This window comes from Haliotis cracherodii, unplaced genomic scaffold (assembly GCF_022045235.1).
Source record: "Haliotis cracherodii isolate W230 unplaced genomic scaffold, xgHalCrac1.p SCAF_4, whole genome shotgun sequence".
Taxonomy (NCBI): domain Eukaryota; kingdom Metazoa; phylum Mollusca; class Gastropoda; order Lepetellida; family Haliotidae; genus Haliotis; species Haliotis cracherodii.
In genome coordinates this window covers 52,928,337-53,072,515 of record NW_027266297.1, presented here as the reverse complement: position 1 = coordinate 53,072,515, position 144,179 = coordinate 52,928,337, and the positions used below count along the sequence as shown (strand labels likewise).

General features: G+C 40.0%; 2 protein-coding genes and 1 pseudogene across 3 annotated transcripts in view; 2 read left to right on the top strand and 1 right to left on the bottom strand.

The window, feature by feature from the left end:
- Positions 1-10,111, top strand: part of LOC139479892 (scavenger receptor class F member 2-like) — an 11,248-nt gene extending 1,137 nt beyond the window's left edge. Inside the window, exons 2-6 of the mRNA XM_071262811.1 lie at positions 2,912-2,992; positions 5,072-5,411; positions 7,826-8,365; positions 8,669-8,774; positions 9,016-10,111. Of these exons, the coding sequence (XP_071118912.1) occupies positions 2,975-2,992; positions 5,072-5,411; positions 7,826-8,365; positions 8,669-8,774; positions 9,016-9,097 (1,086 nt within the window). The 5' untranslated portion in view covers positions 2,912-2,974 and the 3' untranslated portion in view covers positions 9,098-10,111. The remainder of the gene's footprint in view (positions 1-2,911; positions 2,993-5,071; positions 5,412-7,825; positions 8,366-8,668; positions 8,775-9,015) is intronic.
- Positions 10,112-48,647: 38,536 nt separating this feature from the next.
- Positions 48,648-135,082, top strand: LOC139478983 (glycosyltransferase family 92 protein F55C10.4-like). Of its 2 annotated transcripts, none has more exons than XM_071261705.1 (3): positions 48,648-48,832; positions 57,106-57,588; positions 133,522-135,082. In XM_071261705.1, the coding sequence occupies exons 2-3, from the start codon at positions 57,185-57,187 to the stop codon at positions 134,426-134,428; spliced, it is 1,311 nt and encodes a 436-aa protein (XP_071117806.1). In that variant the 5' UTR covers positions 48,648-48,832; positions 57,106-57,184; the 3' UTR covers positions 134,429-135,082. The 2 variants fall into 2 exon arrangements, with proteins under 2 accessions (XP_071117806.1, XP_071117807.1); XM_071261706.1 differs by lacking the exon at positions 48,648-48,832 and adding an exon at positions 52,540-52,598.
- LOC139480362 (uncharacterized) lies at positions 129,228-131,019 on the bottom strand (annotated as a pseudogene).
- Positions 135,083-144,179: the final 9,097 nt, after the last annotated feature.

Sequence of the window (144,179 nt, the reverse complement as noted above, 5' to 3'; positions counted from 1 at the left end):
ACCGCCCGACAACCTATATGCGATCTGTCTAACCGCCCGACAACCTGTATGAAGCTTATCAACAGAATGTATGACGCCATGTGTACTGGTACTATCGCTAACAACGAAGCTCATCAATGGAATGGAGCCAATGCACCTTGTATGACGTCATGTGTACGGGGAATATCGCTGAAAATGAAGATTATCAACAGAATGGAGACTATGCACCATGTATGACGTCACATGTACTGGGAATATCGCTGGGAATGAAGCTTATCAAAAGAATATATGACGTCATGTGTACGGGGAATATCGCTGAAAATGAAGATTATCAACAGAATGGAGACTATGCACCATGTATGACGTCAAGGGTACTGGTGCAATCGCTGACAATGAAGTTTTCAACATAATGGAACCTATGCACAATGTATGACGTCATGTGTACTTGGAATATCGCTGACAATGAAGCTTATCAACAGAATGGAGCCAATGCACCATGTATGACGTCATGTGTACTGGGAATATCGCTGAGAATGAAGATTATCAACAGAATCGAGACTATGCACCATGTATGACGTCATGTGTACTGGGAATATCGCTGGGAATGAAGCTTTTCAACAGAATGTATGACGTCATGTGTTCGGGGAATATCGCTGAGAACGAAGCTTATCAATAGAATGATTCAACATAATGGAGCCTTTGCATCATGTATGACGTCATGTGTACTGGGAATATCGCTGGCAATGCAGCTTATCAAAATAATGTATGACGTCATGTGTCCGGGGAATATCGCTGACAACGAAGCTTATCAACAGAATGGAGACCATGCACCATGTATGACGTTAGATGTAGTGGTACTATCGCTGACAACGAAGCTTATCAACAGAATGGAGCCAATGCACCATGTATGACGTCATGTGTACTGGGAATATCGCTGACAACGAAGCTTATGTTTCAGTTATTAATTTTGTCAAACTCACCTCAAAACAGATTTGACAGTCTGGCTCACCGATGATTGACAGACTAACTTAGGATCAGTGTATGCACTGAAACGTTGATGACTCAGAAAGGCCATAGCTGCATTATGCTGATACCTGCAATATGATATTAATTGTAGTGAACGCATCACTGTGTTATTGATAGTCACTGTGTTGTAGAATTATATTTCAAATTTAATTGATGGTTGGTTTTATATTGTGACATTGTGCAATGGCAAAGTCTCGATAATAAGAACGGATGTAGGACACAAATGTTGGCAAACTCCCATCTTTACTGTATGACAGCAGCTGATGTTGATAATCTGTCAGTTAGATAAAAACGTCAAATTTCAACCAAAAGAATGGGTGTCAGTGGCTCCTTGCCAAATGCCCTGCTTAACAGACTGACTCAACAACTGATACATAATCTTAATTGTGTACCAATAGTAAAATAATAAGTCAAGACAATGCCAAACATTTCACGACCTTCTCTTCAAAGGTAATACATTTAATAGATAAACCTATTGTGTTTTAAACTTTGATGTAGTCCCACTGTAGAGTAGATACCTCTTATTGTAATTTGGAACCGAGCGCTTCAGCTAGTTAGTTAGTTAGCAATTACCCCCAGTAAATAATAAAAATCAAATTAAACGCCTCTCCACCCCGAACTTGGATGTTGCAGACCTGGACCTCCATCACAGTTACTCACACTTCAAACCTGTCAATATGGCTGCCAATGTTTACATTTTTCGTGCATCAACACAGGTTTACGAAGCAAGATGACAACACCGATCTATGATGTACTTCAACACTAACCTGTAGATGTTGAAGGGAATGAGCCTGCTGGTACAATGTGATTACCAATGGAACTCGAGTATGACTGAACAGCCGCTGTTATCGCTTTTACGGCTGCAGACAAGCCAGCTAATTTGACACGAGGAATCTGCATGATTTGACCTGTCAATTTGAAGTTTTCACGGATTCGCGCCAGCGTATGATTGAACATCGTGGTGACTATTGTGGCAGAAACTGTTGTTCGTGTATGATTTTCTTAATTGTGCTTGTTCTGAAATGAATCTCATCAAGTTTGCTAAGTTGCTATGATCAAGTGTGCTTTGACTTCAGTGATGTCGGGACATTGTTTTCTCCTTTCGAAGGGAGCTAGAGAATCTGGGAGTGTTTTCAGATGAACTTTAAAATCCTCTCGTGTCAAATCTTTGCGGCACCTTGACTGCGGAACGCGCGCGCATGAACGCACGCACGCACGCACGCACGCACGCACGCACGCACGCACGCACGCACGCACGCACACACACTCATCCGAATACCTTGGCTGACATGGAGATTGGAGAATGCACTCTGGAACCTATCAGGGCACGTTGATCTTGTCTGTCTGTATTACTACGCCACATACATCTACACGCAAGACAGACATTTGGATAATTACTCATCAAAGGATACCATGTACTCTGTGAACACTTCAACTCTCCATCTACAGTGTATGCCGTTAGGATGTATTTATACGTACTTCTATGCGTAAATAACACATCTCATTTGGAGGAGTTTACTCGTATCGAAACGTGTATTTTATGACACGAATAAATTTGATGCATGAAGCGGACATTAACTGTGCTGTGTTAATGTTGGTTGAATGATAGATGCATTGTGTCTCACTGTCAACTACGTGCATAGAAGTTCTAACTGTAAATCAAGATATATTTACATGAACGTATGATAATAGAACCCTCATATTTCCTTTATCAAAAAAAAAAAGGCTAACGATCGAGTGCATTTAACATGATTAGAAACGCCTCTAGGTTTCAAGAGGCTTTGTGGATTATATGAAATATTCGTACATATTCATCCAGGTCAGAGATATAGTTGCAAGACAGATGATACACGTTTATACATGTATTACATTGAAGTAGTAAATCATCTAGCTGTGATAGTTTCAGGCCATATCACGACGAGCCAGCTGGCGTGATTCACCAAGCAGTTTTACCGCAAGCTTGAACCATATGTCAAGGACGCTGGAGGTAATATAAGTTAGATTGTAGTCAGTGTTAACAAGTGGTTGTGTTCATTGAGTCGTGTTAACACTGTGTGTAGTTGCAAAACATTATGTTTCTGTGTATTGGCTTACAATGAAATACGCATTAAACAACATATTTCCCTTTCGAGAGGAAGATACAATGCAGTTGTCTCGCTTTTGTAAGAAGCGTTTATCTTGTATGTTTTTCTGTATCCGTATAATGCTGCATCGTAAAATACGTAGCCCTGATTCATCTTGTCTGTATATTGTTGTATCGTAATATTCGTAGCCAGATTCATCTTGTCTGTATATTGCTGTATCGCAATATACGTAGCCAGATTCATCTTTTCTGTACATTGCTGTATCGTAATATTCGTAACAGGGTTCAACTTGTCTGTATATTGCTGCATGCTAATATACGTAGCCAGATTCGTCTTGTCTGTATATTGCTGTATCGTAATATACGTAGCCAGATTCAAATGATCTGTATATTGCTGTATCGTAATATACGTAGCCAGATTCATCTTGTCTGTATATTGCTGCATCCTAATATGCGTAGCCAGATTCATCGTGTCTGTATATTGCTGCATCGTAATATACGTAGCAAGATTCATCATGTCTGTACATTGCTGTATCATAATATTCGTAGCCAGATTCATCTTGCCTGTATATTGCTGCATTGTAATATACGTAGCCAGATTCATCTTGTCTGTATATTGCTGTATCGTAATATACGTAGCAAGATTCATCTTGTCTGTATTTTGCTGTATCGTAATATACGTAGCCAGATTCATCTTGTCTGTATTTTGCTGTATCGTAATATACGTAGCAAGATTCATCTTGTCTGTATATTGCTGTATCGTAATATACGTAGCCAGATTCATCCTGTCTATATATTGCTGTATCATAATATATGTAGCCAGATTTATCGTGTCTGTATATTGCTGTATCGTAATATACGTAGCAAGAGTTATCTTGTCTGCATATTGCTGTATCGTAATATACGTAGCAAGATTCATCTTGTCTGTATATTGCTGTATCATAATATACGTAGCAAGATTCATCTTGTCTGTACATCTCTGTATGGTAATATTCGTAGCAAGATTCATCTTGTCTGTTTATCGCTGCATCGTATTATATATAGCCAGATTCATCTTGTCTGTATATTGCTGTATCGTAATATACGTAACCAGATTTGGCTTGTCTGTATATTGCAGTATCGTAATATACGTAGCAAGATTCATCTGATCTATACATTTCTGTATCGTAATATTCGTAGCCAGATTCATCTTGTCTGTATATTGCTGCATCGTAATATCCGTAGCAGGTTTCATCTTGTCTGTATATGTCTGTATCGTAATATACTTAGCCAGATACATCGTGTCTGCATATTGCTGTATCGTAATAAACGTAGCAAGATTCATCCTATCTGTATATTGCTGTATCGTAATATACTTAGCCAGATTTATCTTGTTTGCATATTGCTGTATCATAATATCCGTAGCAGGTTTCATCTTGTCTGCATATCGCTGCATCGTAATATACGTAGCCAGATACATCTTGTCTGTATATTGCTGTATCGTAATATACTTAGCCAGATACATCTTGTCTGCATATTGCTGTATCGTAATATACGTAGCCAGATTCATCTTGTCTGTATATTGCTGTATCGTAATATCCGTAGCAGGTTTCATCTTGTCTGTATATCGCTGCATCGTAATATACGTAGCCAGATTCATCTTGTCTGCATATTGCTGTATCGTTATATACGTAGCCAGATTCATCTTGTCAGTTTATTGCTGTATCGTAATATACTTAGCCAGATTTATCTTGTCTGTATATTGCTGTATGGTAATATACGTAGCAAGATTCATCTTGTCTGTATATTGCTGCATCGTAATATTCGTCCCAGATTCATCTTGTCTGTATATTGCTGCATCGTAATATACGTAGCCAGATTCATTCTGTCTGTATATCATTGTAAACGAAATATTCGTAGCCAGGTTCATCTTATTATAGTTGCTTTAACTAAACAATGTAAGTGATGTTTCAGCGTAATAGGGTTTGGATATCTTTATTTCAGTCAGAGAACATGAGTTCTGCTGCTGTCCTCATCATTTGCTCCTGTGTTGTCCATGCTGCACATGCTGTAGATATATGCAGTGATGGCAAGTATGGACAATCATGCTTATCCAACTGTGGACAAAACTGCAATGAGTCCAGATGTTTGTCTGAACCCGGAAGTGGAACATTCAGATGTAGTACTGGGTGTATTGATGGCTGGACGGGGCAAATGTGTCACTGGAAGTGTCGTAAAGGATGTATGTCATGTGATCAGGTTACTGGGGAATGCCGGGAAGACTGTGTCGAAAATTGGTGTGGTGCAAACTGTGATTCCTATTGTGGACCTGGAATAAATGACGGTAAGATGAGTTATTGTAAACTCCAGGTTGAACGATATTTCAGTAATAACACAGCGTGTTGTAACCCGAAACATAGCAGCTACAAGATATATGGACACAACCAGTTTCAGCTCGCTCATCGTCATTCCCAATAAGCTTTCTGCCGTTTCCCGTTCGTCATAGACGACCTTGGCCCTGACATAACCCGCACTGAAATAAAACAGAGATCTGATGTACTATTAATGAAATATGCACGAGCATGTTTCTCTCCAACATCGTCTGCAAAATGAATGGCGCGATTTTTTTTCAGTGCGGGATATGTCAAAGCCAAGGTCGTTTATGTCGATGGGGCACAACAAAAGGCTTATTTCTATCATGTGGTTTGTGTGTCGGGAAAAGAATGGCGATGGGCAGGCAGACAGTTGCCATCGATCGGGCGTGGTATTTGTGTACACATAAACATCGGAAGTAAGCGATACAAATTCTGAGCTGGGACCTTGGCTCAGAATAAAAAAATCACTATATTATGAGCTTCTGAAGACGCTGGCTCACAAAGCACGGCTTCGATTACTTTTATCTCTGTCTCATTATGTAGCTAAATGTATAGGCTTGAAATGAATTCCTGTTAAGTTGTATTGTGGTATTTACAGCATTCGTTGTTGAATTCATCCTTAAACGAACTTCGTTAGTTGTTCTCGTCACATCCCTTTCGTTTTATATAATACTGCCATGGATTAACTGGAATGCTGTTAAAAGCGGCGTTAAACATAACTCACTCACTCAATCACTCAATCACTCACTTTTATATATTACTGACCATGGTGATCTTGTAGATGTTGTAGCTTCTAACGTTTAGCGTTACACGCCCCGGTATTGTGAGCGTCAAGCGGGAGGAAGCCGCACGTGATGCAGGTCGTAGACGTTTACCACATTGGGCGAAGTCCTTCAGTAGGTAGAATGATAAGCTGAAGTAAGTCGTAAATATAATCCATCTGTCATCGCAAATGTAGACTAGAAAACTGAAAAACTCTATCTTTGACGGATTCGGGTGAATACTTTATAACATATAAGGGATGAACCAATTAACATTGAAATTTTCACATTTTAAATCGATGAAGATTTCCTGTTTGAAGGGATTATTATTGTTATTATTATTACTTTAGTCTAATATTTGAAACACGGTTGAACTTGTAAAGTGATCTGATGTTTCCACGACAGCTTTAGACAGAACGGTTCAGACATTTTGTGATACCTTAGCTGTGGAGACCTCGGTCATTGTTGTAATGAAAGAGTTGCCTCAACAGTAAATATTAGCTTCCAAATCGAGGAACAATAAGTCGCCAACGAATTTCATTATTCTTGTTTCTTACGCACTGGAATCACGTGACTTCACTTGGTGAAAGGAGCTCAAGGTTAAACGAGCTCTACCAATGGTTCTGTCTCACCACACAAGCTCAACTGGCTACAGACCTGAAATGATGTCAGGCGAGTTTGTTGTACCAGTCAGTACTCATTCACGCTACTTAAGATACCACCAGTGCGGTTAATCAATCCTCGATATAAGCAACGTAATATGTTCTCCATTTCCCCCCGTGTTCTCGGTCTTCGGGTATTCTATGAATTGTTTGATAGGCATTTCCTAGAAGTTGACGGGTGACAAAGTAGACTTGCCGAGGATTTTTGCCACTTTTATCAACGAGTGTTGATATATTTGATATCAAAAGACACGAGGGTGAGATTTCATTTATCATCCAACATCATTCTTCCAACTTTTTCATTTTGTAAACAGTAATTAGCAGTGTCTTTAGTGAAAAAAGTACTGCTAACAGCTTCAGTAGCAGAGCCATTAGTGATGTCATTTGATTGTGACGTCATGGTAACCAGTGACGTCACAATGGTCTGCAAAGCATTGTGATGTAATTTCATTGCAGCGATATCTACAGTGTAGATATCGCTTGATCTCATCCAAGCAATATCTCCTGTGGGAGCCAGTTTTGGATGATAAATTATGGATAACGACTTCTTTACTGTACTGTAATAGCGACGTTTCGGTATAGATCCTTATGTACCGTTGTCAGTCTTGCTTGGTCTGTACCGAAACGTCGCTAGTACAATACAATAAAGAAAATAAATAAAGTTGTTATCCGTAATGTTCTTTCTCGGGCATTCCAGTGGCCTAAGACTGGACAATTCGTTGTGTAGAGTTGCGTCCATTAATCGTACTAGGATCCGGTGAACGTGGCTTCGAATCCAAGATAATCTTTGATTTGTCAGCACCACACTCAAGCTCGCTGGTTTTACCAAGTCGGAGAACGTTTCGACACAAGGAATCACGTTGAGTTTTCCTCTCACACTGAACTGACGTTTTATAACTAAAATGTAAAACAAAATTAAACCCTTGTCACCTGCACACTGTTCTTACATATCTTCCTCAGGAAGTGCAAAACCAGGCTGCCTAGATGTCCTTTGCCAGAATTGTGTGGAGGGCTTGTACGGTGATGACTGCAGTAAAGCATGCCCCGCTAACTGTGACTCCGGGTGCAGCAGGACGTCTGGAGAGTGTGATCATCAGTGCATCCGTGGCTACCATGGCCCTTCCTGCAGCGCCCCCTGCACGACCACCTGCAAGGAAGGCTGCAATCAGACAGACGCCTCCTGTCTTGGCTGCCAGTGTGGCTGGCACGGGCGTCAGTGTGACATGTCCTGCAGCAACACCTGCCTAAACCACGTGTGCTATCAGGATCCAGGGGAGTGTGCTGTCGCTGTCAAATATTCACTTACCAGTTTTCAGAAGTGTAAACGTATAAAAACAGGTTCTGTGGTCATTGGGAACTGTAGTGTTGGTTGTGAATCTGGATGGAGAGGCGCGAGGTGTGACCAGAAATGCCCATCAGAATGCTACTCCTGTAGCCAGTTCCCAAACGCCGAGCTGTGCACCTTCACCATAGATGTCACGAAAACTCGCACGCATGGATGTAGGTCATTAAAACTCTTGATAATTCTTCAATTTGTTTCTTTGACATAATAATGTATCAAAATCACAGAAATGTTCACAAGTCGACTATGGCAAGTGACTTTATTTCCGGCCAACTAAAACATTCATTAACAAATGCCCTGGCTCCAGTCGACATTTCGATAGCTCGTTTACATCCGATGAGACATGCATTACGGTATTAATTAAAGACGTTAAAGTAACAAGGATTAACAAAACATTCATATAAGCATTGTGTATTCGTTCTTTCCTTCTTTTTATTTCTTCCATCCGTCATCCATTTCAGACGCACCTGAAACATCGGATACATTTAAGATTCGCATCCTCTACGCCTTTCTGCTTGTGATTCCGCCGTTCCTTGTTGTAATGGTGGTGCAGATGATATGCTTAACGTAAGTACTGTGTCGGTCTGTTGTACACAACTGCTATGTGGAGAGTGTTTATATTTGTAGATGTGTATTCAATGAATACACATTCGTCCATTGAAATGAAAATGGTATAAATATGTACATCTTACCACATATTTTACAACCCATCATTTCAAATCAAGAAAACTTGGGGCTTCATCTAAACTAATGTCATGAACATGTAGTGCATCTATTATGAATAATAGATAATTATATTTTGTTTCAGTTATTTGAAATACAGGATCAGATTTTGCAACCGAAAACAATATGAAGTGTGTGAAACAATTAACAGTGAGAAATTCGTCTGAATGCACATCTTCCCCAGCCTTGACATCAAGCGTGCCTTTGATGTAGCCAGACGATGTAGAGGAAGATTCTCATGCATATATTATTTATAGTCAATCAGATCGCTGACTTTTTCCAGTGCGGGGTCATGGTCAAGGTCGTCCACGACGAACGGGGCACGGCAATGGGCCGACCGTACGTAAACTCATTTTACCATCAGGTTTATGTGTCGTGAAAAAGATGACGATGGGCGGGCTGACAGGTGCCATTGATCCAGCGTGTTTGGACGCATGGTGTTTGTGTATACGAGCCAATAGACAGCACCATTCGGTAAGTCGAAAAAACACGAGAGTTTGAGGAGCTTCTGAAGACGCTGGCTCCCAAAATACGACTTCGGATATAAAAAAATTCAGCTATGTTTCATTACGAAGCCAATAAAAGTATTGACAACGTTCCTGTTCCTCGAACAAACTAGATGAATTGACCTCGTTACATTATTTTCGTTTTGTGACCACGTATCTTGGAGCTCCTACTTTTTGCGTTACAAGCCCCTTTGGATGTATTGGTGGAAATTAGCCTGCTGGCATACACATTGCCAACGGAACCAAACTGAAATATTTTTTAACTGTTCCTATATTCCTATAGACTACCTAAGGCATTCCCGAAGCCAACCTGTTATTCTAACGACCTTACATATCTTTATGATCAATAACATGACATATCAGTTCACTCGACTCCTCACATATATTCGTATTTCCTGTCTTCCATAACATAAGGAAATACCGCGACTCCATTGCTGCCAGGAATATGATCCTGGAAGCGGAATATGCCGAGGAACCAATATGAAACAAAAATGCGATTCATGAGTGAAGTTAATTGATTTAAAAATACTTGCCACGATATCCGTTCGACTATCAGAACGTACACTGCAATGTTGTCTTGTATTTTCACGAAGTGTACTTTTGTGTACGATTGTCCATGGCCATGTTTACATCTGCAGCTTCTCCCCATATTTCTTTGTCGTTATCTTTTTTTATATTGACCATATATGAATTGCGGAATAAAAAACGTCAACCACATTTGTGTTATTTTATACTGTTAATATATTGAGTGCAGTCTTTCATTTTTATCACGCCATGGCACGCCAAAGTGATGAAGGTCTTACACGTTTACCACTTTGATGAATTCCGGGTATAGATAGTACTGACAAGCCAAGAAACATAATCAGGGAGTGTCTGGGATTTGAACCCACGATCATAGGTGTCTAACACTGCGCAACGGATTATGATGTCGTGTACTATATTGAACCAATGGACCAAAAACCGATTCTGGAGAATTACCTAGGCTCGATTGTACAAAACAACCTTATAGTCTATTAGCGCTACAATTATTGTAAAGCCTTATATAAAGATCGCGACTTTAAGCTTCGCCTACAATATATTACCTTTTTTCCTCCATAAAGAAGATTACACACAAAAAAAATTAATAGATGAACATTTAAGAGAACAACATATTATTTTGCATTAAATGGTTATGCCGATATATTGAGTTTGTTGAACACCATTTTAAACATTGGCTTGATATATTTTACACACACTCATTAGCATCTTGATCACATAGTCTGTAATCATAGTGAGTCCATACCATGCAAGTAGCAACTAAAGTCAACATCACCGATATTGATCAACTCCATCCAGAGCTGATCCCGAAAGTCACACGTACATTCACACTCAACAACTGCATGTGTCACTGGGTCACGATACATAAGCCACATTTGTGGCACAGTCCTGTATCACACATGTCCTTTGCGGTGGCACACGTCTTTATCACAAAGTTAAAGGGGAAGTGTACACGCAAAAGTTACTTTCTTTCTTTTTCTAAACAAAACGCAATTTGAGAATTAGTTAGTATCTGTGTTTGAAAATATACACTCATTTTTTTCACAGTGAAAGTAGGAAGCTCACAATAGTGTGAAAATGATATGTCGTTATGAGGCCTTCGTTTTTCGAGCTAAACAGGGCTGAGTTATCCCCCTTAGATTATGGCGTAATTGGTGCCAATTCAACTGGGTCCCTGTCTATTCTCAACGCAAAAGATATCAAGTACCAGTTTGCGGTAAAACAACATGGCCTACGACACACTCCGGCGCAGTGGTGACTCAGCATAACACTATGCTAGCTGGCATCTGAGACGCAAGAATCACACACCTGTACCTACACCACGTGAAGCGGCTCTAACAAAGCATGATGACGTCATAATGTTTATCAATTGGCACCAATGACGTCATATTGCAAGGGGCATAAGCCATGGTGTTTTTGTTATGGAAATAGAACACTTGGTAAATGTGAAAAATATAAATAGCTTTAATGCGAAAAATATGTTGATTAATTGTGATATTTTTATATTTTTGTCTATGACACTTCTAGGTTAACACTTTTAATGTGGAAAAAGTACAAGAAAAATAGGTTCATTTCCGTGTGAGTTCAGTCTCAGAGTTCTCCAGGCAGAAACATGGTGAGATTTTAAAGCTTTACTCACGAATCGTTTCCATCTCTGTTCGCTATGAAGATACCAATCCGCAGGAACGACAGCAGAGGATCCATGAGATTGTATTTGGATAACAATCTGATGACTTCTAGAACAAATCCTGATGATGAGGTTGTCAGTTGGTGAATGTAACACATCAGTCTGGTCATGAACAGCTTGTGAGGCAGGAACTTCGGGTTCATGTTGATGATGCGCTCCAGGAAATACAACTTTCGATCTATATGGTATACAATGGGTAGAACACCAAGAAGACTCGAGCAGACATCAGTACGGGTCAGGCGCGGCAAGTCTTGAATAGATGTTATGACATATCTGAACGACCTCTCCAGCATCAGCAACTCTTCCTTTGATCGATCTGACCACAGTTCTGATCCATACAGAGTCTTTGGGAGGTACATATTATTTACCACAATGAAGCTGGTTACAGGATTCAGAAACCTATGATGAAAACCTCGTGAAATCAGCGTTCTTACTCCTAACCTCAGGTTGACTGAATCTTGATTAACATGTTCAAGGGATGACATGTTGCCAGAGAGTATCAAACCAACATGTCCGATGGTGTTCGTCCATGGAATGGGTTCACTGTACAGCTTCAGTTCAGATCTGTGTTGAGTCCCCTTGCGGCAAGGGAATGATACAATCTCACTTTTGGAAGATGACAATATGTATCGCCAGTCACAGCTGTAGTCCTCAGCTATTTTAACATTAATTTCAATGTTGACACTCTTGATGAAACAAGGCTACATCATCGACTTGCGTCGGAGAACAGGTATTCAAATCCATAACCACAGCACCAAGTCTCGACTTCGATAGTTTCTGGGGGAGAGCGCCAATGTACAAGAGGTACAACTTCCCCGACAACACACCACCTTGTCTTATTCCCTGTTTCATGGATACGGGTCTAGACCACATTGAGTCCACACACACATGGCTGTGTACATGTTGTCAAGCACTAGCCGTAGAGACCCCTTGATTCCGAACTCGAATATCTTGTACTTAAGACCACCATGCCACAGTGTCAAATTCCTTACACGTATCTAAGAAGGCAACATGGACATCTCATTGTGCTCATGATAGCGATGCAGGCCAAGATCATTGTAAGCTATGGAAACCTTCAACTGGTCCGAATCAACGAATCAAGTAGCTAATATTGTTGTAGTCCCTGATTCAGCTTGACAAGATGGTTGATTGATTGATTGTTTAACGCTGCACTCAGCAATATTCTTACTATATGACGGCGGTCTGTAAATACTCGAGCCTGACCACCCGATCCCGTTAGTCGCCCCTACGACAGACATAGTCGCCTTTTATGGCAAGCATGGGTTGCTGAAGGCCTAATTCTACCTCGGATCTTCACGAGTCACTTCTGAGGGGAAGAAATCACTGACACTTCCATCTCACTATTGACGTCGTCAAACATACGGCGTAATCAAGTCGCAGTGTATGTTCGAATCAACAGAAATTACGTCAGGATAGAATAATCGTGAAATACACCACGCATCATTCTTCATTGTTCTTTCGTCCCGTGAAGATCATGACAATTGCAAGACGGGATCTGTTTCACCTGTATAATCTCCTTTACTTTTGAAACAACTTTCATTTTGTGGAACCTTAAATCTAAACCTCAACAACACGAAGACACCATCACAGATTTCACGTCAGAAATATCGTTAAATTTCGACTACAAACCACATAACTATCGATTCGATAGCAAAAAGTACCATTTTCACCCGGCACGGTGCTGAGTGTGAAACAAATCAAGGGAATGATATTCAAACGTAAGGTGTCTGAAAGCTGGTAACTAATAGCCTTGATTATTGGATTGGGGGGGGGGGGGGGGGGGGGGGCCAAGAAAACCGACAAAACAACACTATGGGAGTTCCAATCGAGATTTGGCCAGCACAAATGGAAAGATTCCAGCCTACAAAAGGACTGAAACAGGTAGGAAGAATTCCACCGTACAACCCCATATCATTGGACGCTACGTATGGCGGTTGCCTACAGACTTCTGTTGTGTGGGACTGTATTATTGAGTGTGGTAGGTTTTTAGGATCTGCTCCTCTGCTACATGGATACAAGACATATCGCCCACGCTGATCCCTCCTCCTGCACTATGTTTGCAATGTTTACAGAGGGATATTTTTTTCAACGACAAGTACATTGTTTAAATACTGAAAACAGGACATGCAATGTAGATACTCTCCCTGGTAATACATTCGTACCATCAATGATACATAGATCAGTACACGTAAAACTAAACCCAGGGCCAACAAGTGACGAATTAAACGAATTAAAAACAGCGATAAGCGACCAGAATAAGAATACGGAGGATACACTTTCCAAAGATATCAGATCTAAAGAGGACATACAATCCACGAAGGCCGATATCAATGAGTTGAGGTCAGAGGTGAACTCAAACAAAGATGCACAAGAGATAATGAGAATTGACATTGACGCACTACGTGAATGGGCAGAGGAAGCAGAGAGTTACTATCGGGGCCTAGAAGCTCGATTAGAAGATCAGGAAAGGAGAAGCAGGCGAAACAACATTGTTTTATGCGGTATTCCGGAGAAACAAGATGGAAATTACACTGAAAGCAAAGACAAGGTACAAGTCCTGAACAGTGTTACACTACATAAAAGTCTACAACCACCAGTACCTCTACTAAGAGGTGAGGTGAGGTGAAATTGGGTTTAACGTCGCGTCCAAGAGTATTACACTTATATAGCGACGTGCATGCATGTGTCATAGTCCTAAAATCACCATAATTAACCCATAATTATAGTGGTCATATTTCAATAGTATGTTTTGTATTTTTCTCAATATTCTATCTTACAACTAGCTAAACCTACATATATTTCTGTAGATAATGTTAGTCAGTTGCCATGCACGTAACTGACCGTCACAAACCAGTGACTCTGGGTTATCTAACTAAGCCAGGTGGCCAGGCTAGGGTCTAATAGCATTTAGATCGTAGTTTCAATATTAGGTAACTAACGCCTTCTATAGAAGGCCTGAGTCCCTATATATACGGAGTCCAGTGGCAGATACTTCACTCTGCCACGAATAAAGACGTAAAAGGACCCAGCAGCCTTCTCTCTGTTTTAGGGTAAGATAACATTATTTTCTTGTTAAATTCTCCTTGCCTTTAACTAATATGATATCCTGTGCAAGCAACTATATATATTTACCATGGTTTGTAATATTTAAGAATAAGTTATATGTTGTATGTGTGTGTGTTTTTATAGATATTAGTAGATTAGTTCACTTGTACATTAACTGTTGATATGCCATGTGATAGATAAAGCCGTAACATTACATAGCATGAGAAAGAGTACATTGTGGTAAATACCCGCGGGTAATCTCACGTAAATACCGTCTCCTGCGAATATTGACCATGCTACGTCTACCATTTGGTTAAGCATTTACGGCATTGAAATTATACAATATGTTAAATACATTTGTATGTAAATACACATGTACAAGTAACGCTAGAATGCCGTAAATGTAAATGTTAACAAATCCTGTTTGAAATGTCGTAGCTAGAATAACATGAAAAACCGCCCAGTCGCTTATTATTCACAATTCGTTTTTGTATCTTATTTATTAGAACAGTCCTGTTAAGAAAGTTCAAACCAGTCGCTATCAATTCAAGGTATGGTTGTCAATTATATATTTAATGTAACAAGTCATTGACTGCATCTATATTGTAATGTAATATTGTTTAAATATCTCCCTCTATATGAAATTTCACTCTGCCACGAATAAAGACTTAAAGGACTCAGCAGCCTTCTCTCTGTTTTTAAGTTGATAGCCGAGTATTCAGCTCTTCCAAGTTAATTCCCCCAATATCTTGGTCATTGTGACGTAGCAAACGGGACCACGCCCACACAAGGCAAAACGGTCCCAAACACAAGCTACGTCACATGTGTGTGTCAGTGTGGCAGCTTGTACTGGTCCGGATTTATAGTGCTAGCTCATTGAGATACCATGCCGCAATTTCACTGAATACCCTACTTAGACCCAGTCCAGTCCTTGATTTAGCCCCTTAATGCAGAGCGCTAAACAGTGTTACAACATCTTTAAACGTCTTTTGATATGACAACGGGCGGACGCTCTACCACAAGACCACAGAGGCGGTCCTACTAAGAGTCCCAATAAGACCAGGCCAATTATTGCTGACATGTGTAACTGGGGGGACAAATGGCAGTCTCTGAAAATGTACGCAGAGAGAAAGGAGTTGTTATAGCCAACGGCCTGACCAGCACACAGAGACAGGAATTGTTGATACTACTGCTGACGACACAACCTTGTTGAGTATCTCTTATAAAGGCCTGCACAATCTTCTTGGTGTCGTTCAAAACTATGCTCATATGTGGCAGCTGAAATATAATGTAAGCACGTGTGCAGTTCTATACTTTGGATGCTTAAACAATAATGTTTAAACCACTAATGTACCAATTGGCGATATGCATGTTCCTCAAAGAAAATCTATTTAATATGCAGGTGTATATCTTAGTACAGATCAATCATCACTTGAACGTACAAAATCTGCATGTGAAAAGTTACGTGTACTCATCAACACTAATCATAATAATGGGTTGTATTTTGGTGGTCTATATCTGCAGCACGTATCTGGGAGAGGTTAATCTTATCATGTGGCCACTATGGATGCAGCGTAAGGGGTAAACTTCCTCTTAAAGAGTATGAAATGCTTGAAGTTGTACAACGTCAATTTTGTAAAAAAGTTCAGGGACTACACAGGTGCACTCCCAGATAGGATTGGGACCAGGGTCATGGTGGAGACAGCACCAGAGATCATTTGACTCTTTATGGTTTGGAAACAGACACCGGTGATAAATCTGAGGACTTTTTGTGAATTTTATATTTTGGAACATTTCATGTGTTTGTCAAATGTTAACAGAAACTGACTTCTTGAACTACATAACTTCTTTCGAAGTAGTTGGAATAACTGAAACATGGACTAACAGTTTTGACTTACAAAATGTTTTCCCAGATTATAAAATTACTAAGGATTTGGATAATACATCAAGCAGTGGAAGACATTCTTCAAAAATGTAAAATGGTACAAAATAACAAAAATCATATAAAATATATATTATTTGAGAAAACAATTTATTTACACTTACAGAAGTTCAAAACCAAGCATTAACTAACTTCTCTCCTTTTAGTAAACAGATTTGTTGTAAGTCATTTAATTACAAGTATTAGAAGATGTGTTGTTAGTAACTTACTATAACTGACGGTGTGTATATTATGTTGTGTCCTAACGAGGAGGAAGACAGCTGCATGTAATTCTAAATGGCGAGGTACAGACAAAACAATACGCGACTGTCATGTGTCCACTGGTGATTTTTTAGACTAAAACTATGAAAACATTTCTTTAAAATAATTGTAATTTTGTTTTTCAAACGAACCGTTCCTCCTCTGCTGTAGAATCGAGGGAACTAGCTAGACTTGGATTAGTTTGATCTAGACTTGCCAAGGCATTTATATAGTTCCACAGTCCACAGTACAGGATGTTCGGGTAAATGTACAAATCTGTCATTCAACAAGACAGGCGTGGGGGCTCAATCCCAGCCTCTTTGCCCTTACTCGAGTATGACAGTAATTAGAAAAAGCTGAAAGGAACAAATTTGTCCAGTATATCCATGGTGTGGTGGCAGACCTTCCTACAAGAGGTTGCTCAAGGAAATTTATCAAAGCTAACAGAAGCTGACTACTACTTGGAGAGAAGCGTGATGTCCCCTTTGAAGTCTGCAGGACATTCAGTTCCACTTGGTTGAACTGTTAAACTGATATTACTTTGTTTTGCTGCAGTACAACAATCTTATTGTTGTGAAGGAATAGTGTTTCTTGATATGTATTCAACTCTCTCTTATTCGTCTTTACCTTATTTCACAGGGGCGCGTCTATGGTTTTGAAGGGGTCAGCTTATTCCCCCTCTAATAACTGGTGCATAATTTGTTCATGCTTCTTTCATGCTGTACATTCTCCAAGTAGCATTTAGCAAAATTATGACTTGAGCTTGAAAATGCTATCACATTTACAAACACAGAATCCTATGTAGCCTAGAGTAGAGTCCTCTCCCTTTGGTACAGTTTCCTATGTACTTTAAATTTAAACCCGCAAAATGCTCAATATAATTTAACAAATGAAATTGTGTACATGAATGTCCAATGATAGTGAAGACATTAAAGTGAAACAACATATCACTGCCAGTGAGAGAGTAAATATTGCTTAAAGCCACATCATCAGTATTGCAGCTTTTCGCTGATGCACTGTCAATTACAGAAATGATCACAGGCCAGTGATTTTCTCCATGAGGCAATATTACATACGGCTAGCATATTCATTTAAGCAAAATTCTCTCAAACAAATTTGAAATACAAAATTAATTAATCGATTTTCATCCGCTCCAACCTGACTACAAAACATCTCAAAGACCAATTTGTAGCATTCGGCTAAAATAAGATTGTCCGATGTTTTTACACGACACCATATTCTCTACTTTAGGCCATGCAAAATTAATTCATAGATTTTCATCCTCTCCCGCCCGGCTACAAAACATCCCGCCTTACATTATTCTATTGCCTCAAAGTTCCTAGAAATAGAAATATCGCTAATATGTGTGTTCTTACTCCGTACACGTAGCCTACTGAACACGCATGATGCATGTGAATCGCACCCTTCGACAGCAATTGTACACATATGCCTTAAATAGTTCGATAAGAAAACAATAAAATGTTAAAATATAAAATGCGTCGTCTCCCATGTTTTTTAAAAGTTCATTCATATCCACATCCACATGATAGGAAAGCTTATACTGGAAAAAGTACCCCCAATATCCAGCCTGAGGGACCGGCATGGCTCTGAATAAGTGAGTGAGTGTGGCTTAACCGTATTTATATAATTTCATTTATACCCCGGCTTGTCAGCTTGAAAAGGGACGAAACCCACCACCATAGGTTTCTGGCACGCCCAAGTGACGCAACTCTACAAAGCGAATTGCGAAGCCTCATACGACTGAGCCACTAGATGACTGTATAGGTAAATGGCACAAAAGCACTAGAACGCGAGATCGCGACATTGGTCAAGTGTCGCAATCTCGCGTTCTCACGTTCTCGCGTTCGCGCGTTTTTTAATATAGTTGCATATAACTGTATAGGCAATTGGCTTAAAAGCGTTTTTTACAAAGGTTACAAAGGTGACGGTTTGAGTCGAAACATGCAGCGCTTGCCAATCAGAATTCGCGGGTTCGATTCCCCCATAAGGGTACAATATGTGAAGCCCATTTCTGATGTCCCCCGCCGTGATATTGCTGAAATATTTCTAAAAACAGACAGAAAACATACTCACTCACATTGCAGAAGTATTGCTATTAGCGGCGTAATACCATACACACGCACTCACTGAGTGATATTTTCAACATTTTCACAACCACTGACATAACATTGATGGGTACCTTATGCTTTTAGAATATATACGTCGTTTCCTCTACACACACACAAATGGCATGAAATCTCTTGCTTATTTTCACATATTACGTAGTATTTGAGGTTCTGGTATTATATTTTAAGCAGCATACTGAGTTCATCCACACAGTTTTCATTTATAACCCGTTCATAGTTTTATATTGCGTTATTGGGAGTCTCGGGATATTAATGATGCTCAATTTACGGGTAAGGACGGTACAGTAATGAAATTTTCGATATTTTATAAGAAAATGAGCTTACAAGTGTGCAACTTGCATTGATATTGCATCTTAACTACTTCCCGTATATTTCAACGCGACGTCCGTATAGAAACGGACGGAGTCAAGCTGAACTCGGCCGAGATGAGCTTTGGAAATGGAGGCCTGTACGTACCGATTCCCAGCTTGGCAAGGTTGACGACACGCACAGAGTCGGGAAACAACTTACAGAAAAAAAAATCTCTAAACTGGTTACAGACTCTGTACATGCATGCGCATTGTCAACTTGAGATATTGTGATATGAAGAGACGGAGCTCAACTTACTAAAATCTCAAGCTCTCTCTTAAAGCACACTCTTCAAATTGTTTTCTGGTATGCCACGAATACTTTGATCATTGTAGTAACCGCATCTCTGGATTGTGCGACCTATAATTATCCATATATATATTTATAAATACCTACGGACAATGACTGCGAAAGAAGTACTTTTCTATAAACATTAGCTTCCAGGGTGATGCGGCCGTCAAGTCGTCTGTTTCAGCCACATGTGGTTATTGTGATTTGACCAATCAGAATCAAGTAATTTCGACATTCATGGTAGAATGAACATTAAACGGCCATTTGCGGTATTTTATATGGCAAAAGATATTATTTTTATTTTGCATTATAATGAACGAGTTACATACGTATATTGTTTTAACTGGTGATTCAATACTTTATTACCTATATTAACTATATTATCAAGATGGATCCAAGTAGAGCCATTACTCGTTTGAAATCATGTCGCAGTGCAGTGAGCAATTCCCTTGTCTGCAACGCACGTGCACCGCGTTGTTATTATTATTACTATTTATGTATTATTCACATCCGGTAAGTAAATAACAATACATGTTTTTGCCCATTTTTTACACGATTTGACATTTTCATAATTGATTGCGGGAAAATGTTCATTAAAATACTTTAATTCCTACGCGAATTCTGATTGGCTAGCACTGTTCCACTCAAACCGTCATAAGTAACATTAAAACAACGCGAGAATGCGAGATTGCGACACTTGACCAATGTCGCGTTCTGGTGCTTTCGCCCAAATTGCCTATACATTTATAAATAAATATTTTTGAGAACGCGAGAACGCGAGATCGCGACACTTGACCAATGTCGCGTTCTCGTGCTTTTGGGGCAATTGCCTATACAGTTATATGCAACTATTTTAAAAAACGCGAGAACGAGAGATCGCGACACTTGACCAATGTCATGATTTCGCGTTCTCGCGTTCTCGTGCTTTTGTGCTAATTGCCTATACAATTATATGTAACTATATTTTTAAAACGCGAGATCGCGACACTTGACCAATGTCTTTTTTCAGGGCATTATCGTTTGCTGAATCCCGAGGTTTTCCATTAACTGCCCGACCGAGGGCTTCTGCAAATGATAATGCACTGAAAAATAGCGTTGCCGTGATAATAGCTAAAATGGATAGAATCAAATAAAATTAACAACAATATCGGTTTTGAAACATTTACGGCAATCAACAGACAACAAATGTCACTGGCCCACGTTTATAAATATGGAAACGTCATAGAACAAACTAGATGGCGTCACTATTGAATGTCACATGACGTCAACTAACAACGGACGTTATAATGGCCCGTCGTCAAGCAATATCAGGGCATTATCAAGTTATATAATATAGCTACGCGATAAATCGCAAAGAACAATGAAGAACGAAGTGTGGTATATTTCACGATAAAACATTGTTTTATCATGTCGTCATTTCTGGAGATTCGAACATGTGCTCGCAACTTGATGACGTCGTATGTTTGACGACGTTATTTGTGAGAGGCGAGTGTCAAGTAAGTTGTTCAAGATCTAGCAGGGCAACGCGGATAAACGCGATGGCCGAACGATCGTATCCAAAACAAGGAGAGATATTAAATCGGTATTGGGAGAAAATACATATATTATATATACATATTTGGAGACATGACAAACATGTAGATTACCCGTATCCTGTGGGTGACACTGGGGTGTTTATCGTCTCCGGGCAGCCGCCTGCCGTCGTTCAAATGCGATCTATTTATTGGCCATGGCTAATGTCTATGTTGCCGGATCTTCACGGGTCACTTCGAAGGGGAACAAATCACGAGATACTTCCCTCTCACTATTAACGTCGTCAAACATACGACACAATCAAGTAGCAGCGTCTGTTCGAATCAACAGAAATGACGTCAGGATAGAACACTGATTTATTGTGAAATACACCACGCTTCGTTCTTCATTGTTCTTTCGGCCCGTGAAGATCCGAGGTTGCATAACAGAAGAAATCTAGACCAGTTCGCGACCTGTGCTGCGCCATTCGTAAGCGCATTTATCGCTTTTATTGATAATAAAAGGGCGTATGGTCACATTGATCAACAAAGTGAACAACAGTTTAGTCTTGAAAACAATAAGGACATGTAAGTATCTATGTGGTTAGCATCGGTAATGGTGACGACGTTTCATTAAGTTACTTGCTTGGTATTGTGTGATTTTCGTTTACGCTATTTTGACTTGCAACACAAAGTAAATATTTCACCTAAGCATTGCTTATTTTATCGTGTTCATTGTCACTAAAGCAATTTATTAAACGCCTAAATATTCAGTTCTTTTACAAAATGACTGAAAAATCTGTCCATTTAAGTTATTATGATAACGAATTCCACACATTTTTAGGTTTTAATTTCACCAGCCAGTGACTGAAAATGATAGGATTAAAGGAAAAGGAAATTCAAAGTACATTTCTATAGTTTTGTCTTCTAATCCTATTGTCATAGTTCTAAAATCACTATAATTAACCAATATATAATTATAGTGGTCATATTTCAATCATACGTTTTGTATTTTTCTCAATATTGTATCTTACAACTAGCCAAACCTAAATATATTTCTGTACATAATGTTAGTCAGTTGCCGTGCACAAACCAGTGACTCTGGACTCAGGCAGGCGGCCACGCTAGGGTTATGCCCCAGGCTGTAACATTATTTCAGTATGAGATTAGTGGACTATGAACTTCCGAGGATATTAATACGTCATCAGTGCACTCCGTACCTAACGGATTATTGTAATATATACACCATGCATGTGGCAGATTTTGATCATAGCTTAGTATTATAAACGACTTCCAATTTGGGAATTAGATGTACTTTTACTAGGTAACTAACGCATTCTACAGAAGGCCCGAGAGTAGTATAGGTAATGGGGGTTCTGGCTCACTTCAACTGGAGCAAGATTTATATACCTATACCACCACTACAGGGGGAATTTTTTATGCAAAAATGATGATGCGATTCAACGATAGTCATAAAATTAAACTAAATTGTAATGAAAATATTCTCTATTATTTTTACTAATACGTATACCATTATTTTTATCAAAGTGATATTCAACATTTTTACTAAGTTCTTCGTTCATTTTACTAGGAGACCAGACTATATACTCTTCTTGGTAATTGGAAAGAAACAATTGATGACCGTATTTGGTTGGTTTGACATCACTGATATAATATATACCTTGTGGTAATTCTCTCCATTTGATTGGTTTGTAATTCTCCATTAATATATATTTATGTAAGCATTCTTCTAAATGTTGGTTTTGGCATGGAATAATTGATGCGCTTGTTGTCTCCCTTGTTCTATGAACTTTTTGTCCTCGTCTTCGCTAATACCACTGGTTTTACGAGAATTTGATCGAATTTGATCTCCTGCTTCATTGCGTTGTATTTGATGAGTTCTGACAACACTAAACGAAACTCCTCGGATATTTTACAATCAGCCATTGCTGTTGAAATATGATCCTCAATGCTGTTCAACTTTGCTTCAGCGAGTATCCGAATATTATCATGTTTTAATGCTTTCTTTTGCAACTTACGAGAAATGAATTATATCACTATTCCTGCCAGTCCTGAGACTCCGGCGGCTATTTGCATGCCAAGTACAATAGGCGCGGCAATTATAGTTGATAATAAACCAACATCAGCTACACCGAGTCCCATGCTAGCTGTTACAAGCACGGCGTCAACTCCGTCGAGAGCATTCACGGCTCTGCGATCCTTTTTATACAATCCAAGTCTCAACTCCCTCTCCTTCTCTATTCGATGTTTTATGTCGTTTATATTTGATGTAATCGAAATTCATCAACTTCATCGAGTGCTGGATATAAATACATATCATTATTATTATATCGTATAAAAGTCTTTAATTGGTCTTGCTTAAATGTTTTGAGAGTATACATCAATCTTATCAAATGTATATTATAAGGCATGAATATCTTAGTAAGAGAAATGCTGTCACTTTTAATAATTTGGACCCCCTCAAGGGTTGCAAAGGGTGATGCTCCAATATGAATAATACTGCAACGTTGACGTTGGTGTTTCTTTAGCCATTTAATCGATAGACCTGGTAATATTTCGAAGGCATCTTTCGGTGCATCTCCGAACAAGACTTCAATAATAAGTGTAGAAAGATTAGGTATTGCACTCAAGTTCTGTTTAATATCATTGAATTCAGTAACCAAATTTAAACTAACATTTTTTGATGCCAGACGACTAAATAACATATGACCTAGGTTTTCTGGCCGAGGAGAGACTACCACACTCTTCGTTTTGACGGGATATAAGCCCCTAGTACGATACCACTATTTATTATCTTAGTTAAATTATGTGCCTTACCCATCATCACATACTGTGGGGTAATGATGATATTCAGTAGCCACTCGATGTTTGCTTCGACCATAGTCCATTTATTATCATCATTGCGAGTAAGATTATAAGAAAGTGTTTTTATTGAGTCTACTAACGTCGACATCGCTTAAATCTCCTAGATTACCTGTGAATGTAACTTCTTTCCGCCTGTATATATTATCTTGTAAGTGTACAGCGTATAACTTACCATCGGTACCGAGTTTACTGAATCCTGCTGTGTCTCCGAGATCAGAAAGCGCAATTGTATTACATTGTCTAAGGTTATGCGTTCCAGGGCCTGATGAATCAACCATTATTTATAATATGGAGTGTTACACTCAAGTATCCTATATGTACAGGTTGATGTTTTACATCTAATACAGAAATTTTGAGATCTGAAATAATACCACGCTTTAATTTTTTATATTGTAGTGATGAGAAAGATTCCGTTCTACCACTATTGTATTTTTCATCTTTGACTGGAACAGCTCTGAGTAGAGTTGAAGGACTTTCTAGTTGAATATTATCCGTCGTGCTTATTTGATCAAGATGGATGCACAACGCTTTATAGGGAACTAAATCTGGTAATTTAACTCCATGCACTGTTTTGTTGGGTGGTATTACTACTGCTATTCTTTCGTCTTCTCTAAATCCAAGTGTTTCTAGCTGCTAAACGCCATCCCAGAAACACTTGATTTTCTCCAGCGCTTATAATCAGTATCCCATTGGACTCATTTTGTGTGAGACTAGCTCCCAAAGGCTTAAAAATTTCATCATTGAGTGAGCATACGCTGTAATACCCATCAGGAAAAGTGTGCACTTCTCCTTTTATCCATATCTCATTATTACCTCTTGCAGCACTTATATTGGTCCACTGCGGGTAATACGTTACATCACATAGGGCAACTTCAAGTTGACCATCTGAGTTATCGATAGTATGAAGCAGTTCAATAGACTGACCATTCGTTATTCCCGGAAGTGTGACATACATATTAATTGTAATGATACTATATCATAACTTAAATATGAAATCAACTTACATAACTACTCAGTCGATTTTAGTAAGTGCCTCTAATTTTACTGTTGAATTCCCTGATATCTTTGAAAGATACAGGTTCACGGCAATGAGCGATAAAATGGTGCACGATTGGTTTCACAATCCGATGCAATTTTGGCAGAATCAGTTAAACTTTGCCAAATGGTGTGCCACAACAGGATGTGGTGTATCTCTTTATGCCCCAGGATTTGAACTAAATAAGTCAGTTTTATCATTTCACGTGTACTATCAGATTAGACATATACTTAAAGAAATTAGTGCCCCATTACCGCAGGATCGAGCATGGAATGCATCAAATAATCCGTACAATAGGTGGGCATTCGAACGTATTTGTCAGGAATTTAAAGTTTCTACGAGTAAAGATTGGCGTCTGAGTGGAGTTAACCATGGTCTAAGTATTCCATACGCTGGTGCACACTCTGTTAAAGAAGTCAGCGATGATTTACTGAAAAGGGCCAGGGGTTGGCTTCTTCCGAGCTTTGCTCTCTCGAGTAACGAGTGGAGAGATGATCGTATGAACTTTAAGGGTGGTGTTGCTTTCACCATCCAAAAGGTTGAGCAACCACCTGGAAATGCTTGGAATGAATTTCTTAATCATAAAAAAGAAAATAATTTTACTAACCCAGGAGTTGTAAGAGTTAATGAATCAATAAGAACTTATGTATGGGCAATTCTCGGTGCACAATCGCAAACACAAACGTCCATTATTGGTTCTGGGACGGCACTCGATGCACAAAAACAGTTTGTTGCAAACATGGAGGATGCTATTAATTCACCAGTTGACATACCATCTTCTATAAAACGTTATCAAGATGTATTACAGTACGCTCAATCCAAAGTAGACTATGTTTATGCGCCGGGACTATACATGTCTCCAAGTAATATGGAACTTAAGATCGGTCAAGTGATAGGCTATAATAATAAAATTGTTATTGCTACCGATCAACAAAAAACAGGTATAAATTCAGATATTAACACCGAATTAATAACGCAAACAAACACAGGCGAAATGGAATATTGTGGCCACAGATATCTACTAACACATCTACTAACGCACAACCACAAGTGCCACCACATATTGCAGCTAAAAATCAACAACATATCGATGAAAAAACAGCTCTTAAAGTAGGTGGAGTCGCTGCTGGTTTACTCATGATTTGGTTAAATAGTTCTTAGCGGATACTTACAACAGCCCTGCAATTGCTACGATCAACCCCCACAAGTTTTGACTAAGCCAAGTGGTGGTCTTAGCTAATAAATTCAAGAGCCAGGAAACTATACTCCCTATTATACCTGGAAGTGCAGACGCGTCTTTCCCAGCAAGCTTTCCCAGTGCTGAACCTAATGCTTTTACACCATCCCTATCACTAGTTGGTGCACCACCTCCTGTACCACCACCGGTTAACGCGAGAGTCAAAGTCGATATAATAAATCCCAAAGCAGTTAAAATACTGTCAATGGTTATCCCCTGTTCTCTGAACAATGTTTTAATTTTTTCGACCAATGTAGTATCATCGTTGAAGACTTGATCGATAATTTCTCGAATTCGACTGATTTGTGATCGAAGAGCCTTTCTATTACTGGAAGCAGCTTCGAGGCGGGCCAATCTTTCATCTTCTAAGTTACGCAATCTTTCTGCAACGCGACGTCTACTGAAATCATCACCCGCCTGTTCAAGTTTTGTTTTCTCATAAGCTATATGCTTGTCGAGTTTCCCTAATATTGAACTCCGAGGATGGTACACTGTCCGTGGAATTATCGTAGTAGGTATCCAAGATTTCTCTGAGTCCGTCTGAGGCCAGCTTCGAGCTTTCTTCCAAATTATCTATGGTACCGAGTTCATCACTCACAGTCTGAAGAACCTTAGTAGTCTTCGCGGAAAGTTTTTCTCCTCGTGAGAAGTCTACAAAACCTAATTCATTACGAATAATGTTGATGCCATGTTTAGCGGCTATCGTAGACAAAGCTAGGGGCTTACGAGTACGATAATGCAGAAGATCAATATCAGGTTCGCTGCGTATTCGCAATATTCCTTTACTATCTATCTCAAACTTTGAATAGTCACGACCAATTGGGGTTTCTTTAAAGGTATCGTAATAATCATTAACGGTTGATTGTAAAAGTTCATCGTTAAGATTCATGCGACCAAAATCATCTAGATTAAAGTCATCCATTTTTATATTAAACATAAGGTTACATAATTTCAATATAACAATGTCTTCGCAATACGGACGCAAGTTAAACCCAAAACGTAGACTTCGAGATCCATTAGGGGTCAAAGCAATTCGTCGGTCTGTAACTTTAACTAATAACCCTAGTACCATCAATCAGAATCAAACGCTTCTGGTTCCTTTCCTAATCTCGGCGCACACGATGTGTTAGTTCTGGGAACTGTCCGACTAGCATTTACGATTAGTTTGACTTCTGCTAACGTTAACAGGGAGCCTGTTCAGAACATAGGTCGTGCTATCGTTAAGAAAATCGCGATTAAAATTAGTGGTAATGAGGTTTTGAGTATCGATGATAGCGATGTATACTATTGTTACATGGATCTCTGGAGAACGGATAGAGAAAGGGAAAACTTACAGTACCAAGGTATTTGTAATTTGAACACATTGAAACTGCGTGTGGGTGCTGAAAATGGTGAAAATAGAATCGTAAAAGATCTCGCTGTTGCCAGCGCATTAGGTAACCGATTCTATATTCCGCTAGGCTTTGAATTACTAGATTCCCACATGCTCTTTTATCAAGCATCCCTAGGCGATAGATTAGAATAAGAACTCACTTTTAATGACAACGGTAGAGAAATCAGAGCTGCTGAAGATGCTAGCTATTCCATTGAAAATATAACGCTGGAGTATGATATGATTACAGATCCCGATTTAGCCAGACAAATTCGTAACCAGTATACAGGAAGTTTAGCCATGTTGTATGATCGCGTGCTTCGACATCGAAAGATGACAAGGAGCAAAGAAAGATACGACGTGGAATATCAATCTAAACGTCCCCACGAGATCGTTGAAGGGTATTTTAATTTTGTTCGAGGACCCCTCCGATGCATTTAAAAGAAATACCGAGAAATTCTATCGAGGGCGTTCCTAATCAACTATATAGTCAAGGAATGCTAGCGTATCAACAGTGGGATGAGATTAAAAAACTCCCTTCTATAAAGAGAAGTTAACGCGGTTGTGAAAGATCTGTCTCTCGGGGATGTATCGATGGGTGAATACCTCACCACAAAGTACGCGCTATGGTTCGACATGTGAATCACGGACGATGACCAACTACACGGCAATGGGCGGAGAATAGAAAATGCCCGACTATAAGCGTTAATAAAACATACCTATCGAGAGATTGGTTAATGAATGAAGATGGGGTGTACAGAGTTGATCCGGGCGATCGTTTACAAGACTGTTTACGAGTATTTCACGAAAAATACAAAGGAGAATCAACCCTTTTCATAATAGACGACTGCAGCGCGAGTAAAGAACTTACCAAAAAGAAAGATATGCTTTCATTTTTAGCTTTCTCCGGACGACATAATGAGCATAGCGTTTGGGTACTTACTCAAAAACACAACTCTGTCCTGAAAGATCTTAGAGAGCAGACCAAATTGGTAGCCCTGTTTCATTGCAAAGACCGAGATTCATTCGAGGAATGTCTTCGTGAAAATGATGTTATTTATACCAAGTCCGAACAAGATAAAGTCAGAAAACAGTTAGCTTCAACGAAGCATTGTAAACTCGTATTAAAAACTGATCAACCAGCTGCTTATGCAATTGCTTAGCAAAATTATAGCAACTGCTAAACAAAATTATAGCAAATATAGCAACTGCTAAACAAAATTATAGCGAAAATATGGTAAATATAGCAACTGCTAAGCAAAATTATAGCAAAAATAGCAAAAATATGGCAAAAAATACAGCAAAAATAGCAAAATTATAGCAAATATATCAAAAATAGCGAAAAAATACGATAAATTGAACATTAGCGTTTATTATGACATAATGTGGCTTGAAATCCTCATTCTTTCACAACAGTTTATTATTACGGGCTGAATTGGATATGCCATATTTTATTATGTTAGACTTAAATATCTCCTTAGGTATTACATTATGGAATTATTAGATAAACATAGAGAAAGACTCGCCGCTTTGGCAGCCGGTTGAAAATGTTCCCAATATTTGTCGGGAAAATTATACCATCGAAAAAATTGATAACATGACCGATGAAGAAATTAAAAAACTGTACGTGCGTTACGAGTCTAGACTGGGAGCTACCATGACTAAAACAATAGGTTCGGCTATGTTACTATGTCGTAGCTAGTACGTTTCTTCCTATCCCGGCAGAACATCGCCCGTGTTTATTCGAATCTCTCGAGAAAGACCCATTCATTGAACACGCTATAAGCTCAGTAAGCTGTGAGTTTGATCATAGATACGGAATGTTGTTAGCTCCACTCACCACCGCCTTAATAACGGCTAGGTATTGTCAATTTAAACATACGTGCCCACTTAATAATAATGGAGACTCAAGTGACACCACAACAGATTGTGGAAACACAGTCACAACAAGTGAACGAGAAAATACAATCACAATGAGTGAATGAGGAAATACCAACGAAGGAGAACCCCAAAAAAATCGCAGCTGGTAGGAAGGGCGGGCTGGCAAGGAAAGCGAAACTAATCCATAATTCAAACATTGAACATAGTCGTCTGATTAAAACTTGGGCACTAGTAGGAGTTGTTGCTTTTGTGGTGGTGTGGTTGTTTTATAAGACCGGAGAAGAGAAAACGTCACTCCCGATGTCACAACAAGTTCAATTAGAGGTTAGCCCCCATATAATGTTATAATAAGAAGCATGACTACTCCAGTTACAGACGGTAAAATGTTGGTAAACGCAACATATCATTCAGCGGTGGTCAGCGGCTTGGCCATTGGCTATGCCCGTATAGCTAAAATGATAACTACAGCCACACCACCCAAGCTAGATTTTAATGATTATGATATCGGTATGGTCATTCTCGATATTGGATTGGCTATGGCTACAAAGATATGCTCATCAAACAAGGGCTTATCCCAGAAGACATAATGAAGTAATTAAACATTTGAATATATTATATTCATATAAATATGGCAACAATTGTGATGATGGTTGGTGGAGCTGTTGTTAATGCTCTAGCTTTTTCGGGGAGTAATTTTTTATTTTCTACTTTGAGGGAATCAAACGCTTAAGAAGTTGAAGAGGAGCATAAACGATATAATAAAGCATTAGAACAACTTGAAGCAGCCCAGTCACAATGGACCAGGCGCAGAATGGAGAGATTAGATTTTCTTAATGAAGAACTGCGTAGGCAGCGACATTCAATTCAAACGTTTAAGGATGTTGAATCTGCCATGCACGAATACTTCCTCGTTTATGGAAAAAAAATTGACTACATACCAAAACCAAAAATAAGTCAGTTTTATACACCGTCAGAAGAGGAACAAAAAAAATGCGAGATAATATTCATAATATTTGGGTTGACTGGTGTGGCTATTTAAGGTTACACAATAACTACGCATAAACCATGATCTATCAGCCATGTCACTCTGACTGCTAATCTATAAATAGCGCTGACTGATTGTTAAGTTATGTCAGGCTGACTGTTGTCTATTTGTAGCTACACATAAGCTATGGTCTATTACCTAGCAACTAATCTATAGATAGCGATGACAGCTATGACTCACAGTGGAGATATGATTTGCATTTAGACAAATGATATGATAGATGTATAACCATGAATCTGTGCAGATTTACACTCATGGGAAAGCCGACTCAATGTAACCGACGTTCTGTTGGTATTTACTGTGGTATCCACTCTTATTACATCAGGCGGGGAAATGTAAATTATACATGTTCTGTATGTGGGATAGGGGTTTATGTAAGAATCACGGTGCTGATAGGGTCAGGAACCAGATTATTTACACTAGGAAGTGAGATTACATCAATGAAAGGAATAGGTTGGGGAGAACGTATTTAGATATATGAAAAAACAGCCAATTAGACATTTGACTCATTTTGCATATTCCATTAAACCACAATGGTTTTTGTGAGAGAGTTGAAGGCTTTAGCAAAACAACGTGGTCTACATGGATATTCTCGAATGAGAAAAGCTGAATTGATTGATTTACTCAGACTGTTAGAGAACTCAAAGTTCAAGCAAAAAACAGTGGGCTGAGAGGTTATTGTCAAATGAGAAAAGCTGAATTGATCACTTTACTAGATAATTATGATGTTGATAATAAACAACAAGATGATGTTGATAAAAAAACAACAAGAATTAAAATTTGTACCCACATCCGCCGGCATTGGTAAATGTCTAAGAGGTTGGAAGATGGATATTAATTCCAACATGGATGTTAATGATGTTAAGCCCATAATATCGAGTAAAATTAAAGAGGAGTTAGATGATTTACATAGTATAAAATACCAGCTGACGATTAAAATGTCATTGAGTAAAAGTAGCGCAGACGATAGCACTGAATATACCGAACCATATTTCCGGAGCAATCAAGAAGTTATAACCGAATCCGATACTATGAGCGCATCATTAGATACATCAGTTCAGAGGATACAGGAAACTTTAGAATGGATTAATAGAGGTTCGCGTTGGGGTGTGGATAAAATCGATAGTTTATATTTAGATATAGCAAATTATATGCCCTTCAAAGGTGGATCTTATATAGATTTACCCCCGTATTATGAAAAGAAAAAAACCATAAGAATGATGATAAGATCTGCATTGTTCACCGTAGACAAAAATCTGGATAGACCTTCTAGCTATCCCCAAAACGATGGACTAAACTTCGATGGTATAGACGAACCTACACCAATATCACAAATTGATAAGGTGGAAAAGCAAAATAATTTAGCTATAAATGTTTTTGGACATTCTTCTAAAGGAATTGTTGTACACAGGATAAGCTCCGCTCCAGAAGATATTCCCAGAATCAATTCATTTCTGATCGAAAAAGATGGTAAATATCATTATATATGGATAAAGAGTTTAAGCAGACTATTATACGATCAAACAACCCATAAGGAAAAGAAATATTTCTGTGAAAGATGCCTACATAGGTACAGCCAACAAGATCTATTAGAAGCGCATAAAGAAGACTGCAGAGGTGTTGGACAGACTGCTATCAGGATCGATATGCCTAAAGAGGGGAAAAATATATTAAAATTTGAACATTATTGTAATCAAATGCCAGTACCGTATGTAATTTACGCTGACTTCGAAGAGCTTATCAAACCTATAGAAAATACTGAACAAAATAATCAAGATAGTTTTACGTACCAAACTCAAGAACATATTCCTTGTGGGTTTGGATATATAGTTGTGAGGTATGATCGGAAAACAAACCCGCCCGTGATTTACAGAGGTCCTGATGCAGCTGGAAAGTTCCTAGAATATCTACAAAATGAAGAGAGAATAATCAGGGAAAATTTATCGCGTAAAATACCAATGTGTATGACGAGGGGTGATTGGAGGGCCTATAAGAAGACAACGAGTTGTCATGTTTGTAATAAACCCCTGAATGGAGATTCCGTAAGAGATCATTGCCACGTCACGGGTAATATCGGGGAGCCGCGCATAATGAGTGTAACTTGAAAGTAAAAATGAATTCTCAAACAATACCCATCCCCGTTGTGTTTCATAACCTTAGAGGATACGATTCTCATCTCATCATGCAAGCTATCTCAAAGACAGACGGTGGCTTAACGTGTATTCCTAATAATATGAAAAAATATATATCGTTCTCATTGACTAAAACTATACATTATACTGACAAGGATGGGAAAGCCAGAATAAAGCAAAGTAATGGGCTTAGGTTCATAGACTCTGTACAGTTTCTGTTATCTTCCCTGGACAATTTAGCTAATGCGAACAATCCCAATGACTTTGCGCTAACAAATCAATATACAGATCGGTGCCATCATTTGTTGCTGAGAAAAGGTGTATATCCTTACGATTATATGGATGATTGGTCTAGATTCGACACAACTAAATTACCACCCCTTGAATCATTCTATAGTAACTTAACAGAATCTAAAATAACCAATGCTGATTATGAACACGCTCTGACGGTGTGGGATAAATTCGGTTGTAAGAATTTAGGTGATTATCACGATTTGTACTTAAAAACCGATGTACTATTACTCGCCGATATATTAGAGATATTTAGAAAGACAAGTTTAAAATAATACGGCTTGGACCCGGCATGGTACTATTCCAGTCCCGGACTATCGTGGGATGCATTGTTGAAGAAGACAGGTGTAGAACTAAAACTACTCACCGATTACGATATGCACTTGTTTATTGAGAAAAGATTAAGAGGTGGTATATTGATGGTAGCGAAAAGAGGCTAATAATAAATTAGTGGAAGGATATGATCCCAGTAAACCCAATACGCACATATTATATCTCAACGCTAGCAATTTGTACGGATGGGCTATGAGTCAACCTTTACCCACGGGTGGTTTTGAGTGGGTCGATGTGAATGATATCAAAGTGAATGATATCAAAGTGAATGATATCTCCTCAGATTACGAAAAAGGGTACATACTAGAAGTTGACTTGCAATATCCAAATTTGTTACATAAAGATCAATAGAGGTTATCACGCGAGTGTGTTTGGGGATGCTAAATATCCTGCATTAGGAATAAACATTGTATTTAGCGAGCCTTGGCGAGCAAAATACATAGTGTTTATTCCTAATACAGGATATTTACCATCCCCAAACACACAAGCGTGATAACCTCTTTATCATATAATGTCATTCTTTGTTTCTGTGCTTTAAAATCGCTTTCCCTCTCTCACAAACGTTACCGAAATATTGCGAGTTTTCCTGGAATGGGCGCATTAATATTTAATACGTCATGGGGTAAGTGATGTGTCAGTCGGACAGTGACAGTAGCCAATATAGTTCCAACTGATATCTGTTTCTTATACAGTGGCGAAGCAACATATACGTAAAACAACAGTTGTTTTTAATTGCCTTTAGCGGCAATTCATCGGTCTGTCTGGTAGAGTAACTGCCCTTTGTCAAAGGGAAGCTACTCTAACCCTAGTCTATGAGACGCCACGGTCAGACGTTGTTGACAGTCGATCTGTCCTGTTATAACCTTAAGAAGTGTAGTCAGATGTACACACAGCGACTAAACGAAACAAGGTAACAATTCAAACATATTTCGGCAATATCCAACTACTTTAATTTGTGGAGAAGGTTTTAAGCCGCAGAGGTCTACAAGCACAGATATGGCTACTCATCCCGCTTGGCTAGGCCTCGTGCCCTCGCAAAATTGTTTCGAAATTTATATCTCGAAAGTTGCCAAAACTTATAAAATGCCTTAGCTACGTCACAGTTAGACACTGATTTTCAGTATATTGGACTGTTCTTTTCATAATGATAGCAATTATCCATGTAGTTTATCCAGATTCACGATGGTTAATTCTGACTCAATCGCCAAATGACGAGGGCGACACCATGTTTGTTTATAAACAGCGAAAGTAGTCCTACTTGACCTTTGATATTTGAATCTCTATCCGCATATGACCCCAACGGATATCGTTTTTATCCGTTGGCTTTATCCTGTCGAGAAACCTACCCATTATATGATAATAACAGTTATCCGCTAGCTCCCGAAAGATTAATGGTTAATAAAGAGTGGATGTCGGAATATCAACACTCCTTGATGGGTAATACAAGATTAGCTTACGTAGAAAAACTCGTACCAAATTTGATGGATAAGACAAAATATATAGTTCACTGCAGAAATCTCCAGTTATATCTATCGTTAGGTATGAAACTAAAGAAAATACACAGAGTTCTAAAGTTTGATCAAAGTCCTTGGATGGAGCCTTATATAAGGCTGAACACAGATTTAAGAAAGATAGCTACCAGCGATTTTGAAAAGAATCTATATAAGCTCCTGAATAACTCAGTATTTGGTAAAACTATGGAGTATCTTAGGAAGTGTGTTGATGTTAAATTAGTCAGATCTAATGAGGAAGAGAGACTCTATAGCCAGTCCGGCTTTTAACAGAAGCAAGATATTTGATAACGACTTAGCTGCACTACATATGCAAAAGAGTAATATAAAATTCAACAGACCGGTGTACGTCTGTATGAGTATTCTTGACTTGTCAAAACACTTAATGTACGACTTTTATTGCAATGAACTTAAGAAGCAGTACGGCGATAGATGTGAGGTGTTATATACCGACACAGATTCTTTGTTGATTGAAATACAAACGGAGGATGTGTATAAAGATATGGCAGAAAAAATAGATATGTACGACACGAGCGATTACCGAAAAGAAAATCCACTACAGAGCATAGTAAATAAAAAGGTGTTAGGTAAGATGAAGGATGAATGTGCTGGGACCCCTATAGCGGAGTATGTCGGATTAAGACCTAAGATGTATTCTATAAAGAAGTCCGATAATGGAGAGATAAGGAAAGCTAAGGGTGTTAAGAAGTATGTGGTAAAAAAGCATATCAAACACGAACAGTATAAAGAAGCATTATTCAACGGTAGAACATTCAAACACGAGATGAACTCTTTAAAAAGGTACAATCATAGGATATATGGATAAAGAATGAACAAGGCATCATTATCCCCCTTAGATACAAAGGGATGGATTGATAATGATGGTGTAACTACCTATGCTTATGGTTATTTAGGGCAGTAATACTGCATCGTCTGGAACTATGAGCAACTCTTCTCGTACAAATGCCCTGCCCGGTCCATCTTTAAGATAATAAAGAATAGGCTCTCCTTCTTTCATGACCAATCGACTAATGTTATATGTCTTAAGGGACCAAATCGGATCGGTTGCACGACGTACGCCTCCTTCAGGTTCACCAGGCTGGTATAAATATCTTATGCTTACTCTATCCGGAAGTTTTTGTTCTTTGCCTCTCCTCGATGCTGAAGATTCGGAAGTCACGGATTTCATTTGGATCGCGTCGGATGGTTTCTTCCCGATTAAACTCGTTTCTTCATTATTCAGCACTGATACAACAGCTGATAATCGTGTCACCCATTCCGTTGATCTCAATCATTCCAATTTCATTTCAATCCCATACTGATAGCCAAACAAACGTTCCCCTAATGTCCGGTTAAATCTTTCAACGATAGCTTGACTACGGTGGGCCTCTTTTTCACCACGCCTGATTTTGACATCGTGCTTTGTTAACAGTTTAGTTATTGATCCAATAAACGATCTACTTGAAATAGCTTAGGCCATTTTAATGGTCCGCATTTATATATGTGGCTCACTGCATTAGCTACTTCTGTTGAATTTTTCGAGGTTAATGGCTCAGCCTCTTTGTATCGACTAGCCTCATCCACTACGGTTAAAGAGTATTTATAAGTTTTGCGTCTTACATTATCGTGGGGAAGATACAAGAGGTCAGCCTGATGAACTTCATTCGTTGTAAAAATATCAAACTTCTTCCTTGGTATATAACGTGGTGCCGGTAAATATATTTGCCACATCGCTTGTTTTTTTAACCAATCCTTGGCCACATATTTAGATACCTTAGCCGCGGTGGCTAATTTTTTTATTGCTCCTATACCTTTCCAATATCCTTGTGGGCTATAGTAAATTTTATTCATTATCAATTAATATTGATGATTCATTTAATATGAATCATGACTATCGTTGAATCGCATCATCATTTTTGCATAAAAAAGTCCCCCTGTAGTGGCAGTATAGGTATATAAATCTGGCTCCAGTTGAAGTGAGCCAGAACCCCCATTACCTATACTACTCCCGAGTCCCTATATACGGAATCCAGTGTCAGATACTTCACTCTGCCACGAATAAAGAGTCTTACTTAAAGGGACTCAGCAGCCTTCTCTCTGTTTAAAGGTGAGATGACATCATTTTCTTGTTAAATTCTCCTGAACTTAAACTTATATGATATCCTGTGCACGCCACTTTAACTTACCATGTTTTCTTATCCTCAACAAGTTATATTGCATTTATTATACCGCAAAACTTGAACGTTAATTGTATGTGTGTGTGTGTGTTTTTATAGATATTAGTAGATTAGTTCACTTGTACATTAACTGTTGATATGCCAAGTGATAGATAAAGCTGTACATTACATAGCATGAGATAGAGTACATTGTGGTAAATACCCGTGGGCAATCTCACGTAAATACCGTCTCCTGCGAATTTTGGCCATGCCACGTCTATCATTTGGTTAAGCATTTACGCCATTGAAATTATTCTAATTTGTGAAAGCCAGTATGAAACAAATTTGTTTAAGTGGGAGGTTAGGCACCCCACCATATTTCAGTGGATTTGCCTCCCTTACACCAGTGTGTGTTGGTAATCATAAACTGAACATGTGACACACGTGACTGCATCAAGCCTCATTCTGTGTACACCAGCAAGCAGCCAAACGCATATCTCATAGGCAACTTGTTATTTATCCCTTCCCTATCAGGCAAATTTTGCCTTCTTTTTCCATTCGTTTGCATGTTGATATTGTAATGTAAACATGTTTTTCCTCTGGACCAAGTTTGGTACATCAATACTTCTTGCATCATACTTCTCGCATAATGAGTATGCATATCTGTTCATTAGCAATATAAGTCAATGATTCGATGAATGCATAAGAATATGTTTCTTGCTCTAATTTTCTTGGTGACAGACAGATAGACAGTTTATTATAGTCTCACCTCATCACAATGATTTATGCATACTTTAAAAATAAATATGTTTAATTTTTTTTTATCTCAAATACATATCATATGTAAAAGTATACAAGTATAAGATGTAACGAGCCACCCTATACAGGGTTACGCAAGACTTTTCATAAAAAGAGCATATTAAAATATAAAAAAGGTACATAAACTACAACGCATATAAAAGTAAAACCATGAATTAAGAATAAAGGCAATTATATCTTTTAGATAAAATGTTAAAGCAGGTTTTGCCACTTAAATATATCACATCTTGGGAAGACAGGATAAAACTGGCTTTTCCCGGATCATCGAAATTCTTGAAATCATCTTCTACATCGCAACATTTTCTTAACAGTTCTTCTCTTTCGGTTTCATAGTTAGGACATCTTAGTAATACGTGCTCTTCGTCTTCTATACCATCAGCACAAAATGGACATATTCTTTCATCTAGGGGCGTGTTTGTGTAGCGTCCAGTCTCTACTTTGAGGGGCACCACCCCACTCCTGAACTTGGCTAAAGCCGACCTGTATCTCCTCGGCATAGGGGTTCGAACATAATACTGCGTTTCGTAACCTTCCTTGAAACTGTTGTATGTTCTTAGCTTATTTCCGCCGCTTCCTCTCTTTCCTTCCTGTTATGAAACCTCGTTCCTCCAATTTTCTTTAAATTGCTGCATAGTCTTATCTTGGATGGTATTCACAATGTACTGACTTCCATATACTTTGTCCAGTGGTATAATGTGAGTTAGGCTTGATTCCTGTAACTTCTTGTGTAGTCGGAAGGTCCAGTTGGATTTTCGTCTTATTGCCCATTGATGACTCCACTTGAACATCTTGTAGTTGAGACGCTGATGGTCCATTCTCCTATGGCGCATGTATAGTCGGGTGACTGACCTCCACTGTCGCACTGTGGTCGGGTCCAAGCCCATGTCTCCGGAAATAGCGTTGTTTGGCGCAAATTTTCTCAACCCTTGGTAGTATCTCATGGCTTGGTTCTGGACAGCTTCTTTGCATGACATGTTGTATGTACCCCAAATGTTAGCTCCGTTTTCAATCACCGACCACACCATTGAGTCGTAGAGTTTCGTAAAGTCCCAAACTCCATGCCACCTAAAAGCTTGAATTTCGCTATTAAAACCTCTAGCGCTCTGCTAGCTGAACTTGCTAATGCCTTAGCCATTCTCTTGTTATCTAAGTGCTCTGTGAGTAGTATTCCCAGATATGTATATTTCTCCGTTATTTCCATATATTCATCTCCACACTTGAAAACCTCGGTTGTTCTTTTCACTCTTGCACCACGGAAATGAATAACTTTAGATTTGGAATAGTTCACAGACATATCGTTCTTCAAACACCAACTGTTAAGGCAATTCAACAACATGTTTAGCTCACTTTAAAATTCGGCCAGTAGTACTATGTCATCAGCATTGGCTAAAATTCCTACTTTACATTCTCCAGTAGATACACCAATGTCCATATTATTAATCAAAATGAGGTCATTTATGTACAAATTAAACAATATAGGTGAGAGTAGGCAACCTTGTTTTAATACACTGTCTACGTTGAACCAAGGGGAGTGTCTCCCATTTAGCCGAACACAACACTTTACTTCTTTGTAGACGATATTGCTCCGAACATCTTGCCTTTGATATCAAGTTCCCGGAGTTTCTCCCATAGAATTCCTCTATTGATAAAATCGTATGCGTTGCGGAAATCTATAAAAGCTGCGTATGTAGACTTGCCCATCGCTTTTGGGGTTTCAATTATAGAGGTAATAGAAGTGACGTTGTCAATCGTTGATCTTCCCTTCCGGAAACCGTTCTGGTTGTCTTCTATTAAAGAGTGAGATTCTGCAAAACTAGAGAGTCTATTATTTAAAATACTGCAATAAAGCTTGTAGCTTGCACTAGTTACAGTCAGTCCTCTGTAGGAGAGAAGATCTCTCCTGTCCTCTGTCGACGACTTCGGTATCGGGTTTATCACAGCCTTTGTCCACTCAGACGGTATGCAGCCTTTCTCAAAACAAATATTAAACAGGTTATACATGTATCTCGCACACTTCTCATTCTTTAATACTTCCATTGGTATATTATCTAAACCTGTCGCTTTACCCTGTTTAGCCTTCACAATTGCGAATTTTATTTCGTCATGAGAAATAGGGTCACTCATGCTGTCTTCTCAGTCAGTTGTAGAATATGTTTTATCTCCGTGAGAGATATTTCCATTGCAGTTGAGGATGTCCGAGTATGCCTTGTACCAGGTGTCCATGACCTTGTCCATATCTTTACTCACTGACCCGTCTTCTAGTTTCGCCTCCATCGGAATCGTTTTCCTCCTTTCATTACCAATTCCTACCTGCCGGATTTTCCTCCAAAACTCTCCAAGGTCTGATTAACACAGTTCCTCCATATCTTGAAGTGTTTTCTTAACATGCACACGTTTAGCGCGTTTGCATTCTTTATCGAAAGTTTTTCTTCTTGCAACGTATATACTCTTTAGCTGTTGTTTCCTGGGACCATTAGATTTGCACCATAACCTTTCTGCTTCACAAAGTTTTTTCCAAAGATCAGCCAACTCCAAGTTCCACCACTGTTTCTTGTATTTACATTCCTTCCTCACCGAGTATTGCACAACTTTTCTTGACGGAAGATGTTCTTTCATCTCACATAACACAACCTCGGTGAACGATTCGAAAGCCTTATTGATAGAAGTTTGGTCTTTTATTGAACTATCCAAATCCTTAATAACTTGATCTAGTTTCTGACCTGACTCCGTTGAGGTAGAGAAGTGCTCTGGAACAGTCAAATTTCACAGCCGTAACTTGAATAACATCATCTTTGGTGACACTCGAGTGCGTTGTACCTACTTCAAGTTTCATAGTCCACTTCAACATAGAGTGATCTAGCTTGAGAATATATGTAGGGTCTATAGATCCTGTGCAGCCTGCTGATGTAGCTAAAACATTTGGTCTAACCACTTCAAAATCTGTGAAGTATTTCAACGATTCATATGCAGTCACGAAGTAATCAACCACAGAAGTGCCCCTATTTGATACATATGTGTAATCCTTCCTTTTACAATCTCTACCATTAACAATACAATAATTGGCATTAATCAAAAAGTCAATAAAAGCACGACCATGAGCATTAATAACATCATCAACAACATGTCTATCACTGATTGTATCAATACATTCGACAAAGTCAGTCAGGTTTCCACATCGGCTATTAAAATCGCCACATAAAAATGTTGTGCCTTCAGTGTAATAGGTATGCACATTTAATAACAGGATTTCATAAAACTCCAAAGCGTCAATGTTTCTTTTTGAGTTTTCTGGTGGCAGGTAGCACACACATGCAGTCAACGCAATTTCACTGTTATGTTTACCTACCAATCTCAACCATAAAATGCCTTCATATGAATTGTCTCAAATATTCACGTTATATTGTTCACATATTTGGTCTTTTATTAAAAATCCAACACCGCCCGATCCTCGTTTTGCATTAACATGGCATTTATTTCTATTTTGTCCATACCACTTGTAACCTTTAACTATAATAGTTTTGTTATTTACCAGATGGGTTTCCTCAATACCAACTATGTCCAGGTTATTTTCAATAACACATGTAGATCTCAATCGATGATTCTCGGAGAGTAAGTCAGTATTCCACCCTCCGACATTCCAAAACCCACAGAATACCTATGTGCAGCTCTGCTTCTTGCGCGTGTCCCTGCTTTTGTCAGCCTGGCTCGGTGATCGCTGATAGGTGCGTGCGGATCGCTGATTGGTCGAAGGGCGTTAGTCACGTGATCTTTGTTGATCAACATTACGACGTGCGTACACGCCTCTCCGGACATCGCTGTTGTTGTTGTTCTCTGTCCTTGCCTGGTTTCCGTCCGTCTGATGTTATGTACACATTATTAAAGTTTCTACTGTTCTTCGGTCTCTTCTTTTCCTCGAGGATCTTATCCTTGAACCCTGCAGATCGGCATCTGTGTATGTTCGTTTCAATTCATCTATGTCCGATTTCATTCCCGTCGTGTTCACCAAGTGACTGTCTTCTAACTGTGTCAGTTTTTCATTCATCACACTCAATTTATCGTCTACATCTTTCCGTACTTTCGAAACTTCAGAGCCTATCATATCCTTTACTTTATCTAACAGCCTTGATTCGAAAGCATTAAGCCTCTGATCAACCTGCATCGATAACTTTTGTATCTCTTTCAAAGCAGTTGACATTTCCGTACCTCCGACCTCTGTCGTGTTGTTTAATGGCGATTTCTCTGTAACTGTAGGTTGATATATTGTCTCACCTCGTTGTTTCTTAGTTGTAGTCTCTTCCGTGTCTTCATCCTGAGAGAGAAATCGTTTTCTGTCGTCAGTGACGTGGCTACCATTTGACATGGACGACGCCATTACTGCATGCACGAGTGTGAGTGAGTTGGGTTTAACGCCGCTTTTGACAGTTTTCCAGTTATATCACGGCGTGTCAGCTTAATGTGGGAGGAAAGCCCGAAGTGATGCAGGTCTCAGACGTTTACCACTTCGGTGAAACCCACGAGCACGGGTATGGTGATGACAAACCTAGAAACATAATCGGGGTGAAACGGGATTCGAACCCACAATCATAGGTTTCTGGCGTGTCCAGGTGACGCAACTCTGACGACTGGGCCACCCGTGCCCTCACTGCATGCACGAAGTTGTGTGACTCGCTCACATCCATTTGACACAAAAAGTTCGTATCTCAAGTGCAACCGGCTTTCAAAAGTTTGTATATCCGACTTCAGAGGCGTTATTCTCTACTTACGCCCACTTCTGTATAAAACACTATATTTAATACTCGGTGGAGGTCGTGGGAGGCAACTCAATTTTCTTATTAACACTCATTAACTGTAAGTAAGTTTAGCCTCAGCATGCTAGCTGCACCTCATGTAGTGCACCCAAACCACAGAGGATGACAGTGTATGTAATGACACAGGATGGACTGCAGTTAGTTTTTGTCTACGTGTGAAAATGTTTAATCGCCATTATCTTGAAGTAAGTATCGGCAGTTACAATCCGTTTGCCTCGAAATGAGAACGATGAATTGCAAAATAACTCGAAATCCAGAAAAGTGTATGAAACATCATGTTTAACATCTGCTGAGTAGCGCATCTTGTCATTGAATGAACACGGTCACTGTGTAGCACGTGCAGACCGTGCTTGCGCTGTGCCTTCCACGGCTTGTCCCCCCTACGTGTCATGTACACATTTCTATACAAAATTACATGATAGTTTCTTAAAGAACTTTATCTGTCATGGGTCTTAAAATAAACAAAATTCAGATTTTTTGGGTACAGGGTATTCATGGTCAAGTACCGTATGGATGTTTCATACACTTTTCTGCATTTCGAGTTATTTTGCAATTCATCGTTAACATTTGGAGTGAAACGGACTGTACCTGGTTATAGTAAAGGCTACGGTTCCAAGCACGTTCGGCCGCCAGCCATTGTTCACGTGGTGCACGTACCGTGACGCCCGGCTTAAGCCCCAGGTATCTGTACCGCAGTTACCCTGGTTACAACAACTATGTAATCATTGTTATATTTTCAACAAGGCACCAGTAATGTACTTTACTTATTTATCAATTAAATTAAATTTTGAGGTACTTAAGTTTAAGAATATTTTTATGAATGATGTAAGTTGTGAATATGATTGACATTCACTGAGCACAAAGGTGTAAGTGACCATTACGTTTATAACATGGTATCTTAATGAATCCACTCTTATGTAACTCATTATCATTTCTTAACTATTGATTTCAATATCTTAATGCTTTACAAGTTAAATGCTCATTATGATGTCTTAATTATTAACTATGAAATTGAATACTAAGATGCTATTGAATGTATGTTTGTTACCTCTGAGATCATAAACAATAACATTCCTGCATTTCGCCTAAGAACCTCTCTGTCTGTTATTGAAGACGTGGAGATCCCGGAGTTAATTCCCCGTAACAATTCTAGGCATAAACGGTCCCTTAAAAAGGACTGTTTCAATACTATAGCATGAAAAACACTGTACAACAAGATATTCGTCAGTCTACAACTCAAAACAGTCAAACAAATTTGTGTTGTCTTTAACCTATCCTAGGGAACCGCTTAAAATTGTACACAGGAAAGTTGTTTAGTAGCATATTAATTGAAATCTGCTTCTATTTGTCTCCACCATTTTCTCTTTACCCTTCCATGCATGTTTATTGTTCATGCCAGTGTTCCCAAATCTCGTGTATCATAAAACACTTTCATGTTTCTCCTTTCTAATCTAACGTTAATAACAGACAGACAGTAGTTTATTAGTGCCTCACTTCTGTACATACATAAAAAAGCTATGTACAACTTGACATAGATAGAATGTACAGAACCATTCAATAGAATTATGAGAGACAAATTATCATAACATTTATACATAAATGCTATAAAGATGATATAGTAAAACGTTATCCATATAAAAAATGCTTTCTACGATTACGAATTTTAAAAGCAGACTTTGGCAAGTATAAAACACACTTTGGAGTCACTGAAAGTTAAACAAAGTTTGTCGATATCAGGTATATCTAAACAATTATAAGCCCTGATATCGTCATATAATACGCAGTGAAACAAAACATGGACCTCGTCTTCTACGCTGTCATTTCAGTGAAAACATCTTCTATTATTGACAGGTACACCGTGCCGACCGGTTTCCACTCGGATAGGAGCCACGCCACATCTAAACTTGGCTAGTACCGATCTATAGTTTCTGGCCATCTTATTTGAAACACAGTATTCTGTCCCATATACTTGCTTGTAACATATGTTATAGTGCAAACCAGTACAATACTGTTATTTAAAAAAGTGCATTTTAATACTCATTTAACATTTCAAATATCTAAATACCTAACTGGTTCAATATGTTTCCAAGTGCACCGAAATTCTATGCCCTTTGTCTGTTAAATATATTCAGCAAACATTATCCCCTCTTATCATAAGCGCCCACAGAAGAACACTTAACACAGAAGAAAAAGAAGAAGAAGAAGAAGAAAATTATTTTTTTTACGTGTCACAACTGTACAACAATGACAATACAAATACACAAATAGTGTGTACAGTGTCCGGCCATTGTGGCCTACGAGACACGCAGGACGTCACATACATATGAGTAAAGATGAGAAATATCACAGTACATACATATACATAAAAATGAGTTATCACCAGTTATCACCAGTTATCAGAACATTCTGCAACTAAGAAATAAAATACATTGGACTAAGTTGGTAGAGACGAAATATAACAAATCCCGAAATAGACGCGTATACCAAAAAGACTGGTCGGACTAGTACACACACACGCACGCCGCTATAAAAGTGCAATGATCTTGGAAACCCCATTTCACCTCACCTCATACTCCTGTTGATGTCTTAATTCTTCGCACAGAAGATGAATTAATCTCATCCGCACATCTTCGTCTTACAATATACACCATCCATGTGGCTCTGTGGATGTCGTGATGTTAATTACGGCTTCTATCACTTTAGGATATACAGTACATACAATAGTATGTTACAATTTACATATATTGTTTCATTCATGAACATGAAAGGATAAATTTACACTCATTGAAATATCCAGAATATATACACCTAGACTAGGTTTAACCATCAACCAGGTCAGCAAGCCTGACCACCCGATCCCATTAGTCGCCTCTTACAACAATCAAAGTCGCCTTTCACGGCAAGCATGGGTTGCTGAAGATCTGTTCTAACCCAAGGAACTGCTACTCCCAACTGACCGGTGACATTATTCCTGGTACCAAACATGACTGATACATAATAAATATAAAAGCTCAATGCAAGAGAATCACCAGTCTTGACTCCAATATGCGTAAAGGGCGAAATAGCTGTGAAAATTATATGAATTGACCCCTGAAATTCAGTGATGACACCAGGGATTCCCGAAAAGGATGGATATGTCCTGTTCTACCGGTAGCGCCCGCCATTCACACAATTTGCATTTTAAAAGTAAGAATTTTTTTACTATGCATTATTCCTGTATCCAAACCAGACAAGCAAGTGATTGATGGACAAGAAAATCCAGTGGTACGATAGTTTATTTACTTATTTTGTAAACTCTTCACAGTGTTTGCAGACGAATCGCGTAAGGTCATCAGGTTCCAGTGTTTAATGAGAATTGTGTGTTCTATGAAAATTGTGGTACAGAAAAGGCATACGTTATGTAAATGACCTGTTGGAAGACGAAGGTAAACTTCTATCCTTTGAATCTTTTGTTAAGAAATTTAATTTACAAACAAATTTCTTGACAAACATGGGCATTATAAACTCCATAAAACAATACTGCAGAAACAAAAGCATTAAGTGGAAGAGCTTGAGACCCCTCTTAAATCCCATTAGATCCTTTAATGTACAACACCTACAGAAATGTGAAAAAGGCACTCAATACTTTCACAAATGTTTAGTTAAAAAACATTGTGTAAATGTGGGGAAATATTTTAAAAGTAGAAATATCTTCAGAGAACTGGACAAAAGTATAACAGCATACCCTTCAGGTGCACTGTAGATACTGAGCTTCAATGGTTTCAATACAAAATTTCTCCACCACTTCCTACCTTCTAATAATGATTTAAAATGGGAGACAGCAATACATGTAGTCTTTGTGACACACACATAGAAACGACTGAACATTTGTTTTGGGATTGCAGCAAAGTACAAACGATCTGGGCAGCATTGGAACTTAGGCTAAATACCAGCGCTCAAATCAAGCAAATATCACCAAACGACATGTTTTGCCAACATGATACCAATTCAGAAGTAATGACCCATTAAATCTTATAATCATTCTTTGGGAAAAAAACATATTTTCTCATGTAAAGAAACAGAGCATATTCCATCTCTCCAGATCTCCCAGAATGAACTGCACAGTGGGAATTTAGACAGATTCTATGAATATACGTCATGAGATACACCTTTTTGTAAGGGTGTCACTGTTTTTCTGTTTTGTAAAAACTATATGAAATGCAACAAATAAAAAAAATAAAAAACGTGTAGGTTCCAGTGTTGGTACGTGACGCAAGCTTACCGTGTTCACAGGAGTACAGTCTACGAGGTCTAGTTGTCGATCAGAGTTGCTTCCCTTAGAACACCGAATGTGTTCGGTTTTTGTGAATAGTAATTGAAATGTTCATTAAATATATCCCTTTACCCCCTCCATATATTAAAACGAAAATTTGATTTTTGAGGTGTATATAGCTCGGTTTATCATCTCCGCGACCATTCTTGCCAAATAAGGTGCTTACAACAGTTGTTTTCAATGACAAACAGTGTGTACATGTATATTTTCTACTTATGGCACAAAATGTGATTGTGGTTCTTCCCCATCCCTCGATCAGGACATCCTTACTTTTTGTGTGTGTTTCTTATCTCCGACCTCAACCAGGAAGGCAGCGGCCGTGCGACAATATGTTTTGCAAAAAAATGTTTTTATATTAAACTGTGTATTATATTTAAACATTTTAAAGTTTAAAACACTGAAAAAGTGAAATATGTCACAATTAGGTGTCTTACTCTGAGAGTGTGGGTTTAAATCCCACATGAGACTCTTCCCCAAAAGTCCTGGAATTTGTACTTGATTATAAAGAAATTGCAATCCCAAATAGAAAAATAAGTTGCATTGTTAAATACCCTTCACAGATGACAATGTCCTTTTATGTACGTCAAACTAAACTACATTCAGAGCATACACAGAAAATGGGAAAGCATTTTTGCGAAGAGGCCATTTGAACACATTTTGATATTTTTTTGTGAATTAAAAAGGCTTAATATATTCAATATTATTTTTACTTAAAGCCTATGAATCACTATCAAGTAGATTTCATACCAGAGGTTCGCGAAAAGGTGAGCGTAAACTACGCCTGTCACTAACAAAAAACACGACAACATGACATGTACTTTGTGGCATGCAGTTATTAAATGGTCTCTTTTATCTGTCTGTACAGTTTACTCCCGCGACACCCTCACATAAAGGTCGCTTCACCATGTCTCTGTTGTGACAATCTTGGGGGCCGTGTCAAAGCCTGCCAAGGATACCTAAGTGATCAGCGACATTTCAGATAAGAATGTAACAAGGATACCCAAGTGAACAGCGACATTTCAAATAAGAATGTAACAAGGATACCTAAGTGATCAGCGACATTTCAAATAAGAATGTAACAAGGATACCTAAGTGATCAGCGACATTTCAAATAAGAATGTAACAAGGATAGACGCTTTTGTTTTCATTATTATTCACATTGATATGTACAACATTCAAAACATATTTTCTTCTTTAATTTTTTTAAAATTATTTACGTCCTATGTGGCATTTTATACGAACATTTGCTTCATAACGGACAGGCAATAGTCAACAAAGAGCTTAGCATCATCAGTATGATGATTGTCGACGGAAACATGTTAAGTGACAAGTTCATCTTTGATGGTGATGGTTAATTATATTAAGCGAATTTGAGTTCACTTGCCAATTCAAAGTTGGATGAAATTAAACTTACTTCAATTGTCAGTTGAAACTAGAATCCTCTATTCTAACAATCTACACCCTCCCTTGCCTTCCTTCTTTCAACAAAAGATGCAGACACTCCGGGGTTGTAAAAAACTTTACGCACTGACAACCGTGATAGACCGTCTCATACTGACTCAAAGGTTTCTAAATGACACAGCGACTGGCCAGACTGAGTCACGTGACACAACTCAAGTTGAATACCAGACGGACGACTTTACAAATGGTTGATTTCGTTCACTAAAACACGAGGAGAAACGAAAGGATAGTAATATTCTATGTGAGGAAACAAAATAAGGCACATGGTCAGTGTGAATAATGTCGTTGTGTAGCAATGTGTTGCTAGTATGAGGAGTACCCTTCGTCCTGACACAGCCTACTTGTAGGTGAGTACGATGGCTTTGCTTTCAGCGAATGACCTTTTTTCCGCCTACTGAACACATCTTTGACTCACACCGGTGGCATCCGTCACAAAAATATGCACAGACTACAGACGAACTTGTGGCTTCAGTCAACCGTTCATGCAATCTCTCTGGTCTCAAGTGGCTGTGTATTTGCAAGGACAGCTGGTGGGTTTGAGTAATATGGTCTACCCCTGCAAAGAGTATGATACAAACTCTACTGAACTATGGAGAAGATGCTAAGACAAGTCAGCTAACGTCTCAGTTGTTCTACTAAGACACTAGACTCTTTTTAAAATTTAGATTTAATTTGTTTGACCAATATGTATTTCTAGATATTCTATAAAGCTAAATAAAAGCTATTCTAAGTGAATATAAATCTATAATGTAAATGGTAATTCTATGGATTGTACCATGTATAGTTTGAATTTTCATGTGTCCAATTATCATGTTTATTCAAATGATATTTTTTCAAGATAAAGTTATATTCACTAGATTATTGCCTGTACTTGTCTTTGTGATTACCTTGTATTTTTTTCCATAAAACAGAAAATCATGGAAAGTTTGAGCGATCTGCATGGAGCGAATTTGCATATGTGTGTTCTACTAAGTAAAAGTTTAATAACCACTATACATGTCATTATATTTAAATGAAATAACATAATTGTAACCGGAATAACTTCAGCTTTATTTTGATTTATTACACATGGAAAGTGGACAGTTTTAAAGACATTTATTGACCTTTTTCTTGCAGTACAAAAATGACGCTCGACGCAGGTTGCAAAATCGCGATTTTGAGGGTGACTCCACAAATGTGATGAAAACAGGAAGTGCATCCCTATATTTTCAATGTTAACATAATTATGATGTCATTGTAGGAAGTGTGTGTGTGTGTGGGGGGGGGGGTGGGGGGGGTGGGTGGGTGGGGGGGCATGCACGGTGGACCTAAGTAGCCAATGGTCTACTAGTGTTACGGACGCTGACATGATCCACCGACTTTGTATCAGGTGGAAACGCTAGACTTGTGAATAGAGGTAGATTTATAGAGGGTAGTAAAACCTTAACGGTTGTGGGTCCATTGTACGAAGATGTGTTTAATTTTGGATGTCACTTTGTGAATGGAGATGATATCAATATCAAAATGTTCAGATACAGCGCTCCCTTTTCTCTGATGTCTGGTGAAAAAGTAAAAGAGTACACCATAGATGTATTCAAGTTGAAAATGAACAATGCACTTATCTTAGTACATAATAACCTATTCGGAAGCAAGAGCGCCTGTTATCGTTATGCAAGGGCAGAAGTTAGAATGGCTAGTGTAGCGGCTTGTCAGATGTCGATCACGTTAGACAATCTGTTCCTCGATACCTGGCCCACGTGGGTTAAGTGGTAGGTTTGGTAAAAGTAGAAGCAGTAAATGGATGTTATGGGAAAACCTTTTTCAACCTTCAAGGTTCAAACGTTAAATCTGTTTCCCAGGAAGACTGATGGAAGCAGACGATAATCTGTTCTAGGGTAACTGGGAAATTGTATACAGTGTAACTCCGCTTTTCCGGACCCAATTAACTGGAACAATCGCCTACTGGACAATTTATGTGAAATGAAATAAATACTACATAATATGCTTCTTTTATCCGGAACTTCGGTTTCGGGCCCGGACAGTTAATTTCAGTTACCAACAGTGTAGAATACAGTGATGTGTCTCACTTACCGGGCAGCGACAAGGCTTGGTGATATTGTGAGTTCCACCTTGGCTCCATCTCGTGGATGTAAACATGTAGCTGGAACTTCCTTTCAACTCGGAAATAATCTCATTGTGTTTAAACTGGAAATATTACTGGGGGGGGGGGAGAGTATCTAAACATGGAAACGTGCGACTGTAGATTTGATAGGACATTGAAAACTACCAGTCTTTAATCTGACGCCTTTAGATTTTAAATAGATAAGAGGCACACTATTAAGAAATACGAGAAATGGTTAAAAAATGTTATATGCTTGACTAACTTTCAACTTTGGGCCATAACAAAAATGTTATATGCTTGACTAACTTTCAACTATGGGCCATAACAAAGGGAAGTAATAAATATATGGCATTGTTTGAGTAGTTCATTGCAAGTGCATTTGGTCTGTTTGTATATTAGTGACAGCCAGTTAAACGTGATAGGGGTCTAAATGGACACAAACATGGAAACGAACGAGTACTTAACAGTCATTAAGTTTTTTACTTTAGAAACCAATACTCCCCGGAACATTCGTGACCGCATGTCACAAGCGTACAAGGAAAAGTGTCCTAGCTATTCCACTGTTGAATGTTCGGCAGCATTCCACTTTTTCGGCACCAAAGAACTTCAAGCCTTCATGATCAGGTGAAGAAAGTTATGGCCACTGTATTCTTGGATGCAAAGGGTGTGATCCTTGTGATTACTTAGAAAGACGATTACCAGTGCCTACTATGCTGATTTTGCTTCATCGCCTGAGAGATTCTATCAATGAATAGTGGCGCGGAATGCTGACTACTGGAGTTCTACTACTTAATGACAATGCCTCTTCTCACAGCTCTCGACTTGCAAAGGCTGCTGTGCGACAATGTTGGTTCGAAGAGCTTCCTCACCCTCCATACTCGCCAGACCTGGCACTAAGTGATTTCCACCTGTTTACAAAACTGAAAGAACACCAACGTGGAAAGCGCTATGAGGACAATGTTGACCTCAAAGTTGCCGTGAATGTCCTCCCAGCCTTAAACATAGCTGCCCAACGTTCAACAGTGGAATGGCTAGAGCACTAATCTCCATACACTTGTGACATGTGGTCATGCATTTCTTGGGGAATGAATGAATGAATGAATGAATGAATGAATGAATGAATGAATGAATGAATGAATTATCTTTATTTCCTTCAGGGGACGCATGTATGTATATATTATAGTATAAGTTTTTCTATTATTTAATTGAATCTTCATTGATGGAAGTTGAGGGACGTCCAGACCTTGGGTCGACGTCATCATCAAGGTTTGTCCTCCCAGCTGCCCAACGTGTAACAGTGGAATGGCTAGAGCACTTATCCCAATACACTTGTAACATGAGGTCATGAATTTCATGAAAAAATGCAATGACCTACTCAAACAATGTCATACATTGACTAGTTCACTTCGTGATGGCAAGTACTTTTTTACCAGCCCTCGTACAATGGGACATCAAATTTCAACACACAATAGGTTTACCTGAGCGGCCTCAACCCGTTTGATCTCTTGGTTATGTGAAAACACTTCTATTTCATCGACTGGTTGTTGTTGCTGCTGCGTGTTCTAGATTAGGTGAGGTAGGGAGCATGGTTGATCGAGCTCGACCTTTCACTAAAGGCTTGGTATCAGATTTAGCTTTGACGTTCACAGAAATAAGTCCACCGTTGTGTATCGGGAATATACAGACGAACAAGTACAAAGGGATAATGTCTCACGTAGAGTTGACAGCAATGAATATGTTGTGCCTTGTGCACATGTTATGCATATATCAATCTCTGGGCCTCCTCTTTCAATATTATTGGTATAAACTATAAAGGTTTTAATTGGTTGTGGGTCTGTCTCATAAGTCGCCACGTCTAAGTAATAAGTGTAAACTCCCCAATGCATGTACTGCCGCACAGATTGCACAATACGTCTATAGAGGTGTTATTAATATTTGTCAGCTTCCGTTTACTAAACCTTAACTCAGCCAAAGCTGTAGACGATGTATCAAGTTGACGTGGAAGCGGTAGGGTGAGTTTTCAAAAACAATTGTAATCTGAGATATGAAAGATCACATACTTATCCTTTATAACAAATTAAATCAATGTTCACCGAAGTAGTACACTTTTTCCCTTTTCTCGCTTTTTTCAAAACTTTTTCTATATTCCTTTTGTGGTAGAAGTCCTAATTTACTTTTGGAAGCTCTCGCTTAAACAAGACGCAATCTACACCAATATATACTGGTGTCATATCAGAATAGTCTCACTGCAAAGTGTTACCAGTAAATAATCGAGTCTGGTCAAGGCAATCCAACACAATATTAGCATATATCCACGTAATTGGGATACGATGACATGCATCAACCAGGTTGGCGAGCCTGACCACCCGATCCCGTTAGTCGCTTCTTACGACAATTATAGTCGCCTTTTACGGCAAGCATGGGTTGCTGAAGACCTATTGTACCCCGGATCTTCACGGGTCGTCTTCTGGTGGGGTATGATAGAGGTCAGGGCTTCTGGTCGTTGAACAAATTCATCGATATGTCTTCAGGGACATTCTTTTCCGCCAAAACAAATTCTAAGGAGGGGATGAATGGAGCTTTCTAAAGCTTTATATTCTGTGATGCGATGCGGTACAAAACAAACTGTTAGAACAACTTAGGCTCAGTGTCGACGAAGGTGGGAACAGGTATATGTTCCGATGTGATGTGAACCATGTCTCCATTCTATTAGGGACTGAATACAAATTGTTGGAGGAATTTCCATGATTAAGACTTTCTTGGTTTTTCAGTAAAACTGTTTATGCAAACCCCACAATAGAAAACGCAAAACTGTATTGCGTGTAACTGCAGATGGGTAGCTGGACATTGGAGACAGAATTTACATATGAAAATAGGGGAAATATAAAGTGGAATACCCCAATGGAATAAGAAAGATAAATAATATGTTGACTGTATGTTCTAACAAGAGTGAATTCCAAGCTGCTCCAATGTTAGAGACTAACTAGTCATCCCAGCAGTGCAGTGTTATGATTGCAGCACATTATGAGTCACTTAAATATTTTTGCTTTTATGTAAAACGATACATTTTTGTAAACACTTATGTTCATATTTTGAATAATAAATGCTGTATTAATATAACTACAGTTCTGTATGCTCGATATTAATCTCAACATCCATAACATGGCAACAGAATATTCAACAAAACAAACGACAAAGACAGGGAATATCCACCAAAATAGCATACAATATATGTTGTTGCGCACTATCATTCGAAATTCTAGTTATTAAGTTATCCTCATTGCTGACTATCTGCCAAATGTCGACCCTCCGCATCAGGAGCTGTGGATAGCCTAGTGGTTAAAGCGTTCGCTCGTCAGGCCGAAGACCCGGGTTCGATTTCCCACATGGGTACAATGTGTGAAACCCATTCCTGGTATCCCCCTCCGTGATATTGCTGGAATATTGCTAAAACTCACTCACTCACTCACTCACTCACTCACTCACTCAGCATCACCAGTCAGATTATAACTGAAAGTGCGTCATCTGGCAATTGTATTACTGACGAAAATATATGTCTTGTTACATCCTCTGAGTTAGGGAGTATGTGTAGGTGTGAGCATTATGAGTGGGATCACATCTTAACAAAACGCAAAACTTTATGGATGACAGCTTCTGGTTTATTGCATATGGTGATGTGGATTCTTACCCCGTTATCAAACTAGAGTGACTACAAGCTAGTGAAGTGAGGTAGGAGATGGTTGCTGAACAGGATGTATTGTTTCTCAAGTCGACTGAGGGTACTGGGGATCACATCTTGACGATGCTCCTCTTTATTCCTCCTTACATCACCTGACTTGTGAACCCGCCGATAACATCATCAGAACTTGCAAATCAATACATCATATTCTATATCATGGTGTTATCTGTTATAACATATGCGCGCACCACACGCCCACGCGCAGGCACGCAGGCACGCCCTCACACACTGATCATAAAAGGAGTGCCTGTATTCCGACAGTAGGCTAATGTGCAGTCATACATGATTCAGTGATTCAAGCCATAACGTCGCGTCGCGTGTGTGTGTGTGTGTGTGTGTGTGTGTGTGTGTGTGTGTGTGTGTGTGTGTGTGTGTGTGTGTGTGTGTGTGTGTGTGTGTGTGTGTGTGTGCGGGGGAGGAGGGGGGTGTGCGTGTGGGTGTGTACTAGTCCGGACTGATGCCGATTTATAGTGCTAACGACGTGTCCAAGATGATTACACTTATATAGCGACGTGCAGGCACACTGAGATACCATGCCGCGTTTTAACATGAATACTCCACTCAGACACAGTATACTCCGAGCCGACCATTCCTTGTTATAGCCCCGAGCGCCAGACATGGTAACAACAAGTACCACCTCTTAACGTCTTTTGGTATGACGCGGCCGGGGATCGAACCCGGACCTTCCGCTCTCCGGGTGGACTCTCAACCACAAGACCACGGAGCCGGTCCTTATATAGTATTCTACACAACTTTGGGGATATTAAAAGTACCCAGGTGACAACTGAATGTGACGTTTTCCTTGGATATGGCGTTATATGAATAGTATTGCCATGGAACTAACATAATCAGCTTCGTGTCAATGTATAGTAATCAGTGAGTTACACATAATCACAAGCCAAACGGCGCGTCAAAGGAACCTGCTGGGACAAGTGATGAGCAGTGATGTTCAGTCCAGAAACTGAAGGATATATAGAAAATCTCACCCGAGTGTCTTTTGATATCAAATATATCAACACGAGTTGATAAAAGTGGGAAAACTCCGAGGCTTCCCGGGAATTTTTTTCCACTTTTATCAACGAGTAATTTATTTATCATCCAAAATCATTCTTCCAACTTTTTGAGTTTGTAGAAAGTAATAAGCTGTGTCTTAAAGTGTAAAAAGTACTGCTAACAGCTTCAGTAGCAGAGCCATGAGCATGTCATTTGATTGTGACGTCATGGTAACCATTGACGTCAAAATGGTCTGCAAAGCATTGTGATGCAATTTCATTGCAGCGATATCTACAGTATAGATATCGCTTGATCTCACCCAAGCGATATCTCCTGTGGGAGCCAGTTTTAGATGATAAATTGTATTCTTCTTCGCTTAATTATTCATATGAATTCAAATATATATCAAATGAAAAGATATAAACTATGATGGACAAAAATATGTTCACTGCAATATGTTCATGGTGGTGTTATTCATTCAATAGTAATGATGTAAATAGGACAATATAGTTGCTCGATGACAAAGCTTATACCAGAACATGTGTACACAAACGGGACAGTTATTCCTTTATCTCTATATTTTCACTTACAAAAATGACAGTTATGAAATGATATTCTTTTCAAAATAATGAGGAATATTTTGATTAACGGCTCGTTCGACTTTTGGTACCAATCTGCTTTCCTCACATGTTAGTGAAGGGCTCTTCCCGCAACCAGTACAAAACAAACGTGAATGAAAGGAGAACATAATTGAGGGACTGTCTGTATTGCCTTGACAAAAACATGTACAAAGCTCTAAATTGATATTAAATTTATAAAATATTAAACATTCATAAAACAAGTTAATAATTTTGCAGATGCCAAAGATCTGTGTAGCTACACGTCTACTCACAATCTACATGATTGACAAGACTGAAATATGTATGATATTCACGAGCATATATAATGTGACATTTTCTTCTGCATTATGCTGTTCAATTATGCCGAATTTAATAATCAGACCTATTCACACTCGCACTTTTTCCACAAACAATATGGAAACGATGCGAATCATTGCACAGATGTAGGGACAGCATGTCCTGTCCTTCTCGTTGCCAGATGGCGCCGAAAACTGGACAAATGGTTTTCCAATTCCTAGAACTTTATGCGTTGTTATTGAATTTCGGAATATTTCTGAAAATAGAACATGGATACAAAGATAGTACTCACAATATCGCCGTGTCCTTAGAAGTAACACTCTTCATCTTGAAGGGGCGTCTATGTCTTATCCAAATTATTGCAAGGGAACGCGATAGTACAGCAATGGAAAGCGATAAATATATTATTAACCACGGCTGTTAGGAGCTTCTATAGATGCCCGTTTGTGGCAAATAACCTTTTACGTATTTTTTTTACAAGGACAAGGGGAATATAATTTTGGAAATCTGCAAAACTATTTTGGGGAGTATTGTCCAAAGCATTTAGAATCTAGTGCATCAAATAACGATGACATACCCGACCTCACAATGCAATATAGAATGAAGTATATATAATGTCTTTTCTCAAATGTATAACATATCCAATTTATATAACAATAACTTCTATTGAAAATCTTAGACTCAGTTGAAATCATAAAATTCAGTTTGTGCAATAATATGTATTCTTAAACACAAGAGAATGATTTGCTATCGTGTGTAATTCAGAATTTAAATAACTACCTCTGGCTCATTCATTGAACAGTATGTTTAAATTCTTTATTGGTTTTGTTTGTCTTGCATCTTGCTTATTGTATTCAATCTATTTTTCAGGTAACAGGCGAATGCTGAATACAGAAACAGAAATACCCGGGTTTAAACTTTAGCAGGAGAGTATTTTTTAGCTTTCAAAATGGCTACACTTTTGCATAAAATGGTTATTGCTTTGGAGATAATCACCTTCATTATCATTATATTGGTCGCTCTAGGTAATAGATACGCTTTTGTTCAGCCGTATTTTAAAGAACTGTCATCCACGACAATCTATGCAAATTTTAAACAAAGCTATTTGAGAAAACCTTACCGAGCGCATCAACCACGCTATGAAGGATTTCAGAAGGTGGATGACAACAAGACATTTGTCTACGCTGCCTACTACGATGACAGGGACGAGGACGCTGTCGTGAAGGTTGTTGTGTTGACTCCCAGGAACATATCCACAGTTTTCAAATGCGTCCTTCAAAACCAACAAGGGGACCATGAAACAACCAAAGGTCGTCTCCACTACATATACGAACCACCACAGTGGAGAAGCGCGTAAGTAATCCCCAATGATCAGCTAGACAACGTAACTGTTTCCATTCAATGTCGGCTTCAAAGCCCCAGCCGAAGGCGTGATTGATCTGCAGCTTACTTCGAGATTTAACATTTGACCAGGGTGAATTCGATCAGACAATTAAATAATTGCAATTGTTTAAAGTGATACAATAACTCCTCCTTTTTTAAATATCACTCGACTGTTCGGTAAAACTATACATTAACACTATATTGAGCAAACAGTGTGTATGTTCCTGACCCGTAAACATTCCGGAGTAGAGTAGGTCTTCAGCAACCCATGCTTGTCGTAAGAGGCAACTAACGGGATCGGGAGGTCAGGCTCGCTGACTTGGTGAGTCGTCGTATCCCAATTGCGCGGATCGATTGCTCATGATGTCAGTCTCTGTATTATCTGTATCGTCATATAGGTGGAATATTGCCGAGTGCGGCGTTAAACAACAAACCAACAAAGCATGTTCCTATCCATATTATGCACACGAGTCATTAAAGTGACGGATTGAAAAATACCAATCACCTTGAGCACGTAAGAGAGACGCCTATCTTTGACAGGTCATATCACAGAATTTGTACACTATCCTACCGTGCATATTATGTAACCTGCTCAGATGTACCTTGTAAACGGGCATGTATCATATCATGAGATTAAACACTTCAAGACTGCCCCCGTGGTGGTAGAACGTCCTCCCGGAGAGTGGAAGGTCGGGATCATACCAAAAAACGTTATAAAATGGTACAGGTTGTGATACTGCGCGCTAGGCACTAAGGGTCTCAAACAAGGACTGGTCGGTTCAGAGTCAGTATACTGTGTCTGAGAGGGGTGTTCATGTTAAGCTGCGGCATGGTATTTCAGTGTGCCTGCACGTCACTATATAAGAGTGATCATCTTGGACACGTCGTTAAATCCCATTTCACGTCACCTAAACACTTCAAATAAAGTAAACAGACTGTCCAGACTATCTTCAGGGGATAGGTGTGAGTTGCGTCCCTTTAGGGTGCCAGGAACGTATGACGATGGGTCCGAATACCAGATTCGACCTGGTTATGTTTCTAGGTTTGTAATCCCTATACCCGTGGTCGTAGGTTTTCCCTTTTCATACCATGTGGCAACTGGTGTACGTATCTAACAAATGGGATCAGACCGTCAGTTCTTACTTTTAGTTCGTATCTGAGGTAAAGTAGGTCACTGGTCACGAGTTTACTGTGACAGAGTCCAGCAAGTAATTGACAAGTATAATAAAAATTTACTTAGTGGATAAAAAAAAATCGGTCGAAATAACGGTGGGCGGGGCTGAGCAGTGGCAGTGCGGCAGTGGCGACTGTAGCCGTGCATACGAGTTGGGGTTATTGGCTGGGCATGTAACACTGGAAAAGTAGATCCGGGAAAGCCGAACTCATGAGTCGAGGAATTCTGCTGTTGGTACCGCAAGCGCCACTTCGATGGATTAGCGTGGAATGCCTACCGTTTTATGATATAAACGAGGCATACAGAAATACATTAGTAGAAATACGCTTTATGGTATAAACAAGTTATTCGGAAACACTACAAATATATAAAATGCGCAAAACAAAAACACAATTAAGTTAAACAGATCACGATATTAACAAGTTACAGTAAGTCTACGCATCGTGTGGATATGTTTAACACGTCCCATTTTAATTCTGGAAACCCAAAAGTCCAGAAACTCTACGGTCTTTGCTCAGTATCGGTCAAAGTTATTTACAAAATTAAACATGCTGTTTTCATGGGAACAAACCAAGGAAGAAAAAATGAAAAAAAAATGTTTAAAAACTTAATATTTACACTATGTCGCCCATGGGCAGGCCCATGGGCGAGAATATGTTCCTTTACTCAAAACTCATGTTTTTGTTTCGCAAATTATACATTAAATGTATTTATTCAAGTATCATGACACAAAATGTAACAAAATTAAACTCATTTTAACTTAATTCAACGATTTTATAGCGATATTGAAATATTTCGCCCATGGGCGAGAAAAAGGTTTGGCCCATGGGCGAGAATATTTTCCTTTACTCAAAACTTATGTTTTTGTTTCGCAAATACATGCGGGTGTTCTTACCATTTTCATGGCACATAATGTAACTCAATTTTACTTAATTCAGCTATTTTATAGCGTTATTGAAATATTTAGCCCATGGGCGAGAAAAGGTTTGGCCCATGGGCGAGAATATTTCCCTTTGCTCAAAACTCATGTTTTAGTGTCGCATATACATAAAGGTGTTCTTAGAAGTTTCATGTCACATAATTTAACAAATTTTAACTATTTTACGGCGTTAGTGAAATATTTCGCTCTGGACGAGAAAGATTGGCCCATGGGCGAGGATATTTACCTTTGCTCAAACGTTTAGTTAGTTTCTATTTCATTTATCATTTTATGCCCGGTTGATACATCACACTGGGCAATTACGTGACACTAGGTATGCAATATACAGGTACGTGTGCGCGTATTTTAATAAAAAAACCTATTCGTCTTTTATTGCATAACGTTTGGCTGAATATCTTACATTCTAACGAAATCTCGAAATAATTATTTAATTACATGCGGTGTCGAACTGACCAGTGGGAATTATGTTTCAAAACGTTTGAGGAAAACGTGAGTGAATATTGTGACACTAAAGCACCTTTTAACTGCATTGTCACTTTGGGTATGAAAATGGTAACAGTTCAGAACATTTTTTTATGATGATTCTTATATTCTCATTAGGACGTTGTATCTAATTACAGTGTCGGCGTTATTTACAAGTGATTCTACAATACCTGCTGTCGGTCAATTACAATCTACCACAACACGCGTGAATAAACAGTTATGCAGGTGTTGCTGTGGGCAAACACCTAGCCTGAAAATGTTTATTTTGTTTGTGGATACATGTTTTACAAATGTTCGTTGATATGTGGATATATTAAGCACAAAGAAATGTTTATGAAAGATGAATTAGTGCCTTGATATATTCATCAAGATGTGTATCATCGTTTAATGGGGTCATTTAATAAACGTATGTTTGGAGGAGATATCAAAGGAGCCGCCCAATATACACAGTGTCGTCCGGTGAACTACCACCCCACCCTGTCCATAAGAGTTATGTAATCGGTACACAAATATATTTGATGCGATGTCAGTGTGGAAGGAGTTTGAATTACGTCCGCCACTGGCCACAGAAATCCTCAAAGTAGAGTAACAATCAACAAGGTCAATGCCGTACTAATTACCTAGTGACGCACGTAACAACGACTGCCAATAGGGACAATGGTGAAAACAAATGAAATAGATTTTAATAAAACATTATTGTACTAAATAACTTGCAAAAGCGGTGCCCAAAATTGTTTGACGGTGTTATGTGTGTTGTAGACTGACGACTAACAAGTAATTGTCATGCTGTACGCATGGTTCCATATACAAATACAGATATACAACCGGTATGAAACTGAGAACTGAGATGCCAAGTACAACCTGCATTCACACACGGAAGTAATATACTTGTGTGTATGCCCTCTCCTCTGAAAAATGTGTCAATAAAGTATTGGCATTGTAATAAATATAGTAATGATAAAACTTGGTAATTTGGTAGGTCTCCGACAGATATGATTTTCAGTGTTTTTTTACACCTTTGATTGATACGGATTACGTACATGTAGTCTAGTCACTGTCTCTAATGTATCTGCTTGTTAAAAATTTCAAATGTCCTGTTATAGCACTGTTCCTAAAATAAGGCAGTTTCTTTTATCGGGTATAAATAGTTGATGTCACGCAGTCATTTTTACTTGATCGAATGATTTCCACAAAAAAATCCGGCAGAGAGTTTTGTATTTTATTATATACATGTATTGTTAATTGTAGAAGATGCTTACGTCACTGTATCTCACAACGCAAATCTGATAACATTCAAACATGTAATTAGTACACAGTTAATTGTTCCATATAATTTCCTGCATATTCCTTTTTGAACAAAAAGCCTACATGTATACTGAAATCGGTGTCCACTGTTAAAAGGGTATTAGTGCAGTCGGTCATGGTAAATGGAGAGACAATAATAAGGTGATTAATTATAGTCTGTTGCAGAATATGCGGTATAAGTGTAGTCATTTATACATGTACACATTACACATATACAGATGAAATACACGATATGATACAGTGCAAGAACAAATTAAGATACGGTTTCTATTAAAAATATTTTTTCGATTATGGATTTAATTAGCATGTTTAAATTTTCAGGCCAACACGGTTGAGATACAGCATCGGCATACTCAACTGGAGTTGTTTTCTGCCGGTCGTAAGTTCTTTGTTTGACTAAGCACACTTGTGTCGGTGTTGCGATATTTTCTTCTCTTTGTTGGCAGCCTGCCACCGGCCTGAATTTTGAGAAAGATCTCACCATGGGACTGTTAATTTCTTCTTAATGATGTCTACAAGCTTACAAACTTGTAGATGTTGGGGCGGTTAGGACCAAATTTTTTTCAGCTCAGAGTGTTAGTGGTCTTGGAACCCACAGTGTCAAACAGGTTCTGCACAATACGTCCATCAGATTCTACCGTTCAGAACCATTGTCACTGAATTTCAGAACTCTGGCATGATATAATAATCAAGGATTTCGAAGGTGAACGAGGGGAAAGGCAGACGCACGTGGATTTACTCTCAGGTTATTACTGTCTGGAGTTCACATTTTGGGGCATTTCATATACTAATTGAACAGAGTTCACCTGCACATGTCCACTTTAGTGATACAGACTGTAACAAGAAAATGCAATGAGACGCTGCTCTTAATCCCTTACAACAACGACAACAACAACCAGGGTGAGGACACAGTAAGGTTAAACCGTGTCCAAAAGACAATCTCAGGTGGCTAACGCCATATCTCCCATCAAGTCAGCTCTGTTTTTAAGCGCATAATTATATTTTTACATACTGAAATAAAAGGAATTAAAAAAATCATATTTAACAAACCTACACATTACCAAATACAAAACTTTATAACCCTTTCTAGACTTCGTTCCAATTAACCTGGATCATTCAACTCGCTCGCGAAGGTCGTATACGACTTTAAAGTGAATACGTCTACAGTGTACAAGTAACTTTTAACTGTATCATATATACTCATGATAAGCAATTATTTTCGTTCCTAATTCGAATGAGCACATCCTAAGGCTAAATCTGCAAAAGGACAGACAAAATATTTCTTTGTACAATGCAAACGTAGCGGCTGATAATAGAGACAATGATTTAATAATCTGCAACATATCATTTGTTCTCGTTCAATCTATTGTACATATTGAAGTGATTGTAAAGTTTCAATCAAGGAGAACTAAAATGTTGTGGTATTATGAATGTATTTAGAATATGAATAGCGAAAAACAGTCACCATATCGGATGTACATGTATAACTTGTCTTCCAACACCACGCTTGTGCCGAGGCCCATGGTCATAAAACTAATCGGTCCCATAAAAGGAGCAAACAGTTTCGCAGATACTACTTGCTATGGTTCACTCCCAATTGACAGACGACCTAATCATCAGTCAGACCAGTCAAGTGTGACCATCGTACCTGCCTGGTTTTACCTCCTAATTACTGAGCTGCCCAATACTGTCATACTGTGGGCAGAGTAAGCTACTCGTTGAGTGATACAGATTAACCAGATTATGATTGTGTTTGTAAGTTGCGTTTAATCTGTGTCGGGTTGCAGTTGTTTTATTAGGCAAGATCAGGGGTATTTTTTTCAATTAAACCTTTTAGCCGTTGAGTTTGTTTTGCATTCATTTCATTAAATACATTGTTAGGTAGAATGATAACACGTTATATAGATTAAACATCTCCTTAACCTGAGTATAATCTCACATGTACCCTAAGTACCGTACTAAATTACTTTGCGGAGAAACTGAGTATAATTTTTGAGTTGGCATTGTATGCTGTCTGAATGACTTTACACAAATCCCTGCGTCAATGGACCCTTAGTCTGTCTTACAGACCCTGATAGAAATATATATCAAATACAGCCCATGCAAGTCTATAATGTTTGGCAAGTCTAGATCACTGCAGTATGAAGAGAGTCACTGGGCTCCTTTTATTATATTTTTATTAAGATAACTGAACAACTGGTTTTTTTTATGTACGATATGTTCATTTCAGAGACTACTACTGTATATGTTAGTCTAATGGACCCGTGAAGATCTTCAACGACCCATTCTTGGCGTAAAAGGGCGACAGCGCTTGCCGTAAGAGGCGACTACCGGGATCGGGTGGTCAGGCTCGCTGACTTGGTTGATGCATGTCATCGTATCCCAATTTCGTGGATCGATGCACATGATGTCAATCACTGGATTGTCTGGTCCAGACTCGATTATTTACAGACCGCCGTCATACAGCTGAAATATTGCTAAGTGCGGCGTTATACAACTAACAAACAAACAAAACTTTGAGGAATTCACAACAATCACTATGACGAGGTATGCATATCTTGCAATCAACCTGAATCCAGTTACTGGAATGTTAAACCCGGGCTTGGTTAAAACAAGAATTGCAGTTAGATCCCCTATATGCTGTAGATCCCCTGTAGTCAAGAGATGCAATAGCGAGGCAGAACAATGTCAATTTATGATTGACAGACAGCTACTCGAACATATGTAAACATAGTAGCCAAAGATAAAAATGAAATCATATCATGTACGAAAATATAAATCATATCAACACAAAAAGAGAAAGTGTATGTGTACTAAAACTGGCAATAGATATGTGTACCCATTCGACAGTCTACAACACACGAATAACGGACAAACAAGTTTGGGTACCCCTTCTGTTCAGGCAAGTTATTTAGTTCAATAATTTTGTATTAAAATCCTTTTCAATTTGTTGGCACCATTTTCCCTATTCCATGCATGTTTATGCTGCTACATCTTATTGCTCATGTTTCCAAGTATTGTAAAACACTTCAGTGTTTCTCCTTCTTAATCTAACGTTATAACATTTCAGGTCATTACCATCATCTAATACACAAGAGATGATACCAAAACATATTTTATTCGGTTTTATGGTCTATGCGGTCTTACAATTGATTTTATTAGTCTTTAAATCTTATGTCTAGTACATATTTTCACAAACAGTGCAGTTAGATGATATAAGGAAGGTAACATCCAGTTGAGGACTGAATACGACGTACTTTAGTCTGTTAACGACGTTTCTACAATTAATATTTCGAATAAGCCGTTAATACGCCAGTTGTGACAGGGATGATGGTATGGTAGCTGTAGCAGACAGATTGACAGCCGTTGCTACGTAAGTCACTAGGTTATTAGTACGGCATTGACCTTGTTGATTGTTACTCTACTTTGAGGATTTTTTGTGGCCAGTGGCGGACGTAATTCAAACTCCTACCACACTGACATCGCACCAAATATATTTGTGTACCGATTACATAACTCTTACTGACAGGGTAGGGTGGTAGTTCACGCGAAACGGACGACACTGTGTAAATTGAGCGGCTCCTTTAATATCGCCTCACAACATACTTTTAATGAATGACCCATTAAACGATGAAAACGGAGAAAATACAAGATTCGTTCTCGTTGAATATATATATCAAGGCACCAATTCTATTTCATAAACTTTTTGTGTCTTTGTGCTTAATATATCCATATTTCAACGAAAATATGTAATACATGTATCCACAAAAAATATACATGTACAGGGCATTGCCTAAAAGTCGGGCCGGGCCAAGACGGGCCAAAGTGTTATTGGCTAATTACTTCATTATCGGCGATCATATAATTGATGCAATAAAAACACATGACATGAATGAACAATCACCAAACAAAAAAGTGCACCATAATTAAGTAATTCGGAGTAAATCGCTTGAAAACCAGAAAGTGGAGCTGTGTGTAAGCGTCGCTGATCTAGCTAACCTGTAAAAGAGCAATCGTTAACCGAAATAAGATTTAAAACGTATCAAATACTTCTAGCTATCGTGATACAAATTTCCATCTGTCGGCATAGCGTTTTTATTTATAGGAACGTACTATATCTCAATAAATACCACTTTATAATGTCACTGTTCGTCGTATTTAAAGCAGACACGTTGGTTAAAGTAGACCTCTTCTCCCTATACTCTCAACAGTCACACAAGTGTTTGGTCCGACATGTCCCGGGCTGTCAAAATCAACTTAAACCTCACAGATGTATCATCAAAATGGATTCACATCTATAGATTAGTATTATATCTACCTAAATAGCACATTATAGTGTCTCAGATCGCGGTATTTAAAGAAAACAAGGGTCTCAAAGTGAAGCCCTTTTCCCTCTACATTCTCAACATAGTCTCCATCAGAAGTGTTTGGCTTGTGTTGGGTCCGACTTGGCCCGGGCGGTCAAAATCAACTTTAAACACACAGATGTATCTTCAAATGTGTTTACATCTATAGATTAGTGTGATATTTACCTATACACCACTTTATAATGTCACGGTACATCGTATTGAAAGAAAACAAGGGGCTCAAAGTGAAGCATTTTTATTGTATTTTCTTAAGAAAATCTATGTCAGAAGCGTTCGGTCCGACTTGGCCCGGGCTGTAAAAATCAACTTAAACCTCACAGATGTATCATCCAATGGATTTACATCTATAGATTAGTATTATATCTACCTAAATACCACTTTATTGCGTCTCAGATCGCGGTATTTAGAGAAAACAAGAGGCTCAAAGTGAAGCCCTTTCCCCTTTACATTCTCAACATAGTCTCTGTCAGAAGTGTTTGGCTTGTGATGGGTCCGACTTGGCCCGGGCTGTCCAAATTTACTTTAAACACACAGATGTATCTTCAAATGTGTTTACATCTATAGATTAGAATTAAATCTACCTATATACCACTTTATAATGTCACGGTACATCGTATTTAAAGAAAACAAGGGGCTCAAAGTGAAACCCTTTTCCCTCTACATTCTCAACATAGTCTCTATCAGAAGTGTTTGGCTCGTGTTGGGTCCGACTTGGCCCGGGCAGTCCAAATCTACTTTAAACACACAGATGTATCATCAAATGTGATATTATACTTTACTGTTAATTATATGCTGTCTTCTCTCTTCTCATGTGAGATACTCAGGTAAATACATTGTAACAACATAACAAGATCAGAGAGTTACAAGTTTTATCTTGATATTTTGTTACAGTAGCTTTGTTTGAATTGTTTAACCTGTAACGAGATAGTGAGTGGACTAATCCATTTGTCAGTTAGGGATGTATTATTATTAGTGTAGGCAGACTACCACACCATGCTACAATTTCTGTAGGCAAAGCGACTGTGGGCAAAATGCACTGTAGGCGATAGAAGACTCCACCGAAAAGAACCTTATGGGTGCTAGAACTCAATTGTGCAGTGAGGTCATAAAGAAAGACGTTTGACATCAACTAAAACGCCTTGTGTGCGGACTGAAAAAACAACAACTTTATTTTACAATCGTTAGTTCTTAATGTAATAAAAACATTATTTCAAAACATTTCAGTATACGTGTCTTCTTTAAATTAATCAGACGTTATTTCTAAAAACTGCAATCAATACAAAGACAGTTATAAGTCTGAAAATGGGACTTTGCAGAAAATTGGTTCAAATGTTTGATGCCATATATCTCTGACATAAATATGAATTGAAGGTTATGAATTGTAGTTTGCAGTTCTAGGATACTGTAGTTTTAAATATAAGAAGCCCACACAGTTACACACAGCCCAATCACACACCATAGGTTTTAGACAAAGACAATACAGATATCATATCGTTTAAACTTACTTCACATTTTGATATAGATTTTAAGATTATGTTGTGTGTTTGTTATTTGTGTGCTGTTTCTTCATCCCGGGTTAACGATGCTGAACAGGTTTTCACTACGTTTATTTGAAAATGTCTATGTCAAAACGAAGTAACTTTGTGTATATGTTGTCACTTCAATTTGCATGTTGGGGTCGAGTGTGATTTTATTGAAGGAGTGGACTGTATTCCACAGAGGGAAGTGATCAACTACAAGCAGAACTGTTATGGTGATTTATTCATGATTGATTTTCTTATTGAATCTAATTTGTGTATGCTCAACGGGCGAATTGGCGAGCAAGATTTGACGTATGTAAAGAATGTCTCTTCAGTCGTTGATTATGTTGTGACAGCCCTTGGACTTCTAAGTTCCTTTAAGAGTTTTAATGTTATTAACATGTCATCCCTTTTGAATGGACGTGATGTCCCCGATAGTATCCCTTGTTCACGCGGTATCTGTACGTGACAGATTGACTCCGGTAGTATCCACTATGATGTGTGCAATAGAAAGTGTTATGTGAAAGATTTGATGACTGGTTCCTTCTTACAGGATAACGTACCTGTTGATAGGGTAAATAAGGTTGAATTGTGTTAATTTGACCATGGAGAATGGAGCAGCATAAAGGAGGTGTGTCGAATAAGACATATATTGATTATAATGAACTCAACTGCAGTGTCTCATATTCTGTTTCCTTGCTATTCGATTATATACTGGTAATCCAGGATTAGCTGAACCAACTCACAAAACGCCGTTGAGACAAGTAGACGGTGCACAGAATTTAGGGCAAACGTATTTGGTTTGTTACAGGTAGAGAGGGTGTTGTGCATGTTGTGCACGTGTTGGTCATAAGACTATTAAGAGGTCGATTTGACAAGTCGATACCAGAATTCTCTAAAAGTCGTTTGATAGAAGTTCATTACAAACAAATAAACATGTCAAAAATCGGTAAGCATTCGAGAATTGGCCTATACTGTCATAAATAACATGGAGAAAGAATGTACAAATAAATATCAAGCTTTGTCAAAAGCTTGCATTGCCACCGGGCTGTCTGTATCTACGCTAAAGAACATCAGAGCAGAAGGAATCGCTCGTGACAACGCAAGAGTTGTTTCATTAGCCCAAGTCGCGAAATTGTCCAGTGATCAAATCCTAACTTGACATTTACAAGGAGCCAGTTACAAAAGTCAGTTCTGGATATGATTAGTGACAAATCAAGTTTTAATGTCAAGGATTTGTGAGATGGTAATTAGCTGGCACACCTGGCCACATGATGCTTCATACTCAGCTGCTGATCTAGCACCACGCCCAGACTTTTCACTTAGCAGAGCGAACAATGACAGTATCACCTATGACAAGTTGGTGACCATCAGTACATTGCTGGATTGGACGTTTGGGACCTATCATAATAATTTCTGTTTTGTCCTGTTTTAGCGTCAGGGGGTTGTTTGGTCGGGTTTCAATGATTCAGGGCCTGTGTGTTATCTTTGAGTTGGACGTGAAGACAGCATTTCCTGGTTTGACTTATGAGTGACCAAAATGATATCTGGTGCATTTCCCTATTTTGACGTGTGCCGTGTATTCCCGTGTCTTTACGGGTGAACAACTGGCTTGCCTTTGCATGTGTTTGTGTCGGGTGCCACCGGTGGGGCGGCCTGAGCTCGCCTTAAATTTTGCGAGCACCCAGTGTCAACATTGTTTGATGGTGAATCCTGACACATGCCACTGGTGTTGTAGGAATCGTGCAGTCGGCTATACTTTTGGCAAGGATTTCTTATAATTATGGAAAGGCTTTTGTCGTGTACACTCATGTAATTAAGAAACAAACGACGAGTGGGGGTACAATAAAGCACAACAGGGAGAATAAACCAAGAGGAGGCAGCAGAGGTTTACTTTACGATAAACAACGACCACGAGTCGTTTATTTCTTATATGATCTATCAATATTACGTACAGCCTCTTTAAGGGGGTTAGTAAAAAGTACAAGCTATAAAAATAGCTGTCCGTATTTAAATAATGATGACTCCCTAAATAGAATCCATCGAGTCCTTTTTATGAACAGGGGGTGGTGGGGGTGAATTTGGTCTTTCCGGCATGTTCCCACAATCACGACGTCGATTATCTGTACTTTTTCTCCCACTACCGATTCATATCGCTCTCACTTTCGGATGCGATTGTTCGGGCATGGTGTTTATCTACGTTGCCCAGCTACGTCTATGGGGAACAACTCACCAGACACTTCCCTCTCAAATACATTTTATTATCACTTTGTCAAGTCTCTGTAACAATTGTATAATAATACAAATTTAATAATACAAACTGAACTGAAATGATCGTTTACGAAAACCCTTGAACGGTTGTTTTCATACAACAATTTAACAGTCAGGTAGAAAATACCATTTACAGGCAACATTTGCAGGTTATACCAAAGACAGTCGCGATAAAATCGATCTAAAGCTTTCATTGCGTCGATGAAGGCGACAAAGTTGGAACATTTGGACAGCTTACGGTTGTTAATTATGGAAGACGACGTGTAAATATGTACAATAGTGGTTATATTTTAACGGAAGCAATTTTTATCGTCAGCTGAACTACCATGTCTTTCAAGCCAAATACCGAAACGGGTATTTGAAATGTCAGTGAAACCGTCCTTTTCAGGGGACCGTTTATACCTAGAATTGTTACGGGGAATTAACTCCGAAATCTCCACGCCTTCAAAAACAGACAGAGAGGTTTTCAGGCGAATTGCAGGAATGACTCTATGCCAAGATACCCCTGCATTTATACCCGAGACCTCCAGTCCACGTTTGAAAGCATGTCACTACCCATCTGTCCAGTTTGGAATTGATAACAATGGTTTCCCACATGGTGGTCAAATTATGCAAGTTTTGATGTGCTGGCTCGCTTAGTTAATTGTTTATTGGCTGGTCGGCTGTGTTGGAAACTGGTCAGCCGGGTCTAGAATTTCAATTGATCACAATGGCTTCTCACATGGTCAAATTATGCAAGTTTTGATGTGCTGACTTACTTAGTTAATTGTTTATTGGCTGGTCAGCTGTGTCTGAATCTGGTCAGCCGGGTCTAGAATTTCTATAGCGCTAGCTGATTAGCCTCTGCCAGCTCGTTTGACTGGTTTCGACAGCTTGCATCTCCAAGCGTTACGTATTATGATAGGCGTCCTGTAAACTATGTAGCGTTTACTGTCTTGGGAATGTGAAACTTAAAGTAGAAGAATATATTTGATTTTGATAAAACTTAAATTTAAATGAGGATCGGTGAACACAATGTGCTACCTGGTGGATTGTTCGTCCAACGGGACAGCGTTGACCTTTGGTGGACTGTGGCGTAAAACACACTCATTCATTTCCTTGTATTGTTAATTAAATGTCCATCTTAATTGTTATTGATGAACACGTTATATATTTTTTAAAGATATAAAACAGTGACATAATAGGTACATACAATATCCTCCATTTGTCAAAATGTGCTCGGATCTGAGCAGAGATTGTGGAGTTTCAAGTTACAAAATGACATTCCATTAACAGGCTCAGTGCTGGTCCTTATACAGAGGGGCCTTGGGATGGTGGATCTTAAGACAGATAACGCAGATCATATTTCCGAGCAAAAACCACTGTGTAACAAAGTATACTGCTGTATGTAAACATGAGTAGCTCTATTGGAATGAAACGCTATAGAGTTGTAAGGTTCTTCTCAACCGCGTAACTATTAAATGACATTTTGGGGGAATCGTGAAAGACATAGCGACCTAAAATAGCCAAATACCACACGATTTCAGTTGTCCATCTTGGATGCAAGGCAAAAACATTTCAGCGCGTTTCAAGCCACCGAGCATGCCCCCGCAGAGGATGAACATCCTGCGATAGCGCGGCGGAGTTGACCAGAGGCCTTCCCCGCCCAGGTTATTTAGGTCGGTAGTGTATATGAACTATTATTCTTTTAGGTAGCTAATGACCCGCATGAATATATTGACAAGATTCCCAGTACATGGGGGCCTTTTCGTCACCAGGAATATCCATAGAGCAGATTAAATGAGGATCCACAATATTCGACCTGGTAGAAATGTGTCATCAAACGGCACGACATTGACTGTGGCGTTAAAACCCACACATTCATTTACTTGTATAGGGAACTGAATGTTCGTCTTATTGTTATGGATTGCCACGGAGCTGTGATCCAGAGGACAGGGTGTTAGTAAATAAGAATAAAGTAATAATAGGATTACGAGAAACACGGAGTATAACACCCAAGTCAATAAGATTCCCTTTGTAACACCAGAGTAAGTCACTAATCATATGACAGACTAGTCGGGTAGTGCTACATGTAAATGTGAAAACAGAGTTATTAAATTGAAGAGCACAACTGTTGAAAGTTACTAATAACCGTGTACAAGTGTTATATCTTCACTGTTAAATTAATTACGTGTGCTTGTCTTTAGTATCAATATCCGTATCAGCGATATTGTCCACGTTCCACCGATGCGTAAGCGTCAGCCTTACTAATAGAATATATATCTGCAAGAACTCGTATTTCTGAAGACATCACGATACAGTTTTTACGATACATCACGTTTGCACTAGCGCTTGATAACAGCCTTGTGTTTGGCTGTTTCAGTAGTTTAAGTTGCTGCTCGTGACATTGTTGATAAAAAATAAATACAATGAACAATATAAGGTTATATGAGGGGGTGAGTTTAGAACGGTAAGAGGCGTTAATGTACATCTCAGATATACATTATATAAGATGGCATAAATAGAACAATGAGTAGTACTTTTAGTATTTAAAACGTAAGGGAAACATTTCATAATTAAATTCAACAATTCTCCTTTGAATTATTTTTTTCTGACTTAAAAGTAAATGTAGGAACACAATCGTGCGAAAGACAATGAATGATTCTAGTCAAATTCCATGTGACAATATAGCATACAATCAGCTTTCGGGTCCCGCTTGGGTCGGTTTGGGTATCCATAAAATAGAGTTGTACTCCCGGTTTCCCAACATTGGAAAACTTAGAACAACACAAAAGTCAACAATTCTGTAGATGTTTGGGTGGGGACTGCCCATGATGGAGGTGAGCTTGAAGTGCCAGCCCCTACGTGGTTGGTCGTTCTTGGGCCGACGGTGTCGTGGTTATTCCAGGGCTTCGTCCATGATCGCCCTCCACCCAAAATTCAGTCACATAGTCAGTAAATCGGAGAACTCTGGCATCATGGAGAGGGGCACTTTCGCTACGGCTATACTCATAACACGCATAAGTGTACATTAGTGAACACGGTCACTCATATTATAAGAGCCTGGCATAAGTGCTAAGTGGTGAACACGGTTTAATCTGGCAGGTGGGTGAACTTAACTCACCCTCCAGCACTCCTACCAACAGTGTACCCAAACTAATCCTTCTATTTTTCTACGCCTGACTGGGTTTGTTGTTATAAGAAATGTTGGGAAACCGGGGGCACCCCAAAATAGACACTAGTCTCAAAGTCCCTGAACCATATCATTATACCTTTCGCTCAGCCCTTTCTGTAATGCAAAAGCTCTAAATGAAGCAAGTCTAGGTTTCCTCAGGTTCACCTCTTAATCTCCAATCTCTCTTGGGCTCCTCATCAATTTAAAGGTATTTATTTGTTTCTATCAAAATTATATATTTTCGGAGACAAAGCATTAGTCTAAATATACATCACCAATCGGGAATTTGACACTAATTTGTTTACAATAACAAAACATTGTCGACTACATCCTAATATTACGCAGATCATTGCATATAATATCTGGCAATGTACACCAAGGTCACATTCTACAAAAACAGGTTTTGAAAACCGGCAAATTATTCAGGTTGATGTTAGTTTGCGTATTTGATGATTATATAACCTTCGTAAGTATTAGTCTTTTCCCACAGTCAGCCGTTCCTGAGCGCTTTCCTTATCATTTTGACTAAAATCCATACCGTTATCATTGTATAAGTTAATGAGAAATGCGTGCCGATCAAGTATGTGCAGTTAATAAAAGCGACATTGTACGATGCCGACCTTATCATGTGAATGTGTTAATGAAGCACTGTCAAATAGAGATGATATTAAATCTAGGAAACGATCCGCGAAATCGCGTATGCACAGAATGGAAAATTTGGACATGGTATTAAACCGCCAGTTACGATTGAATTTAGCATTTCCGCTATGCGCTACGAGAACAGCGTCAAACTCCGGCCTGTAATCTAACACGCGAGAACTGACCAATGACATCTGAGAAGTACAAACCCCGATAGTGACCAGTACGTATAAAATGAACTTACTCTTCAATAATCCACGACTTGGTACGTTTAGAAAATTGTTCAATTTTTTTAAATCATCATGTCATTGTTTAAACATATGAAGTAAATCTCTCCCTATTTAATTGCACATATATTGTTACCTCAGTGAATCTGTATGCATGCCTGCTCGGAAAGTTGTGTTGTATTTAACTCACATTCATATGTACATATATAAGTTGCTGCGTTGATTTTGAACCTCTAAGTGTAAAATATAGTTCAGTCACTATCAGGTTGTCTTTATGCAAATGAACTGGTGTTTGAAGAGTTGAGCAGTAGCTACCAGGTGAGAGCCGAATCTGTGCTAGACAGAATAGACGCTATAGAATAACCGAGAGCTGACTCAGAGGTGAGAGAGTGCTGTTTAAGTGTCTCACATTGTATAGGATGTAAAATACTATATATTTCTGGAGTACGTGTACAACGCCCGACCACCATGAGACACTAAGGTCTTCAGATGCAAGTGTATATGTTCAATAATCAGGCAATATGTGTATTGACAGAAAATTTCAGTCAATACGTATATTGACTGATTCACACAGGCGATACATATTGCCTGAAAAATGGGACTGGATTTTAGACAGATTGACTGAAATGAATAAGACTCCTTAATTTAATCTCGACATTTTAATTTAGATCTATTTGGATCTGACGAAGATCAGTTAATTTATATAATATAAGTTGGGCGTAATAGCGAACGTGTGCCAAGCGGTCATTGCGATAGAGGCCGAGACACGTACAGCTAGATAATACTGACCATGCTCCAAGGATGTCATACAAGTTTCTAGATAGCTGCGAACTTCACACGTTAGAATGGCGGATGCAGTACGTTTCGTTTACCTTAATTTAATACGAAGACTATTACCAGTTAACATTTATATAAATATTGAAGAAAAAATGACCTATTTTATCACTATGACAAAGTGAAAATTGACAAGGGCATTTCACAATCCTTTAACTCCAACATTGGGGTCAGACAAGGATGCATTTTGTCTCCCGCATTATGTAATATATTCCAAAATGATTTTCCACATCATATCAAACCTGATAGTAATAATATAACACTTAATGGTTTAAACATTTGTCATTTGTTGTTTGCTCTGTAACTTTCGCTCTCACTTGCAAACTATTCAAAACATTATTCGAGCAAGTAATCCTGTATAATAGTGAAAAAAATGTGGGGGATAGAATCCATCTTCCTAAACAGCTCTGATTTATTCATCCTCGAAAAACTGCAGCTCAGATTTTGTAAATCCATGATTGAAGGATTTACAAAGCATGTGTACCGCCACCTGCGCGTCGAAAGATATTTTGCAAATCTTTCCATGTTCTTATGCAAAATGTTCAAGTGAATAGGTTACACTGCTCATAAAATGACCCCTATGGTTGCTCCCTTTTACTTCGCTGACATTTCTCAGAGACCCTTGTCAATGGCTCACCTTGCGACAATCTGTCTGTCTGCGTCCCGCATCTCCAGAGTATACAATAAACCTCTCCAGCCTTTAGATAACCGATTGTATGTATGCACAATACAATGAAATCCGGGCGTGGGGAGAAATCTCGAATGTGATGTACATAACTTCAGCAAAGTATGTATATCTAAATTAAAATACAGCCTCAAGCACTACTGGCGGGTTCCAGGTGAGGCGCGTACAAACGTACGCATATTCAAATCCTCACATGGTTTGCTAGTACCAGTAGTATAGTCTAAGTCCGCAGGAACCCCTTTTGGTTGAGGGAGGTTGAGGGAAAATAGGGAAGGTGATTGGTTGATCCAAGTCACGTGATCGGATAGGATGACTCATGCATCAACAGCGCGTCACATGTGAGGGGGAATGAAAGGTGTGTGTTTATAAGGCAGAAAAGAATTCATAAGAAAACAAAAGTAAAGGGTATTGAATAGAGCTATGTGTATAACGTGCTGCCCTAAATAGACAGACCGTACCCGTCAGCCCAGTTTGAATTGAGCGCGCTTGACAACTCACGTGGCCTCGTCGTTTAACCCGCGCTCGCTAGAGCGTGCGACCTGGTTTTATGAATGCAGGGTGTGTGTTGAAAGTACAAGTACCACAATAGAGACGGGTTGTGTCAACACGATATACGCCGGGTAATGTAGGGAAAAAAATGTACGTCTAGCTGCATCAAATTCATCTTGTACGGTCTACACGTTGTACACCACGAACGTTAGACAACCTGTATAGAAAAAATATATAGACAAAAAAGATAAGACTTCACAATCAGCAAGCTAGCGGTGTCGTTTAATTACATTTAGCGCGCAAGAACGAGATCGTCACGTCACCCTGCATTGACTATAACGCTGAAGCCAGCCGGATTTCGAATCACCCCGCACTGCGTACTATTATGAACCATTTGTAAAGAAATATTCAGCCCTGTCCCGACTTGCATAGTTGATGTTTCAACGCTAGCGTTTCCATTTAACGCGATGACAAATAAGCCCTACGGTTTGAGTTTTAACCGTGTAACATGATGTGCGCAGTTTTTACTTCAGAACGTGCTATTTTGAAAAAAGATAGACAACTTATAAGTGCCAAGACAATCCAGTGATCAACAGCATGAGCAGCGATCTGTGCAACTAGGAACCGATGGCACGTGTCATCCGAGTCGGCGAGACTGACCAATGGATCCCCGTCGTCAGTCGCCGATAAGCATGGGTTACTGAAGGTCGATTCTATAACCCGGGACCTTCACGGGTGTAGTATGACGAAGACTATATACTAATATGCAAAAAAACTGAGAAAAACCAAACCAATTCATTCGTATCATTTATTGATTCGAGTCAATTGGTTCCATACAAAGCTGTGATATACGAATGGACAATAGTATTCACTCTGGAACATTATTTAGTCACTCATATACACATGCTGCTGCTGCTGAAGGCCCTATTGTTTAAACAGCCAGTCCATGTTTTGAAACACATTTCGCACTGTTGAATGTTTTAAGGTTGAATGGTTGTCTATAGTCTATGCTTTATCCATTGCTTGTAACGATTTCCGTCCAGGGGGTCCCAGTTTCACAATTCCTCTCACGTAGAGGGAAATTCGGCGTTTCTTATCGTTCAAACGCCTCAGTTTACGAGGTGTTTTCAAAATATGAATCAAACTAGACGCATGGCGTTGACTCGGCATTCTCTTCAGACTGTTAGACTGATACAGTAGTGATGGGTATTTATGCCTAATCGTTCTGCTCACGATCGTCATCCTCCTCCTCGTCATCACCGTCGTTATCCTCTGCAACGCTATCAGATTCAGTCTCACTTTCTATTTCCGGCATATCCATCAAAGGCAGGATCTCTTTCATCTTGGGGTTTTAGGAGGAGTTTGATTTTATTTTTGAGAACGGATTGTTCCGTGGAAGGATTCATGTCTCCCAGGTTGTATAGCATGTTTTGAAACAGAGGTGCCTCTTTAAAGTACGTGGTATATTCCATAGCATAGTTGAGAGTACTACGCACTAGATCCTCCCACCTCAGTTTCATTCTTCTCTCAATCCATTCTTGCGTTCGTCCCTGTCGCTTGTACTGTTTTTTCTGCAGTTTCATCTTGTCATGAAACGTATCGTACACCTGCTTCCAGATGCGTTGTAAGCCTACATTTTGCCACTCCTCGGCTTCCATATTAGTGAATGTTGTTTTCCCACGTGGAGGTTTGACGGCAAGACCACTGCCTTTCTGGGAAGAGGCTAGGTCGTCAAAGTCACTGTCATCGTCATCACTCTCGAGTCTGGCACGCTTTCTCTTAGGTTGAAGGCTATTGGCCGGACACCAGTGTTTGATATGTCGCTGCAGATCGTGCATGTTATCTATCAGCGCCCCGCAATCTGCGCAAGCCGTGGCCATAGTCAATGATGTCTCACTACTCGTGTCTGAATCGGTTTCAATTGGCGTGAGCTGATGTTGGGGCAATCTCTCTTCTTGTGTCAGAGGACTATCCAGAGATTCTGTTGTAGTCAACTTCTCCCTACGCAGATCAGGTTCAGACTGTGCTGCTGTTCTCCTGTTTTCCTCATTTATGAGGTTAACATGCAGTCGATCCTTATCTTTGGTGGTAGGTTTTAGATCGATGGTGAGTTGTCCATAGGGTGTTTCAGCAACCTTTTCATACATAGCCATAAAGTGATCCATATGTTCGGGGAAAATTCTACGAGCGAAGAGTTTGATTTGCTGTTTATCTATTGGGGAATGAAACAGGGTGACATAATGCGCGTTCAAAGCAATGTCTCTCGATTCCTTACCTCTCGGAAACAGATTTTGTATCAAGAGAAAGATCAATACATTCTTGTGATGTGAGGTTTGAGTAAACAGCCGCGAAATACGCTTGTCGTGCTTTGCTTCGGCCAGGAAATCATCCAGGACCAACACGTTCTGTTGACGAGCATCAAAGTAATCCTCGTCCAAGATATCGTAGGGAATTCCTTTTACAAAGGTCAGCTGAGGCAGCTGCTCACCGAGGTCCTGATATAATGGCTGCCATTGAGTATAACACCAAACGATGCGGGTAGGTTGGGGTTGGATCAGGCCATGCCGGAGTACATGAGAGGTAAACACAGACTTTCCACAACCACTGGGTCCCACAACGAGCGCATTTGAGGGAATCAGGAACTTGAATTGTTCTCGAAGATCAGATATACATGGTAAATGAGGCAGCCACGAGTGGACTTGCGATGGCGGCGGCGGCGGCGGATGTGCTTGTAACGGCGGGTTGGCTTGACGCAGCGGCGGCGGTGGGTGGACTTGCGGCGGCGGCGGCGTTAGCGAGTGGGCTTGTAATGGCGGGTGGATTTGCGGCGGCGGTAGCGGATGGGCTTGCGGTGGCGGCGTTAGCGGATGGGCTTGTAATGGCGAGTGGACTTGCGGCGGCGGGTGGGCTTGTAACGGCGGCGGTATGCTATGTTTATTTCTCCTGTGTCGTAACATGACATCTCTCCTTGAAAACATTTTTTCACAGTCCGGACAGGTGGCAACCCCCATGGTGATCCAAATACGGTGTGCGATTAGAGGGTATGAAGCTTTCTTTTATACCCTTGACTCTGTTGACGCTTCAAGGCAGCAAGTGCCCGTTCCACCACAGCCTTCACCTCCGACACATGTTGTATTTTCACGGGTTGGGGTGTTGTCTTCGATCCCTGTTTGGTTGTCATCGTTTTCATTTTAGGTGTTACCTGTCTTTTCTTTGTCTTCAGCGTCGACTTCTTGGCTGCTTGTGGTTTCTTTCTCTGTTGTGATTTTCTCAACGTAGTCTTCCTAAATATATCTCTAGGGTCAAGTCTAATCTCTGATGCTTTCTTCATGTTGTTCACGTCCAATCCGTTTGCTGGCGAGAGTAAAACTGTTTATCGGGCTACACTACTGTAGAGTTTATACTGTCTTACACGTGCAGGGAATCTTGGAAGACACTCTTTTCTTCACAGCACACTTGTGAGTATGTTAAAAAAGTGATCATATTAGTATATAGTCTTCGTCATACTACACCCGTGAAGGTCCCGGGTTATAGAATCGACCTTCAGTAACCCATGCTTATCGGCGACTGACGACGGGGATCCATTGGTCAGTCTCGCCGACTCGGATGACACGTGCCATCGGTTCCTAGTTGCACAGATCGCTGCTCATGCTGTTGATCACTGGATTGTCTTGGCACTTATAAGTTGTCTATCTTTTTTCAAAATAGCACGTTCTGAAGTAAAAACTGTGCACATCATGTTACACGGTTAAAACTCAAACCGTAGGGCTTATTTGTCATCGCGTTAAATGGAAACGCTAGCGTTGAAACATCAACTATGCAAGTCGGGACAGGGCTGAATATTTCTTTACAAATGGTTCATAATAGTACGCAGTGCGGGGTGATTCGAAATCCGGCTGGCTTCAGCGTTATAGTCAATGCAGGGTGACGTGACGATCTCGTTCTTGCGCGCTAAATGTAATTAAACTACACCGCTAGCTTGCTGATTGCGTAGTCTTATCTATTTTGTCTCTATGTATTTTTTTTTTTTTCTATACAGGTCGTCTAACGTTCGTGGTGTACAACGTGTAGACCGTACAAGATGAATTTGATCCAGCTAGACGTACATTTTTTTCCCTACATTACACGGTGTATATCGTGTTGACATAACCCGTCTCTATTGTGGTACTTGTACTTTCAACACACACCCTGCATTCATCAAACCAGATCGCACGCTCTAGCGAGCGCGGGTTAAACGACGAGGCCACGTGAGTTGTCAAGCGCGCTCAATTCAAACTGGGCTGACGGGTACGGTCTGTCTATTTAGGGTAGCACGCCATACACATAGCTCTATTCAATACCCTTTACTTTTGTTTTATTATGAATTCTTTTCTGTCTTATAAACACACACCTTTCATTCCCCCTCACATGTGACGCGCTGTTGATGCATGAGTCATCCTATCCGATCACGTGACTCGTTGATTATGTTGTGACAGCCCTTGGACTTCTAAGTTCCTTTAAGAGTTTTAATGTTATTAACATGTCATCCCTTTTGAATGGACGTGATGTCCCCGATAGTATCCCTTGTTCACGCGGTATCTGTACGTGACAGATTGACTCCGGTAGTATCCACTATGATGTGTGCAATAGAAAGTGTTATGTGAAAGATTGGATGACTGGTTCCTTCTTACAGGATAACGTACCTGTTGATAGGGTAAATAAGGTTGAATTGTGTTAATTTGACCATGGAGAATGGAGCAGCATAAAGGAGGTGTGTCGAATAAGACATATATTGATTATAATGAACTCAACTGCAGTGACTCATATTCTGTTTCCTTGCTATTCGATTATATACTGGTAATCCAGGATTAGCTGAACCAACTCACAAAACGCCGTTGAGACAAGTAGACGGTGCACAGAATTTAGGGCAAACGTATTTGGTTTGTTACAGGTAGAGAGGGTGTTGTGCATGTTGTGCACGTGTTGGTCATAAGACTATTAAGAGGTCGATTTGACAAGTCGATACCAGAATTCTCTAAAAGTCGTTTGATAGAAGTTCATTACAAACAAATAAACATGTCAAAAATCGGTAAGCATTCGAGAATTGGCCTATACTGTCATAAATAACATGGAGAAAGAATGTACAAATAAATATCAAGCTTTGTCAAAAGCTTGCATTGCCACCGGGCTGTCTGTATCTACGCTAAAGAACATCAGAGCAGAAGGAATCGCTCGTGACAACGCAAGAGTTGTTTCATTAGCCCAAGTCGCGAAATTGTCCAGTGATCAAATCCTAACTTGACATTTACAAGGAGCCAGTTACAAAAGTCAGTTCTGGATATGATTAGTGACAAATCAAGTTTTAATGTCAAGGATTTGTGAGATGGTAATTAGCTGGCACACCTGGCCACATGATGCTTCATACTCAGCTGCTGATCTAGCACCACGCCCAGACTTTTCACTTAGCAGAGCGAACAATGACAGTATCACCTATGACAAGTTGGTGACCATCAGTACATTGCTGGATTGGACGTTTGGGACCTATCATAATAATTTCTGTTTTGTCCTGTTTTAGCGTCAGGGGGTTGTTTGGTCGGGTTTAAATGATTCAGGACCTGTGTGTTATCTTAGTGTTGGACGTGAAGACAGCATTTCCTGGTTTGACGTATCAGTGACCAAAATGATGTCTGGTGCATTTCCCTATTTTGACGTGTGCCGTGTATTCCCGTGACTTTACGGGTGAACAACTGCCTTGCCTTTGCTTGTGTTTGTGGCGGGTGCCACCGGTGGGGCGGCCTGAGCTCGCCTTAAATTTTGCGAGCACCCAGTGTCAGCATTGTTTGATGGTGAATCCTGACACATGCCACTGGTGTTGTAGGAATCGTGCAGTCGGCTATACTTTTGGCAAGGATTTCTTATAATTATGGAAAGGTTTTTGTCGTGTACACTCTTGTAATTAAGAAACAAACGACGAGTGGGGGTACAATAAAGCACAACAGGGAGAATAAACCAAGAGGGACGCAGCAGGGGTCTACTGTACGATAAACAACGACCACGAGTCGTTTATTTCTTATATGATCTATCAATATTACGTACAGCCTCTTTAAGGGGGTTAGTAAAAAGTACAAGTTATAAAAATAGATGTCCGTATTTAAATAATGATGACTCCCTAAATAGAATCCATCGAGTCCTTTTTATGAACAGGGGGTGGTCGGGGTGAATTTGGTCTTTCCGGCATGTTCCCACAATCACGACGTCGATTATCTGTACTTTTTCTCTCACTACCGATTCATATCGCTCTCACTTTCGGATGCGATTGTTCGGGCATGGTGTTTATCTACGTTGCCCAGCTACGTCTATGGGGAACAACTCACCAGACACTTCCCTCTCAAATATATTTTATTATCACTTTGTCAAGTCTCTGTAACAATTGTATAATAATACAAATTTAATAATACAAACTGAACTGAAATGATCGTTTACGAAAACCCTTGAACGGTTGTTTTCATACAACAATTTAACAGTCAGGTAGAAATTACCATTTAATGGCAACTTTTGCAGGTTATACCAAAGACAGTCGCGATGAATTCGATCTAAAGCTTTCATTGCGTCGATGAAGGCGACAAAGCTGTAACATTTGGACAGCTTACGGTTGTTAATTATAGAAGACGACGTGTAAAATATGTACAATAGTGGTTCTATTTTAACGGAGGCAATTTTGATCGTCAGCTGAACTACCATGTCTTTCAAGCCAAATACCGAAACGGGTATTTGAAATGTCAGTGAAACCGTCCTTTTTAGGTGACCGTTTATACCTAGAATTGTTACGAGGAATTAACTCCTGGATCTCCACGCCTTCAAAAACAGACAGAGAGGTTTTCAGGCGAATTGCAGGAATGACTCTATGCCAAGATACCCCTGCATGTATACCCGAGACCTCCAGTCCACGTTTGAAAGCATGTCACTACCCATCTGTCCAGTTTGGAATCGATAACAATGGTTTCCCACACGGTGGTCAAATTATGCAAGTTTTGATGTGCTGACTTGCTTAGTTAATTGTTTATTTGCTGGTCGGCTGTGTTTGAAACTGGTCAGCCGGGTCTAGAATTTCAATGGCTTCTCACATGTTGGTCAAATTATGCAAGTTTTGATGTGCTGACTTACTTAGTTAATTGTTTATTGGCTGGTCAGCTGTGTCTGAATCTGGTCAGCCGGGTCTAGAATTTCTATAGCGCTAGCTGATTAGCCTCTGCCAGCTCGTTTGACTGTTTTCGACAGCTTGCATCTCCAAGCGTTACGTATTATGATAGGCGTCCTGTAAACTATGTAGCGTTTACTGTCTTGGGAATGTGAAACTTAAAGTAGAAGAATATATTTGATTTTGATAAAACTTAAATTTAAATGAGGATCGGTGAACACAATGTGCTACCTGGTAGATTGTTCGTCCAACGGGACAGCGTTGACCTTTGGTGGACTGTGGCGTAAAACACACTCATTCATTTCCTTGTATTGTTAATTAAATGTCCATCTTAATTGTTATTGATGAACACGTTATATATTTTTAAAGATATAAAACAGTGACGTAATAGATACATACAATATCCTCCAGTGGTCAAAATGTGCTCGGATCTGAGCAGAGATTGTGGAGTTACAAAATGACCCTCCATTAACAGGCTCAGTGCTGTTCCTTATACAGAGGGGCCTTTGGATGATGGATCTTAAGACAAATAACGGAGATCATATTTCCAAGCAAAAACACTGTGTAACAAAGTATAGTGCTGTATGTAAACATGAGTAGCTCTATTTGAATGAAACGCTATAGAGTTGTAAGGTTCTTCTCAACCGCGTGACTATTAAATGACATTTCTTGGGAATCATGAAAGACATAGCGACTTGAAATAGCCAAATACCACACGATTTCACTTGTCCATCTTGGATGCAAGGCGAAAACATTTCAGCGCGTTTCAAGCCACCGAGCATGCCCCCGCAGAGGATGAACATCCTGCGGTAGCGCGGCGGAGTTGACCAGAGGCCTTCCCCGCCCAGGTTATTTAGGTCGGTAGTGTGTGCGTGAGTGGGATTTAACATAAAGAAACATCATCTTGAGCGGGGCGGTTTTTGGAGATGTATTACTATATGAACTATTATTCTTTTTAGGAAGCTAATGACCCGCATGAATATATTGACAAGATTCCCAGTACATAGGGGCCTTTTCGTCGCCAGGAATATCCATAGAGCAGATTAAATGAGGATCCACAATATTCGACCTGGTAGAAATGTGTCATCAAACCGCACGACATTGACTGTTGCGTTAAAACCCACACATTCATTTACTTGTATAAGGAACTGAATGTTCGTCTTATTGTTATGGATTGCCACGGAGCTGTGATCCAGAGGACAGGGTGTTAGTAAATAAGAATAAAGTAATAATAGGATTACGAGAAACACGGAGTATAACACCCAAGTCAATAAGATTCCCTTTGTAACACCAGAGTAAGTCACTAATCATATGGCAGACTAGTCGGGTAGTGCTACATGTAAATGTGAAAACAGAGTTATTAAATTGAAGAGCACAACTGTTGAAAGTTACTAATAACCGTGTACAAGTGTTATATCTTCACTGTTAAATTAATTACGTGTGCTTGTCTTTAGTATCAATATCCGTATCAGCGATATTGTCCACGTTCCACCGATGCGTAAGCGTCAGCCTTACTAATAGAATATATATCTGCAAGAACTCGTATTTCTGAAGACATCACGATACAGTTTTTACGATACATCACGTTTGCACTAGCGCTTGATAACAGCCTTGTGTTTGGCTGTTTCAGTAGTTTAAGTTGCTGCTCGTGACATTGTTGATAAAAAATAAATACAATGAACAATATAAGGTTATATGAGGGGGTGAGTTTAGAACGGTAAGAGGCGTTAATGTACATCTCAGATATACATTATATAAGATGGCATAAATAGAACAATGAGTAGTACTTTTAGTATTTAAAACGTAAGGGAAACATTTCATAATTAAATTCAACAATTCTCCTTTGAATTATTTTTTTCTGACTTTAAGGTAAATGTAGGAACACAATCGTGCGAAAGACAATGAATGATTCTAGTCAAATTCCATGTGACAATATAGCATACAATCAGCTTTCGGGTCCCGCTTGGGTCGGTTTGGGTATCCATAAAATAGAGTTGTACTCCCGGTTTCCCAACATTGGAAAACTTAGAACAACACAAAAGTCAACAATTCTGTAGATGTTTGGGTGGGGACTGCCCATGATGGAGGTGAGCTTGAAGTGCCAGCCCCTACGTGGTTGGTCGTTCTTGGGCCGACGGTGTCGTGGTTATTCCAGGGCTTCGTCCATGATCGCCCTCCACCCAAAATTCAGTCACATAGTCAGTAAATCGGAGAACTCTGGCATCATGGAGAGGGGCACTTTCGCTACGGCTATACTCATAACACGCATAAGTGTACATTAGTGAACACGGTCACTCATATTATAAGAGCCTGGCATAAGTGCTAAGTGGTGAACACGGTTTAATCTGGCAGGTGGGTGAACTTAACTCACCCTCCAGCACCCCTACCAACAGTGTACCCAAACTAATCCTTCTATTTTTCTACGCCTGACTGGGTTTGTTGTTATAAGAAATGTTGGGAAACCGGGGGCACCCCAAAATAGACACTAGTCTCAAAGTCCCTGAACCATATCATTATACCTTTCGCTCAGCCCTTTCTGTAATGCAAAAGCTCTAAATGAAGCAAGTCTAGGTTTCCTCAGGTTCACCTCTTAATCTCCAATCTCTCTTGGGCTCCTCATCAATTTAAAGGTATTTATTTGTTTCTATCAAAATTATATATTTTCGGAGACAAAGCATTAGTCTAAATATACATCACCAATCGGGAATTTGACACTAATTTGTTTACAATAACAAAACATTGTCGACTACATCCTAATATTACGCAGATCATTGCATATAATATCTGGCAATGTACACCAAGGTCACATTCTACAAAAACAGGTTTTGAAAACCGGCAAATTATTCAGGTTGATGTTAGTTTGCGTATTTGATGATTATATAACCTTCGTAAGTATTAGTCTTTTCCCACAGTCAGCCGTTCCTGAGCGCTTTCCTTATCATTTTGACTAAAATCCATACCGTTATCATTGTATAAGTTAATGAGAAATGCGTGCCGATCAAGTATGTGCAGTTAATAAAAGCGACATTGTACGATGCCGACCTTATCATGTGAATGTGTTAATGAAGCACTGTCAAATAGAGATGATATTAAATCTAGGAAACGATCCGCGAAATCGCGTATGCACAGAATGGAAAATTTGGACATGGTATTAAACCGCCAGTTACGATTGAATTTAGCATTTCCGCTATGCGCTACGAGAACAGCGTCAAACTCCGGCCTGTAATCTAACACGCGAGAACTGACCAATGACATCTGAGAAGTACAAACCCCGATAGTGACCAGTATGTATAAAATGAACTTACTCTTCAATAATCCACGACTTGGTACGTTTAGAAAATTGTTCAATTTTTTTAAATCATCATGTCATTGTTTAAACATATGAAGTAAATCTCTCCCTATTTAATTGCACATATATTGTTACCTCAGTGAATCTGTATGCATGCCTGCTCGGAAAGTTGTGTTGTATTTAACTCACATTCATATGTACATATATAAGTTGCTGCGTTGATTTTGAACCTCTAAGTGTAAAATATAGTTCAGTCACTATCAGGTTGTCTTTATGCAAATGAACTGGTGTTTGAAGAGTTGAGCAGTAGCTACCAGGTGAGAGCCGAATCTGTGCTAGACAGAATAGACGCTATAGAATAACCGAGAGCTGACTCAGAGGTGAGAGAGTGCTGTTTAAGTGTCTCACATTGTATAGGATGTAAAATACTATATATTTCTGGAGTACGTGTACAACGCCCGACCACCATGAGACACTAAGGTCTTCAGATGCAAGTGTATATGTTCAATAATCAGGCAATATGTGTATTGACAGAAAATTTCAGTCAATACGTATATTGACTGATTCACACAGGCGATACATATTGCCTGAAAAATGGGACTGGATTTTAGACAGATTGACTGAAATGAATAAGACTCCTTAATTTAATCTCGACATTTTAATTTAGATCTATTTGGATCTGACGAAGATCAGTTAATTTATATAATATAAGTTGGGCGTAATAGCGAACGTGTGCCAAGCGGTCATTGCGATAGAGGCCGAGACACGTACAGCTAGATAATACTGACCATGCTCCAAGGATGTCATACAAGTTTCTAGATAGCTGCGAACTTCACACGTAAGAATGACGGATGCAGTACGTTTCGTTTACCTTAATTTAATACGAAGACTATTACCAGTTAACATTTATATAAATATTGAAGAAAAAATGACCTATTTTACCACTATGACAAAGTGAAAATTGACAAGGGCATTTCACAATCCTTTAACTCCAACATCGGGGTAAGACAAGGATGCATTTTGTCTCCCGCATTATGTAATATATTCCAAAATGATTTTCCACATCATATCAAACCTGATAGTAATAATATAACACTTAATGGTTTAAACATTTGTCATTTGTTGTTTGCTCTGTAACTTTCGCTCTCACTTGCAAACTATTCAAAACATTATTCGAGCCAGTAATCCTAATAGTGAAAAAAATGTGGGGGATAGAATCCATCTTCCTAAACAGCTCTGATTTATTCATCCTCGAAAAACTGCAGCTCAGATTTTGTAAATCCATGATTGAAGGATTTATAAAGCATGTGTACCGCCACCTGAGCGTCGAAAGATATTTTGCAAATCTTTCCATGTTCTTATGCAAAATGTTCAAGTGAATAGGTTACACTGCTCATAAAATGACCCCTATGGTTGCTCCCTTTTACTTCGCTGACATTTCTCAGAGCCCCTTGTCAATGGCTCACCTTGCGACAATCTGTCTGTCTGCGTCCCGCATCTCCAGAGTATACAATAAACCTCTCCAGCCTTTAGATAGCCGATTGTATATATGCACAATACAATGAAATCCGGGCGTGGGGAGAAATCTCGAATGTGATGTACATAACATCAGCCAGTATGTATATCTAAATTAAAATACAGCCTCAAGCACTACTGGCGGGTTCCAGGTGAGGCGCGTACAAACGTACGCATATTCAAATCCTCACATGGTTGGCTAGTACCAACGCCGTCAAAAGTAAGGCACTGCTTGCAGTATATCGCTGCTATGAAATTGGCGAATGCCGGAGTGTCCAAGGGTGTTCTATACCCATTTCCGACCTCTTCTATAATCGAATCTTCAAATGGTTTGCTTGTACCAACGCCGTACGAAGTTAGGCACGGCTACGAAATGTGTTTACATCTATAGATTAGTGTGATATTTACCAATACACCACTTTATAATGTCACGGTACATCGTATTGAAAGAAAACAAGGGGCTCAAAGTGAAGCATTTTTATTGTATTTTCTTAAGAAAATCTATGTCAGAAGCGTTCGGTCCGACTTGGCCCGGGCTGTAAAAATCAACTTAAACCTCACAGATGTATCATCCAATGGATTTACATCTATAGATTAGTATTACATCTACCTAAATACCACTTTATTGTGTCTCAGATCGCGGTATTTAGAGAAAACAAGAGGCTCAAAGTGAAGCCCTTTCCCCTTTACATTCTCAACATAGTCTCTGTCAAGTGTTTGGCTTGTGTTGGGTCCGACTTGGCCCGGGCTGTCCAAATTTACTTTAAACACACAGATGTATCTTCAAATGTGTTTACATCCATAGATTAGAATTAAATCTACCTATATACCACTTTATAATGTCACGGTACATCGTATTTAAAGAAAACAAGGGGCTCAAAGTGAAACCCTTTTCCCTCTACATTCTCAACATAGTCTCTATCAGAAGTGTTTGGCTCGTGTTGGGTCCGACTTGGCCCGGGCGGTCCAAATCTACTTTAAACACACAGATGTATCATCAAATGTGATATTATACTTTACTGTTAATTATATGCTGTCTTCTCTCTTCTCATGTGAGATACTCAGGTAAATACATTGTAACAACATAACAAGATCAGAGAGTTACAAGTTTTATCTTGATATGTTGTTACAGTATCTTTGTTTGAATTGTTTAACATGTAACGAGATAGTGAGTGGACTAATCCATTTGTCAGCTAGGGATGTATTATTATTAGTGTAGGCAGACTACCACACCATGCTACAATTTCTGTAGGCAAAGCGACTGTAGGCAAAATGCACTGTAGGCGATAGAAGACTCCACCGAAAAGAACCTTATGGGTGCTAGAACTCAATTGTGCAGTGAGGTCATAAAGAAAGACGTTTGACATCAACTAAAACGCCTTGTGTGCGGACTGAAAAAACAACAACTTTATTTTACAATCGTTAGTTCTTAATGTAATAAAAACATTATTTCAAAACATTTCAGTATACGTGTCTTCTTTAAAATAATCAGACGTTATTTCTAAAAACTGCAATCAATACAAAGACAGTTATAAGTCTGAAAATGGGACTTTGCAGAAAATTGGTTCAAATGTTTGATGCCATATATCTCTGACATAAATATGAATTGAAGGTTATGAATTGTAGTTTGCAGTTCTAGGATACTGTAGTTTTAAATATAAGAAGCCCACACAGTTACACACAGCCCAATCACACACCATAGGTTTTAGACAAAGACAATACAGATATCATATCGTTTAAACTTACTTCACATTTTGATATAGATTTTAAGATTATGTTGTGTGTTTGTTATTTGTGTGCTGTTTCTTCATCCCGGGTTAACGATGCTGAACAGGTTTTCACTACGTTTATTTGAAAATGTCTATGTCAAAACGAAGTAACTTTGTGTATATGTTGTCATTTCAATTTGCATGTTGGGGTCGAGTGTGATTTTATTGAAGGAGTGGACTGTATTCCACAGAGGGAAGTGATCAACTACAAGCAGAACTGTTATGGTGATTTATTCATGATTGATTTCCTTATTGAATCTAATTTGTGTATGCTAAACGGGCGAATTGGCGAGCAAGATTTGACGTATGTAAAGAATGTCTCTTCAGTCGTTGATTATGTTGTGACAGCCCTTGGACTTCTAAGTTCCTTTAAGAGTTTTCATGTTATTAACATGTCATCCCTTTTGAATGGACGTGATGTCCCCGATAGTATCCCTTGTTCACGCGGTATCTGTACGTGACAGATTGACTCCGGTAGTATCCACTATGATGTGTGCAATAGAAAGTGTTATGTGAAAGACTGGATGACTGGTTCCTTCTTACAGGATAACATACCTGTTGATAGGGTAAATAAGGTTGAATTGTGTTAATTTGACCATGGAGAATGGAGCAGCATAAAGGAGGTGTGTCGACTAAGACATATATTGATTATAATGAACTCAACTGCAGTGTCTCATATTCTGTTTCCTTGCTATTCGATTATATACTGGTAATCCAGGATTAGCTGAACCAACTCACAAAACGCCGTTGAGACAAGTAGACGGTGCACAGAATTTAGGGCAAACGTATTTGGTTTGTTACAGGTAGAGAGGGTGTTGTGCATGTTGTGCACGTGTTGGTCATAAGACTATTAAGAGGTCGATGTGACAAGTCGATACCAGAATTCTCTAAAAGTCGTTTGATAGAAGTTCATTACAAACAAATAAACATGTCAAAAATCGGTAAGCATTCGAGAATTGGCCTATACTGTCATAAATAACATGGAGAAAGAATGTACAAATAAATTTCAAGCTTTGTCAAAAGCTTGCATTGCCACCGGGCTGTCTGTATCTACGCTAAAGAACATCAGAGCAGAAGGAATCGCTCTTGACAACGCGAGAGTTGTTTCATTAGCCCAAGTCGCGAAATCGTCCAGTGATCAAATCCTAACTTGACATTTACAAGGAGCCAGATAAAAAAGTCAATTCTGGATATGATTAGTGACAAATCAAGTTTTAATGTCAAGGATTTGTGAGATGGTAATTAGCTGGCACACCTGGCCACATGATGCTTCATACTCAGCTGCTGATCTAGCACCACGCCCAGACTTTTCACTTAGCAGAGCGAACAATGACAGTATCACCTATGACAAGTTGGTGACCATCAGTACATTGCTGGATTGGACGTTTGGGACCTATCATAATAATTTCTGTTTTGTCCTGTTTTAGCGTCAGGGGGTTGTTTGGTCGGGTTTAAATGATTCAGGGCCTGTGAGTTATCTTTGAGTTGGACGTGAAGACAGCATTTCCTGGTTTGACGTATCAGTGACCAAAATGATGTCTGGTGCATTTCCCTATTTTGACGTGTGCCGTGTATTCCCGTGTCTTTACGGGTGAACAACTGGCTTGCCTTTGCATGTGTTTGTGGCGGGTGCCACCGGTGGGGCGGCCTGAGCTCGCCTTAAATTTTGCGAGCACCCAGAGTCAGCATTGTTTGATGGTGAATCCTGACACATGCCACTGGTGTTGTAGGAATCGTGCAGTCGGCTATACTTTTGGCAAGGATTTCTTATAATTATGGAAAGGCTTTTGTCGTGTACACTCTTGTAATTAAGAAACAAACGACGAGTGGGGGTACAATAAAGCACAACAGGGAGAATAAACCAAGAGGGACGCAGCAGGGGTCTACTGTACGATAAACAACGACCACGAGTCGTTTATTTCTTATATGATCTATCAATATTACGTACAGCCTCTTTAAGGGGGTTAGTAAAAAGTACAAGTTATAAAAATAGATGTCCGTATTTAAATAATGATGACTCCCTAAATAGAATCCATCGAGTCCTTTTTATGAACAGGGGGTGGTCGGGGTGAATTTGGTCTTTCCGGCATGTTCCCATAATCACGACGTCGATTATCTGTACTTTTTCTCTCACTACCGATTCATATCGCTCTCACTTTCGGATGCGATTGTTCGGGCATGGTGTTTATCTACGTTGCCCAGCTACGTCTATGGGGAACAACTCACCAGACACTTCCCTCTCAAATATATTTTATTATCACTTTGTCAAGTCTCTGTAACAATTGTATAATAATACAAATTTAATAATACAAACTGAACTGAAATGATCGTTTACGAAAACCCTTGAACGGTTGTTTTCATACAACAATTCAACAGTCAGGTAGAAATTACCATTTAATGGCAACTTTTGCAGGTTATACCAAAGACAGTCGCGATGAATTCGATCTAAAGCTTTCATTGCGTCGATGAAGGCGACAAAGCTGTAACATTTGGACAGCTTACGGTTGTTAATTATAGAAGACGACGTGTAAAATATGTACAATAGTGGTTCTATTTTAACGGAGGCAATTTTGATCGTCAGCTGAACTACCATGTCTTTCAAGCCAAATACCGAAACGGGTATTTGAAATGTCAGTGAAACCGTCCTTTTTAGGTGACCGTTTATACCTAGAATTGTTACGGGGAATTAACTCCTGGATCTCCACGCCTTCAAAAACAGACAGAGAGGTTTTCAGGCGAATTGCAGGAATGACTCTATGCCAAGATACCCCTGCATGTATACCCGAGACCTCCAGTCCACGTTTGAAAGCATGTCACTACCCATCTGTCCAGTTTGGAATCGATAACAATGGTTTCCCACACGGTGGTCAAATTATGCAAGTTTTGATGTGCTGACTTGCTTAGTTAATTGTTTATTTGCTGGTCGGCTGTGTTTGAAACTGGTCAGCCGGGTCTAGAATTTCAATGGCTTCTCACATGTTGGTCAAATTATGCAAGTTTTGATGTGCTGACTTACTTAGCTAATTGTTTATTGGCTGGTCAGCTGTGTCTGAATCTGGTCAGCCGGGTCTAGAATTTCTATAGCGCTAGCTGATTAGCCTCTGCCAGCTCGTTTGACTGTTTTCGACAGCTTGCATCTCCAAGCGTTACGTATTATGATAGGCGTCCTGTAAACTATGTAGCGTTTACTGTCTTGGGAATGTGAAACTTAAAGTAGAAGAATATATTTGATTTTGATAAAACTTAAATTTAAATGAGGATCGGTGAACACAATGTGCTACCTGGTAGATTGTTCGTCCAACGGGACAGCGTTGACCTTTGGTGGACTGTGGCGTAAAACACACTCATTCATTTCCTTGTATTGTTAATTAAATGTCCATCTTAATTGTTATTGATGAACACGTTATATATTTTTAAAGATATAAAACAGTGACGTAATAGATACATACAATATCCTCCAGTGGACAAAATGTGCTCGGATCTGAGCAGAGATTGTGGAGTTACAAAATGACCCTCCATTAACAGGCTCAGTGCTGTTCCTTATACAGAGGGGCCTTTGGATGATGGATCTTAAGACAAATAACGGAGATCATATTTCCAAGCAAAAACACTGTGTAACAAAGTATAGTGCTGTATGTAAACATGAGTAGCTCTATTTGAATGAAACGCTGAGTTGTAAGGTTCTTCTCAACCGCGTGACTATTAAATGACATTTCTTGGGAATCATGAAAGACATAGCGACTTGAAATAGCCAAATACCACACGATTTCACTTGTCCATCTTGGATGCAAGGCGAAAACATTTCAGCGCGTTTCAAGCCACCGAGCATGCCCCCGCAGAGGATGAACATCCTGCGGTAGCGCGGCGGAGTTGACCAGAGGCCTTCCCCGCCCAGGTTATTTAGGTCGGTAGTGTGTGCGTGAGTGGGATTTAACATAAAGAAACATCATCTTGAGCGGGGCGGTTTTTGGAGATGTATTACTATATGAACTATTATTCTTTTTAGGAAGCTAATGACCCGCATGAATATATTGACAAGATTCCCAGTACATAGGGGCCTTTTCGTCGCCAGGAATATCCATAGAGCAGATTAAATGAGGATCCACAATATTCGACCTGGTAGAAATGTGTCATCAAACCGCACGACATTGACTGTTGCGTTAAAACCCACACATTCATTTACTTGTATAGGGAACTGAATGTTCGTCTTATTGTTATGGATTGCCACGGAGCTGTGATCCAGAGGACAGGGTGTTAGTAAATAAGAATAAAGTAATAATAGGATTACGAGAAACACGGAGTATAACACCCAAGTCAATAAGATTCCCTTTGTAACACCAGAGTAAGTCACTAATCATATGGCAGACTAGTCGGGTAGTGCTACATGTAAATGTGAAAACAGAGTTATTAAATTGAAGAGCACAACTGTTGAAAGTTACTAATAACCGTGTACAAGTGTTATATCTTCACTGTTAAATTAATTACGTGTGCTTGTCTTTAGTATCAATATCCGTATCAGCGATATTGTCCACGTTCCACCGATGCGTAAGCGTCAGCCTTACTAATAGAATATATATCTGCAAGAACTCGTATTTCTGAAGACATCACGATACAGTTTTTACGATACATCACGTTTGCACTAGCGCTTGATAACAGCCTTGTGTTTGGCTGTTTCAGTAGTTTAAGTTGCTGCTCGTGACATTGTTGATAAAAAATAAATACAATGAACAATATAAGGTTATATGAGGGGGTGAGTTTAGAACGGTAAGAGGCGTTAATGTACATCTCAGATATACATTATATAAGATGGCATAAATAGAACAATGAGTAGTACTTTTAGTATTTAAAACGTAAGGGAAACATTTCATAATTAAATTCAACAATTCTCCTTTGAATTATTTTTTTCTGACTTAAAAGTAAATGTAGGAACACAATCGTGCGAAAGACAATGAATGATTCTAGTCAAATTCCATGTGACAATATAGCATACAATCAGCTTTCGGGTCCCGCTTGGGTCGGTTTGGGTATCCATAAAATAGAGTTGTACTCCCGGTTTCCCAACATTGGAAAACTTAGAACAACACAAAAGTCAACAATTCTGTAGATGTTTGGGTGGGGACTGCCCATGATGGAGGTGAGCTTGAAGTGCCAGCCCCTACGTGGTTGGTCGTTCTTGGGCCGACGGTGTCGTGGTTATTCCAGGGCTTCGTCCATGATCGCCCTCCAATTCAGTCACATAGTCAGTAAATCGGAGAACTCTGGCATCATGGAGAGGGGCACTTTCGCTACGGCTATACTCATAACACGCATAAGTGTACATTAGTGAACTGACTGACTGACTGATATAAAAGATTTAACGTGCGCTTTCCGACTACAGCGTATTTCGCACACGGGCCTGGTCGGACCATTTAGTGTATTCCGAGAAGGGTGAAAGTGGTGTGTGCAACCCAAGAGGGGGCTTTTAGGGGTTGCTTATATTGATTTTTTGAAATTTTTAAATTTGGAATAAATGCCGAGGTGGGTGGAGGAGGGAACTAAGGGAGCCGGGTGAGGTGGGTGTTTGTATGTTTATTGGATTTTGAATTGGTAGATTAATTAATTTTTAGATGCGCTTAATTAGGTCTGTTTTGATTAGGAATACGCCTAGGGCCTTGAAGTTTTCTAGTTTATTTTGAGGGTTTAGTATTTCATCTAGAGTAGGAACTTTATTTAGATTGAGGGCGGTTTGTAGTGTGGTTCTGTGTGTTTGATAGTGGGTGCAGTGAATGAGTGCGTGTTCTGTGGTTTCGGGTTGTTTGCAGTGGGGGCAGTTGCCTGTGGTGTGTCTTTTAAGTTGTTTTAGGTGGTTATTTAGGTTGGTGTGTCCTGTTTGGAGTTTTGTAATTAATCTGTCAATTTTTTTAGAGGGGTGTAGGATTTTAGGTTTGGCTAGTGGTTTTCTGAGCACTTTTTTGATTTGGCTATTTGAGTTTTGATATTGATTATGCCATTTTTTGGTTATTTTTTGTTTGTTTACACTTTTAATTTCTGATTTTGAGATGGGTAGGTTTAGGTTTATTTCTGGTATTTTGAGAGATAATTTAGCTGCTTTATCGGCGCTTTCATTGCCGTAAATTCCTACGTGGGCGGGGATCCACAAGAAGGTTATTTGTTTGCCTGCTTTTGTTAGGTCGTTGGAGCTTTTAAGTATTTGGTTTATTAATTTAGGTCGTTTTTTGGTATTTTTGTTTTGGAGGGTTTGTAGTCCACTAAGGGAGTCAGTGAGAATTAGGATTTTTTTGTTGTTTTTAGATTGTTGGTTATGCAGGGCTGAGGCCATGCCCATAAGTTCGGCCGTGAATATAGATTGGTTGTTAGGGAGTCGGTAAGATTGTGTGGATATAACTGGTTGTGAGGTATGGACTCCGAAGCCTGTGTGGTTGGAGATCGGGTCTGAAGATCCGTCAGTGTATATGTGACACCAATTTGGCCAATTTTCGTGTATGTATGCAAGTGTGGTGGTTTTAGCTATGTTTGGGTCGGTTTGTTTATTTATTTGGTTAGCTAGCGTTGTGTCTATTTGGGGTATTTTGAGTTTAGGGGTGAAGATATTTGATTTTTTGCAGTTTTGTTTAAGATTTTGAGTTTGGTGTTCATTGAGGTAGTTAGTTATTCTTTGGGATATTGGGGTGAGTAAGGGGTGTTTGCGAGCTAGAGCTTGGTTTCTTGGGCTAATGTTTTGGTTAATTAGGTTTTGGATGAGAGGGTTTGTTTGGGACGCGGCCCAGAAGTTAAGGCTTAGATGTTCCCTGCGTAGATTTAGTGGCATTTCTCCTGTAAGGGCCTGAAGTGAGGTGTAGGAGGTGCCATGTTGGGTGCGTGTAATTAGTTTGAGAGCCTGATATTGTATTGAGTCAAGTTTTTTAGAAAGAGAGTTGTTTAGGGTATTGTATATGGCACAGCCGTAGTCTAGTTTTGATCTAATTAGTGTTGTATATAGTGAGAGGAGAGTATCTTTGGAGGCTCCCCAGTTAGAGCCGGTGAGACATCTTAATGTGTTAAGGTCTTTGCTGCATCTAGTTTTTAGGTTTTGGACGTGAGCCTCCCAGGTGAGGTGTTGATCGAAAATAAGTCCTAAGAATTTTGTTTGTTTTTGGAATTTGATTGTTTGGTTGTTTAGCTGGAGGATTGGGTAGGCAGGTTTCATGTTTTTATGTTTGAATACTGCTCCTGTTGTTTTATCTGAGTTAAGGGAGAAGCCCCATTTGTCTGCCCATTGTTGTATTTTATTTAGAGATTTTTGGATTAAGTTTTCTGCCATTTTAATGCTTTTAGTGCGGATCCATTCGTCATCCGCGAATTTTGAAGTGTTTAGTTTAGGGGATAATCCCTCGAATAGATCATTTATCATTATATTGAAGAGGGTTGGGCTGAGGATGCTGCCCTGGGGAGTGCCATTTTCTAGGGGACACTGGTCCGATAGTGTATGGTCTATACCCACGGTAATTTTGCGATTGTTTAGGAAATCTTGGATGAAGTTTATTATTTGACCTTTTAGTCCTATTTTTTTTAGTTTTTGTATTAGCCCGTGGTGCCATACCATATCGAAAGCTTTAGAGAAGTCGAGGAATATGCCTATGGTGTATTGCTTGTTTAGCTGTCCTGTTTTTATATCCTGTTCTAGTCGGGCAAGGTTATCGAGAGTTGATCGGCCAGGAGTGAAGCCGCTTTGGTCAGGATTTATGATGTTGTTTTGGTCTAGGTAGTGCTGTAGTCTATTTTTAGTCATAAGTTCCATTATTTTGCAGAGATTTGAGGTTAAGGAGATGGGCCTATAGGAGTTTGCCTGATCTGCTGGTTTATTTGGTTTAGGTATTGGGATTACTAGAGCTTCCTTCCATGAGGATGGGACCTGTCCGTTTAGGTAGACTAGGTTGTATAGTTTAAGTAAAGTTTGGAGTAGTTTGGTAGGTAAGTGTTTGATTATTTGGTAAGAGGTGAGGTCTAGGCCAGGGGCTGTTCCTTTTTTTCTATTGTTTAGTACGTGATTTAGTTCTTCTATGGTGTAAGGTTGATTTATTTCTAGGTTGTCTTGTCTGTTTTCTTTGGAGAATTTGGTTTCTTTATTTAGTTTATCTTGGAATTTCTTACTGAAGTTACTGTTGCTGCTAACTTTAGAGAAGTGTTTGGCTAGGTTGTTGGCCTTTTGGGTGGGGTTAGTTGAGTTGTTTATATTGGGGCTTTTTTTGTGCCGTTTGATGCCTCGGATGGCGTGAATTTTGCGCCACACCTTCCTAGCGTCGGTGTGGTGATTTAGCTCCTCACAGAATTTTTTCCAGTTTTTGGTTTTAGCAGTTTTAACTAGGTTTTGCACTTGGTGGTTAAGTTCATGAGCTGTTTTGAGATGAGAGGGGTCTCGTTTAGCTCTGTTGAAAGCTGATTTGCGTTTTAGTCTAGTTAGCTCTATTTCCTCATTCCACCAAGGGACGGTGGGTTTTCCTGGGTTGGATGATTTGAAGGGGATTGCGGATTTGGCTGCGTTGATTATGAAGTTAGTTAGGTTTTGACAGAATGTTTCGGGGTCTGTTGTTTCTAAATCGTTTAGATTAGCTTCGTTGCATAATTCTTGGAATTGGTCCCAGTTGGCGTTTTTGTACTGAAATTTAGGTTCCTGTTTAGGGGTTTGATTTGGTATTTTTATATTTCCTAGGGTTATATTTATGGGAAAGTGGTCGCTGCCTAGAGGTACTGGGTGGACGTCCCACATCAGACTTTGTGCTAAGTCTGGCGTACATATTGTTAAGTCGATAGCCGACATGGTGTGGTGGGTTTTGTCGTATCTAGTTGGTTGGTTATTGTTTAATAGTATTAGGTCATTTTTTTCGATCCACTCTGATATTAGTTGTCCATGGTTGTCTAGTTTATCTGCAATGCCCCAGGTAGGATGATGGGCATTGAAGTCTCCTAGGAAGATGGTTGATTTATTTCCTAATTGGTAAAGGACATCTAGGTCTGTATCTTTAATTGGTTTTAGTGTTGAGTGATAGATGTTAATGATTTTTATTTTTTGGTTATTGATGGTGACTTGGATTCCATTAGCTTCTAGATTAGGAGTGTTTACTTTAACTTCCTCGTAGTTAATATCCTCTCTAACGTAGATGATTAGACCTCCTCCTGTTCTGCCTGGCATGGTTTTGGACCTGTCGGTTCTCACTGCGTTATAATTTGGTAGGTTGAATTTAGTTTTATGTGAGAATTTGGTTTCTTGAATACAAGCTACATGGGGACCTCTATCTATTTTGAATTTAGCTTTGAGTTCAGAACCATGGCCGGCGAGGCCATTGGCATTCCATTGAAAAATGTTTAGGCCTTCCATTGGGAAACTGGGTGGATTTATGTTTGGTTTAGGCTTGGTTTAGGTATTTACTTTAGTAGGTTATTAAGGTTGCTGCTGAAACGGTCGAAAGAGGTGGTGACGAGTTTTAGTTTATGTGCTACACCAAAGAAGGCTTTGGAGCTGGCTTCTGGATTAGACTGCTTTAACACGTAAGCTAGTAGGAGGACTAAGTTGTTTAGATTTTTGCTTGCTACGTTTTGGGTGAGTTTTTTTCTATAGCTTTTGGTTTTTGGGGCTGACAAGGTAAGCTCGTTTATTTCCTCTGAGGATGTGTACTCGTCCTCTTCGGTTAAGTTGTCTTTAGTTTGGTCAATCTGTTCGGTGGTGGGTTGCATGCTGGGTTTGGGTGCGAGAGTCTGAGTGGTTTCTGTAGTTTCCCTGTTGACTGGGTGTTCGGGGGTTGCCTGTAGGTTTGGGAGTGTTGTTGCCCTTGTGGCTGTGATGGCTTGTGTTGGTGCTGGTTGTGTGGTGGTCGTTGTGCGTTGGGTTTTGCTTGCGGGTGTAGATGTTGTAATTGTAGGGTGAGAGGCGGGGAGGGTGAGAGTGTGAGTTTGTGGGATGTGTGGGGTGTTTGTTTCATTTGCGATGTATGCGTCTCGCTGATTTTGGTCCCATACGGAGACTGGGTATACTGTTTTGCGTGCGTGAGTGTTGTTGTTTGAGGGTGGTGTTGGTAGTAGTGGTTTGTATGCTTGCGGTGTGGGTTTTTTGGTTTGGATTTTGGCCGTGTTTATGTCTATATGTCTGTTGGCCTGTTGGGTGAGTGATAGTCTGTGGGGGCATTGGTTCGAGAGTGATGAGTGTTTTATGGATTTGCAGTGGATGCACCAGGGTGTGCATATGCCTGGGCAGTCCGTTTGAGCACAGTTTTTGCATTTAGTTTTTTTGAAAGTACATTGGTTAGCGGTGTGATTATATTGTAGGCAATTAGAACATTGCTTTACTTGCTTGATGTATGGTTTGACCTTTAAGTTATGGTTAGCGCCGAAAGTGATATGTTTGGGGGCTTCAGGGTGTTTAGCTGTTTTTTTTAAGTTTATTATTACAATAGGTGTGGGGGTGGTTTTCCCGTTTCTGTTTGATTTAATCCTGCGGAGGCTAGTTATTTGTGGTTGGGTTTGGATAGTGTTAGCTTCTTTGGCGTATATGTCGAGGTCCTCGTCGGTTTCCCTTGGGTGCACTCGAATAACTCCCCTAGTGTATATTTGCCAGTTAGGTTTAGAGCTATTTACGGTGAATTGGAATATTTGTTTAATTTTAGTTGCTGCTATGTAGGATTCTTGATTTGGGAAGATTATCTGATATCCTTTGAAACTACGTTTGATGTTTAGGTAATTGATTTTTTGTTGCCTTAGCCACAGGCCTATTTTATTTATGGTCAGTGTTGGAGCTAGTTGTACTGAGGGGGTGGCCGAAAAAAAGTAGAGGGCCCATGTGGTGATGAGGGCTGCGGGTGAGAGGGTGTGTGAGGTAGGTGATGCCGATGCGTCTAGTTTGCGTTTTTTTGAGTTGCATGCTTGGGGAGGTGGGGTGCTGGGTTGAGTTTCCATGTAGGAGGCTTGAGGGTCTTCATCGCCGTAGCCTGCGGGAATGAGTGAGGGTGTTGCCCTGTCGGAGGTGTTGTGCGCCTCCGCAGGTGTAGGGGATGTAATGCCAGATATTTCGCATATCTCGATTTGTCTTTGGTCTGTCATGCTGGGATTGGGTGTATAGGATGTGTGTGTGAGTTTTGGTGTTTGAGGTGAGGGGTTGTGGAAGGGGTGAGTAGTGTTTGCGGTGTTTTGGTTGTTTTGGGTTTGTGAGTTGTTTAAAGCTTTAAGAGATTAATTGGAGGGCTTGTGTTTTAATTTGAAGTGTTTGAGTTTGTTTAGGTGGGCTTTGTGAGTGTAGTTTTAGGTTTGGGCTTGGGTGTGAGCGTTGATTAGGAGGTGTAGGTTGTTGTGAATGGATGGGTGAGTGGTTATATAATTACCTTTGAAGTTCTCCCTGGGCTTGCTATCAGCGGTGCTGTGCGTGGGCTTGAGGAGGCTCTGGAGGCTTGGAGAGGTGTTGCTCGCTTGGAGTACAAACTGCAACTTTGAAGTTCTCCCTGGGCTTGCTATCAGCGGTGCTACCAACCCCTACCAACAGTGTACCCAAACTAATCCTTCTATTTTTCTACGCCTGACTGGGTTTGTTGTTATAAGAAATGTTGGGAAACCGGGGGCACCCCAAAATAGACACTAGTCTCAAAGTCCCTGAACCATATCATTATACCTTTCGCTCAGCCCTTTCTGTAATGCAAAAGCTCTAAATGAAGCAAGTCTAGGTTTCCTCAGGTTCACCTCTTAATCTCCAATCTCTCTTGGGCTCCTCATCAATTTAAAGGTATTTATTTGTTTCTATCAAAATTATATATTTTCGGAGACAAAGCATTAGTCTAAATATACATCACCAATCGGGAATTTGACACTAATTTGTTTACAATAACAAAACATTGTCGACTACATCCTAATATTACGCAGATCATTGCATATAATATCTGGCAATGTACACCAAGGTCACATTCTACAAAAACAGGTTTTGAAAACCGGCAAATTATTCAGGTTGATGTTAGTTTGCGTATTTGATGATTATATAACCTTCGTAAGTATTAGTCTTTTCCCACAGTCAGCCGTTCCTGAGCGCTTTCCTTATCATTTTGACTAAAATCCATACCGTTATCATTGTATAAGTTAATGAGAAATGCGTGCCGATCAAGTATGTGCAGTTAATAAAAGCGACATTGTACGATGCCGACCTTATCATGTGAATGTGTTAATGAAGCACTGTCAAATAGAGATGATATTAAATCTAGGAAACGATCCGCGAAATCGCGTATGCACAGAATGGAAAATTTGGACATGGTATTAAACCGCCAGTTACGATTGAATTTAGCATTTCCGCTATGCGCTACGAGAACAGCGTCAAACTCCGGCCTGTAATCTAACACGCGAGAACTGACCAATGACATCTGAGAAGTACAAACCCCGATAGTGACCAGTATGTATAAAATGAACTTACTCTTCAATAATCCACGACTTGGTACATTTAGAAAATTGTTCATTTTTTTTAAATCATCATGTCATTGTTTAAACATATGAAGTAAATCTCTCCCTATTTAATTGCACATATATTGTTACCTCAGTGAATCTGTATGCATGCCTGCTCGGAAAGTTGTGTTGTATTTAACTCACATTCATATGTACATATATAAGTTGCTGCGTTGATTTTGAACCTCTAAGTGTAAAATATAGTTCAGTCACTATCAGGTTGTCTTTATGCAAATGAACTGGTGTTTGAAGAGTTGAGCAGTAGCTACCAGGTGAGAGCCGAATCTGTGCTAGACAGAATAGACGCTATAGAATAACCGAGAGCTGACTCAGAGGTGAGAGAGTGCTGTTTAAGTGTCTCACATTGTATAGGATGTAAAATACTATATATTTCTGGAGTACGTGTACAATGCCCGACCACCATGAGACACTAAGGTCTTCAGATGCAAGTGTATATGTTCAATAATCAGGCAATATGTGTATTGACAGAAAATTTCAGTCAATACGTATATTGACTGATTCACACAGGCGATACATATTGCCTGAAAAATGGGACTGGATTTTAGACAGATTGACTGAAATGAATAAGACTCCTTAATTTAATCTCGACATTTTAATTTAGATCTATTTGGATCTGACGAAGATCAGTTAATTTATATAATATAAGTTGGGCGTAATAGCGAACGTGTGCCAAGCGGTCATTGCGATAGAGGCCGAGACACGTACAGCAAGATAATACTGACCATGCTCCAAGGATGTCATACAAGTTTCTAGATAGCTGCGAACTTCACACGTTAGAATGGCGGATGCAGTACGTTTCGTTTACCTTAATTTAATACGAAGACTATTACCAGTTAACATTTATATAAATATTGAAGAAAAAATGACCTATTTTATCACTATGACAAAGTGAAAATTGACAAGGGCATTTCACAATCCTTTAACTCCAACATTGGGGTAAGACAAGGATGCATTTTGTCTCCCGCATTATGTAATATATTCCAAAATGATTTTCCACATCATATCAAACCTGATAGTAATAATATAACACTTAATGGTTTAAACATTTGTCATTTGTTGTTTGCTCTGTAACTTTCGCTCTCACTTGCAAACTATTCAAAACATTATTCGAGCAAGTAATCCTGTATAATAGTGAAAAAAATGTGGGGGATAGAATCCATCTTCCTAAACAGCTCTGATTTATTCATCCTCGAAAAACTGCAGCTCAGATTTTGTAAATCCATGATTGAAGGATTTACAAAGCATGTGTACCGCCACCTGCGCGTCGAAAGATATTTTGCAAATCTTTCCATGTTCTTATGCAAAATGTTCAAGTGAATAGGTTACACTGCTCATAAAATGACCCCTATGGTTGCTCCCTTTTACTTCGCTGACATTTCTCAGAGACCCTTGTCAATGGCTCACCTTGCGACAATCTGTCTGTCTGCGTCCCGCATCTCCAGAGTATACAATAAACCTCTCCAGCCTTTAGATAACCGATTGTATGTATGCACAATACAATGAAATCCGGGCGTGGGGAGAAATCTCGAATGTGATGTACATAACTTCAGCAAAGTATGTATATCTAAATTAAAATACAGCCTCAAGCACTACTGGCGGGTTCCAGGTGAGGCGCATACAAACGTACGCATATTCAAATCCTCACATGGTTTGCTAGTACCAGTAGTATAGTCTAAGTCCGCAGGAACCCCTTTTGGTTGAGGGAGGTTGAGGGAAAATAGGGAAGGTGATTGGTTGATCCAAGTCACGTGATCGGATAGGATGACTCATGCATCAACAGCGCGTCACAGGTGAGGGGGAATGAAAGGTGTGTGTTTATAAGGCAGAAAAGAATTCATAAGAAAACAAAAGTAAAGGGTATTGAATAGAGCTATGTGTATAACGTGCTGCCCTAAATAGACAGACCGTACCCGTCAGCCCAGTTTGAATTGAGCGCGCTTGACAACTCACGTGGCCTCGTCGTTTAACCCGCGCTCGCTAGAGCGTGCGACCTGGTTTTATGAATGCAGGGTGTGTGTTGAAAGTACAAGTACCACAATAGAGACGGGTTGTGTCAACACGATATACGCCGGGTAATGTAGGGAAAAAAATGTACGTCTAGCTGGATCAAATTCATCTTGTACGGTCTACACGTTGTACACCACGAACGTTAGACAACCTGTATAGAAAAAATATATAGACAAAAAAGATAAGACTTCACAATCAGCAAGCTAGCGGTGTCGTTTAATTACATTTAGCGCGCAAGAACGAGATCGTCACGTCACCCTGCATTGACTATAACGCTGAAGCCAGCCGGATTTCGAATCACCCCGCACTGCGTACTATTATGAACCATTTGTAAAGAAATATTCAGCCCTGTCCCGACTTGCATAGTTGATGTTTCAACGCTAGCGTTTCCATTTAACGCGATGACAAATAAGCCCTACGGTTTGAGTTTTAACCGTGTAACATGATGTGCACAGTTTTTACTTCAGAACGTGCTATTTTGAAAAAAGATAGACAACTTATAAGTGCCAAGACAATCCAGTGATCAACAGCATGAGCAGCGATCTGTGCAACTAGGAACCGATGGCACGTGTCATCCGAGTCGGCGAGACTGACCAATGGATCCCCGTCGTCAGTCGCCGATAAGCATGGGTTACTGAAGGTCGATTCTATAACCCGGGACCTTCACGGGTGTAGTATGACGAAGACTATATACTAATATGCAAAAAAACTGAGAAAAACCAAACCAATTCATTCGTATCATTTATTGATTCGAGTCAATTGGTTCCATACAAAGCTGTGATATACGAATGGACAATAGTATTCACTCTGGAACATTATTTAGTCACTCATATACACATGCTGCTGCTGCTGAAGGCCCTATTGTTTAAACAGCCAGTCCATGTTTTGAAACACATTTCGCACTGTTGAATGTTTTAAGGTTGAATGGTTGTCTATAGTCTATGCTTTATCCATTGCTTGTAACGATTTCCGTCCAGGGGGTCCCAGTTTCACAATTCCTCTCACGTAGAGGGAAATTCGGCGTTTCTTATCGTTCAAACGCCTCAGTTTACGAGGTGTTTTCAAAATATGAATCAAACTAGACGCGTGGCGTTGACTCGGCATTCTCTTCAGACTGTTAGACTGATACAGTAGTGATGGGTATTTATGCCTAATCGTTCTGCTCACGATCGTCATCCTCCTCCTCGTCATCACCGTCGTTATCCTCTGCAACGCTATCAGATTCAGTCTCACTTTCTATTTCCGGCATATCCATCAAAGGCAGGATCTCTTTCATCTTGGGGTTTTAGGAGGAGTTTGATTTTATTTTTGAGAACGGATTGTTCCGTGGAAGGATTCATGTCTCCCAGGTTGTATAGCATGTTTTGAAACAGAGGTGCCTCTTTAAAGTACGTGGTATGTTCCATAGCATAGTTGAGAGTACTACGCACTAGATCCTCCCACCTCAGTTTCATTCTTCTCTCAATCCATTCTTGCGTTCGTCCCTGTCCCTTGTTCTGTTTTTTCTGCAGTTTCATCTTGTCATGAAACGTATCGTACACCTGCTTCCAGATGCGTTGTAAGCCTACATTTTGCCACTCCTCGGCTTCCATATTAGTGAATGTTGTTTTCCCACGTGGAGGTTTGACGGCAAGACCACTGCCTTTCTGGGAAGAGGCTAGGTCGTCAAAGTCACTGTCATCGTCATCACTCTCGAGTCTGGCACGCTTTCTCTTAGGTTGAAGGCTATTGGCCGGACACCAGTGTTTGATATGTCGCTGCAGATCGTGCATGTTATCTATCAGCACCCTGCAATCTGCGCAAGCCGTGGCCATAGTCAATGATGTCTCACTACTCGTGTCTGAATCGGTTTCAATTGGCGTGAGCTGATGTTGGGGCAATCTCTCTTCTTGTGTCAGAGGACTATCCAGAGATTCTGTTGTAGTCAACTTCTCCCTACGCAGATCAGGTTCAGACTGCTGCTGTTCTCCTGTTTTCCTCATTTATGAGGTTAACATGCAGTCGATCCTTATCTTTGGTGGTAGGTTTTAGATCGATGGTGAGTTGTCCATAGGGTGTTTCAGCAACCTTTTCATACATAGCCATAAAGTGATCCATATGTTCGGGGAAAATTCTACGAGCGAAGAGTTTGATTTGCTGTTTATCTATTGGGGAATGAAACAGGGTGACATAATGCGCGTTCAAAGCAATGTCTCTCGATTCCTTACCTCTCGGAAACAGATTTTGTATCAAGAGAAAGATCAATACATTCTTGTGATGTGAGGTTTGAGTAAACAGCCGCGAAATACGCTTGTCGTTTAGGTATTTACTTTAGTAGGTTATTAAGGTTGCTGCTGAAACGGTCGAAAGAGGTGGTGACGAGTTTTAGTTTATGTGCTACACCAAAGAAGGCTTTGGAGCTGGCTTCTGGATTAGACTGCTTTAACACGTAAGCTAGTAGGAGGACTAAGTTGTTTAGATTTTTGCTTGCTACGTTTTGGGTGAGTTTTTTTCTATAGCTTTTGGTTTTTGGGGCTGACAAGGTAAGCTCGTTTATTTCCTCTGAGGATGTGTACTCGTCCTCTTCGGTTAAGTTGTCTTTAGTTTGGTCAATCTGTTCGGTGGTGGGTTGCATGCTGGGTTTGGGTGCGAGAGTCTGAGTGGTTTCTGTAGTTTCCCTGTTGACTGGGTGTTCGGGGGTTGCCTGTAGGTTTGGGAGTGTTGTTGCCCTTGTGGCTGTGATGGCTTGTGTTGGTGCTGGTTGTGTGGTGGTCGTTGTGCGTTGGGTTTTGCTTGCGGGTGTAGATGTTGTAATTGTAGGGTGAGAGGCGGGGAGGGTGAGAGTGTGAGTTTGTGGGATGTGTGGGGTGTTTGTTTCATTTGCGATGTATGCGTCTCGCTGATTTTGGTCCCATACGGAGACTGGGTATACTGTTGTGCGTGCGTGAGTGTTGTTGTTTGAGGGTGGTGTTGGTAGTAGTGGTTTGTATGCTTGCGGTGTGGGTTTTTTGGTTTGGATTTTGGCCGTGTTTATGTCTATATGTCTGTTGGCCTGTTGGGTGAGTGATAGTCTGTGGGGGCATTGGTTCGAGAGTGATGAGTGTTTTATGGATTTGCAGTGGATGCACCAGGGTGTGCATATGCCTGGGCAGTCCGTTTGAGCACAGTTTTTGCATTTAGTTTTTTTGAAAGTACATTGGTTAGCGGTGTGATTATATTGTAGGCAATTAGAACATTGCTTTACTTGCTTGATGTATGGTTTGACCTCTAAGTTATGGTTAGCGCCGAAAGTGATATGTTTGGGGGCTTCAGGGTGTTTAGCTGTTTTTTTTAAGTTTATTATTACAATAGGTGTGGGGGTGGTTTTCCCGTTTCTGTTTGATTTAATCCTGCGGAGGCTAGTTATTTGTGGTTGGGTTTGGATAGTGTTAGCTTCTTTGGCGTATATGTCGAGGTCCTCGTCGGTTTCCCTTGGGTGCACTCGAATAACTCCCCTAGTGTATATTTGCCAGTTAGGTTTAGAGCTATTTACGGTGAATTGGAATATTTGTTTAATTTTAGTTGCTGCTATGTAGGATTCTTGATTTGGGAAGATTATCTGATATCCTTTGAAACTACGTTTGATGTTTAGGTAATTGATTTTTTGTTGCCTTAGCCACATGCCTATTTTATTTATGGTCAGTGTTGGAGCTAGTTGTACTGAGGGGGTGGCCGAAAAAAAGTAGAGGGCCCATGTGGTGATGAGGGCTGCGGGTGAGAGGGTGTGTGAGGTAGGTGATGCCGATGCGTCTAGTTTGCGTTTTTTTGAGTTGCATGCTTGGGGAGGTGGGGTGCTGGGTTGAGTTTCCATGTAGGAGGCTTGAGGGTCTTCATCGCCGTAGCCTGCGGGAATGAGTGAGGGTGTTGCCCTGTCGGAGGTGTTGTGCGCCTCCGCAGGTGTAGGGGATGTAATGCCAGATATTTCGCATATCTCGATTTGTCTTTGGTCTGTCATGCTGGGATTGGGTGTATAGGATGTGTGTGTGAGTTTTGGTGTTTGAGGTGAGGGGTTGTGGATGGAGTGTTTTGGAAGGGGTGAGTAGTGTTTGCGGTGTTTTGGTTGTTTTGGGTTTGTGAGTTGTTTAAAGCTTTAAGAGATTAATTGGAGGGCTTGTGTTTTAATTTGAAGTGTTTGAGTTTGTTTAGGTGGGCTTTGTGAGTGTAGTTTTAGGTTTGGGCTTGGGTGTGAGCGTTGATTAGGAGGTGTAGGTTGTTGTGAATGGATGGGTGAGTGGTTATATAATTACCTTTGAAGTTCTCCCTGGGCTTGCTATCAGCGGTGCTGTGCGTGGGCTTGAGGAGGCTCTGGAGGCTTGGAGAGGTGTTGCTCGCTTGGAGTACAAACTGCAACTTTGAAGTTCTCCCTGGGCTTGCTATCAGCGGTGCTACCAACCCCTACCAACAGTGTACCCAAACTAATCCTTCTATTTTTCTACGCCTGACTGGGTTTGTTGTTATAAGAAATGTTGGGAAACCGGGGGCACCCCAAAATAGACACTAGTCTCAAAGTCCCTGAACCATATCATTATACCTTTCGCTCAGCCCTTTCTGTAATGCAAAAGCTCTAAATGAAGCAAGTCTAGGTTTCCTCAGGTTCACCTCTTAATCTCCAATCTCTCTTGGGCTCCTCATCAATTTAAAGGTATTTATTTGTTTCTATCAAAATTATATATTTTCGGAGACAAAGCATTAGTCTAAATATACATCACCAATCGGGAATTTGACACTAATTTGTTTACAATAACAAAACATTGTCGACTACATCCTAATATTACGCAGATCATTGCATATAATATCTGGCAATGTACACCAAGGTCACATTCTACAAAAACAGGTTTTGAAAACCGGCAAATTATTCAGGTTGATGTTAGTTTGCGTATTTGATGATTATATAACCTTCGTAAGTATTAGTCTTTTCCCACAGTCAGCCGTTCCTGAGCGCTTTCCTTATCATTTTGACTAAAATCCATACCGTTATCATTGTATAAGTTAATGAGAAATGCGTGCCGATCAAGTATGTGCAGTTAATAAAAGCGACATTGTACGATGCCGACCTTATCATGTGAATGTGTTAATGAAGCACTGTCAAATAGAGATGATATTAAATCTAGGAAACGATCCGCGAAATCGCGTATGCACAGAATGGAAAATTTGGACATGGTATTAAACCGCCAGTTACGATTGAATTTAGCATTTCCGCTATGCGCTACGAGAACAGCGTCAAACTCCGGCCTGTAATCTAACACGCGAGAACTGACCAATGACATCTGAGAAGTACAAACCCCGATAGTGACCAGTATGTATAAAATGAACTTACTCTTCAATAATCCACGACTTGGTACATTTAGAAAATTGTTCATTTTTTTTAAATCATCATGTCATTGTTTAAACATATGAAGTAAATCTCTCCCTATTTAATTGCACATATATTGTTACCTCAGTGAATCTGTATGCATGCCTGCTCGGAAAGTTGTGTTGTATTTAACTCACATTCATATGTACATATATAAGTTGCTGCGTTGATTTTGAACCTCTAAGTGTAAAATATAGTTCAGTCACTATCAGGTTGTCTTTATGCAAATGAACTGGTGTTTGAAGAGTTGAGCAGTAGCTACCAGGTGAGAGCCGAATCTGTGCTAGACAGAATAGACGCTATAGAATAACCGAGAGCTGACTCAGAGGTGAGAGAGTGCTGTTTAAGTGTCTCACATTGTATAGGATGTAAAATACTATATATTTCTGGAGTACGTGTACAACGCCCGACCACCATGAGACACTAAGGTCTTCAGATGCAAGTGTATATGTTCAATAATCAGGCAATATGTGTATTGACAGAAAATTTCAGTCAATACGTATATTGACTGATTCACACAGGCGATACATATTGCCTGAAAAATGGGACTGGATTTTAGACAGATTGACTGAAATGAATAAGACTCCTTAATTTAATCTCGACATTTTAATTTAGATCTATTTGGATCTGACGAAGATCAGTTAATTTATATAATATAAGGAAGATTATCTGATATCCTTTGAAACTACGTTTGATGTTTAGGTAATTGATTTTTTGTTGCCTTAGCCACATGCCTATTTTATTTATGGTCAGTGTTGGAGCTAGTTGTACTGAGGGGGTGGCCGAAAAAAAGTAGAGGGCCCATGTGGTGATGAGGGCTGCGGGTGAGAGGGTGTGTGAGGTAGGTGATGCCGATGCGTCTAGTTTGCGTTTTTTTGAGTTGCATGCTTGGGGAGGTGGGGTGCTGGGTTGAGTTTCCATGTAGGAGGCTTGAGGGTCTTCATCGCCGTAGCCTGCGGGAATGAGTGAGGGTGTTGCCCTGTCGGAGGTGTTGTGCGCCTCCGCAGGTGTAGGGGATGTAATGCCAGATATTTCGCATATCTCGATTTGTCTTTGGTCTGTCATGCTGGGATTGGGTGTATAGGATGTGTGTGTGAGTTTTGGTGTTTGAGGTGAGGGGTTGTGGATGGAGTGTTTTGGAAGGGGTGAGTAGTGTTTGCGGTGTTTTGGTTGTTTTGGGTTTGTGAGTTGTTTAAAGCTTTAAGAGATTAATTGGAGGGCTTGTGTTTTAATTTGAAGTGTTTGAGTTTGTTTAGGTGGGCTTTGTGAGTGTAGTTTTAGGTTTGGGCTTGGGTGTGAGCGTTGATTAGGAGGTGTAGGTTGTTGTGAATGGATGGGTGAGTGGTTATATAATTACCTTTGAAGTTCTCCCTGGGCTTGCTATCAGCGGTGCTGTGCGTGGGCTTGAGGAGGCTCTGGAGGCTTGGAGAGGTGTTGCTCGCTTGGAGTACAAACTGCAACTTTGAAGTTCTCCCTGGGCTTGCTATCAGCGGTGCTACCAACCCCTACCAACAGTGTACCCAAACTAATCCTTCTATTTTTCTACGCCTGACTGGGTTTGTTGTTATAAGAAATGTTGGGAAACCGGGGGCACCCCAAAATAGACACTAGTCTCAAAGTCCCTGAACCATATCATTATACCTTTCGCTCAGCCCTTTCTGTAATGCAAAAGCTCTAAATGAAGCAAGTCTAGGTTTCCTCAGGTTCACCTCTTAATCTCCAATCTCTCTTGGGCTCCTCATCAATTTAAAGGTATTTATTTGTTTCTATCAAAATTATATATTTTCGGAGACAAAGCATTAGTCTAAATATACATCACCAATCGGGAATTTGACACTAATTTGTTTACAATAACAAAACATTGTCGACTACATCCTAATATTACGCAGATCATTGCATATAATATCTGGCAATGTACACCAAGGTCACATTCTACAAAAACAGGTTTTGAAAACCGGCAAATTATTCAGGTTGATGTTAGTTTGCGTATTTGATGATTATATAACCTTCGTAAGTATTAGTCTTTTCCCACAGTCAGCCGTTCCTGAGCGCTTTCCTTATCATTTTGACTAAAATCCATACCGTTATCATTGTATAAGTTAATGAGAAATGCGTGCCGATCAAGTATGTGCAGTTAATAAAAGCGACATTGTACGATGCCGACCTTATCATGTGAATGTGTTAATGAAGCACTGTCAAATAGAGATGATATTAAATCTAGGAAACGATCCGCGAAATCGCGTATGCACAGAATGGAAAATTTGGACATGGTATTAAACCGCCAGTTACGATTGAATTTAGCATTTCCGCTATGCGCTACGAGAACAGCGTCAAACTCCGGCCTGTAATCTAACACGCGAGAACTGACCAATGACATCTGAGAAGTACAAACCCCGATAGTGACCAGTATGTATAAAATGAACTTACTCTTCAATAATCCACGACTTGGTACATTTAGAAAATTGTTCATTTTTTTTAAATCATCATGTCATTGTTTAAACATATGAAGTAAATCTCTCCCTATTTAATTGCACATATATTGTTACCTCAGTGAATCTGTATGCATGCCTGCTCGGAAAGTTGTGTTGTATTTAACTCACATTCATATGTACATATATAAGTTGCTGCGTTGATTTTGAACCTCTAAGTGTAAAATATAGTTCAGTCACTATCAGGTTGTCTTTATGCAAATGAACTGGTGTTTGAAGAGTTGAGCAGTAGCTACCAGGTGAGAGCCGAATCTGTGCTAGACAGAATAGACGCTATAGAATAACCGAGAGCTGACTCAGAGGTGAGAGAGTGCTGTTTAAGTGTCTCACATTGTATAGGATGTAAAATACTATATATTTCTGGAGTACGTGTACAACGCCCGACCACCATGAGACACTAAGGTCTTCAGATGCAAGTGTATATGTTCAATAATCAGGCAATATGTGTATTGACAGAAAATTTCAGTCAATACGTATATTGACTGATTCACACAGGCGATACATATTGCCTGAAAAATGGGACTGGATTTTAGACAGATTGACTGAAATGAATAAGACTCCTTAATTTAATCTCGACATTTTAATTTAGATCTATTTGGATCTGACGAAGATCAGTTAATTTATATAATATAAGTTGGGCGTAATAGCGAACGTGTGCCAAGCGGTCATTGCGATAGAGGCCGAGACACGTACAGCAAGATAATACTGACCATGCTCCAAGGATGTCATACAAGTTTCTAGATAGCTGCGAACTTCACACGTTAGAATGGCGGATGCAGTACGTTTCGTTTACCTTAATTTAATACGAAGACTATTACCAGTTAACATTTATATAAATATTGAAGAAAAAATGACCTATTTTATCACTATGACAAAGTGAAAATTGACAAGGGCATTTCACAATCCTTTAACTCCAACATTGGGGTAAGACAAGGATGCATTTTGTCTCCCGCATTATGTAATATATTCCAAAATGATTTTCCACATCATATCAAACCTGATAGTAATAATATAACACTTAATGGTTTAAACATTTGTCATTTGTTGTTTGCTCTGTAACTTTCGCTCTCACTTGCAAACTATTCAAAACATTATTCGAGCAAGTAATCCTGTATAATAGTGAAAAAAATGTGGGGGATAGAATCCATCTTCCTAAACAGCTCTGATTTATTCATCCTCGAAAAACTGCAGCTCAGATTTTGTAAATCCATGATTGAAGGATTTACAAAGCATGTGTACCGCCACCTGCGCGTCGAAAGATATTTTGCAAATCTTTCCATGTTCTTATGCAAAATGTTCAAGTGAATAGGTTACACTGCTCATAAAATGACCCCTATGGTTGCTCCCTTTTACTTCGCTGACATTTCTCAGAGACCCTTGTCAATGGCTCACCTTGCGACAATCTGTCTGTCTGCGTCCCGCATCTCCAGAGTATACAATAAACCTCTCCAGCCTTTAGATAACCGATTGTATGTATGCACAATACAATGAAATCCGGGCGTGGGGAGAAATCTCGAATGTGATGTACATAACTTCAGCAAAGTATGTATATCTAAATTAAAATACAGCCTCAAGCACTACTGGCGGGTTCCAGGTGAGGCGCATACAAACGTACGCATATTCAAATCCTCACATGGTTTGCTAGTACCAGTAGTATAGTCTAAGTCCGCAGGAACCCCTTTTGGTTGAGGGAGGTTGAGGGAAAATAGGGAAGGTGATTGGTTGATCCAAGTCACGTGATCGGATAGGATGACTCATGCATCAACAGCGCGTCACAGGTGAGGGGGAATGAAAGGTGTGTGTTTATAAGGCAGAAAAGAATTCATAAGAAAACAAAAGTAAAGGGTATTGAATAGAGCTATGTGTATAACGTGCTGCCCTAAATAGACAGACCGTACCCGTCAGCCCAGTTTGAATTGAGCGCGCTTGACAACTCACGTGGCCTCGTCGTTTAACCCGCGCTCGCTAGAGCGTGCGACCTGGTTTTATGAATGCAGGGTGTGTGTTGAAAGTACAAGTACCACAATAGAGACGGGTTGTGTCAACACGATATACGCCGGGTAATGTAGGGAAAAAAATGTACGTCTAGCTGGATCAAATTCATCTTGTACGGTCTACACGTTGTACACCACGAACGTTAGACAACCTGTATAGAAAAAATATATAGACAAAAAAGATAAGACTTCACAATCAGCAAGCTAGCGGTGTCGTTTAATTACATTTAGCGCGCAAGAACGAGATCGTCACGTCACCCTGCATTGACTATAACGCTGAAGCCAGCCGGATTTCGAATCACCCCGCACTGCGTACTATTATGAACCATTTGTAAAGAAATATTCAGCCCTGTCCCGACTTGCATAGTTGATGTTTCAACGCTAGCGTTTCCATTTAACGCGATGACAAATAAGCCCTACGGTTTGAGTTTTAACCGTGTAACATGATGTGCACAGTTTTTACTTCAGAACGTGCTATTTTGAAAAAAGATAGACAACTTATAAGTGCCAAGACAATCCAGTGATCAACAGCATGAGCAGCGATCTGTGCAACTAGGAACCGATGGCACGTGTCATCCGAGTCGGCGAGACTGACCAATGGATCCCCGTCGTCAGTCGCCGATAAGCATGGGTTACTGAAGGTCGATTCTATAACACGGGACCTTCACGGGTGTAGTATGACGAAGACTATATACTAATATGCAAAAAAACTGAGAAAAACCAAACCAATTCATTCGTATCATTTATTGATTCGAGTCAATTGGTTCCATACAAAGCTGTGATATACGAATGGACAATAGTATTCACTCTGGAACATTATTTAGTCACTCATATACACATGCTGCTGCTGCTGAAGGCCCTATTGTTTAAACAGCCAGTCCATGTTTTGAAACACATTTCGCACTGTTGAATGTTTTAAGGTTGAATGGTTGTCTATAGTCTATGCTTTATCCATTGCTTGTAACGATTTCCGTCCAGGGGGTCCCAGTTTCACAATTCCTCTCACGTAGAGGGAAATTCGGCGTTTCTTATCGTTCAAACGCCTCAGTTTACGAGGTGTTTTCAAAATATGAATCAAACTAGACGCGTGGCGTTGACTCGGCATTCTCTTCAGACTGTTAGACTGATACAGTAGTGATGGGTATTTATGCCTAATCGTTCTGCTCACGATCGTCATCCTCCTCCTCGTCATCACCGTCGTTATCCTCTGCAACGCTATCAGATTCAGTCTCACTTTCTATTTCCGGCATATCCATCAAAGGCATGATCTCTTTCATCTTGGGGTTTTAGGAGGAGTTTGATTTTATTTTTGAGAACGGATTGTTCCGTGGAAGGATTCATGTCTCCCAGGTTGTATAGCATGTTTTGAAACAGAGGTGCCTCTTTAAAGTACGTGGTATGTTCCATAGCATAGTTGAGAGTACTACGCACTAGATCCTCCCACCTCAGTTTCATTCTTCTCTCAATCCATTCTTGCGTTCGTCCCTGTCCCTTGTTCTGTTTTTTCTGCAGTTTCATCTTGTCATGAAACGTATCGTACACCTGCTTCCAGATGCGTTGTAAGCCTACATTTTGCCACTCCTCGGCTTCCATATTAGTGAATGTTGTTTTCCCACGTGGAGGTTTGACGGCAAGACCACTGCCTTTCTGGGAAGAGGCTAGGTCGTCAAAGTCACTGTCATCGTCATCACTCTCGAGTCTGGCACGCTTTCTCTTAGGTTGAAGGCTATTGGCCGGACACCAGTGTTTGATATGTCGCTGCAGATCGTGCATGTTATCTATCAGCATCCTGCAATCTGCGCAAGCCGTGGCCATAGTCAATGATGTCTCACTACTCGTGTCTGAATCGGTTTCAATTGGCGTGAGCTGATGTTGGGGCAATCTCTCTTCTTGTGTCAGAGGACTATCCAGAGATTCTGTTGTAGTCAACTTCTCCCTACGCAGATCAGGTTCAGACTGTGCTGCTGTTCTCCTGTTTTCCTCATTTATGAGGTTAACATGCAGTCGATCCTTATCTTTGGTGGTAGGTTTTAGATCGATGGTGAGTTGTCCATAGGGTGTTTCAGCAACCTTTTCATACATAGCCATAAAGTGATCCATATGTTCGGGGAAAATTCTACGAGCGAAGAGTTTGATTTGCTGTTTATCTATTGGGGAATGAAACAGGGTGACATAATGCGCGTTCAAAGCAATGTCTCTCGATTCCTTACCTCTCGGAAACAGATTTTGTATCAAGAGAAAGATCAATACATTCTTGTGATGTGAGGTTTGAGTAAACAGCCGCGAAATACGCTTGTCGTGCTTTGCTTCGGCCAGGAAATCATCCAGGACCAACACGTTCTGTTGACGAGCATCAAAGTAATCCTCGTCCAAGATATCGTAGGGAATTCCTTTTACAAAGGTCAGCTGAGGCAGCTGCTCACCGAGGTCCTGATATAATGGCTGCCATTGAGTATAACACCAAACGATGCGGGTAGGTTGGGGTTGGATCAGGCCATGCCGGAGTACATGAGAGGTAAACACAGACTTTCCACAACCACTGGGTCCCACAACGAGCGCATTTGAGGGAATCAGGAACTTGAATTGTTCTCGAAGATCAGATATACATGGTAAATGAGGCAGCCACGAGTGGACTTGCGATGGCGGCGGCGGCGGCGGATGTGCTTGTAACGGCGGGTTGGCTTGACGCAGCGGCGGCGGTGGGTGGACTTGCGGCGGCGGCGGCGTTAGCGAGTGGGCTTGTAATGGCGGGTGGATTTGCGGCGGCGGTAGCGGATGGGCTTGCGGTGGCGGCGTTAGCGGATGGGCTTGTAATGGCGAGTGGACTTGCGGCGGCGGGTGGGCTTGTAACGGCGGCGGTATGCTATGTTTATTTCTCCTGTGTCGTAACATGACATCTCTCCTTGAAAACATTTTTTCACAGTCCGGACAGGTGGCAACCCCCATGGTGATCCAAATACGGTGTGCGATTAGAGGGTATGAAGCTTTCTTTTATACCCTTGACTCTGTTGACGCTTCAAGGCAGCAAGTGCCCGTTCCACCACAGCCTTCACCTCCGACACATGTTGTATTTTCACGGGTTGGGGTGTTGTCTTCGATCCCTGTTTGGTTGTCATCGTTTTCATTTTAGGTGTTACCTGTCTCTTCTTTGTCTTCAGCGTCGACTTCTTGGCTGCTTGTGGTTTCTTTCTCTGTTGTGATTTTCTCAACGTAGTCTTCCTAAATATATCTCTAGGGTCAAGTCTAATCTCTGATGCTTTCTTCATGTTGTTCACGTCCAATCCGTTTGCTGGCGAGAGTAAAACTGTTTATCGGGCTACACTACTGTAGAGTTTATACTGTCTTACACGTGCAGGGAATCTTGGAAGACACTCTTTTCTTCACAGCACACTTGTGAGTATGTTAAAAAAGTGATCATATTAGTATATAGTCTTCGTCATACTACACCCGTGAAGGTCCCGGGTTATAGAATCGACCTTCAGTAACCCATGTTTATCGGCGACTGACGACGGGGATCCATTGGTCAGTCTCGCCGACTCGGATGACACGTGCCATCGGTTCCTAGTTGCACAGATCGCTGCTCATGCTGTTGATCACTGGATTGTCTTGGCACTTATAAGTTGTCTATCTTTTTTCAAAATAGCACGTTCTGAAGTAAAAACTGTGCACATCATGTTACACGGTTAAAACTCAAACCGTAGGGCTTATTTGTCATCGCGTTAAATGGAAACGCTAGCGTTGAAACATCAACTATGCAAGTCGGGACAGGGCTGAATATTTCTTTACAAATGGTTCATAATAGTACGCAGTGCGGGGTGATTCGAAATCCGGCTGGCTTCAGCGTTATAGTCAATGCAGGGTGACGTGACGATCTCGTTCTTGCGCGCTAAATGTAATTAAACTACACCGCTAGCTTGCTGATTGCGTAGTCTTATCTATTTTGTCTCTATGTATTTTTTTTTTTTCTATACAGGTCGTCTAACGTTCGTGGTGTACAACGTGTAGACCGTACAAGATGAATTTGATCCAGCTAGACGTACATTTTTTTCCCTACATTACACGGTGTATATCGTGTTGACATAACCCGTCTCTATTGTGGTACTTGTACTTTCAACACACACCCTTCATTCATCAAACCAGATCGCACGCTCTAGCGAGCGCGGGTTAAACGACGAGGCCACGTGAGTTGTCAAGCGCGCTCAATTCAAACTGGGCTGACGGATACGGTCTGTCTATTTAGGGTAGCACGCCATACACATAGCTCTATTCAATACCCTTTACTTTTGTTTTATTATGAATTCTTTTCTGTCTTATAAACACACACCTTTCATTCCCCCTCACCTGTGACGCGCTGTTGATGCATGAGTCATCCTATCCGATCACGTGACTTGGATCAACCAATCACCTTCGCATCCGCCTGGATCAACCGGATCAACCAAAAGGGGGTTGCTGCGGACCCGTTCTATACTACTAGTACCAACGCCGTCAAAAGTAAGGCACTGCTTGCAGTATATCGCTGCTATGAAATTGGCGAATGCCGGAGTGTCCAAGGGTGTTCTATACCCATTTCCGACCTCTTCTATAATCGAATCTTCAAATGGTTTGCTTGTACCAACGCCGTCAGAAGTTAGGCACGGCTACGAAATGGGCGTGTGCCGGAGCATCTTTGGGTGATCTTAACCCACATCAGACAATTACAAGTGATATGAGAGGTGGAATCTGACTGATAAGTAGGAGCTAGGGACATAGAAGGGACATAACTCGTAAAAGCCGATCGAGTCTCGAAATTGCATCCTAGTTTGGCAAGGGTGTAAACTGGACTTTTATAATCAGTTAACGCCTTTGCTTCGGGAAAATATTTAAAAAACGTAATACTTCAGAATGTTTTTGCTGAGAGTACATCTTTGGTAAATAAACGAATAGCATGGGTATACCAAGTCAATCTAAACCTACAATATTATAAGTAATTCAGATTTCCTATCAGCAACAATCAAAGAGACAATTAGGTCTAAATTAGACATTCTCTTCACGGAAACTCTTCAAATGCTAATTCAACTAACGGCACAGGAAACAACCTTAGGACACACGGGGTAGTTAAAAATGAAATAAAATTAGAAACTTAGTCACTGTAATACAAGAAAATATCGAGTGCACTTTTCTGAAGATTAAGTAACCATAAATTAACTACAGAACTTGGAAGACATACAAAACTACCCACCCCACTACATCAGAGACTGTGCTCTACAAGTACAACCGACAGCCTCCGTGGTCTAGTTGTAGAGCGTCCGTCCGGAGAGCGGAAGGTCCGATGTTCGATCCCCGGCCGCGTCTTACCAAAAACGTTAAAAGATGGTACTTGTTGTTACCCAGTCTGGCGCTCGGCATTAAGGGGCTAAAACAAGGACTTGTCATCTCGGAGTCAATATACTGTGTCTGAGTGGGATATGCATGTTAAACTGTCCTATGTTATCTCCGGACTAGTACAAACACACACACACACACACACACACACACACACACACACACACACACACACACACACACACACACACACACACACACACACACACACACGTACGTCGCAATATAAGTGCAATTAACTTGGACGCGACGTTTAACCCCATTTCACCTCACATGTTCAACCAAAGGGCCATGTGGGTCATGCAATGGGGAAAACCTTGTTTGTTTATAGTAGTAGCCCAATACATTCTGTGGCTAGTTCCATGCTGAGAGGAATTTCTGAAGTACAAATTACTGGATAACACTTTTACTGTGCGATCCTCAACGATAGGCACTTTTCTTGCATTTGGCCTAGGACTATATATGTTTTATTGTATTTTGTATATTGCATTCATGAATATAACATGTACTGGGATATCAAAATAAGTCTCCTTGGCTTGTTTACCAATACAGATTAATTGCACAAAAATATGTTTAAATTATATTAGCATATTTAGTCATTGCTTTCAACATTTTGTCACGACCACCATTACCCGCTGAAACGTGACCTATCTTAAAGATGTCAAAGATATATTCACTATGTGTAAAGCATGTTTGTTCTTGAGCACTAGCATTGCGTTAACGCATTCAGTATCACCACACTGAAGAATTTCGTAGTACTGACGAGGGGACTTAGTCTTAGCAGAACAAGCACAATATTCGTTCTTGGTCAGTAATAAGGACTTGTTATCAGACTCTTTCTTCTCAACAACTGTTCATGAAACGAAGATTCCAGAGAGGTAGTCATTGCAGGAGTTGACAGAGCAAAGTTTATAGTATCACTGGCCACTTTATTTTACAGATCACTGTCACCTATTGTTTTGACATGTATTTTCACTACTGTATTATCAGGCTTCTAATCGGGTTATTTGCTTTGGTGGGGAGATTGTTTCATGATCAGGGCACTGCGACCTATTATTTGACTAAAATTAACTATTTGACTTCTAATCTGTTTGACTATTTATTTTTTAAGAGCACAAACACAATTAGTGATGTGTTTACATTTGTTCACATCAGATTGGTTAGTATTGGATAGTGTTTACAAAATCCCGTTTCACGTATGCCGGTTATTAGACCAACTCAGCTGCCATACATGTATCACTGAATTCCTCAACACATACATTTTAGAATGAAATGGCAAATAATCTTTGACACCAATACAAATTATCTATATGAAATCAAGCGTAATCAACTGTAATCAAAAGAAAATTTTACACTGTGAAGTATTTTCTCCTTTTTGAGAGATCAATTCGTCTTATTGTTGCACACTTTGGATGGCGCGTTCGAGAGTATTTGTGGGAAGAGTGTCGTAGCACGAATTATGGAATTATCACCATCGCCTTTATAATCCACAGATATAGCTGAAACATGTTTATGTTTTAGGTGTAGGGTCACATTATTTATGAGTAGTAAGCAGGACGTCGAATGACGTCACTCATGACCGACGGGTTTTGTATTAGTGCGCCACTGCGATCATAAGAATAGACAAAAGACATCGATTCGATGCTAAAAAGGTGCCATTTTAGGCTGTGTAAGGAATAGATTACAGCACCCGAGCCAGTCAGATACCACTGATCTTACAACTCGTTGTTTCAAAGCATATCGAAGTCGCCTACGCTCGTTAGGCACGTTTTGAAACATCTCGTTGTAAGATGAATGGTATCTCCTTTAATGTTTATAAGCTTTTATTGTGTCAATGTAACAAAAAAGGTTGACCGTTTAGATAGCTTACGCCTGTTGATTATTGAATACAACGTATTCGACAGGAAAACAGACAGATTGTTTATTACAGTCTCACCTCTGTTTATATATTAAGATAAATGACAGTAAAATAAACATGACAGAGCCACCCGTCTATGGGTTATGAGAGAATCTTAAAATACAATTGCGAATTGCATAGAACTATTTACTAAAAAGGCGCATAAACCAACACACATTCTACAACAGGCAACAGGAATTTACACACCATGACATAAAATAGATTTGCGTTGTTGTAATAAACGTTTGCAGGTCTTGGCAGCTAGTAGACTATAGGAACAGTACATCTTGCTTGGAGATTTTAAAGGAAACTTTTTCAACATCAGAATGATCATTAAAAATACCACAGACTTGAGTACATCTTCTTAATAATAGCGCTCTAATTTCATTATAAAGGGGGCAGAGTAACAAGAAATGACATTCATGCTCCACGCACTCTTCACAATTAATACACACCCTTTCTTCCAATGGCAATATTTCGGATCTTCATCTTTCTACTCTTAAAGGCGCCACACCACAAAGCGGTTGAGCCAGTGAACTTCGTTGTGACCAGGGGAGGGAACTCTGTGGGTACCACTCAGCTCCATAGGTGAATTTAAAATGTTGATTGATCCTCAGTTTATTTCTACCTTTGCCACGTTGACTGTGCGGCTGTTGCACTTTTCCATTCCTGCACGCAGATTTGCATCAGCCTGACAGTTACTTCGAAAACAATCAATTTGATAACAGTTGTCCAGTGGAATGAAGTGATCAAATGAAAGGTTTGTTAGCTTAGCAAGATCACGGACATTCCAGTTACGTCTGTTTCTATTTGCATGACAGTCCGCCCATTTGAAAATTCTAGAGGTGTCAGAAGTTGGTTCTTTTCCACACAGTCTCTTGTAGAACGTCGTCGCACTTTTCCATTGTCTACAGGCTATTGGTTCCCATCCCAAATCACCGCTCACGGCACTTTCAGGAGCAAGTCGTCTAAGGAGACATGATTCGCTGTGCAGAGTTGCGTCCCTTGGTTGTTGACGATTCGCCTTGGTAACCTTGAGTGCATTTCTGCTGTCACTGCATCTTTAAAACAGCACTTGTCGATATCACTCTGTTCCTCAGAAGATGTGTCTAGTTTTAAAATGACATCGCTGAGAGCATCAAAACATTGATACGTACTCATGAAAGTATCTGGTATAAACTTTGTATTAGATTTAAGTTTTGTTTTGTTTTAAACATATTTTATTGACATATATGGTCAACGGGATTGGGCAAAAGTTATCCAACTTAGATGGCCCTTTCCCTACTCTATATGTACAGACATTGATTATACATATATATATACACATATACATAAACACATACATATACATACGTGTAAAGAAATACAAACATATACACATAATCATATATACACACAATCATACATACTCATACATACATACACATACTCAAATACATATGCACATATTACATTTATAGTAACAAAGAGAAATATATTTACACAAGAACATAAACATAATGTTTGCAAGAATAACATAGACATGCATAAGAATTGCCTATAGACACAGTTTACTTGTATATACACATTAATCCAAAATACATGCAAGACTACATATATAATTACACAATCATACATACACTTTTGTACATTTACATATATGCTTACATAAACACACTACGTGTACATACATACACATATACCCTTGAATACGCATGCATACATATATATACATACACATACACATATTTACACACATACACCAGGATATATATACCCGTAAACATTATGTTTACAGAAGGAGGTAGAGATACACATGTATTCATATACATGCATGCAGTTTATTCACTGCTGGCGTAATTAATAATAAATGGTCGCAGAGCGATATTCTGTATTAATGATAAAGGGTTACTCGAATCTATTAGTCGACAGTATATATTTTTGAACGCTGTTGAAGATGAGGTTATTTTGACTGTCAGATAGGGATACATCACCGTAGAGAATATTTTGTATTGTACATGTAGTTCCGGCTTTTATAATGTTAGCGAACATGATATTTCTGGGAATAGTGTAATTGGGACATTCAAGAAAAAAGTGTATGTTGTTTTCACATGGGTTTCCACAAGAGCAGGACAAAGTATCAGATAAATTTACTTTAAAGAGGTCTGCATTTAGGGAACTGCAAGAATGCCTTAGGCGTGTATGTAAAATATTAGCTCTACGGTTGCCGACTGAGAACTATGGAGGTGGAGCTGTAATGGTTGTTTTAATCATATGTTTAAAATTTGATAATGATGTTGCACTTCTGTATTCAGGGGGTAACTCATTCCATAATTTGATTGAAGAAGGTATAAATGATTGTTGGTATGTAACTGTTCGTGCTTGCGGCAAATTCAGATTATTCTGATTTCGTAACTCATATCTACTAAAAGTTGATACTTTGGGTGGTAACATGTCATGTAAATACGATGGGCATAGGTTATCAACAATACTGTAGATTGTACAAAGTTTTTTATTTGACCTTCTATAAGATAGTGATTCCCATCCTGTCTCAAAATATAAGCTCGATCTTGAGGAGAATTTAGGGAGACCTGTTACTATGCGAGCGGCTTCGAGTTGAATCATTTCAAGTTTTTCGGAATTTTCATGACTGCAGTTGTCCCATACCTCTGAAGCATATTCTAATATAGGCCTTATGAAAACAAGATAGACTTTGGACAGGGTTTGTCTATCAAGTAAGTATTTAACGGTTCTTAACGAACAAATCATTTTGGAAGCTGAGCGGCAAATGTTATCAACGTGAGTTGTCCACTTCATATCATGAGAGACAGTAACGCCCAGATGTTTGTGCGAGATAGATGCGCTAAGTGCGGTATTGTTATAAATAATATCTGCAGTGAGGTTTTTACAATGAGTGAATAGAATAAATGTTGTTTTGTCCGGGTTAAACTTAACTAGCCATCTATTGGCCCAGGTATTGAGAAGCTCTAGATCACTGTTTAATCTGTGTTCTATCATTTGTAAGTGAAGAGATGATGTACCAATGGAAGTATCGTCTGCAAAAAGGCGATTTAAGTTCGTAATAGTCTTGAAGGTATGGCTATATTGCTGATATAAGAGTCAAATGTTGTTGACCAGGTAAGTATTAAGTGGTCAAGCTTACTCACTGCTACTGCGTCTAGGACACCAACCATCCCAGCGTTTTCTACTAAGTTTTCTACGAGTTAGGACCTATAACTTGAAAATCTGAAATTGCATTTAACGCTTAATAATTAACAACATAAACAAAAATCAACAACCGAAGCGCCCCTAGAGCTAACATATGTATAATCATTCACGCCTTTACGTCCATCAACAATACATGCATTTGCACTAATTAGGAAGTCACACAGTTGACGCCCATGAATATTATCATTTGAATCAATTACCTCCCTTTTAAGCAAAGGGATGACCTCTCCATAATCTAACAGATGTCCACATTTTCCATTGAAGTCTCCACATATATATTTTATATTGAAACATTGACAGCTTAACATCTAAGACAACAAAATGTCATAAAATTCTCCTGCATCACACTGCACACACACACACACACACACACACACACACACACACACACATATAGTACATCCGCAGTCAGTCACTGTTCTGTGTGTCAGCTTTTACCCCAGTTTACCTTCATATTCCTTGTTTGAAACAAACATGTTATACAAATACAATTTTAATTATAAACCCTACACCCCCAGATACACACTTCGCGTTTTTGTGTAGACTTGTCCTGTTGTGCCCGTACCATGTATAGGCATCAATGTTCAACTGGCATGGGCGTCATCAGCAATGTCAAGTTCTAAATAGTTAATACGTGATTCCACGAACAATGAAGTTGTCTGAAAAAGTGACTCGCGACAGTCCAAAACCCACAGGCTTTTAATAGAAAGTTGAAAGACAATCAATATTTGTATGTTATATATTGATGCCATGACAGTTTTTGACAACATAAACGGCAACTGTTTACGGTATAAATTGTTACAATACGGTATGCTGTACAGGCAGTGCATGAATGTACTTGGTCGTGTGTCTGCCTGAATGACCGCAAACAAACACCGTTTTCCTTTACATTCTGATTTTAGGCCAGGTTGTGTTTTGTCGCCAACTCTCTTTTCAGTGTTTATTTATGATATAACGACATTCTGATGTATGCTGATGATGTCACTTTTATTGCACACGATGAGAACTTATTACAACGGATGTTAGATCGTGTAGCCCAGTGCCGTCAAACTAAGATTGTGCCTTGTCATCCAACTGCAGTTAAAGGATCTGATATAAACTTTGTCATTGGTTGCGGTCAGGTTAAAAGTACGCATGCTTAAAAATATTTGGGCTTCTGGTTACATGAAAACCTCGATTTGAATTTCACCACTAACGAAATAGTTAAATCTGAAAAGAGAGCACTTGATGCTTTGGTATATAATAAATTATTAATATCAGTTTAAATCAGTAGGTTTGGCTTATACGGGTTTACGTGTATGACATCTGGTCCAGCCCATCTTACCTTATAGATCCGCTGTCTGAGGTACAATGGAATTTAGTTGGATTAATACTGTCCAGGTCCGTGCATGTAGGTTTTTCTTAGTAGTCGGCAATAAAAACTTGGAAGTTCGAGATGAAATGGGCTGGTTACCATTAACCAAACACAGAACTTAAATATTAAATATGCACTATAACCAGAGTGGCACTATAACAAGGGTGGCGCTATAACCAGGGTGGTACTATAGCCAGGGTGACACTATAACCAGGGTGGCACTATAACCTGGGTGACACTATAACCAGAGTGGCATTATAACCAGGGTGGCACTATAACCAGGGTGACACTATAACCAGGGTGGCACTATAACCAGGGTGACACTATAACCAGAGTGGCATTATAACCAGGGTGGCACTATAACGAGGGTGACACTATAACCAGAGTGGCATTATAACCAGGGTGGTACTATTACCAGGGGGGCACTATAACCAGAGTGACATTATAACCAGGGTGGTACTATAACCAGGGGGCACTATAACCAGAGTGGCATTATAACCAGGGTGGCACTATAACCAGGGTGGCGACCATACTGACATGATATTTGGAAAATTAAATAAGGTTATTCTGATATCATTTGAGAATTGAGAAATATCAATTTATTTAAGTTTGTAGGAAACGATATCATCATTTCAATCCAACTTACCTGTTTGCTATTTTAAGAAAGTGAATAGTTCTCGCGTGAGGATTAGCTGTAACTGAGATCAATGCAATTGGTTTCTTGATTTAGAAGTGAGAATTTTCTCCTCTTAGAATATTTTGTCAAAATTCTATTTCAAAATGACATTACAAGGAAGGACGTACGTACATATCGATTGTTTAGAGATACGTTGACTGTGGAATCATATGTTAATTTCGTTTAAGTAGACCTCAGCGCAGCGCTATGATCAAGTGCCGCTGTGGCAATCGGCCACTGGAAATATAACCAGGTAGACTTGCTCGCCAACAGACTCCACATCAACACAGAATAGTGAGTGAGTTAAATTTAACGTCGCATCGACATTAATTCAGCAATATAGCGACAAGAACAAATGAGTCATGAATACAAAGGTATATTTAATCGAGACAGAATATGAAATGTTTGTAAAAGTAACGCTATGAAAGGCGAAGTACGTTTTCTAGCTGATTGTATTTTCCACCCACACCTGAGGTACGACCTATGGAAACTAGCGTCACAGCATTATCCCTACAGATGTCCTCTGTCAAACAAGCCTTACTCTCAATGCAAATTGATTGGCCCATTAAACCCCTAGCCACATAATTAGCCCAAACGTTTTTTCTTCTTCTTCCAAGTCTGTACCATTGTCCCTTAAATTTATCAAAGTTGAAACAGAGGTCGGTCTGCTGCCCGTGTCAAATAAATTGAAAATAGATTGCACTCGTGCATGTATGGAGCACTGATTGTTATCGAGGTCTTCTCGGGTCGCACACCCGCTCCATTACAAAAACGCCAATATTATTAGCCTGCGGGTCCCTCCACTTTGCATGCCTATCCGCGTCATAGCATTTCTTATATGGAATTGATTACTATCCCTTGTTGTAGCTTCACTGAAGGTCGAACGACTAATTCATTGCATAAAAACAAAGGTCACGTCCTTTACCTTTTTTATCTCTGACGTCATGCATAATTTTACCTATTAAATGGTTCCTTCCTCGTTGTGACATCATGGATATCTATTAGTATAACACTAGACTCATGAATATTCATAGGTCTCCTTCCATGGAGAGAGCGATACTTATTAAATATACTTTATATAAGGACATGGCTCCATTATGACAGGCTCCGCCATCATGCATGATAGCGGAACTTCAACTTAAGACAAGAGATATTATTGGATGAAATGGTCGCGGATGTGGAGGTACTGGTGGACTGCAGAAATGAGCTTAACCCCTGTTAAGCAACCCCAACTGCAGCAACCGCTGCCCTGCAACAACCGTTGCCAAGCAACCCATGTTGCTTACCGATGCAGCGCCTGCTGCCCTGCAACTACCGTTGCCAAGCAACCCATGTTGCTTACCAATGCAGCGCTCGCTGCCCTGCAACTACCGTTGCCAAGCAACCCATGTTGCTATGCAGCTATCGCTGCCAGGCAAGTACCATTGCCAAACCATGAGCGAGGGCAAGTATTGTTGCCAAGCTGACCATCCGCTGTAAAGCGGACACTAAGCCATCTGCTGTAAAGCAGAATGGATAAATTGGTTCCTGCTGTAAAGCGGGCAACCCTATCCTAAATAATTTATAATTTGGGATGTATCCCAAGACGCCAAATGTAACTTGTAATGCAGTCCACCAGCACCCCGCCGCAAGCACCAAGGTGCTTCCCCACAACCACGACCATTCGCGCTCATGTACACCCACCGTGTTATCCTATACTGAAAATGTTTCCTACAAGCATACTGCGGAAAGGGAGCTGCCAATGTTTTGTGTGAATAGACCAAGTCCGGACGGTGACAAATGAACCCCGTCACGCAGGTACAGTTGCTGCTTCTGCCGGTTGAACACTGTGTGGGGGACCCGTATCCCCCCAAGCTCACGGGCCCTGTTCCCTACTCGTCTGTTCAGCTTCTGCCTGGCCCCGTCCAGATCCCGGGCACATGTCTGACCACAGAATGACAGCACCAGGTAGGAGGAGGTGTATCCTCAGGAGTGCCAGCTTGATATAGCTGACACGTGGTTACCTTACCCAGGTAACCACCTTACCCAGGTCGTTCGAACCAAGGTGAATCACCACCGCCTTTGGTGGTGTCTGCATTGCTTTGACCTGGGCATCTATCAGCTTGGTCAGCTCCCCCCACCTCATGCCGCCCCTTGCCAACCAGAGACATCCCCCTGGAATACCGAAATCACTGACCTGTAGGTGCTCTCTCGCCCGGGTCAGGAAGCTGGACCCAACCAACCATACTGAAAACATGAATCAATAGGAAGAAAACTGTTCTTGCATGGTTGGCGATTTAAATGTTTGCAGGTATGCGTATGTAGCTTTTATAACATTCTGACCCCCACCTACCAAAGTGCTGTATCAAATCTGAACTCACTCCGTTACCGACTGCTGTTGTTGCTGTGCCAATCCTGAATGATACGAAGAGCATGCTGCTGTGCAGATGCCGCTATGCGCCAGTGCTCTTTTTAGCACGGCCTGAAATTGATACCTGGTCAGGGGAGATTTATCAAAGTGTACGAAAGCTTGAGTCTGACCCTGTGATCGAACTGTTAGGTATGCTTTAACTGCAGCCACTGGACACAGATTGTGGCCAGGTATGGCGGAAATGGAAACAACTATGCCATGTGACTGCCTGTCCGTTTTTGAATGCCTTATAGCGACTGTTACTGTCTTAGTCGTGTCTTGGACTTCTAGGTCTAAGAAAGCACACCCTGGCTGAGAAAGTTTGGTTGCACGAGTTCACTCACCCGAAAGAAACCAAAGAAGGCCAAGCAATATACTGCTTTGAACAATCTTACTTCATAGGTAGAAGAGCAGACAAATTGCAGGTTGTTTACAATTACTTTGAGCAGGTCTATTGTTATTGGTTTTCTGTGATCCTGCCTCCCCTAACACTTTTGAATCCCGGTAATCATTTTAGTAATAACAAAGTGGCCGGTGCGGTCTTCCATGCTGTGTAGCCTATGGTACGTTGAGATACCGACCATATACGTCCTTACCGTACTCGGTGCATGTCCTGACACTGACAGGTGAGCAATGAAATGTACCAGATGAGTGATTGGAACCGGCCAGACTTCTCCCAGGTTTTGTGACGCCCTGAATGCTTGCAACGCGTGGGTTCCTGCCTGGTAAGTTGCCCATGTGTTTGCCGCCAATGATCGCTGAAGGAGCCTCTCTGCCTCGATTGTTAGCCCTGCCAGAGATTGTCTGGAAGTGGTGTGGGATGCAGGTTGGCTGATGGAGCTGCATTGCGGAATCGTTCCCACTGAAATCTCGACAGTGCATCTGCGATAATATTGTCGTGTGTTGTTATATATCTGGCCTTGAAAAAAATGTTGTGTTTGAGGCACTGCAGCACTAGCTGCCTAATCAGTGACATAATTCTGGATGCCTTTGTAGACTGTTTATTTATTATTGACACTACAGCTTGGTTATCACAAAAGAAAAGTACTTTCCTGTTAGCAAAGGCTGTCCCCCACAGACAAAGTGACAGCACAATCGGAAACAACTCCAGCAGTGTCATGTCACGAGTCGAGCCGCCCTCCACCCACTCACGTGGCCAGAGCCCGTTTGCCCAGTTCCCGTTATAGTATGCGCCGAACCCCACAGTGCTGGCTGCGTCAGTAAACAGCTGCAGACATGTATTGTCAGCCACCTTTTGATTCTGAAAAACCGACACACCGTTAAATTCCCCCAAGAACCCGAGCCGAACCTCCAGGTCCTCCCGAACTCCCCGTGTGATGCAAACACGGTGTGCTTGATGACTTACCTTTGTATAGGCATCAATCAGTCTGCGGCAAAACGGTCTACCCATGGGTATTGCCCGGCACATGAAATTTAGCTTACCCACCAGAGACTGCAAAGCTTTACGGGTCACTTTGTGCTTACCCGAGGCCAGCATATCGTGTATGATTGCGTTGATATTTACAATCTTTTCCTGTGGTATTCTAACGTGCTACGGGTACGCCCCGCTTCTGGAAAGTACTGAGACATGTATCAAGGTTGTCACCACAGTCGTTCCTGCGGTTCCGCCTGTGTGAAAATCATCCAGGTAATGCACGAGTTGGCGGTTAGGCAACTTTTGCTGTACACACCATTGCAAAAAGGTGCTGAATGTTTCAAACACAGAGCATGATATGGAACAGCCACACGGCAAGCACTTATCAAAGTAGTATTTACCTTGAAAGCACAAGCCTAGCAACTCTAAGTCCTGAGGGTGTACCGGCATAATCCTGAAAGCCGATTTCACATCAAATTTTGCAAGTAGAGCATTTGGACCAAGTTGCTGTACCATACTGACAGCCTCGTCGAACCGTGCATATGACACGGAGCATGCTTCGCTGTCTATGTTGTCGTTGATTGATCTGCCTTGAGGATAAGAAAGGTGGTGTAAACGAAAATCGTCTGTCCCCAGCAAGGACTGACTCTTACCCGTTTGCTTTTTTAGTACGAGACCGATGGGTGAAACTTGTAGGTTCAGCAGGGGCGGCGTTTCGAAAGGACCTGCCACCCTACCTAATTTTACTTCCTTTTTCAATTTGGCAGCTACTATCTCTTGTAAAATGGGATCCCTGGCTGAGCGTAGATTGTCAGACCAACGACTTAGGCGTGCCCCACTATATTCCAGTTGAAAACCTGATTCCAAACCTTGTAATAAATAAATGGCATGGGCATGGTTAGAATGCTTGAACAGTTGCAAATGTCGCTTTAATCTAGTGAGTATGAGTGGAGTTGGGGCCAGTGCCTTTAGCATGGGTTGCCTGTGTGGAGTTAAGTTGTTTGGAGGGTCTACGAACCCCCTTTGCACGAAAGCAAGAATAGACGGGATGTTGTTCGCCACAGTTGGAGCATTTATGAATTAACTTGCATTCTAGCCTGGCGCACCTTGACCTGTTGTAGTCCCAGCATGCGTTGACTGTAAAGTCACGGCCCCTGCTGAAAGGCACTGTAAAGCGTTCAGTCTTATTTTCTTTAACACGGGACATAGTCGGTGTCATGTGCTTTAACCACAATTAACCGTCTATCTTGCCCCACTCCCGAATTGGGTCTCGTGCCATACGGTGTCGGAATTGCTGGTCGTAGTTTGACCAGCCAAAACCCCCGGAGCGGACTGCGACATTAAGGATTGTTTCCATGTATGCCATCATGCCCTGTATGGTGGACTGACAAAAATGTTTCACCACGTAAATGCTCATATATATGTGGAAAGCTGACGTCCATTGACCTATGCTTAGTGCTCTGGCGTTAGCCGGCTTGGCCGGCGAGAATCGCAGTTTACCCGACGAATCCATCTGCATCTTAAATGCATCGTCATCGTCATGCGACTGTGTGCCTGGCAACAATGTAGTCAACTCCACAAACTCCCTTCTCCATACGCCTCCGTGGTCAAGTGGTAGAGCGTCCGCCCGGAGAGCGGAAGGTCCGGGGTTCAATCCCCGACCGCGTCATACCAAAAGACGTTAAAAGATGGTACTTGTTGTTACCCTGTCTGGCGCTTGGCATTATGGGGCTAAAACAAGGACTGGTCGGCTCGGAGTCAGTATACTGTGTCTGAATGGGGTACTCATGTTAAACTACGGCATGGTATCTCAGTGAGCTAGCACTATAAATCGGCATCAGTCCTGACTAGTACAAGCAGCCACACAAACAAACACACACACGTACAGACACGTCGCTATATAAGTGCAATAATCTTGGACGCGACGTTAAACCCCATTTCACCTCACCCTTCTCCATACTCTCTCCCGCACAACTCGACGGACGTGAGCGCTGATAGCATCCGCCTGGAAGGTCAGGGAATCCCCTGTTCCCCGGCTGGTTGACCCCGCTCCTGACTCTGCACGTGATGTGACGTCACGGGAAACTCCCGGCTCGCCCGAATGTGCACTGCTAAATGACAACACATCGGGATTTCTTGACACCAACGACTTCGTTACCCCCAGATCATTTGTACTTACCCCTCGCATGCCATTAAAGCTCTGAGAAGTGTCTTGGGCCATCCGTTTGCCTAGCATATCCAGTATGTTGTTGAGTTGGCTCGATATAGCTACTTGGGGCTCTTCGATGTCTCCGTGATCGACTCGCGGGAGAACGTTTGAATTGTCCGAATCATCTGCTTCAACTAGCAAGTTAGCAGCTATTTGTACACTTGGCAAGGGGGGTCCGTGCAATGGAGATCTAGCTGATCTCCGTGACTTACCAGTAGCCGCTGTCGCTTGCCGGACACTTGGTTCCCTCCTGGCTATTTTCCCGCCCCGTACGAGGCGGTGATTTAAGGCGGCCCGTCTTTTTGGTGGCATTCTTAATGGTAATTGCAAAGAACTCTAGATGAATGCGCGAATATAACTATGTGTTGTACGGCTGAAAGCTGGAGAGCAAGTGCTGCATGAGCTGATGTCACGCTACAACAGGTCATAGAAAATATAAACAAACGCTCCTTTACCGGACGTGCCAAGAGCGGATCTAGGCCAGAGATGATGGCACCATGCAAAACGGCGCGTAGCCTCACGGAATGAAGGTATTTCGCTGTAATAATATTAGCAACTGTGCCAAGCCTAACATAAAGGCATTTAGTTCTAATCACTAAATGCTAATAATAGTCTGTCTCACATTACGGCAGTAGTTTGCGGGCTGTGTGTAGTCGCGACGGCAAATTAAATTATGTCAGCCTTCTCACCATAAAACGTGTTTCTTTATCGATGTAAGATAAGTATTTATCACTAAGGGGGAATGAAAGGCGACAATGTCATGAAGAAAATTTGCCTTTAGGTTTTATGTAAGGAAAATGTATGTTTGTTTGTTGTTTAACGTCACATTCAACAATATTCCAGCTATATGACGGCGATCTGTAAATAATCGAGCGATTGTTATCAGGAGCATGGGATACGATGACATGCATCAACAAGTCAGCGAGCCTAACCACCCGATCCCGTTAGTCGCCTCTTACGACAAGCATAGTCGCCTTTTACGACAAGCATAGTCGCCTTTTACGACAAGCATAGTCGCCTTTTACGACAAGCATGGGTTGCCTGAAGACCTATTCTAATATTCACGGGTCGTAGGGACGAATGTTTGTAATTTTCCTAAAAATTCATCGTTGGTATTAGGCAGGATACAAATCTCGTTTCTATTTCATATCAAGTTAATGTCCCACGTAATGTATTATTCCTCTCGAGTCATTCCCTTGATATGAAAATGAAAGCTCGTTTATTATCATATAAGTATTATATTTAATAAGTAATATATATATTTGCAGATACCGTGCTGGATTTGTTCTGTGTTCTCTGGGAAAGATGACGATTCAACCGGAATTCGTGTCACTTCATGTGTTTGATAAAGTCTTTTTGAACAATTTGACTGTGCGGTATCCTGGTCCCAAGAACAACATAACACGCTGCTTCAACGCATTTCTCTTCAAATATCGGAATGTTGCCGAGCTTGCGGCAAATATAGAAATCAGCCGTCTATTTGGTGTTGATAAGTTTGTCTTTTACAACCTAAGTGGCTCCTTCAACGTATCCAAACTCCTGAAAAGTTACGAATCAGAGGGAGTAGTTGAGTTGAGAACCTGGAACCTACCAGTGCCAAGACCTGTAATACGTTACTGGGGCCAGATAGGTGTCATCAACGACTGCGTCCTATCCCAAGTCCACACAGCTAGGTATGTGATGGTGATGGACTTTGATGAGATTGTTATACCACTCAAACACAAAACATTGTTGGAAATGGCGGACGACCTATTCCTGAAGTCTCAGAATACATCCAAACCTGCCGGGTCTCTGCTGTTCAGAAATGTCTTCTATCCTACCTTTAGGAACCAGACCACTGCAAAGTATAAAATGAAACAAGTCGCCAAGAAATACAAGATAGCTCCTTTGTTGTACACGCTCCGTTCTCGGACAAACAGTCCCAAGATAAGGACAAAGGCTATGTTGAACCCGGACAGAGTGGAAGATGTGTTCATGCACTATGTGTGGAATTATAAAAAGGGATACGTAACAAATCTTGTGAGAGAAGATATGGCACATATTTTTCATTATCGATGGTCCAAGGACAAATATATGTCAGATTTCGTTACACAGGATTTAACTATGCTCAACTTTTCAACCAGTATTTCCACCGCTGTCAAGGCGAGATTCCTCAAGGCTGGAATGGTCCCTTGATAAAACAGCGTGATTGTTGGACGATGGTGCTTTGTTTCGTACGCAATAGTTTCATACTACAATTCACAAAACTTGTTGGGTGGAATATATGTGAAGGGTTAAATATACTGTAGTTGGTCATGTGGTATAACCGTAACCATCTCACCAGCCCAGCTCCGAGCCCACTTGAACGGAATGGCATGTGCAGCTTTTGGCATGACCCGTTGTAAATTCTTCTATTTTCTCTCAAACCCAAGCCTTAACTAGGTTATGTTGAAAATGTAATTTAGTGTATATTATTCATTCATTCTTCCTTGAATCCTTTTGATATTCGAGACAGATTTGGGAGATTCTTCATATTTGATAGTTCCAATGCTGGTAGTGTGACATGTTTTGTTGGGAGTAGTTACACAGAGGTAACCACGGACACGTTTCTTTAGTTTGGCCTGTTTGACCAACTTTAATCTGTATCTTTTCTGTTGCAGGGTTGGTTATAGTACAAACCTCTTCAATAGGTTTCTTTAAAACTGCACTTATCCAAAATACCTAATTGTTTCAATATGTGTCCAAAGTGAACCGGAATTCTGCCTCCTTTGTATACAGGAAACATTCGGCGTATCCCCCTCCAATCATAAGGGAGCGACCATTTGATTTCTATGGGGGGGGGGGGGGCGGAAGTTGTTTTCTCAGCAAACTGTTTTTTTCTGAAGCCATTTCTAACAAACTATTTTTTGTAACATACAGCTAAACAAACTATTCATTTCAGATGGTAATTTTGCAATTTTATTATAGAGTAAAATATGCAATCATATTTCAGCAAATGCAGCCTGTGGTGTATTATAACATGAACAGCTATAGAACACTCGTTATAATAGTCTTTTTCATTCCCTGACATAAATACAGTAGTCCTGTTTGTAGCCTGGTGGAGGATGCGGTAATAGCTGTTTCTTTAGTCCCGGCCCGGGAATAAATGTGTTCTTTTACAACATTGTAGCTTGGTTATTTCTTTTTGGAAATTGTTAAATTGGACGCCTGAATATTTGTACATGCATTTAAATAGCAAAATGTGCTGAACTGAAGCCATTAACTTCATATACAGAAATAGCAACAAAAAAGATTAAAGTAACAGTGATGTTGCGCCGAAGGCGGCGGAAAATGTTTACGTTTATAATGCTGGAATAATTCATTAATTTAATAGATAAATGTTGCAATGACATGCAAAATAATATCTGGAAACAAACTATTCATTTTTCTCACAGTAGTAAACATTATATTTATTTTACTGATTATCTCCAACAAACTATTCATTTGTAAATACTTCCCCCCCCCCCCCCCCCCCCCCCCCCCCCCCCCCATAGAAATCAAATGGTCGCTCCCTAAGCCCTTCCAGGGAGGACCTTTAATCCCCAGCTGTCTATCAACACCTCGTTACTATACGTAGCCGGATCTTAGGCAGACAGACAGAATGTTTATTGATGTCTCATCCGACTTGCATTTAAAAATAGTATACAGCCTATGTAAAACAGACGGGCCACTTCATACGGATATGTAGGAGACAAAGATGGGTAAAATATACTTGCTAATACAAAAAAAACCTGTATTCATCTAATACGCAATAAATACACATTTCTAATACTTATTATATTAAAAACTATCATTGGCCACTCGGTCCCGGTGTGCGTCTGTCACGAGATTACTATCAACATTATTCCCCATCAACGATAAACATGGCTGCAGTCTTCTAAAACTTCACCCCCAAGTTTGGCCCTCTGCCTTCAACCCTGAGCTACCCCCTCTGAGCGAACGTGCGCCCTTGGACACAATCACAACAAAGTACACTTGATTGCCAGTTATCTGCCATGTGCTATTGTCAACATCAACAGCAAGCACGGTACCTAAGTAAAAGAAGCGGTATCTGTTTATCCAGCACTGAAGGGGTACCCGGGAGTACGAGATGATGTCAACGCTAACCATCTGGGCTGGGAGCCGACAGTTGGAATAAACACTTACCGGGTGGTCAGGATGCTTCATTACCCTGAGATCGACCTTTGTGATGTTAGGAATAACAAAGCGGGCGATGCGTATAAGGCCGGTTGCCTTTTCAGAATTAAGACAGCCTTGAGGGGTGATTCAAATAACTGTCAGGCCTCGGTTTGAGGAATTAGCTATTGGGAGCTAGCCTTGAAACGGAGAGAAGAGAGCTGTGAGGTCCTTAAGGTTTATTCAAGCAAGTGTTTCATATCATTCAAGTTACATCAATTAATATATAATAGTGACATACAATGATAATAATGATAATAATATGCTAACACAGTATCCATCTCATAAAGGCATAATAATAAAAGCAATGTTATTAATAATGGAGTATGTACGGTAACATTATACAACAGATGCAGTATTTACTAGAATAATAACGGTAATGCTAAATAACATTTCTTAACAGCTTAATTGAGTAGTCGTAACATTTTAATAGAGCATGTACGGTAGACTGCACAAACTGCTTAGATGAGGAACATGACATTTACTTATGAAAAGATGGTAAACATTAATATTTGTAGTTTCAGTAATAATTATCACAACATAATAATTTCCGCAAATACGGAAAGTAAATACTTGATACAAATAAAGATACGAATGTACGCGGTAGAAGATATAGCTCGGTTTTAGTTGTGTAATTATTAGTTTTAGTAGTGATTACTTTGGTGACTACGGTAATGGATCACGGCGGCTGTGTTGCCATGACTACGCGCATTTCCTAAATATATACGGAGCTAGACGATAACAGCTAATGGAGTGAATACGGTAATTGTATACTTAAACGATGCGCGTTTGAATGTACGTTGTTATGAAGTATAAAGGATGACTATAACAGTATTTAAATGACTGCGGGAATGAAATTGTGGTATAGGCTGTGTTGTAGCGTATGCAACTATATGAGGGACGGGACTCTTTACAATGTAGTCAAATACTTACTTAATGAGGATAAAACCTAAGAAATATGGAATACGCCTATTCTGTAAGCACACACGGTAGGTAAAGCTGCACATATAACCTTTGATCGGTGGACTGTCGGAAAATATGGAATAAGCGACCTACGTATAGAATAAATCTTGCTTGAAACAGTTGTGTTAACTCTAGGAACCGTTTTGTGACTAATCTACATGTACGCTACGCTACTGCGCGGAAATATAAACTGTATATGCATCTGGCATTTTGAAAAGATGATGTATGTCATAGAAGGGGAAAATAATCATGGATGTCGAAATATAGGAGAGAACTATTGGTGCCGCATATTGATGACACATAAACTGGAGGAGCCCACGACGCATTACACTTTTAACAACACCGGAAAGTGCCTGAGTATTAAACGGTAAATAATATATAATGAACAGTCATTTAGAACTTGTACACAGTTACAATATGGCAGTACTGATTCAACTTAACTATAATATTTTCTAGACAATAATAACAATGAAATAAGAAGTTTAGTCATAAAATAGGAATAGTTAAATGTTTCTTACCTTGAAACAAGAGAGAAGAGAGCTGTGAGGTCATTAGGGTTTATTCAAGCAAGTGTGCTGAGGAGATAGATGTTTGGAGATTTTACGAGCGCTTCAACCTCTGGCTATTTCGCACTCGGGGCAGACGATTTTTATAAAGTATAAAATAGTGGGAATAATGATAAACGTCTAGCCCAAAAAACTGTAAGTGAAGGGGGATAAAGTAATGAGAAGAGAGGTTGAGGTTTTAGTGGCAGTAGAGAGCCGAGGAGGGATAAAAAAGTTCTACATTAACCAAGTTCTATCGGGGTGGAATAACTAGGATAGGTAGAGTGACAGAAGAAATCAGTTAAGCTGATGTGTAGCTACTAATAATAAATGAAAAATAATTTATAAAGGGGGAAAGGGTAATGGATATGAGTAAGTAACCTAAGTTAAAAGCAGGGGCCTAGCGCTGGGGGTGTGTGGTGGGGGCAAGGCTGTGTGTCGGCGTGATTGGCAATGGGCTTGTTATTGTTGGCTATGGGTGGGTGGCTGGATAAACGGCTATATTGTTTCTATGGATGGATATGTAGGTTTGTGGCGCGGACGTCGGAGTAGACAATCCGCGCTGCGAGTTGGGGGCGCGGACGTCATTGTAGACAATCCGCTATAGAACTTTAAGGCGCGAACGTCGTAGAAGACAATCCGCGCTGAGAATTTCGATCCCGATCCGAATCTAGAGTTTTGCTGTAAATGTAAGAGTTACTTGCTGATTTTGTTTGGGAGGGTCTAAATTTTTTCTAGTAAATTTGTGTCCTTGAGAAAAGTGGCTATTTGTAGGTAAGTGGCTGGTGGGTTGTTGTGTTTAAATAGCATTGTAATATTGTTTTTGTATTTGGGCGGGAGAGAGTTGTATAGTGTTAACTGTTGTTGTTTATATTTGCTGCAGGTGGTGATTATGTGTTTTATGTCTTCTATAGTATTGCAGTGGATGCAGTTTGGGCTTGTATGTCTGTTTTGTTTGTATAGTGTTGCATTTAAGTTAGTTTGGTTGCTTTGTATTCTGTTTATAATTTTGTCTGCTAGGATGGAGTTTGTATAGTTTTTGCATTTAGTTGTTGGATTGATGAACAGTGTTTTGATCCATTTAGACTTATATTTTTGGATGTTATTGTTAAAGTTTTGTTGTCTTATATTGTGTTTTATTAGTGTTTTTGTTTCGGTTTTGCTTGTATGAAATTGTAGAATGGGTATTTGGTCAGTTGTAGCTATTTTTGCTGTTTGATCTGCTATTTCGTTGCCTGGTATGCCTGTATGGCTGGGTATCCATACTAGTGTTATTGTTTTATTAGCTGTTTTCAGTTTTATGTGGGTATTTATTATTTGTTTTATTAAGTCGGGTCTGGATTTGGAGAATTTGTCGGCTATTTGTTTTATTGAGTTTAATGAGTCAGAAATAATGATGATTTTGTTATGGTTTGATGTTTCAGCATGGTGATAAGCTTGGAGAATGGCTAGTAGCTCTGCTGTGTTTGTATGTGAGTAGTTTGCATATTGGTATTTCTTTGTGCTTTGTGTGGGCTGTGTTATATGGATACCCAGCCCTGTTTTTTTGTTATTACTGTTATATGATGCATCTGTATAGATGTGTGTATGTTCCGGCCAGTTGTCATGGATATAGTTGAGTGATATTGTTCCTTTTTCTGTTTGTGAGTTTGCTTTGCTTGCTGAGTATTTTGGTTAGGGATGTGTCTGTTTCTGGGGGGGGGGGGGGGGGCGTCAAGAATGTATGAGTTGTCTGGGGGCGAGTGAGTTATATGTTCTAGGTTGTAGGTTTTAATGAGATTTTGCAGGTGTGTTATGAAGGGGGCTATGTTTGTCTTGTTTTTGAACTTTTTTAGGGTAGCTGGTCTTGAGTTTTAATATTTATGGAGTATTTCTTTGTAGATGGGGTTTTGATGTGCCCCAGCCCAGTAACTAAGTATAGATTGATGGCGTTTGAGTTGAATTGATTTTAATGCCTGTGATGATTTGGAGTGTATTAAGGGAGGTGCCATTTCTGGTGCCCAGGGCTATCTTAAGGGCTTTATATTGTACTGAGTTTAGCTTTTTTCCAATTTATCTGATAAAGAGTGAAGAACCGGAGCGGCATAATCTATTTTAGCTTGGATAAGAGTTTTGTATATGTTTAATAGAGTTTGTTTGTCATTCTCCCCAGTGAGAGCCGCTGATGGCTCTCATTAGATTGATATCTTTTTGACAGGAGTTGACCACGTTATTGATGTGGGGAGCCCATGTAAGGTGTTGGTCAAATGTGATTCCTAGGAATTTTGCTGCTTTTTGGAATTTAATATTTTCTTTATAAAGTGTAAGTTTGGGTGTTAAATTTGGCATAAAGGATTTTTTGAAAACAATGCCGATGGTTTTTTTGGTGTTAATTTTGAACCCCCATTGGGAAGCCCAGTTTTCTAGTTTCGAAAGAATTGGTTTGATTCTTTTTTTCAATTTGTTTTATGGATGTTGATGACGTCAAAAATGAAATATCATCAGCGAATTTTGCTGTAGTAGTATTTTTTGGGGTAGGTGGGAATATGTCATCAATCATTAGGTTAAATAGTGTGGGGGACAGGATGCTTCCCTGGGGGGTGCCGTTTTTAAGAATGTGAGGGTCTGATAGAGTGTTGTTTGACTTTACTGTTATGTTTCTGTTATTTAAGAAAGAGTGAATGAAATTTAAAATTCTTCCATCGATGGCTTTATCTAGTAATTTTTGAATTAGGCCTTGTTGCCAAACCATATCAAACGCTTTAGAGAAGTCTATAAAAATGGCCACAGTGTATTGTTTTTGTGCTTGGGCTGTCTTAACATCATGTTCTAAATTTAAAATGTGGTCTAGGGTCTGTCTGTTTGCTGTAAAGCCGCTCTGGTCCTCTTTTATAAGGCTATTGTTTTGTATTTTATGCTTTAGTCTGTTGTTTATTATTGTTTCCATAATTTTACATAGGTGAGATGTGAGAGAGATGGGCGATAAGAATCTGGGTCATTTGGGGATTTCCCTGGTTTTAAAATTGGCACCACTAATGCATTTTTCCATGTGTTGGGGAGGTAGCCAGAAGTCCAAATTTGATTGTATAGTTGAAGTATTAATTTTTGAATTTTGATGGGGACATGATTAAGAATTTTATAGCTGATATTGTCTAATCCAGTGGCTGGGGCTGTGTTATTGTTTTTTAATGCGGTTTGAAGTTCGTGGATGTTAATGAGTTTGTTTATGGCAAGATGCGAGAGTGGTGATCTGTTATGAAATGCAGGTTGAGTGTTTATGGTGTCTTGTATGTGTTTGGAGTGGTTGGCGGAGCTGCTAACGGCCGAGAGATGGGCAGCCATGGCATTAGCCTTTTCTTTGTCTGTTTTAAGTAAGGGAAAGTTGGGCGAGTTAAAAGATTTGGTATTGCCTTTTATTGCTTTAAGTTTTTTCCACAGAATTTTTGAATTTTGTTTACCCATCCTCAAGGTTGATGTAAAAGTTTGCCAATGGTTTCTTTTGGCTGCCTTGATTAGTTCTTTGGTAAGATTTCTTTGTTTATGGGCCAAATGGAGTTTAGTTTTATCATGTTTTGCCTTATTAAGAGCTTTTTTCCTAAGTTTTCTAGATTGTATTATTTCAGGGCTCCACCATGGTACTGTATTATGTGTGGGATTTATTTTGGTTGTGGGAATGCATTTAATGGATATGTTGTATAGTGTGTTGCTGAGGTTTGTATTGAAGATGTCGATATCAGCATTGTGTATGTTATGTGTGTCTATTTTATTGCATAATGTGATGAATTCCTGCCAGTCAGCTTTAGTAAAGTTGAATTTAGTTTGTTTAGAACAGTTAGAGGTGGGGTTGGGGTCAGATGGAGACTGGTTGGGGAGGATGTTAATGGAGATTTTTATGGGGAAATGATCACTACCCCAGGTATCATTGTGGGGGTCCCATGTGAGTTTTTGGAAGAGTTGGGGGGTGGTGATGGATAAGTCCACTGCTGTGGGAGATTGTAGATGGTTGGCAGGGAATCTAGTGGCTCTATTATCGTTTAAGCATATGAGATTTTTGGTGTCTAACCATTCTAAAATGAATTTCCCAAATTTATCATGATCATTTTTAGTGCCCCACAGTGGGTGATGTGCATTAAAGTCTCCTAGAATGAGGGTCTTTGGACATATGAATTTGGAGAGAGTTTCTAAATCTTCAGAGTTAAACGGTTTGTTTTTGGTGTGGTAGCAGTTGATTACAGTTAATTTAGTGTCATTGATAGTGATATTAGCCGCCAGGACTTATAGATTAGGAGTGGGGATAGATAATTCTTTGTACTGGATGGTGTTTTTGATAAACAGACCTAGTCCTCCATGAGGGGGGCCAGGTTTGTTGGGAGGTCTGGCTCTATCTTGCCGAAGGAAAGTATAGGGGTAGGTAGCAGGGGGGGTGGTGGCCTTGGGAAGGGTCATATGTCTTGTGGGTGAGGGTACTGCTGGAAGGGGGGCATGCTGAGGACCAACGAGTAAGGAGTTATATATAGAATAGTATCAGTATTGCCTAACAAGAGTTTATTTTAATTACGGTTTTAGATGATGGTCAAAACGTGCACCAGCTGGTAACAAAACGTTATCAATAGAACGAGGGCCGGACGAATGCGCCAACTTAATCTATGATCACGTACTTTACTGTTCGCGTGAATGAGCTTGCCAAGGAGCAGCCATCATGGTCGACCAGTGGCGATAAAAACGAGAAATGCTAATCTAGCGACTTTCGAATTTTAGAATTTTCCAGTTTAAGTTTAATTTGTTAAAAGTATAAAAAGTGTAATGAAATATATGCACTGTAACAGAACCAAAGTTTAATGTGATTACAAGCACTTGGGTAAATACAAATTAGGAAATGAAAAATAGACGAACTTCCATGAAATCCAACTGTCCTGTTTACTCTTATTGACCTTAAACATGACACCGTCCAGTCAGCGATGCCGACATCCCCGTGACGTTAGAAAGACATGTTGAAAGGTATCATTAATTCACATTTATACCCTGAACACATTGGCAATGCTCTTCACATGAGCACATCTATATTTGAGTGACTACGTGAGTGAACTCATGTCATATACCTGTAGTTGAACTTACTGATTGGTCGTGAGTGAGGCCAAACTCAAATAATGTAATCTCAATTTGAATTTCAGAACAAAGATGCACTTTTCAACTAGCCCAGTGTTTTACTTCACTGTAACATCTGATTGCCTAAAGCATTTGAAAACAGATTCTCTTTCAGAAATGAGCAAATGGCACCTCCAGGCAATATTGAGAACTGGAAACGAATATGACAAACACAGTGATTGCACTATAGAATCTATTATATAGAACTTCAAATACTGTTACAATACTTTATTTCAATGTCTATATTTTATGTTTGTGTTGTTGATGTATATTTATACATTATGCAATCAACGTGGGATGTTTCAAATAAGCAGTGGAATTTCGGAAGTCATTAAAATATTACTTTTATTGCAGTTCAAATTGCCTATTCTCTTGTAGGGTGCGGCGTATTACCAACTTAAAGGCTTATAACATTTAAGATCATTTTGAAATAATACTAATGTATTATGAGGATATTAGATTTGTTTTGGATATATTGTGTCTGTACAAAAACTCTTGTGGATTCTTTTATGCATTTACAAGGATGCATGAGGTCACAGATGTATTTAATTATTGAAAATGTTCTCAGTATAGATTTGACCGGTTAATATCGAGGACCCTTCGTGCTGCAGGATCTTACAAACACTTTTACTACAAAGGTTACTACCCGAGTAGAAATGGTCATTGACAACTCATGCTTGCCGTAAGAGGCGAATATACTTGTTAGAAGAGGCGTTGAACGTAATCGGGTGGTCAGACTCGTTGACTTGGTTGATGCATGTCATCTTATCCCAATTGTGTAGATCGATGCTCCTGATGTCAGCCACTGAATTGTCTGGTCCAGACAATTATTTACAGACTGATGTAATATAGGTGGAATATTGCTGGGTGCAGCATAAAACAACAAACAACATGGGTTACAACTGCATAAGATGTATTATGAATGTGTACCACGTTGCTTGTCGTAAAAGCCTACAGGCGGCAAACCGTTGTTGACAATGTGGGCAATGCTTTAAGCTGTCACCCTGTTCGAAGAATTGGATCGCTCTTAACATAAATTTGTTTGGCACAGACTCTAGTATTTTCAAAATGTCATGATATGGCTGGAATGTTGGTAACCT

Coding starts and splice junctions, on each gene's coding strand:
- LOC139478983 (XM_071261705.1), top strand. CDS start 57,185: ATGGCTACACTTTTGCATAAAATGGTTATTGCTTTGGAGATAATCACC. Junction 57,589..133,521: donor CCACCACAGTGGAGAAGCGC/GTAAGTAATCCC, acceptor ATATATTTGCAG/ATACCGTGCTGGATTTGTTC.